This window comes from Xenopus laevis, chromosome 1S, assembly GCF_017654675.1.
Source record: "Xenopus laevis strain J_2021 chromosome 1S, Xenopus_laevis_v10.1, whole genome shotgun sequence".
NCBI classification, from domain to species: domain Eukaryota; kingdom Metazoa; phylum Chordata; class Amphibia; order Anura; family Pipidae; genus Xenopus; species Xenopus laevis.
The window spans coordinates 44,931,926-45,053,821 of record NC_054372.1 but is presented as its reverse complement, the minus strand read 5'-3'; the positions used below and the strand labels follow the sequence as shown (position 1 = coordinate 45,053,821).

Here is a 121,896-nt window from a genome sequence, read left to right as displayed (position 1 = left end):
CTCAATAGTAAAAACCCATGTCTCACTGAGACATATTCAGTTACATTGAGAAGGAAAAACAGCAGCCTGCCAGAAAGCATTTCTCTCCTAAAGTGCAGGCACAAGTCACATGACTGGGGGCAGCTGGGAAATTGACAAAATGTCTAGCCCCATGTCAGATTTCAAAATTGAATATAAAAAAATCTGTTTGCTCTTTTGAGAAATGGATTTCAGTGCAGAATTCTGCTGGAGAAGCACTATTAACTGATTCATTTTGAAAAAAAAAAAAAATTCCCATGACAGTATCCCTTTAAAGAAATCTAATAACAAACAGAAAAAAAGAGAAGATGCTAGGATAGCATTCAAACATGTAATAACATCCCAGATATAATGTCCCCATCTTAAATGATATTGGGATATTATGATTTATGTTTATTTATATCCACAGTTTTTTTTGTTTTGTTTTTTTAAAAGTTCCAGTTCTATGTTTGAGAAAGTCAGTGAGGAATGTAGTTTACCATTTGTTGAGGCAGACAAGCATGAGTTTGGTGGTTATATTTTGTGCTCTGAAAGCTTTTTTCCTATTTGAAAAGATATGTCCACCATTTTATGTGAATGTAAGCATTACATATACATATAAAAATATATATATGATAATAATAAAAATAAACATAATTAAGACAATAAACACTGTCAGTAAACGGTTTTATTACATAAGACAATAAACACTGCCAGTAAACGGTTTTATTACAATTTAAGCACTTATCAGAAAGTAGAAAGTTTAATTGTGAAAAACATCACCCAAGAAAACAAAAATAGGACCAATGCTGGACTCGTCAAAGCAGTCATTTATGGCAGAGATCCAGAGTTTTCTGAGCTGCAAAATGACCCTTCAGCCCTACTTTTCCATGTCGTCTCTACACTGTTGAAGCTGATAATCTTATTTTTGCACTTATTCAGCTGTGCCGTGACAACACTTGGACAAACCTTTTATGATCGGCGTCCTTGCTGTTTGATAGTGTAAGCCAATATGCTCTGAGAAAATGAATTTTCCCCCCAATTTCTCAGAGTATTCCACACAGTTATAACAGTGTGGCCTTAGAGACTGCCACCAAGAGCCAAAATGTTTGTATTTTAGGACCTATAAATTGGCAAGTTCTCAGATGCTAAAGGTGTTCTAAATTAGTGCTAGCATTAAGGTGAAGATTAACACATATTGCCTGTTATAGGAAACACATTCCACTGATAAAAAATTAGTCTATTTCTGATTAGAAGCTACAAACATTTCTCAACTGTCATATACACATTCTTAAATAACATTTTCAAATGTAAAGGTATATTGGTTGAAATTCTACCAAAAATGCTAACAAAACAAAAAGCAGTCAAAAACTTTTGTTAAGTAAAACTATAACCACAAAAACAGCAAAAACTGGTAATTAAATATATTTGTATTCTTTTTTGTTGAAGCCACCTTTTAATCTAAAAAGGTTTGATAGCTACCAGCCAGTTGATAAGAAGTCTATCATTTGGAGCACATACCTGTTTGGCGGCTGGCCATAGACGCAAAGATCCGATCGCACGAATCCTCGATTCGTATGATTTTCGGATCGTGCGTGGAGTGTCCCGACATCTGTTGTGCCATGCCGATCAGTCATTCAGTTGATCGTACAGGTTAGAAAATTTCTGTCAGCTGCCAATAATATCTCTGCATGTATTGCCGATCGTGCGATTTTCATTGGGAGACTGTCACCAGCTTTGTCGGACATAACTTTCATACGATTGCTGTCAGGGGCAGAACATCAGCTGATCTGTTCTTTTACTACTTTATTTGATCTGAAAGGTTAGTGGCAGGTCTGGAGATGGGGAAGTTTGATCATTAGAGGATTCGAATGATTGGATCTTTGAGCTTTAGAGTATACGTTGTTTGTAAACTTTAGTATTGCTCAGTATTTTGCTTCACAGGGGCTCCAGGTAAGGTCACATCTGGTATATCTTTCAGTGCATTTGGAAGTGATTGTTCAGCTTTCTTCCATCCTCAATTCATTGTTTGAATATTAAAGTTAGAAGGAAGATAGCTCTTTGCTATGACAGAATATCTCTACATGTGACCATCATCTTGTCAGTTTGTCTGCCCTTACCTTGCATTTAGAGGCTATACCTGTCACTCCATTCCACCCCAAGACTTGTTTCAGCTTTTAAATTACTATTTTGCAGAATATGGTGGGTGTTTGCTATACAGCAGACAATAAGTGTTATTCTTGAATGTGCTCTGTGTTTATATACAATTCCTTGCAGTCTGTTTATGATTAAAATTGAAATAAAACCACTGTTGACATATAGCACATGAACAGGATCATTTTTGTACAACAGCAACTATAAATATGCAGGTCAACTAGAATGCATAGGATTTTGTAAGTATCTCCATAGATATACAGTGCAGGACAGAGCCTGACCCAAACAATAGAAGCCTGTCTGCTTACACTCTATTTTTTTTCAGTGAGTAAAGCTGGCCATAGATACAAAGATCTGATTGTACGAATCCAAGGATTTGTGTGATTTTCGGACCATGTGCAGATAGTCCTGACATTTTTCGTCCGGCGGAGATCGCCCATTTGGTCGATCGGACAGGTTGAAAGATTTCTGTCAGCTGCCAATAATATCTCTGCATGTATTGCCAATCCTACGATTTTCAGAGGGAGACTTTCACCAGCTTTGGTCGGACATAACTTTCGTACGATTGCTGTCAGGGGCAGAACATCAGCTGATCTGTTCTTTTCTACTTTATTTGATCGGAATGGTTAGTGGCAGGTCTGGAGATGGGGAAGTCCAATCGTACGTTGATTTGTACGATCGGATCTTTGCGCCTGTGGCCAGCTTTAAGAGGAAGATAGTCACAACAGAGCAACTATGGCTTTATTGGGCTAATGATTTAAATATACTGCTTAGAATATTTAACAATTAAAAATATAATCAGAAAAATTAAATGCAGTCTGAAAAATTGGTCAGACTTCACAGGTGTGGAGGCAGAGACACCAGACAGTTTAGACAAGGGAATAAATGCAACTTTGTTTAATGGTAAGGTTCTGCAGTCTTAGGTGCCCAAGTAAATCATTTATCAGCCATCCAATTATCTTCTTAGGGTCAACTTTGGTCATTCAAACTACAGTTTGAAAATATTCTTACAGAAACAAAAGAAAGAAAATAGTTTTGGTATATACTTCATCATAACTCTTGCCGTATTTGTTAAGGACAGCAAACAGAAATTTCCAGGAAATAGAATCAAATGCTTTCTCTAGATCTATACTGTATCTTCATCCGAGTATACTGATGCATCACTAATGATTAGTGATGGGCAAATTTATTAGCCAGACGGAACACCCATTGACTTTAATGGGCGTCAAATGTCATCGGCACCAAAAATTCATTTTTTGTGAATTTTTTCGCCTGTTTGACGAATTTCGCTGGAAATTAGTGTATTTTGTGGCAAAGCAAAATGGGACAAATTCGCCCATCACTAACAATGATCACTTCGATGGTGAATTAAAGCCTTTAACATTATCAGTAACACAATTCAAAGCCATCTTGTATTTAATGTCTTAAGCTTAATGTACAATCTTACCATTTTACGCCCAACATGATAGCATGATAAAACAAAATGACAGCATCCTTTTAAACTGTACAGAAACTTGCGGTATAAGTTATATCCATAACATAATAAGGAAAACATGTTTACCCATGGTGTTTGTATGACCTAGATAGTAAGTAGGTGCCTAACAACTAACCAAAAAAAAGTTGTGTTGCTCTTGGGGCTCATGTGCCAAAGTGGAGAAAGTGGTCTCTCTGTAGGGCGTTCACTGGGTGCTGGTGAATTTGAGGAAGCTGCTGTTGGTTTAATCATTCCAAGGCACGTGATGAGCCATCATGTAGTGAAGAGATGGAATATGGTTTGTTTTGATAAGAAAATACCAACTTGAAAGGGTATCCTCATCTGTATTTAATGTGATGTGTGACAGCTGTTATGGGTATTATCTATTTGTGGCGCTGATGGTTAAAGAAGCCAGATCTGCATACAGGGCATACTTATGGCCTTTGTATTCCAAGTTAGGGGCTGCCCTGGAAGCACTCATGATTGCCTCTTTTGGTTTACAGTAATGAACTCTAGCGATAACGTCCTTGGGGGGGGCCCTGTTGTTTTGGACCCAAAGATCTGTGCACCCTGTCCAGTATTAACTAACCTGGAGGGAGGTTGTGTAGCAGAGTGAATAGTAAGTTAGGAATCTCTGTATGTAGTTCTTGTATGGAATCATGTAGGCCTTGGATCCTTAAATTATTGTGCCGGGACATATTTTTGCCGTCTTCCACTTGGTCCTGCAAATCCTGTAATTGTAATTGTAGTCTTTCAATTAAGATCTCCTGTCAGTTGACTTTTTGACCAGCTCGTCCACTTTGTCTTCCATTGCGACAGTTCTGTTGCCAAGTTCATTGAGCTCCTGCGTCACACAGTCTGTGTTTTTTCCGCAACCGTTGCTAGCTCAGTTTGAAGCAGCTGTTTAAAATGGCCCGATTACTGTTGTGAAGTCCCTTGTTCAGAGTCCGCCTCGTCTGAATCCCATGCTGACTGGGGAGAAGCGTGTTCACCATGTCGGCCTTATTGGGAGAGTCCTGTGTCTGTGGAGTTTGGGAGACAGGTGGCGTATGGTGAGCCCCTATTAAAGCATATATGGATCCTAAAAATATTGCTATAGGGGTCCTCCAAGAGCAGAGTGGTGAAATCAGCGACTGCTCAGATCCGCATCATAGCCACGCCCCTCCCAATAATTCCCTGTTTTAAAGGAAGAATGACAGCTATAAGCAATATTGGCCATTGCCATTAGTTTCTAAAAGCACTGCAGTATTTAAAATGGGCAGTATGCTAAATGCCTTTTTGGATTGCCACTCTAAAAAGACCATTTTAGAAAAATAAACAGTTGCAAAAAAAATTAATATTCACCACTTCCAGGTCTTTTACTGCTTTATTGGGAATGCACTTATTGTTACTTATTATTGCAGTGACCCCTTGCTTGTTACTACTAATTTATTGTTTTGCTGAACAGTGCTTTGCCCTAAAGGAGCGGTATACAAATAAAAATATACATATACTGTATATACTCGAGTATAAGCCGACCCGAGTATAAGCCGAGGTACCTAATTTTACCTACGAAAACTGGGAAAACTTATTGACTCTAGTATAAGCCTAGACACAACTACGGCCCTGTCTCCCAGCAGCGCACATTCTGCCAAAGCGACCCCCCCCAGCGATCAACCGGACTTCTTTGCAAAGTTGATGGTGACAGAGAATTGCCAAACGGATTACTGTTTGCATTGTTCCACTGTCCCACTACCATGTGCAGAGGGTGCTGTGTGATATTGCCATCACTGTTAATCCTTCATATAACCAACAGAGGGCGCTGTGTGATATTGCCATCACTGTTAATCCTTCATATAACCAACAGAGGGCGCTGTGTGATATTGCCATCACTGTTATTCTTTCATATAACCAACAGAGGGCGCTGTGTGATATTGCAGTCACTGTTATTCTTTCATATAACCAACAGATGGCGCTGTGTGATATTGCAGTCACTGTTATTCTTTCATATAACCAACAGAGGGCACACTGTTATTCTTTCATATAGCCAACAGAGGGCATTGTGGGATATTGCAGTCTCTCCCCAAGTGAACTGTTGGTATAGGAATGATTAAAAGTGACTGCAATCTCAGCTACTGCCCGCTGACCCGAGTATAAGCCGAGGTAGACTTTTTCAGCACATTTTGGATGCTGAAAAACTCGGCTTATACTCGAGTATATACGGTATGCATAAAATGTTTCTCACTTCACCTTAGAAGTGAATAGAGTGTAAATCCTTGGGGGGTGGGGTGGAATTCCTTTATGCAACGTGCAAAGCAGGAATTACCTGGAATGGATACCATGTGTTTTTGGAAACTTATGAAATGATATATATAGTTTTTTGCAAATAAAACCCCACAAAAGATGACACTTTATGCCAATACTATCAACCAGAATGCTGATTCATAGAAAAAAGTACTCAGCAGTTTTGTCATTTACAGCTCCTAATATAGGTACTGTAACACTCACGTTATCAGGAACCTTGCACAGTAATGGATGCACTCAAATGCACAGGTGGACCCTGTGGATTTTGGTGTTCATCGACGCCCTTTTGCGGCCCTTCTGCTGCAGAAACCAACAAGGATGTGCGTAGCTATAAACAAGTCCGTAAGCGAGGTACTGGCAAGGAGTTAGAGAAGAATCAGGCAAAGGGTTCAAGGCAGGCGGCAGGAATCGTAGTCAAGGGTCAGGCGGAAGTAAAAAAACAGGAGATCAAAGTCAAAAATACACTTTATCAGGAACAGGAAACTGAAGCCTAGCTTTGGAAATGAAAAAATGGTAAATCTGGCTTTTAAAAAGGATTTGGCGCCAAAAGATTCAAACTGGAGTCAAGTTGTGATGCTCAGAGTCACGACAGCAGCGTCACGACGCTGGGCGTCAAACGCCAGCGTCATCAAATGCTACCCCGAAAGTGCACGCCGGGATACGCACATTGTGATATATGACATTTCTTAAAGGACAAGAATGAAGACTATTTTTTCTATTAACTATATTTGTTGAAGAAGGTTCTGACCAATCATGTGGTCACATAATTTTGAGACCATGTGTGTGCTTCGAATAATCATCATGTCAACATTCATAATTTTTGAACATTCATTGACAGGTTGGAAAATTTCTGTCAGATAAGGATAATATCTTTGCATATATTGCCTGACGTTATTCATGGTTGACAATCACTACTTCTTCTAGGACATGACTTTTGTATGATTGCTGTCGGCCAATTAATGTCCAGAACATTGTCTGATGTGTTATTTTTCCTACTTTATTCCTACGGTTAAAACATGAATGTTAATTTTAGATTTTGCAATGAAAAGTATAATCTATATCCAAATGTTCGCTCAGCAGCTAATAAAATCTGAATGTGTATGGTCAGAAGGAAGAGAAACTTGCAATAAAAGCAGCAATGGTACATATGTTTTTTAGATATGCAGAGAGACTGCTACAGATGTCTGCACAGTTCATTAGTTAAAAATGGCCTCGAACAAGGGGCAGAAAACAAGCGATTTTGCCACATGCTCCAAAGAGCAGACAGGTCGTCTTGGGGCATGGGTGGAGTGATTCTGCGAAATCTAAAGTAGAGATTGCTCTTAAATGCAGCATGCAGAACATAGCACAGATGATCCAGCAAGGTGGGAGTGAAGCTAGCCTGCCTGTGATGTAAGGAGTGGCCTTACTGAAAAACAACATGGCAATTGGCAGCTTCCTTCGCTGAAGGGCTGTCTTGACAAAACTCCATTTGGCTGCCCTTTTTCATACAGGGGTTGCCTTTAAGAACCCCCCTCTGCAATTTTTGGGGGTTGCATTGCATCAGCTCGCAGTTGACCTTGGTAAATTGAAGGCAGGCAGGGTTCTGTAGATAGCTTGAAAAAAAGCAAACTGTAAATTCGGTTACTCGTTAATGCAGCCCGAAGAAAAGGCAACTTCCTCTGAAAGGTACCCCCTAGGACTCGAGCACCAGGCTCTTTGGGGGAAGAAACCAAGCAATTTGCTGCATGTGCCATAGAACAGCCACATGGGGGTGCTGGTTTTGCCGACTCCAAAGTAGCAGTCACTCTTGAATGCAGCCTGAAGAAAATGCCACCAACAGGCATATTATTATACAGGTATAAACAACCTGAAAAGATCAGGGAAATCGCTCACCTGGGATTTGAACTTAGGACTCCGTGGGCAGACAACAAGCACTTTAGCCACCGCACCACATAGCCTAATCCTGCTTTCAGCTGTTCCAGATGACCGTACTAACCGATTGTCCCCTTGTGCCTCTGCATTGACTGGCAGTGCTGGAAGACCATCTACTGCGTAAATAGAGTCAATATGAACCCGAGGTACCTTCCTAAAGGAGCTTTCCGGAATGGCTGAATCCTTGGGACAGTGCCACTAGTCCAAATGATCGTGACTTCAATTCCTACCTCTGCTAAAAACTCAGTGCCAAAGCAGATCCAGTTGGTTGTGCTACAACCAACTCTGGAGAGAGATGAGAGGGCAAGTGCCAGAAGTCCATTGTCCACCTTCCATTTGGCTGACCCTTTTTTCTTACAGGAGTTTCCCTTCTAAGCTACCCAGGTATCTACTTCAGGCCATGGGTTCCCCATTGCCCTTAGCTGGTCTTTGCATCAATTTTGGTCTTTTTTCCCAGTACAGAACCCTTTTTGGTTTGCCTAGCATCAGCCTGAAGTTCACCTTAGCAAATTGCTTAATGAGGACAGTGTTCTGTACCAAGCTTTAAAAACAAAAGGAATTCAGAAGCTGATTAGCAAAGGTCGGTTACTCGTTAATGTAGCCTGAGGAAAATGCAACTGATGCCTTTGTGTTCAACAGACAGGTACCAAACAGGCCTGGAACTAGGGGCAGGAAACAAGCGATTTGCCACATGCTCCAAAGAGCAGACAGGCAGGGTCAGACTGGAAAAGGGGGGCCCACAGGATAACTATACTCATCTGGCTGCACACCAGCGTGCATGTGTGAACGTCTGGCAGCACACCGGCGTGTGTGCGCAAACTCCGGTGCGCAAGCGCTGACACGCATGCGATACCAGTGCAATGATTCATTTTTATTTGGGGGCACAGGACATCGGGGGAGGGGACCAGGACATTGGGGGAGGGGGTTGGGCCGGCGGGGGCCCATGAGGGCCGGGCCTACTGGGTTTTTTCCAAGCTTCACTCTGGCCGAGTCCGACGCTGCAGGCAGGTCATCTTGCGGCATGGGGGGATCGATTCTGCAGATTTGAAAGTAGAGGTCGCTCTTGATTGCAGCATGCAGAACATGGTACCGATTAATTGATTCACGGCAGGAAGCAGTGATTCTTCCACTTTATAGAGCACTGGTAAGACCCTATCAAAACTGCCGTACAGTTCTGTTCTCCATCCCTCAAACAGGACATTAATATATTAGAGAGTGTACATAGAAGGTCAACTAAGCTGGTAAAAGGTATGGAAAATCTTAGCTATGAAGAAAGACTGTATCCAACATAGAGATCCAAAAAAAGAAACTCACATGCCAGTGTTATGGCCACTTCTCCATTGTGTCCACTCCCGATGGTGTGCAGGCTCTCTCATGCTGGTCTCCATTCCAGTAGACATCATATGTGGGGGATTTAGTGATTGAGGAAACCATTCCACACGTATAGAGTAAAATCAAAATTCCAGCTTTATTGGGTAATTAAAACAACAAACAGGCATCTATTACAGATGTACTCCTACCCTATGACATGTTAGGTCACCTGACGCGTTTCATGCCTCTATCTGGCACTTCATCAGAGGTGAGGTCACAGGAAATCCTTTGCCTTATATACCTGAATTCATTAAAAAAATCCCAAGTATAAAAAAAACAAACCAAAAAATATATACAAAAAGTATGTATTTATATATTTCTTTGCTTGTTACAAGTCATATTGGTCACAAGAGATATTGGGGCAAATTCACTAAGATGCGAAGTTGCGCCAGGGGCAACTTCGCCGCACTTCGCCAGGCGTAGTTTCGCCAGGGCTCCGCAAATTCACTAAAATCCGAAGTTGCGCACAGGGGTAGCGTAAGGTTGCGAAGTTGCGCTAGCGTTGATTCGCTATATAAAGCGAAGTTACGCTAGCGAAGGCTAATTTGCATACGGCGCGAAATTCAAATTTCAATGGAGGAACACGTATCTGCACTACAAATGCCTAGAAAACCTTCAAATCAGCAAATAAAAATTTTATTTTGCCCTACACATGTGCCCACTGTCTAGGTAAGTTGCCATGAGTCAGGAAATGTAGGGGGGGGAAGGGGAGCCCCAAAAATTTTTCGATCTTTTTCAGCCTATCAGCCATCATGTAGAAAACACGCCAGCGTTTTTTTGGGACTTAGAAAAAAAATTGACATTTTTTTAAACAATCCCTATCTACTCTATTGCGCTTCGCCAGGTCTGAGGTGGTGAAGGAAGTCTAGCGTAAAAGGTAGCGTTCAGTACACTGCGCAAGTTAGTGAATTTGCGTAGTTTCGTCGCTAGCGAAGATTCGTCTGGCGTAAGGTTGCGAAGTAACACTAGCGAAACTACGCCAGCGTTCGTTAGTGAATTTGCGCAGTAGCGAATGCCAAACACTAGCGAATTAACGCTAGCGTTCGGCGCTTCGCGGCTTAGTGAATTTGCCCCATTATCCTTATGTAACAGTTGTATAGATCCTTACTTATCCTTAAAACCAGTGTTATTCACTTATAAATTATTTAATTACCCAATAAAGCTGGAATTTTGATTTTACTCCATACTTGTGGAATGGTTTCCTCAATCACTAAATCCCCCACATATGAAGAAAGACTGGCCACATTGGGAATGTTCACGCTGGAGAAGAGGCGCTTAGGGGGTGATATGATAACTATGTATAAATATATAAGGGGATCATATAATAATCTCTCTCATGCTTTATTTACCAGTAGGTCTTTCCAACTGACACAAGGTCACCGCCTAAATATTCTGAAGTGGTTTTTTACAGTGAGAGCTACATTAGATAGCTTTAAGAAGGGGTTAGATGGCTTTTTAGCAAGTGAGGGAATACAGGGTTATGGAAGATAGCTCATAGTACAAGCTGGGGACTAGTCTGATTTCCATTTTGGTTAAAAAAAATAAAAACAAGGTTAAAAAAAGCTTGATGGGCATGTGTTTTTTTTCAACCTAACTTACCATGTTATTATGTTACTATGTTACATTGCTGACACAAAGCCAGAGATCATGGATCAAGAATACAGTTTTCTTTTGTCATTACATTAACAAACTGCAAACAAATATAATCAGCTACATTTTAAAAGTTCATGTATATGGCAAAGTTGCTTAGAATCACCCGTACAAGTTCTTTCATCTGTTTATTGCAAAAAAAAAAAAAGTTTTTGTTGTATACAAATCTTTCTCTAATCATTTCTTAACAGCCTATCAAAATGAGATTAAACCGGGCCGTTAATTAATGCATTAAGAGGAACAATTAATTGGATGTGATTCTAAAACAAAGAAATAATTCCTACTGTGCCTTGGTATCTTGCAACAAGAAAACACAGGGGCTGTTTGCAGTTGAAGAATAAATCTGCATGTGGAGCTGCCGGGAGATCAGCTGTGAAATACTTTATGCAAAACTAAGCACTAATATGCACATTGCCCTTCTGAATAACAAAATATGCTAGAAGTTCTTATAATTTACATACACATGCACAGACACATACACATACACTTTTTTTCCTATTTCTCCAGATACTTCCCAGGTATGCACAGCACAAGGTTAAAGTAATATAGAAAAATGTCCAAATTATCTGTTTCTAAATAGTTATTATGGTTAAACTGAGGGTAATGAAAAGGTTTTAGGTCCAAGCATTTTAAATGGCAGTTTCTTTGGGACGATAAAGTGTTCTTTAAAATACTTACTACTCCTTTCTGTCCCTGACTATTCAACCCACAGTTAAATAGCACATTTATTCAGACCACAACATTAACATTGTGAAACTGTCAACATTAGCTAAAGATATGGCAATAAGATGCTTTCTTCTGGATTGGTTCAGTAAAATTCTAGCGAAATATGAGGAATATTCAGTTATTCATGTGAATCTTAAGACTTTAAAAGTCTAGGAGCTCTCCTGCACAGCATTGCAGATTTGTGATAGGTCAACACGCAGGGAATTTTCCAATAGAATAGATGTTGCAGGGAGGGAGGGCAGTGGAGTGGGGTAGAAAATGGGCTAAGGTTTAGTTCTCCTTTAAGATCACTTTTAAGTCACTTTTGGTATGCTTTATTCAAATATTCAAATACATTAATATCTACGTTGGTCACAGAAAACATGGCTTTATTGTAGGGTAGCTTATTTCCAGCCGCCTTGGTAGGGCATGAATCTTATGTATTTCCCTAGTGCATAATAAGAAACATGTACATTGCCTTGGTACAAATTACCTTTATGTATGAGTACTGCTAAAATGTTTGCCCTGATATTAACAATGACTCCCCATAGAAATAATTGTTATTTATGGCTTTAGCAAGTTAGCAAGGTTGTTAGAATTAAAATTTCATATTGTTCTATGAGCTGCTGAGGTGAATGGTTTGTCTGGTAAATTGTGAGCTTAGAGAATGTCCTGACATTACCCTGTTGTATAAACTAACCCATATGCTAAGAAGTCAACAAAGCAATTAAAACAAGTTTATAAAGCAGTAGATAAAGTAAGAGAAAAGTGAATTTTTTTTATAACAGAAATATAATGCTAGTACTAATAATAAACCAGGTCTTTATAAAGAATTAGGGTAAATATGCTACATATTATGTTTAGCAGTTCTGTACCAGCCCAAAGCAACCACAGCTTTTTAGTAATGAAGATCTGGCGCTATGAAGATGCCCCAGTAGCTCCCCATCTTATTTTCTATTGAGTTAAAGCACAAGCTCTGTGCTGTTGTTTGTCCTAAGTTTAGGCTGTAACTCATAATGTACTACATATACAGGTACAGAACCAATTATCCAGAATGCTCAGGACATCGGGTTTTCCGAAAAAGGGTTCATTCTGTAAATTTAGATTACCATATCTAAAGGGGACCAAAAATTTTGTGTTTTTTTCCATAAATCTCAAAAAATCTGTGGTTTCCTGTATTTCTAAAAGAACTGAAAAAATGTGCGATTTATTAAGGGAATGAAAAACACAAATCTCTAAGGCAAAACTTTGCCAACAAAAAGTTGCTATAGAAGTCAATGGGCGCTGAGCTTATCCTATTGGACCACTTTAAATCAATTTGGACTTTTAGAGGTTTTCTGATTTTTTCTCCACTAGAAATTGTCTTAAGAATTTAAAGTTTTTGTGGTTTTTGTATTTTTTAGAGCATCGGTCAGCGGTTTGTGGTTGTTCTTTTTTTATTCAGATTTTTTAAATAAATCTCACTGCATTCATAGTTTTAGAGTTTGTGAGTTTAGTTGTGGTTTCAAAAACCTTTAAAACCACTAAAATCTGACCTTTAAAGTGATACTGACACCAAATGTACATTAAAAATTATCTATACAGTAGGTCATGTCAATAGTTTTTCCCTGATAGGGCTGATTTTTGTTTGACGTTCCTAAACCTGACTGTTTTGCCAACCTGACTGTCCCTTTTTTTTTTTTACCACTTACAGACTACTGCAGTACACATATGGCAGTCCCCTTATAGGCAAACATGGGGGATCAAAAAGTTATATAGAAGCATCGGGCAAATTCTAAATAGCATGTAAATGAAATGTTATTATAAGAGGTTTAATGTCTGGTGTCATTATCTCTTTAATAAATAAGTCTCTCTGTCTACTAAAAATAATTTAAACATTAATGAATCCAAATAGGATTGTTTTGCCTCAAGAGTATAAGCCGAGGTACCTAATTTTACCTCCAAAAACTAGGAAAGCTCATTGACTCGAGTATAAGCCAAGGGTGAGAAATGCAGCAGCTTCTGGTAAGTTTCAATAAAAAAATTTAGGGTTTCTGCTCCCATTGGAGGTGCCAGCGTCTCATTTTTGGATGCCAGTGACCATTTTTGGATGCCGGCGAATATTCTTGGAGACTATTCTTGGACGCTGGCGACTATTCTTAAGCACCTGCAACTATTCTTAGACGCCAGCGACCATTTTTGCGCTTGGCCCGAGTATAAGCCGAGGTAGAGTTTTTCAGCATATTTTGGGGGATGAAAAACTCGGCTTATACTCGAGTATATACGGTACTTGTTTTATTATTACAGAGAGAAAGGAAATCATTTTCAAAATATTTGAATTATAAGCTCTATGGGAGATGACCTTTCTGTAATTTGGAGCATGCTGGATAACAGATCCTAGACCTGTAGAATATATCACAAACAATGCTGATTTATAATGAATTAACAGCGCTCACCAATGGAAAATTGAAAAACAAAGTAAGTCAATTAATGACACCAATAGAGTTATTTTCAATAGTTTATATATCAAGTGGAGTCAAGAGAGAAATGTCACTGTCCACCCTAGTCTATGGGTACAGATCAGTAACTGAAAAATAAAATTTTAGTGGGATTGCTCAAAAAGTCAATTAAAAAATAACTAAAAATCAGAAATCATTTCTTAGGACATGAAAAGAGGTTAGTAATTTATGCATATTACATGGCAATTTGCATCAGATTTCAGCCCTGTAGCATCTGGTTATATTACAGACCAGCCTCATTTTGTGCTTACCGGTAATAAATCTATAAATGGAGTTAATAGAATGTTATATAAAATGTCATCAATTTATTGCTGCAACCGAACATTGCAATATCAACCAGCCTCTGTACATGACCATGTAGCCAGTTACCTATCCATGTGCAAACAATATTACCAAGACCAACAGACCTTAATTAAGAAAGCAGTCATTTATGTGGCCCTTAATCAAAAGCTTTGTCCAAATCTAAATATAACACAGGTACTGTAACTCCTCCCACAAATTTCAAGCTCACAGGAGAATCATTTCCAAGATGAGATTTTGGAGTAGGACCATGTCTACAGTTCATAATTACATAAGTCCAACCCAACTGGCAACAAATATTTTTCACTGTTTCTTTGAAAGTAGACTACATAACTAACAATGGCTGTCAAACGTTTTTAGTTCAAGACCCCGTTTTAATGGCCAATCAGTGGTCAGGACTCCACTTAGCTCATAAAATGAGCGCAGATTAGGGAAAATATTGATGTATCAGTCACACAACTTTAGGTGCAATAATATCTAGGACAACAAATAGATATGATATTCATCCCAAATATAACCTTAATTGACCTTACATTTTTTAGTTTAGGTGTATCTAGAAAAGCACTGGCCATTCTCCCCAATCTCACTTTGAAAAAGAAGGAAAACAGTTTATTTCCAATGCAGTAGATTAGCCACAATATGCAAGATATAACACTATATTTATTCTGCAGAATGTACTTTCTGCTCTGTTAGATTTATGAGTTGGTCATGATCAACTTTGTGTTTTGTATTAATTTGCCACATAGTCGTTATAGGTGGTAACTATAGTAAGAAAAACTAATGGGTTTATCTTCTTTTCCTTTTCTGCATGCTTTCTAAGAAGTTCTCGGAGATTTTTCTGTTTGGATGTTATCCAACAGTTGCAACCATGTTGAAAAACCAAAGTTTGAAAAATGCCATGGGAGAATATAATCATTTTCTAAAGTTGTTCCTATAAAAAGAGACTTTTTGAACATATCTGTAAAGGCAAAAAAGGCTACTTGATATTGAACAGAGACAATGCTACTTATGTGACAGCAATATTTCATTTCTAAGACGAACTTAATCAAGATCTTCAGAGAAGAGAAACAATTCAATTGTAAAATAAATTTAATTAGCAGTGTCTATATTCTGCCTGCATATTCTGAAAACACCCGATAAGCTATCTAAATGCTAGTGCACCTTTTGTGGACCTTTTATAGTATGCCTCAATAGTCTTTCAAATTCTTTTTAAAAAACAATAAGTGACAACAGGTTGTCATGGAAACTGCTGAAGTATGAGGCCATAGGAGGCATTTTTCTAGCCACTGCAGTTTACTGAACTGAAGTAATGGAAATACCTAAGAATTATGTTTCAAGAGTCTCTCCTTTTAAAACATTCTGGTTCTTGAAATGAAATTTTAGACTAGCATAAATACAACATCATTCTACACTGAAGGACAGTTCTCCTTCCACACAATTCAGTCTACTAAGTACACTTCCAATTCAACACACACCAACACAGCTCTGCAATCAAAAACTGCAGTTGGAACACATAAGAAGCCTTGACTTTTTATGACTGTGTATATTCTGTAAATGGGGGCATAACCCCTATTCATACTTAATTTAACCTATGCTGAACTTCTTCATTTTTTTGTTGTCTGATAATTATTTCCAAATCTTATAATTTAAACAGTTCCTCTTTGAAGCTGTTTTTGAAATCATTACTAGTAAAATAAATTACTTAAAGCCATTTATTGTAAGTTGCATGAACAATAATATTCTTGTAATGGTTGGCACTCTAAATCTAGAACTAATGCCAAGCACCCTGGTCTCGGCTCGTGCTTCTGCCTGTAGCAGCCGCCTTTGGCCTTGGGAGGAGCCCTCAGCTACTCAGATGCCGCCAGGTCTTAAAACGAGAGGTGCAAGGCGAAGGGTTCTAGACAAGCAGAGGGGCACAACTGTAAGGCAGAGTCTTTGGGCTGAAGGTCACAGTACAAAGAGACATAATCGAAGTCAGATCAGGCTGGGTCGGGGCAGGCAGAGAATAAGCATAGTCAGGCAGGCAAGGGTCAAACCTGGTAATCAATTTAGCAGAAAAGGTAGTCGTATAACAGGCAATGGTCAGGAATCAGAAGTTCAGGATAGTCAATAGCCAGGCATGGGTCACAACAGGAATCAAAATACAGATTAATCAGAAGCTATAAAGCACAGAAGCACCAGGAACAAGAGCCTATCACGGGCAAGGTCCTGTGGCTTTAATAAGCCTTTTATACTCAAATTTGGCGCACCTTTAAATAGCAAAGATGGCACCTGAAATGGAGCGTCATGGCGGGTATCCCCGCCGCACCACTGGACCACCAGGGTAAGATGAATTTACTACAATTCTTTTACAAAAAGTTTATTTTATAGAAATGCAATATGCATGCAGTGTGCTTTCATGAAAGAATGACTCATAAAGAAAATTGGCCGTGTTTCTGGGGAAATGTATGCAGCTCCAATAAAATTATAGGGTATTAAAAGGACATTGTTGAAAAAGTAATTCAGAAAATAAAAAATATATTCAAATATATTATATATTTGAGAAGAAGAATCTTAACCCACAACACAACAGGAGTTTGAACAAGGTGGAAAGTCTAAACACTTTAACTTTTGAAGTGAGGCAGAAAAAATGTTGACAGTATTTTATAAAGGGGATAAGTTAGTGGTAGACAAACTAAAATAATTTATTGAGAGAACAAAGTAGTATATTTCATTGAAGTGAATACTGACATTTCTTCACAGTTTACTAATGAGAAAAATGAAACAGTTTTACAGAGGGGTTGAGAGGGTGGATGAAGAAGAGTTGCTATTCTGTTTCTCAGAAGGGGAGGAGACAGTGGGAGAAGAATAGATGGTCTGATAACTGGAGATAGTAGGTAATAGTAGGAGAAAAGAGCAATATGTCACATAAGAAGTGAAGTGTTATTTTGTAGAACTGAGGTGGTAATGGAACAAAAGTTGGCACAATTTATAGAGTAGTGCTGAGCAGAAAATCTGTACTGTATTTGGCAAAACTGAAGTGACATTCTATTTTGCAGATAGGATGGGAGAACAGTTCTGTTTAGCAGACTGGACATGGCAATGGAAATATATACATCAGAGGGTGATATTCCCTCAAAGTACTTTGAGGGAATTACGGTTTGTAGAAAATGGTTGCTTTTCATTTGTATGTTTCAGTATGAGTGTCATTGTACTATGCATTGATATGTCTCCTAAATCATAATATTCTCTGCATATAAATTCCAAACTTGTTTATGTTATCTTCCTGAAGATACTCATTGTCTCCTCTCACATGTGAATTTAAATGAAAAATTTAAAATTCTAACATTGCCACTTGCCTCTGTAAATTCTAAATTCTTCTTCTACCAGTTTGAGTGTCAGATCCACAGTGATAGAACACATGCACATTTAAAACTGTCTTGTGCAGGTTGTAAATGGAAAGATAGAGAACAGTTGTTCCACATTACTAAACATATTGAGAATGTGCTAACTAAGGTGCTTGTATAGTTAGTATTGCTTATAAAAGTCTGTATAAACAAAGTATTCCATTTTGACTTACCACTAAAGCTGGCCATAGATGCAAAGATCCGATCGTACAAATCATCGTACGATCGGACTTTTCCATCTCCCGACCCGCCACTAGGGATGGGCGAATTTATTCGCCAGGCGCAAATTCGCGGCGAATTTGCACGATTCGCCGCCAGCGAATAAATTTGCGAAACGCCCGCGAAAATTTGCGGAAAAAAATTTGCCGGCGTCAAAATTTTTTTATCCAAAAAAACTGACTCCGGCGTCAAAAACGGGTGCCGGCGTAAAAAAACGGGCGCCGGCGTCGGAAAAACGGGTGCCGTCATCAAAAACGAGGCGCAAATTCGCCCATCACTACCCGCCACTAATCATTCAGATCAAAGTCTTACCAGTCAGATTAGTTAAAGAACAGATCAGCAATGTTCTGCCCCTGACAGCAATCGTACGATATCTATGTCCAACCAAAGCTAGTGACAGTCTCCCACTGAAAATCGTACGATCGGCAATACACGCAGAGATATTATCGGCAGCCGACAGAAATTTTCTAACCTGTCTGATCGACCAAACGACCGATCTCCGCCGGACGAAAAATGTCGGGACTCTCCACACACGGTCCGAATATTGTACGAATCCTCGATTCGTGCGATCAGATCTTTGCGTCTATGGCCAGCTTTAAATATAACTATGTAATATCCCATATTGTTCAACAAGTCTTTCTCTGATAATACTAGGAAGCTCTGGCAGACTTCCCCTGATAAAATCAATATTGATAATCTGGTCTGGGTCTGCATTAGCCGGCAAGGAGTTTGAATCATAAAGAACCAGAGGAGGAAGATTTGGCTCTGGCATAAACCTTAAAAATTTATATAAAAGAAAATGTTATATTAAAAAAATGTAAGAAACAAAAAAAAGCTAATTAACACATTGTTTTTTTAATCTTGCACCTCCACCTTTTACACAGTATTTTGATTCCCTCAAATATTATAATTTAATTGAGGGCAAGGTGTGGTTGCCTTAAAAAAACGTATACCAACACACAAAGCAGCATATTTTGTTAGTTAGGCAACACAAAACTGTCCTGAGTCACAACCTTAAAATAGCTTTGTGTTCTACGCTAATATTTTGTTCTCATTTTCTCTCTGCCTAGAAATCCCAGTACAGCTGACAGCAACTATGCTATTAAAAGCAAAAAAATATACTCACCGTGGTACATGAAGTTTTCTATGAATTATTAAAACGTGCTAAAATTTGAAATACTAACCGGTAATCTTGCTTTTCCTTCTTTATCCCGCATAGGTATTGTGACCCTAAAAAATATAAATATAAAAACCTATAGAATGATTGCCATATATAAAGGTTTAGGCAGTAAATCTTACACAGACAACAGAGACAATTTTATGGAACAGGGAGATTGTAACCGGCCCATTAATCTCAGAGGGGAGAATGGCTAGGAAATGGCTGGTGAAATTACAAAAGTCAGACATTGAATTTAATAAAACCATAACAATTTGCAGATATATACAACAAAGCATATTAACTGGCAGTACTGCATTTGCATGTTTAAGCCATAAACCGTCCTTCTGCCTCTATTTAAAGCAAAGAAAATGATACTGTAAGTTACATGCTCAAGCAATTGTGTTAAAGCACTGAGGCTAAGACATTGAGCATTTATATCAGCACAGGACTGCTTCACAGGCGACTTCTAATTTTCTTTTTTACATTATTGCCTATATACTGTAATTTTAAAGGTAGATAATAAAACTATCACAAGAGGAAGTCATTTCACAAATCCCCATACTGATGGCTATGTTTTTCATAAAACATTACATGTCAAGTCTCTTTTGTGGTATATCTAATAAACTGTGCAGAAAAACGGCAAGCACTCCTGGAGCCACTCGTAGGTAAAAACAGCTTTTATTCAGTCGGTTAAAAACATGGAATCTTGACGCGTTTCGTATCTTACCGATACGTAGTCATTATGCCTATGACTACGTATCGGTAAGATACGAAACGCGTCAGGATTCCATGTTTTTAACCGACTGAATAAAAGCTGTTATTACCTACGAGTGGCTCCAGGAGTGCTTGCCGTTTTTCTGCACATTTCCTCACTCACCCCAGCTACGGGTTCGGGGCGATGCACCCGGGCCACCCTGCACGTTCGGTGAGTGCTTTTTCCATATTAAGCCGTGTTTGAGTAAATTGCGGGATTGAATTCATGTGCAGGACCCGGGGTTTCTTATACACCTAGGTCAAAAGAGTCTAAGGGTGAGCTCATATGAGTCAAAAGATTGTCCTCACCTTTCTCTGAACCTTTTCATTTTATTGCACATTTAGAGAACTTTTTGTTCCTTTCTTTTTCCCGTTTTCAATAATCAGATGCAGGACTACTTGAGCCGATATAAATTCTTTTTTTGTATTAATTATCTAATAAACTGCCAGTGTGGTTTGGCTTATGCAAGACAGAAACCCCATACATAGGGATACAGAATGTCTAAACATAGATTGACAATGAGATGCAAGGAATAAGAACAACCTACAGTAACCTGATCAAGTCAACTTAAATTTTAGGTAGTAATTAGTCCCCAATTAAGGGGGGGGTGGTAACAGGTTAAAAGTTTTAAAAATGAAGGAAGTGGTATTGGATTAATACCTTTGACACACTTTGGCTGAGAGGTATGCATAGGGAATACATGCCTATCTAATTTATATGATTGGGATTATTTTGGTTCTGATTAGGTTATTGCCCACCCTTAAAGCTCAAGCATTTCTTTGATCTATGTTTTAAACACCACACTTTGTTTTCTTAAGGTTTTCCTTAAAGGTACCAGATCTCAAAATTGCTTTAAAAAAAAAAGTAAAGATTTCTCCTTCAACTAATTGTGAAAACATTTTCATAGCAACTAAACAATGAGTAATATTGATGGCATGTAGTTTGATACAATGTACTTGACGTGGATTGTATATGGAATTCATATAACTGGCATTAATATAATTGTTATCAATAAACACAGATGTGGTTGCATTTTTCTTTAAAATTTGGTGCTGTGCTTTGGAAATGAGCCCTGGTATGGTGCACTCCCTTCTTAGGAGAGTCCTCATCCACCCCCCCACTACTCCCCCCTCCACTGCCCCCACTCCAAGCTCTCTACCTGCACTGCAGCATCTATTCTTCTAACACCTGTATCCTGACCTGCTATAAACCTGCAGAGTTCCCCAGCAGAGTTCAAAGACATGCACCGTTCAATCTATGGCCTGAATGAGCTTCTACCCACAAGAACTGAACTGGCGACTGACAGAAAAGGATCAGAGACAGAAAGAAGATGGCACCCTTGAACTCAGGCAGCACAACTCTGCAGACTGATAGCAGGTTCACTCAAAGGTGAATAATGCCCACAACAGAGATCATAATGAATAAAGAGCGTCACAGGTACATTCATCATTGTTTGACCAAAGTTATAGACTGTGTAACTTATACAGTACTTCAATGCTTTTTTAAAAAAATCAAGAATTTACTCTTACCCAAGTTTGTACTCAAATGCTCTTGTTTTATTCAAATTTCCCCCCCATTTTCGAGAACATCAAACTGCCTCTGAATTTCATAAACTGGAGATAAAATATAATACATTTAAATTATACTAAAACAACCCATTCCGATTAGAAGAAAGGAAGTTCTGGCTAAATATTTGGAAAGGCTTTTTTACAGTGAGAGATGTGAAGATTTGTAATTCTCTCCCTGAATCAGTGGTACAGGCTGATACATTAGATAGCTTTAAGAAGGGGTTGGATGGCTTTTTAGCAAGTGAGGGAAAACAGGGTTATGGAAGATAGCTCATAGTACAATCAAGCCAAGACTATTAACATCTCCAACAGACCTCTGCCATTGACTTGTACATGAAATCAGCAGGATTTATTTTGCAAATATTCAAATTAGGTTTCCATGGTTGAGGTGTAATAAATCTCACATAAGAATTTACATTAGGTTGATTACATTTGAATGTGGGAATTTTGACACCAAAAAAAAAATATCGAAAAATTCTAATTTACTATTCGACCCTTAGGGGCATATTTATCAAGGGTCGAATTTCGAATTGAAAAAACGTTGAAATTCGAATTCAAAAAGACCAACCGAAATTAAGTCGAAGTTCTTTTTTGGTTGAATAGGTCAGTTTTTGATCGAGTAGGTCTATATTGGGCCAAATTCGAATTGTACGAATCAAAGGAATAGCGCATTCGATCGAATTCGATTCAAAGTTTTTCCCAAAAAAAACCTATGATTTTTAAAAGTCCACTAATTGACTCCAAATAGGTCATAGGAGGTCCCCCATAGGCTAAAACAGTGATTCGGCAAGTTTTAGATGGTGAATGGTAGAAGTAGAATTTTTAAAGAGACAGTACATGATAAATTTGGATATTCAAATTTTTTTACATTTTTTCAAATTCAAATCTAATTTGGACTTTTCCATAGTCAAAGTACACAAAAAATAGCTCAAAATTCGAATTTGATATACCTTTGATAAATCTGCTCCTTAATAAATCTGCCCCTTAAATAATTACCGATGGTTTTTACTAAAAACCGTGCGCTGTTAATGTCTTCAACTTCGGTCCTTACTCCATATGGCTCTCCAGGTCTATGTACAGATATGTTGCATGAACTCTCATCTGACCCTCTAAAAATAAAAATACATTAACGTTATGGCGGAGCTTGACTATGTTCCTTTTGTGCTACATATACCCAAGTGAATACATAATTTAAAAAGTTAGACTTTAAAGAGAAGCACTTTTCTTAAAATTCTCTGTAAGGAACCTGCTAGCTTTTTCAATACATAAAGAAAAAATGATCTGGAGCAGTATGAATCTTAGCAGCTCTTTTACTTGGTCCCCAGATTGTAGAAAGCCATTTTAATGATCTCCGTTCCATTTGAGAAAGAATTTTCAACTCAACAAGCTGCCAAGAACCATTGCTACAGGTGTGTTCATTTTCTCACTTGCTGAATGTTGAATAACACCATTACTTTTCATTGACTCTGCTTCATGGCTTCTGACAGCTTTATTATGGATGTTTTTTTGCACCCTCCCGTTGGTCGAGTGATATTATGTTGCTAAAATCACAACTTCTTATCCTGTAATTTGCTCTTTATCCTGCAAATATGGAACCACAGTTTTATACCATGTACCACTTGCTTCACCCAGTGCTGGGACCCCCTTTGGTTGTCACTACAAATTATACCCTGCAATCTTCTGGTTTGCAAATGCGTTAATAAGATGAATGTGATTTCCTTCCTCGGTTAGGTATGATTTGCATCCTCAGTAGCTTTAATACTTTTTTCTATTCCCATCAGATGTCCCTTAACTATGACTAAATTCCTAGGTAATTCACTGCTAGCAGAAGGACCCCTGGGTGTTTAAAATGCGAGTCAGATGTGAGCTGGCTGACTAATAGACCAGGCATCTGTGGATATGTCTAAAGTGGCAGCACCCATGGAATGATACTAATGAAACTTACTGTTCAGATGCTGCTTTGAGGATCCATGAGCATTACTTGATTTACACTTCTATGCTACTATGATCCATTGACATAAGTTTGAAAACAGAAGCATACTCCTTTAATCAAAATGAATTAAATAACATTCACAGAATACACAGAATTCAAAATGAATAAAAAAAAAGGAAAAAAGAACATCGTTTTCTAATACAGAGCTTTGGGTTTTGTTCTTGATTCAAAAGGGGAAGAAATATAGAAAAAGAAGAGAAATATCATCCACAGGAATATGAACCATTATAACACAACCCTAAACTTTATTTTCTTTTCTGAGATGTTGATATTGTTAGCTGTTAATATTTTGTATAACTAAAAGCTGCTATAGATTTGCCACTTTCACTGTGATGAATTAATTTTGCTCCTGTTATGTTCTCACGTCTGAATGAAATCAATTAGAAGGCTTTCAGCCTTTAGAAATAAAGAAGGTCATGTTTTCAAATTAAAGTCTGACTTGCTTTGACTCGCTTGCTTAACAAATGCTATTATTGGGCCAACATCATTTTTAATGTGGCTCCAGATGCATATAGGATTGTTAAAGTGTTTACTTTTTTTGTTGAACATTCGGCTCCAAATTCAGTCAATTTTTACAACTAAATATAATGAGAAAGGACTCAAAGACTTCTACTTTATAACAAGATTCTTACACACCATGTATTCTCTCTTGTTTAAACATGAGTCAGACACAATTTATCACAAACCTTTGATGGAAAATCTAAGGGGCACATTTACTAAGGGTCGAAGTGAATTTTTCAATTCAAAAACTTTGAATTTCAAAGTAATTTTTGGGTACTAAGACCATCAAATAGGCTAAAATTCTATTGGAATTGAAAAAACTTTGAATATTCGAACATTCGAAAATCGAAGTACTGTCTCTTTAAAAAACTTCAAATTCGACACTTTGCCACCTTAAACCTGCCGAATTGCTATGTTAGCCTATGGGGACCTCTTAGAACCTATAGCAAATATTTGGCTATGTTTTTAGAAGTCAAAGTTTTTTTTAAAATTGTTTGATCGATCGATTAAATAGTTTGAAATAGTTTGATTCGAACGATTTCTACGATTGATCGAATGATTTCAATTCAATCAAAAACATCTAAATTCAAACAAAAAAAAAAAACCTTTGACTATCGAATTTTTCAATTCGATGATCAAATTTCGAAGCTTTAGCACTTCGAGATTCGACTCTTAGTAAATGTGCCCCTAAGTATGACAATGACAGGATTAAAAAACATTTCTTTGATAGAATGCTATTTATGTGGCTTTCTACATTCTATTTATTAGCAAACAAATTCTAACCAATCATTTATCCACAGTTAATATAAATGTTCATCTGGTACTAAACCTATTGCTCTGTAAATCCAAACAACTGCTTGGGTATGTCAGCAACTGGAGAGTTAAGCTTCATTGAAGAGCAAGCAGTAAAGCAACTACCATATATAATACAGGGACTAGTCTATACACTAAAAAGTCTTTCACCTTATAATATTTATAAGCCGTTTACCTGACATGTTTAGTGCCTGCAAGCTAAGCTGAAGTTCGCTAACTGCAGCAGCTGCTTCTTCGCCGCAGCTCATATCAAGTTCCAAGACAATCTCCATTAGTCCGACTCCTAAAAGAGAAAACATTAAAATAAATAGCACTAAATGGATCTCGATTAAAATACATAAAGATACCCAGGTGACAGGGACTTGAGCGGTACGGTTTACTGTTACTTCTTAAAGAAATCAAATATTGGAATTAGATATTTTGTTTAAAAAGGAAATTCCCTTTTTTTTGCTATGGTGTTCAGTGTTGCTTTTTTTTTTAAAAGCTGTTTTTATTTGTTTGATAAATGACAAACAAAATTTACAATAGCTTTGTCTTGTTTACTATACAAATGAAAACTAGCATACATTGCTCAGGACTCATTCACATATGCAGAATCATTAACAGTTCAGTTTGCAAGGCTAGCTTACTGACGAGAGAGAAAAAGGAAAGAAAAAGAACGCAAAAGAGAAGCAAGAAGGAAAGAAAAAAAGACCAAAACTGTTGTGAACGATACAATAACAAATCAACTGTAATTGTATCCATCTATATTTTAAGCACCAATTACACAGAGTGGTAAACATTTGTGGATCCAGGCAATCTAGGAATTGTCAGGCATGTTGGATAGTACATCATTTCAGAGTTAGTCAGCAGCCAAACCCATGTATTGGATCCAAGGATCCCATATATTTTTTTTAAAGATATCTAATTTGCCCTTAGCTATATTAGTGAGTCTTGCCATCACCATTTAATTGTCAAGTCTAGTTTTGACCTGTTGGAAGTCAAGTAAAGATGATTTTCAAGCCTTTGTTATAGACTTATTTTCTGCTAAAAAATATATATCTGATAAGCATTCTTAAATACTTATTCCCACTAACCACTCTCTGGTATTAGACCAGATAGCTTGTAATCATTATGTAAATCCTGGATCAAAATCTAGCAGCTTTGGGATAATGCCACCATATATATATATATATATATATGAAAGAACGCATCTGTCCACCACCACTAAAGCATGTTGAGGGAGTAGATGGGTACCATTTAGATAACCTCTCTGGTACTAAGTATCAACTGAACAAAACCTTTTGAGATGTTTCCTGTATAAGAATGCTAGGGGAGCATTTACCCATTAATACAAGATATCAAACCAGGCGTTTTCCTCTGGGCATATATGTAGATCTTGCTCCCATTGTCTAACAAAATGCAATTCTTTCAGGGGTATTTGGTGGACTAATACTTTGTATATCTAAGCTTTATTATATGGGAGGGAGTTTAAACATAATAAACATCACAGTGAGCAAGGGCAGGTCAAGCCCATTATTGATAAGAAATAGTGGCGTATCTGGGCATCAAATTTTTTTAGCACTGGGCATATGGTATTGCTTATTTAGAGTTTGGTTAGGGATAAACACATTATTCTGTGTAAACAGGTATAAAAAATATTCTGTTGCCAGGAGAAAGCACAAAGTTCCTGGCCTGGGGGGAATTCTGGGTTATCCAGCAGGGATAATGATGGTTGAAGGAGAAAAATGAATGGGTATTTGTCCCGGTTGAACCACCAAACTTGAAAAGAGTATTTTACTAAAGAGGGAGTATGTGGAATGTGGAGGAGCACCAATCCAAGGAAATACCAATTTTAAAGTTCCAATACGGCTTGAAATCTATAATTTAATTCTAAATCAACACGCTAGTAATTTTTTTCTACTACATACAAATGTTTTCCTTGATGTGAAGGAGCTAATTTATTGATTATGATTACTCTTGCTTCTCTGTCTTACAATTGAGAAATATGGACTCAAACCCCACAAAGAGAAAGAATAGGAATAATAGTTTCACCATTAGTGTGTGACAAGGATTTGTGTGCATATATGGTGGTCACCAGCAGAGATCTAGTTATTATGTGCTAAAACCCCAACAATTGATGGGTTCTAACCATTTTTAATTTTTTCTCTTTTATTCAAAACGTTTGTGACCTAGGGTGTTCTAGATACGTTTTTTTTCTGTGAACCTTCTCTAAACACATTTAAACATTATATTAATAAATAACATTGTTTATCCAATTGTTTTCTAATTACAGAGAGTAATTATTTGCTTAAAATATATTCCACCATTTTCATGTAAAATTCAGTGTCAGTAAGGCAGATACCTCAGTGCAATGCAAGGCAGAATGTAACCCAAAATTTAACACCACAAGTGGAACAAAAGAATAATCCGAGTCTAACCAGAGGAAAAAATAGGATTGCTTTGTTACGGTGCCTGTCTTGGATTTGCAGTGACATTTCTGACATTACAACTGTCAGAAAACTGCAGGGTACCGTAATGCTTTACTTGTCTCCCTAGGATAAGCTTATGAACAGCCCAAGCCTGTCATTTTCCTCAGTGCTGCAGAGTAAAGGTGATAGAACGATAAACTTGTGATATTTGCCAAAAAAGGAATTAATAAGGGGTCAAAGCATAGTGACTTCTTTCTACTTCTGGCTTTAACAGCAACTTTATAAAATATCTTGTCCCAGCATAGCAGAGATTGGAAGCCAGGTATCTCAATTTTAGGTTCCTGTCTTACAGTAATACAGTTATAGTTAACCTATAACTTAGGAGGCTTAGGAAGCAACCAAGAGACTTACCCTAGGCCAGACAGCGAGGAGAATGTGCCAATATTACTTGCTCGGAAGATAAGAAATAGATCTCCATGGTAATTTAATGTGATAGAAAGCAAGGCAGTGACTGATGCTTGGTGCTTAAGAAAATGTAGAAAACGGAAAACATTTGCTTTGAAAATAAAATTGAAGATAAACTGGTTGCCTACTGTTTCTGAAAACACACAGAATATCACGCTAACTCAAACTACAGATTACTTTTCACTTAACTGGGTTGTTTACCTTTTAATTAACTTTTAGTATGATGTTTTAATTTTTTATAATTTGCTGTTTATGAGTTATTTAACTTTTTATTCAGCAATCTCTTTGCTAGGACCAAATGACCCTAGCACACATGCATTGATTTGAATAAGAGACTGGAATATGAATAGGAGAGGCCCTCAATAAAAAGATGTGTAATAAAAAAGTGGCATTAAAACTGAATATGTAGCTTTACAGGGTTTTTAGATGGGGTCAGTGGCCCTCATTTTAAATCTAGAAAGAATGAGAAGAATAAGACAAATAATTAAAAAATTAAAAAAGAAAAAATGAAGATCAATTGAAAAGTTGCTTAGAATTAGCCATTCTATAACATACTAAAAGTTAACTTAAAGCTGAACCACCCCTTTAACAAAAAGGGAGGAAGGGCAGGTAAGAGGATGAATGTCCAGCGCCTGGTGAAGAATACCTGGTAGAATACAAGAAATAAACAGCAATCAAGGTCTGTTAGGGTGTGCTCAAGGGCTTTAAGGGCCAAGGTATAAAGGATAGCATGAAAGCTGATTTAGGCATACAAAACCAGTTATGGCTGAAACGTGGTTTCCCTTTGCCAAGGGCTAAAAGTGCTGTACCTAGAGAAAGAGAAAGTAATGTCTGTCTGATTTTCTGCAATATTCCACAATATTTAACCTGTGCCTCTTAGCATCATTTAAAAGTGTTTGCCTTCTAAGGCTCTATAAGTTATATAAATATAAGTGTATATAAGGAGTGTGGTCTCTCCTTCATGGGAAAGAACAACCAAAAGATAAGTAGTTCTCAACTCATATTATATATTAACAGAGCACATGGGGCAAATTCACTAAGGCGCGAAGCACTGAACGCTAGCGTTAATTCGCTAGCGTTTGGCATTTTCGCTACTGCGCAAATTCACTAACGAACGCTGGCGTAGTTTCACTAGTGTTACTTCGCAACCTTACGCCAGGCGAATCTTCGCTAGCGACGAAACTACGCAAATTCACTAACTTGCGCAGTGTAGCGAACGCTACCTTTTACGCTAGACTTCCTTCGCCACCTCAGACCTGGCGAAGCGCAATAGAGTAGATAGGGATTTTTTCAAAAAAAGTCAAAATTTTTTCTAAGTCCCGAAAAACGCTGGCGTGTTTTCTACATGATGGCTGATAGGCTGAAAAAGATCGAAACATTTTTGGGGCTCCCCTTCCTCCCCCCTACTTTTCCTGACTCATGGCAACTTACCTAGACAGTGGGCACATGTGTAGGGCAAAATAAAATTTTTATTTGCAGATTTGAAGGTTTTCTAGGCATTTGTAGTGCAGATACGTGTTCCTCCATTGAAATTTGAATTTCGCACCGTATGCAAATTAGCCTTCACTAGCGCAACTTCGCTTTATATAGCGTAACAACGCTAGCGCAACTCCGCAACCTTACGCTACCCCTGTGCGCAACTTCGGATTTTAGTGAATTTGCGAAGCGCTGGCGAAACTACGCCTGGCGAAGTGCGGCGAAGTTGCGCCTGGCGCAACTTCGCATCTTAGTGAATTTGCCCCATAGTGCACTTACCAGAAATGGGCCCTAATGCTGGTCAGCCTACATAGTATGTTAATGAAGGGACTGTCAAATTGCATAGTGTACTGTACAATTATTATGAAAACTGTTTATTTACATGAAGTATGAGGCAGATAATGAGGCAGATAATAAATAAGGCTATATGGTACCAGGTGATTGGCTGGCATTTTGTTAAAACACATTGTCGCTACAAACATGACACAGTAGCACTGTATGGTTGTGTTTTGATGGCCAGTCAGAAAGGGACATTGCAATGTACACTTAAAGGCAAATGCTATTTGCCTTTATGCATCTAAGGGGGTGGGGTGTGTGTAGTACCCCCGTCACTATTATCATACAAATAATCCTGTATAGTTCAACTATAGTGTTAAAACCATTACGTGTGCCCCTAAGTATTCTCTTGTAGAAGGAAGCATATTCAGTATACAAAGTGCTACACCATATGCAGAATCAAGAATAACCTTACATAAACAATGCTTACCAGCTTGGTTAAAATCAGCAAGGGTTTGTCGTCTTATCTCATTATATAGACCCTTTCCACTGCCCTGTTCTAGCCGGACCTCACACATTTAGTTAATATCTGATTCCATTTTTCTCCTACTTGATGGTGATATGTCAGAGTACCATGTACAACAATTAGATCCCTTTGTTGGGTAATTTGATAACCAGCCTGAATAAACATGTAAAACTTATTAATGAAAGGCATGCCCTCATTGTCTTCTATTAAATGAAGTGGCAATGCATATCAGTCACAAAAGTATTTAATTACAGGCCTGTTTCCTCTTGGAAGCATCAGCCATTCTGTGCACTGTAGGAGAGGAGAGGCATTCGCAGTCTAACTCTAAATAATATAATATAATCCATTAACTGTTGGCTTTTCTGTGTATAGCATGCTATTCTATTCTCTTTTCTTTTTAGTATTTGCTAATAAATAATTGCATAATTGACCATGCTTTTACAATTATACAAATTATGTTTTCCCAGAAATACCAGTGATAAAACACTCAGTTTAATGGAGACTTATGACAAAAATTATGAATACTTTATATGCAAATATTTACATTTATGGTGGCACTGGTTGCCAACTGAGCATACCTGCAATCCACAAATGAGCATCAACAATGCCTCTGAGGATAACCTATCTCCCAGTACTTTTGTAAAGAAATGCTTTACTGTGTAGAGTCTATTTTATTTTATACTTGATATTACTCATCTTTCTTACTGTATTTGAGTCTGGTCATTTTTTCCCTCTGGATTTGTAATTCTATTAGCAGAGTCGTTTATTAACTGAGAGGCACATTTGGTCTTGGTGGTAATCCAGTACTGTCATTTTTAATTGCTCCTTGTCTGGGGCCTTCCATTAAACACTGCAGTATCAATTGCGCAATTCCATTGGATGTCATAGCAGCATGTATCAAATTGGGGGTAATTTATTAAAATATTTGGCAGTTACCCACTGTATCCAATCAAATGTTTGCTATTATTGTTCTACCTGCAGCTGTCTGCTGTCTGGGCAGATTTGCCCAGTGCAAACAATCAGTGATTGGCTTTTGTCAGCCAGCTGTAGGTAGAAAAATGGATGCAATTGGTTGACATGAGTTACTGCCCAGATGCAAATTTGTCCAGTGTTTGGGAACCTTTGTACAGTGAGAACAATAATGCACTAAGTACTGCTTCCTTACCAAGTAAGAGTTGAATATGTGGGTAAGAGCTCAGCAGCACTGAGTACAAAAGAAGGCAAATGCATCAAGGGAACAAGTTGTAAGTGGGGATGACAAGAATAGTTAATAGAGTTCAGAAGCAGTTACAGGATGAAAAGAGTTAAGGTAGACAGAAGAGGACTTAGAAAGGAGATAGTTTGAGTTAGTAGAGGTGGTAATTGTGGATGAATTCTACTTTGTATTGGAAGACATCAGCAATGTTCTAAGGAAAGTGTGAGATGTTGAGTGATTCTGCTGATGAGGAATGAAGAAGGTTATTGAATATAGAAACAGGTTTGGATTTGTTATTATATATAGTTACTCTTGATTGGTCTTAGATAGGGCGTATTTGAGTCAAGACAATAGAAATGCATAATGGATAATGGATAAAGTCTGCTTGCATACAGGATTTGCTAAACATGCATACAGGAGTGTAAAACTCTAATCGGTGCAATCAGCCAGGGGCATGGGTTTTGAAAATGAGTACAATTAGCCTGTGAGGGTGCAAGAGAGATGGAAGATCTGAAGGGCATGCAGTTTAAAAATTGAATGAGAAGACTGGTGGAATAGGTGTTTGAACAATTGAAAGTAATTGAAATATATTTGCTTGAAAATTAAACACTAAAAGGGCCAGAATTAAGGGAGGTAGTTTTTTTAAAAAATAATGGGCGAAGAGGATACAGATGGCAAATAGGGAGAGGGAGGAAAAGGGAAGGGGGAGGTACAAGGTTCAATCAACAATTCTTTTAATCCAAGAATATGTATATAAACAACATGTCCTTTCTATGACTTTAATAACCCAACAGCCATTAATAGTATATCTGTCTTAATTAGCTCTGTCTAATCCAAATTCGCATTCGATATCACATATCATTTTAGTTTAAATTTCTCAAGCCATGGTTTCCATGTTAGTCTATACTGAGTTAACTTATTTTGTATTAGACAAGTAATTTCTTCTAATTACCTAGTCTCTTATACTAAATGTATCCAATCACTTTTTATAAGGGGGGGGTTCATTCTTCCACCTCTTAGGGATCAATGCATGTGCTGCACAAAAGTGGTGGACGGTGAGTCTACTAGGTTTTTTTTTATCTATCTGGAATAGACGAGTCCCCATTACTTGATTAATGATCTTGCATATTTGTTCCCAATATGGGGACATAACATAATATCCAACTCCTTTTCCCACTCATCAAAATATTTGGGGTTACTTGGTGTTTTATTGGATTGGATAAGTTTGTATACTAGGGATAAGGGTCTTTCTGGCAATTTCTGTCAATCCAAAAGATTCTCCCATTCTGTAGGCTGGTTCATCGTCGCTTTACTACTAATTTTATTTAAAAAATTATGCAATTGGTTACATCACCAAGGGTCTCTTGGATGGCCTTCCCCAATTTTTTTTTATTGAGGCCAGGCTAATAAGAGAGGGAGTTTTTAATAGTAGTCCCTTTTCTTTAATAAAATGGTCTAACCTAGAGACGTCCTGTCTTGATTCTGGCCATTTTATTACTTAAGTGTAACATTTTTATTTTTAAAATAAAGATATTTTAATTACTTTCAATTGAATGGATGGGAACATTTGGTGCAATGATCCATTGGGTGAAATTAGTTGATTAAACTTGATATCAGTCAGTGGAATAATGGGATGAAAAATAATTTTTTACATTTTATTTGGTCATTTCCTTTCTATTGAGTAACTATGAAATACAACATTAAAGTCAGATTAACTTTGACACAGGCAATTCTACAGTCAGACAAAATAGATGAAAAGTGCATTGGCCATGTAAGCAATGCTATTACTGTAGGTCATGGTGTTCCATTTTTCACTAATTTGTACAACTACTCAAACATCATGGATAAGAGGAAGCATACCAAATTGCTTGATTAATATTAGAAATCTTAAAACTGACATAAAATATGAAAAGCATCACCAATGAAGGCACACATTTTATAAAGCTGTGTAAAAAGCTGCACAGAAATACAATTTCATGTACACAGAGACACAGAGTTTAAACAGACGATTTTCGTTTCAGTTGAAGGAAAACTATACCCCCAAAATGAACACTTAAGCAACAGATAGTTCATATTATATTAAGTGGCATATTAAAGAATCTTACCAAACTGGAATATATATTTAAGTAAATATTGCCCTTTTACATCTCTTGCCTTGAGCCACCATTTCGTGATGGTCTGTGTGCTGTCTCAGAGATCACCTGACCAGAAATACTACAACACTAACTGTAACAGGAAGAAGTGTGGAAGCAAAAGACACAACTCTGTCTGTTAATTGGCTCATGTGACCTAACATGTATGGTTTGTTGGTATGTTTGTGAGTACAGTGAATCCTACGATCCCAGGGGGTGGCCCTTATTTTTTAAAATGGCAATTTTCTATTTATGATTACCCAATAGCACATACTACTAGGAAAGTATATTATTATAAAAATGGTTTATTTACATGAAGCAGGATTTTACATAGGAGCTATTTTATGCAATATATTTTTATAGAGACCTACATTGTTTGGGGGGTATAGTTTTCCTTTAAAATGTTTTAGAATGGCCCATTTGAAAAGTTTTAACTGTTCTCAATTTCTAAAGCATTTCAGTCAATTCCTTTCAGCCTTAACAATACAACAAATACTGCAAAAACACAATATATAGCCAAAAGATCTGTACAAGTCCAGGCAGCATTGCTACAGCTTCAACCTGTTAGGGGCAATGTAAGAAATATATTATAATATACTGTACTTACTGGAAGATCTGAGTAGAAATAGTGCTTTGGTCAAATAAAGACTTTTTGTTTTTACAAAACAGTTTAATGCCAAGCCTTTCATTACGGCAGCTTCAATACATCTTCTGTTAATTACCTAAAATAGAAAACAAAAATGTCCATGCAAATGTATATTAACAAATAGCTATTGAAGAGAAACACAAAATTATGAAATACTCTAGTATATTTTTGCTTTATACAAGAGTAAAACCGTGTTAATATGGTTTTATGTCCATACAGGCAGTGACAATATTTATTCCTTGGGTAGCCTGATTGATTTCTTAATATGATCGACATACTACGGATGAGCATTGAGAGAACATAAGGAAACTGGGACAACTAAGGCTTTTTACAAAGAGAAAAGAACATTTGTACAAAGAGAAAAATCTTCTTCGGGTGCTTATAAAAGAACAGGGAGTGTAAAATATGAAGCGTTTCAGTTGTGTATATTGAGAGGAGCTAGTGAATGTTTATTGGTGAAATTGATTATAAACACAGAGACAATACATAGAGACAGAAAATATTTATGATTGTTTTTGCTTTTCGCACAAACAATCTTTAAGGAAATCCCACATGACTTTCCTAACTAACACAGAGTTTTGGCAATTGGCAATTTTCATAGTTTTACCTGAACGGGCTTTTAAAACAAAGTAAAAATTGTAGAAACTGACAAGCTTTTTAAGCCTAAAAACCTGTTACTCATTCAGGGTTTCCTTAAAGATATGGCCATAGATTCTAGCAACCAACATTGCTACACAGATCTGCACTTGTCTTGGCATTGTGGGGAAAAACTAACTTGGGCAAGCTGTGAGTAGTAAGCTTGGCAAGGGAACTGCTGCCAGGCCCGGATTTGTGGAAAGGCCACCTAGGGGATGCATAGTTACATAGTTACATTGGGTTGAAAAAAGACAAAGTCCATCAAGTTCAACCCCTCCAAATGAAAACCCAGCATCCATACACACACCCCTCCCTACTTTTAATTAAAATTCTATATACCCATACCTATACTAACTATAGAGTTTATAATCACAATAGCCTTTGATATTATGTCTGTCCAAAAAATCATCCAAGCCATTCTTAAAGGCATTAACTGAATCAGCCATCACAACATCACCCGGCAGTGCATTCCACAACCTCACTGTCCTGACTGTGAAGAACCCTCTACGTTGCTTCAAATGAAAGTTCTTTTCTTCTAGTCTAAAGGGGTGGCCTCTGGTACGGTGATCCACTTTATGGGTAAAAAGGTCCCCTGCCATTTGTCTATAATGTCCTCTAATGTACTTGTAAAGTGTAATCATGTCCCCTCGCAATCGCCTTTTTTCCAGAGAAAACAACCCCAACCTTGACAGTCTACCCTCATAATTTAAGTCTTCCGTCCCTCTAACCAATTTAGTTGCACGTCTCTGCACTCTCTCCAGCTCATTTATATCCCTCTTAAGGACTGGAGTCCAAAACTGAACTGCATACTCCAGATGAGGCCTTACCAGGGACCTATAAAGAGGCATAATTATGTTTTCATCCCTTGAGTTAATGCCCTTTTTTATGCAAGACAGAACTTTATTTGCTTTAGTAGTCACAGAATGACACTGCCCAGAATTAGACAACGTGTTATCAACAAAGACCCCTAGATCCTTTTCATTTAAGGAAACTCCCAACACATTGCCATTTAGTGTATAACTTGCATTTATATTATTTTTGCCAAAGTGCATAACCTTGCATTTATCAACGTTGAACCTCATTTTCCAGTTTGCTGCCCAGTTTTCCAGTTTAGACAGATCACTTTGCAAAGTGGCAGCATCCTGCATGGAACCTATAGTTCTGCACAATTTAGTATCATCTGCAAAAATAGAAACAGTACTTTCAATGCCCACCTCCAGGTCATTAATAAACAAGTTGAAAAGCAAGGGACCTAGTACAGAGCCCTGCTGTACTCCACTAACAACACTGGTCCAATTAGAAAATGTTCCATTTACCACCACTCTTTGTAGTCTATCTTTTAGCCAGTTCTCTATCCAGGTACAAATACTATGTTCCAGGCCAACATTCCTTAATTTAACCAGTAACCTTTTGTGTGGCACTGTATCAAATGCTCTAGCAAAGTCTAAGTAAATCACATCCACTGCCATCCCAGAATCGAGGTCTCTACTTACATTCTCGTAAAAAGAAATTAAGTTAGTCTGGCAAGATCTATTACGCATAAAACCATGCTGGCACAAACTCATAGTATTATGATTTGCTATGAAGTCCAGTATCTTATCCTTTATTAACCCTTCGAAAAGCTTTCCTAATACTGACGTCAGACTAACTGGCCTATAGTTTTTGAGGCTGAGAACGGGATCCTTTTTTGAATAGAGGCACCACATTAGCAATTCGCCAGTCTCTCGGCACTATGCCAGATCTCAATGAAGCCTGAAAAATTAAGTAAAGAGGTTTGGCAATCACAGAGCTAAGCTCGCTAACTACCCTGGGATGAATACCATCTGGCCCTGGACCATTGTTAATCTTAACATGTTCAAGTCTCTTTTGAATTTCTTCATGTGTGAACCATGCATCATTAGTTGTATTACTAGAATTGGGAGTGTTAAGAAGGAAACCTTGACTTACTGGTTCTTCATTTGTGTAGACAGATGAAAAATACGAGTTCAGAATCTGCGCTTTTATTTTGTTTTCATCAACCAGCTGACCCCCCTCTGATAGTAAGGGTCCCACCCCTTCCTGCTTCATTTTTTTACTATTGACATATTTAAAAAATAATTTTTTTTTTTTTTTTTACTGCTTGCTGCAATATCCTTTTCTATAGCAATTTTAGCTTGCCTTATAGCTTCTTTGCATGATTTATTGGCCTCCTTGTACCTTATAAATGTTTCGGCTGTACCAGCTAACTTGAAAGCCTTAAAAGCACGTCTTTTCTTACCCACCTCAACACCAACGCTTTTATTGAACCAAAAAGGTTTTGCTTTGCAACGACGTTCCTTGCTTACAAGTGGAATATACTGACAAGTATATTTATTAAGCAGCATTTTAAAGACTTCCCATTTTTGTTCTGTGTTTAACCCTGTGAAAAGCATTTCCCACTTAATATGTTGCAGAGATACCCTTATACTGTCAAAGTTTGCACGTCTGAAATTTAGTGTTTTAGTTACTCCCGTATAGAATTGCTTCTGCAACAGAATCTCAAAGGAGACCGTGTTATGATCACTATTCCCTAAATGCTCACCCACACAAATGTTAGAGATGAGTTCAGTATTGTTAGTTATTACAAGGTCCAAAAGAGAGTTATTCCTAGTAGGTTCTTGAACGAGCTGGAATAAAAAGTTGTCATTCAGCATATTTACAAACCTACTAGCTTTTACTGTCTTAGCAACCCCATTACCCCAGTCAATGTCTGGATAATTGAAGTCACCCATAGCAACAACTTGACCCAGCTGTGAAGCCGCTTGTATCTGCAAGAGTAGCTGGGCTTCATACTCGACACTTATACGAGGTGGTTTATAGCATACACCAATGATAATTCTTTTTGTTACCTTTTGCCCAGTCAAAATCTCTACCCAGAGTGATTCTACACCCTCACCAGTGCCAGCTATTTTTATTTGCGCTGGAGATACAATCATTTTTTAAATTGCCATGCACCAATCCCCATTGCTCCAGTCCAGATGATGAAAATTTGCACGAATAAAGGGGAGGGGACAGGGGCGACGAACGACCTAGGGGCGCACACTATGAAAATCTGGAAAAATAATAAAAAATATGCTGAAAGTATACAACTAAAGCACAAAATAATCTTGAGTCTCTGCATCTCTCCGCATCCTAACTTTACCGGTAAAAATAAATGTTAGCAAAAAAAATATGATGTCTTTAAAAATTAAACACTATATAGATAAACTTTTAAAGGAGACATAGAGGATAAACGGAAAAAAACGAATTTTGTAGGCAATAATGCATGCTATATGGTGCTGGTTTTGCGTAGGGATAAAAATTTGTATTATATTTAAAAATAGCCCCTTTATTAGAGCTCCCTTTAGATGTTCAAATGAGGCTTGGGCGTATCCTAACTGTCCCTGCCAGAAGCACAGTAGGAGGAGGACAGCTAATCACAGCTCTGCAGTCACACAAGCAAAGACAGACTTCAGTTCCCTATCAGGTCAGCCTGGCCCTAGCTGCTGATTTATTCCTCTCCTACAGTGCAATGAGCTGAGTGCCGCCTACACATCCACGGAAAGTAGGCTGCAGTACATGGGCGGGATGGGTGGGACTAGTAGGGTTTTTGAGTAATTTTAAATAAAGTAACCAGAAACAAAACTTTTAAAAGCACATTCCTTCTACACACACACGTGCATCGGTGATAGGTAGCGCACATGCGTCGTGGGTAGGGGGTACAAGCTTTTTTTACAAATCCGGTGCTGTCCAGACCAACAAGACCTATTCAACGGACTGCTCTGTAATATATAATATTCAAAATATAAGACTCCAGCGGAAAAAACGCCTACAGGCTAACAGGAGGTCCAGGTGCACATACCCCAGACCTTCCAGCATATGGAGTAGGTGTTCACTGGGAGTAAAAAATGTTTTCTGTGAATAGATAAAAATGTTATAACTGGAAGGCAACTAACAAGAGATAAATAAATATAATTATATCTTTTGATGAGATCTGTGTTACTGAACCTGAAGTCTCTGGTAAGCTACTATGCCTGGAAGCTATTGTAGATACAAAGATATAATAGCAACTTGAGGGATTAAAATGAAAATGGAATTGGTTTTGTGTAAATTCAAAATAAATGCAGTGCAACTCTGCTAATCTCTAGTCCCTTCAAACATGAGCAAGACATAATCCATTGCATAATTCAACATGAACACCATGTACTGGACATAAGGATTACTCTGGGGGGAAAGATTTAGTATAAAAGTATCATAAGGAAATTTAGGCAAAACTACATTTTCAAAGAAGGTTAAAGATAAGCAATGTGGATAACTAATCAATAGCTTTATCCGCGTGGTCTCTAGTCTGAACACATTGCTGTATTAGTGTTTCTTTTCAGTACTACTCTCTTAGGAGCCCTTAAGATTCTGACAGTAATCCAGAACCACTATTGTTTATTGATCTTTTTGGTCATAAAAGGCACGGAAACTGACAGAAGATAAGAACCAAGGGAACATTTCAAGTACGCAATTCCCTGTTTACTCTAAATTCATATTTCTGCTCTGTATTCAATGCTAGGTTTTCATGGTATTTTGTAGTTGTTACAATTTTCAAGGCATTGCCTGTAAGTCCAGGCACACAGTTTGTTAAATATTTCTGCTCATTTTCGGTATATAGTCTTTAGGCTACATTTCTGTGAGCACCAAACTAAATAAACATGTCATAGTTAAAGTGTCACTGGCTGATATTTTCCACTAAAAGAATTCTATAGTCTAGATGTAAGCAGTAATATCTTAATACAAGTATGGGATTCATTAACCGGAAACCCAGAAAGTTCCAATTTTTTTAAAAAAAAGATTTCCTTTTTCTCTGTGATAATAAAACAGCACCTTCTACTTGATCCAAACTAAGATGTAATTAAACGTGATTGGAAACAGAACCAGCCTATTGGGTTTATTTAATGTTTTCATGATTTTCTAGTAGACTTAAGGTATGAACATCCAAATTACAGAAAGAACCCTTATCAGGAAAACTCCAGGTTTTGAGCATTTTGAATAACAGGTCCCATACCTGTACAGCTTTTCTTGTTTTAGAAAATAACTGTGCAAAAAATATGTTGATTGGGGAAAGGTATTGGTACTGGCCTTCTCTACCGCCAGTTACACATGTACTGAGAAAAAATAATTGGCAATACCTGTGATTCAAAAGTAGGGTGTTCCCAGGTTTATTGAAGGGCTCATGACATGCAGGTTATGATCAGACATTTCGGGACTGCCTATCACTTGAGGAAGGGCAGTCTTTGGCCCGAAACATCTGATTGTAACCTGCATGTCATGAGCACTTTAATAAACCTCACTTTTGAATCACAGGTATTGCAATTTATTTTTTCATAGAAAAAAACTGTGCAGATCAATTTTTAATGTATTTCATAAGAAATGCTGTGGATTTTGTGCATAATTAATATACTGTACATGCAGCTAGCTTTGGTCTCATTTATTACGGGCAGAATATTGTGTATTTTTCTCCAGTAGAAAAATGCATTTCCTTTGTAAATGTCAGCATGACAAAGACTTTTATTTGTCAAGGCAAATATCAAAATGTACATTGTCTAATATTCCATGACTGAACAGAATGAAGCCAAGCAGTCAGATACATTATGTTTATTTTTTTAAATAGAAACAAAAAGAACAACCTCATCTTGTACTATTAATATGAAGAACATTTGCTAAAGCCTTTTCAGCACTGTGTGCAGTGGTGGAAAATCAATAAAAGGTCACATAATGATGAAGCACTGATATGTACCACAACATGCTCCACAAATTTTATCGGTCAAATGTTTGCAGGTCCTCACAATAAAAAGCTGTTTGATAGATGAGGAGAGGCTGCCCCAAAATATTTGACACCATGGGCAGATCTTTAAGCCTCCCAGGACCTCTGACATACAGTAATACAAACAGGGGGCGAAGCCTTCCATACTTCTATTATGCCTGCCCCCCTTCCCACATGAATCTCCTTAATGCAATATAAATGAATCCGCCACATTCACTCACGGTTATAGTGTTGAAATTGCACTTTAGAGATGGTTTATTTGCAACCGCAAGTAAGCTTTGGAAGTAATGGCACCACAATGTTTATTTATTGTACAATAAGCAAGTCACTGTGACAACATTTACATTAAAAACTTAATAAAAGAATTGTCAAAAAAAAGAGATATCTGAAATTTTTTTTTGGCCAAAGGCTAGTAACACACAATGCTGCAGTCTGCACTGGCTTCTTTGTAATCTTGCAAGTATACTGATATTTATTCAGCTAGATTTGGAAGTGCCCAATTTTAAAGGGAGGTTTTGGCAAATGTGCATATTTAAAGCAAACCTATACCTCCCAAAAGAATTAATATTTAGCTCATTCAGTAAGTGATAAGAAATGATGTGCTAATTGGAAAGAGATCCTTAGTATTACTGCAGAGTTGTTGTTGGTTTGAATTCACCATATCCAACACAATTATCATATAAATAACAGAAATACATTGGAGAGCAGTGCAAGTGCAATTCTTGTGTTGACTTAGAGATGCATAGCCTTGCATATTTCAGACCACATAGGTCCTTTCTCTGGTTCTCTGATGCACTTTGCTTGCTTAATTCACTAGTTCTTGACTAGGTACATAAATGGCCATACACAGGCTGACAAAAGCTGCAAAAGGGTTTTGATAACAGTGTATAATTAGCTATGTAGGTTGGCAGTTGATACCTTTAAAACCAAACACAAAGAAAACAGGCATAATCTATCATCCAATTAAATGGCAATTATTAAAAAATGATGCAGGGTACTAGTCTTACAGTTTCATGTCATGTATGAACATAAGGGCATTTTAATTATCCTAAATCCCTGATGACTTTTACTTAACGTATATTTGTCTAATACCTTTTCTTATGAGATTATATGGCAATCCTAAATGAATCCAACTGGAGGATTTGTAAAACTTTGCATTTTCTCTTCTACAAAATCAGTACGGTCGTATAAGAGCAAAAGTGGAGAATCTTTTGTTCATAACCATGAAAAACACACGTATCTGAGTTCAACATATGCTGCAATGTATCAGGTCCTATCTGTAACTTTCCTAAGTTTCTTAAAGGGGTTGTTCACCTTCAAACTCTTTGTTCAGTTCAGTTGTTTTCGGATTGTTCACCAGAAATAAAGACTTTTTCCAACTACTGTACTTTCTATTTGTGACCGTTTTTCTAATATTGAAGTGTAACGTTTTGTTTTTCACTTTCTAAAGCCGCTCTGGGGGGGGGGTATCGCAGACTCTTTAACTATTTTAAACAGTCTCTGTTCATTCTCCCACAGGAAGTGGTCACAGCACTGACTGACAGGCTGAAGCAGCCAAACTCCTCCCCTTCCACCCTCTGTCCTGTCTTCCCAACCTGCACATAACTGTCTTATGCTGCTGCCTGATCATTCACTTATAACAAAATACCTTAACTGCTCAACATAAAGCAATAAATGTGAAGATTAATACAAACTGTAATAGTAATGTAATAGTAATATTTTCTTTTATTTAAAGTACAACAGTATGCTCCTGTGTTCCATAGCAAATAGGCATCAGTCACAAAGGTACTTGCCCAGCTGCACATAATCTATAGTCCATAATACATTGTTATACACTATGCAACTCTCTCTGCCTCTATTACATTCTAAAGTTAATACAAACAGTGTACATTAGTATTTACTGTTATGATATTCCAGAACAGCAGCTGTAGGTTTGTTTTCCTGCATATTGATATATGATCAGGTGCAGGGAGTTGGAAGGGAATAAATGCAGCAGTTCTGGCATAATTGTTGACCAGGTGCTGGGAGTTGTAAGGGAAAACTTAAGCTGCTGTTGTGGTCAGGCACAGGAAGTTGCATGGGAATACATGAAGCTGTTCTGGAACAATTTATGATCAGGTGCAGGGAGTTGCAAGAAAAATGCAGCTGTTGTGGAACAGTTTACGGTCAGGTACAGGGAGTTGCAAGGGAATAAATACAGCTATGCTGGAAACATTTATGATCTGGTGCAGGGAGTTGCAAGGGAAAATGCAGCCGTTGTGGAACAGTTTATGATCAGGTGCAGGGAGTTGCAAAGGAATAAATACAGCTTTTCTGGAACAATAAATGATCAGGTGCAGGGATTTGCAAAGGAAAAAAAAACAGCTAATGTTCTGGAATTGTATAACATATAATAACAGATGCGGGAAGTTGCAAAGGTTAAATGAACAGGGCAGAGGCGGAGAGAAACTAACAGTGTAGGTAGGGGGTTTAAATGAACAGGGCAGAGGAACGAACCCTGCAGAGAGGGGAATGGGGAAAGGAACAGGACAGAAAGGAGCAGTTCATGGAAGGGAAAATATCATTAACACACCTATCTCTCAGTGGCTGCTGCTCTATAACTAAGGCAGAAGGCGCCAGCGGCTCCAGAGCCTGATATTGGAAAGGAAGATTGCAAAGGGTGTGGGCTGAGCACAGTTTTCAAGCTAATACAAACATTTTTGACCCAAACGGTATTGAAATAAAACTATTTCTTCTATTTACATTATTTTACAAGGTTTGATACATTGTGAAAATGTATGCTATATGTCCCCTTTCAACTTACATTTTTGGAAAAATTTAAAAAATAGATAGACAACAAATTAAAAAAGCTTTTGTTTGTGGTGAACAACCTGAAAACAACTGAACTGAAAAAATTGTGTGGAAGGTCAACAACCCCTTTAAGCATAGTCCCATATTAGATGCATCCACTCTTAATAGGCAATTTTATATAATATAGCAAGGCCAGGGTCAACGCAAGACCAAAATGGCATATCTATGGTAAGCATACATATGTAATGCAATAAAACACAATCCTCAGCAAGGTGCCAGATCCAAAAATAAAATGTCACCACAGGCTCAATGAAAATATCTGGGTGCACTCTGAATTGTTTTACATTTCTGATTTCAGTTGACTAGGTACATACATGGCCATACACAGGCTGATAAAAGCTGCAAACTTGATCCCTCCAAACTGAATTAGCAGTTTATTGGTCTTATATGGGGCCCACCGATGGCATGCCTGACCGATATCTGGGTAAAAATTGAGCAGATAACCATTAGACAAGTTAGAAAATCTCGTTGGATGAGGAATGCCCTTTGTAGACCCCAGTGTATGATGTGACCATTAGCTACAGGACCAATAATCAGTTTAGTCCAATTTGGTCCAAAATGTGTGATACAACGATTCAGCGTGGCTTGACACAAAATCTAAATGAAAAGACTCCAGAGACCTGGATTCAAAGAACTGTTGTAGGTCTTACTCCTGAGTGGGATAAATTGTTTAATACTGCTGATTTCACCAGTTCTTCATTGTCTATTCCAGACTATTCCTTGACCAGTGCCTGTTATCTGTTTGCATAACTTTCTTTGTTATCCGACTTTAGCCTGTTCTCCAATGACAATCTTCCTGTGTATTTAAAAGGCTATATATCGTTGTCTCTTTCAGCACGCCAATTGTCTTGCCACTTCATCAAACAGAACACTGTAAAAAACTTGCACAAGCTTTTGCTGACAGCTAAACATCCCAGACATTGTTACACTGCATTATAATAACACTTGTTTGTACACAGCAAAGACACAACAATAGAGTATAACCTACAAAATATCTGTCAAAATAAAATAACAATTCAACAAAATCACAAGGATTTTTCTGAACTGGTAATGTGACACTGTAAGAAAACTACTGGTTAGAAATAGTTTGTGTTCTTTAGTGCTTAAAGTTACAAATATAAATGTTAATAATATATATATAATACAATCTAGAGCATTAGCTGTCTCAGTCTGTAGTAATAGCAGGTTATTTAAAGGTAGAAACACTAATGTAATAGTGTCTACTGGACAGAAGTGACACTTAGAGGTTTACTTACTAAACTCTGGTTGGGCTTTTGGGGGCAAAACTCAAATTCTTCAGGATATTTTAAAGCCCAATGCTGCAAAAAGTCAGAATCGGAAAATCCGCCATCTTCGACCTGCCGAGGCTGTATATAAGTCAATGGGAGAGGTCCCTATCCTATTTGGAAGTTTCTGTGGTCTGCACTGGAATTATCCGAAAATCCAATTATTTCAGATTTTTCAGGCTAAAATCCGAAAAATGTGTGTTTTTCCAAGAAAAAGACCAAAAAATCGAACAATTCGTAAAAAAAAAAATCCTATTAGTTTGGTCTGACTTTTTTTTAAAAAAAACAGAAAAATTGGATTTTGATAAAGAACCCCCTCAAAGTTAAACAGAGAGGCTTAAACTGCAATCATTTTGACCTTCCATTTAAACCAAAAAACTAGATTTTGGCTAATAGAAAAATTGTAAGCTGGTATCTGTTATTCTTTTCCATTTCTCCATTTCTTCCTCCGATTCAGAACTGCTTAACACATACCCAAGCCTCACTTGCTGTGTCATCATCCTGTATTGTTGCGTTCCAAGCCTCCCTCCATTAATATACATTAAAGGCCAGTATATCACTTCTATATTAACAATTTGCTCTTGTAGCTTACTCAGCCAGTTGATCTGTTTATCCATCTTAAAAGAGTATTTAAGTTAGTTGTTTCAAATTGCAGTATTTTACCACACACTGCCTTCAGCTCACGACCCGTCTCCTCAATCACCAGAAGCAACAATTCCTGTGAGCACCTGTCCAATGCAGCACACCAGTGATGGCAAATCTCTGGATTATTATGTCCAATTGTGGGCAAATTATTAGTGCGGAAACTCAATAAATTCTCTGTTTCCTATGATATTCAGAAATGGACAGGCTACAGGCAGGAGTCTTGGGGTTTGTTCTGGGTTTGGGACACTAGACTACAGGCAAAAAAATAGCTAGAAATGGATGAGCTTCACTAAGTGGTAAATGTATTAAGTGTGGTTTTAAAGATGAGGTAGTGTTGGTCATGCCTGAGATAAATAGCTGTGATTATGTGTCACTCCATCGTAGAGTTCTGCAGTGGTCTCTTTTCTTAAACCCACACTCTAACCCAGGGATCCCCAACATTTTGAACAAATGTAATGCAACACATGCATGCAACACATGCATGAAAAATGTTCTTGGGGTGCCAAATAAGTGCTGTGATTGGCTATTTGGTAGCCCCTTTGTGGATTATCAACCTACATTGAGGCTCTGTTTGGCAGTACACCTGTTTTTTATGCAACTAAAACTTGCCTCCAAGACAGGTATTCAAAAATAATCACCTGCTTAGAGGCCACTCCAAGGGGTTGGAGAGCAACATGTTGCTCATGAGCTACTAGTTGGGGATCACTGCTCTAACCATACATGCATCCTGTACCTAACCCACTTACTTGCTTCATTAATAATCATTAATAATAACAAAATAAAACAGAGAGGCATATTGTCAATGCTGTTGCTGTACAGTGCTTCTGGATGGAAATCAGTCTGTAAGTAGGCTTATTTGAAATGACTGAAATAAGGCCCTTAGAAGGAAGAAAACTAACTGAGCACACATGGATATTAGTGGTTGCCTAGAAATTTATCCATCTCTAGCCAGCTGTTTTACAAGACCAGTTGAACTATAGGCTTCCCTTGGTTTGTAGTAAACACTGGGACCATTATAATTTAACGAGGAATCAGGCCCCAGGTGTAGTTTTTCACTATAGGGTTTCATGCTGGCTCTTTTATAATAAGAGGCCTGTAATGAAGTCCTAACTGTACGTCTCTGCAAAGCATGTTGCTTATAGATACTTATTAATCTGAAGGGCCTTCTACGCCAAAACTAAGACTATAATTTTGTTTTCATATTGTTTGCAGCTTTTCCTGTTTGGAGATACAGGGTGTGGAGAGCAGGCTAATGCATTAATGCCAGAGACAGATTGAACTGATCTTGGGAAGTATGCATCGGCAGATGGTGGATCAGAGCTGAAGCTCATATGTTTCAGCTACAATATGATCTGCTCCCCCTTACTTTGTACCATCAGTTTAGGTTTGATCTGTCAAGTCTGTGACGTTATACATAATTGCATGTATGCTACATGGTTTGGATTGAATGTGTTGCAACTTGTGGTACCAAGGCACATGTGATATTTAAAGTTAATCATATTGTATATGTAGGGGCATATAATGATGCAATTAAAAATTGCAAGAGATGTTTAAAATGGTGTTTTTGCAATTGTTTATTGCTGCTTGCAATGTAAAATCATTCGTTGGCGAATATTATATCATTAACCAAAGGTTAGCTTTAACACCTGCTATAGAGCTTCGTTAAATATTTTGCCGCAAAATATGCTTTGCAATTGTGAAGTTTTATTACACTGCAAATGTTTGCAAAAGGCATTTGGTCGTAAACTTTGTGAGACAGTCGTTAAGGCTTGCAATTGGTCAAAAAGGACGCAAAAATGGTTGCTAATATTCGCAGTGGTTTTTGCGCTAATGAAACATATTACATTCCCCCATTAGAGGCTTACCTCCAGCATATCTTTTGCAGTGTGAACAGTTTACTAGAGCCATCATAACACACAATTCCAACAATTAGTTATTGATCAGAGTTAAAAAACTACAAAAATCAGCATTCTGTGTTATAAATACTTTTTTATTCTATCCGTCAAATCTGCAACTTAGTATTTTGTGTCTTCATCAACCAAATAGTTTATAATTCATCTTTATAGCAACATATGCTATCAGTACATATCTTATTTTACTACATTCCCGTTGGGGCATTAATTGCTTTAATTGATTAAAAAGATATGCTTTTGGTTTTACTTGAGTAAAAAAGTATGCATTTGCCATCAGTGAATAACAGTGTATTTAAGTTTACAAGCTATCACAAGGCAAATCTCATTAAGTCTTAACTATGCAATATCTCATTGGAAGTTACGTCTGTTATTCTCTGTACATTGCAATAAAATATTTCTTGTGCAAATTATAGATGACTTAAATATAAAGATTAATTAGCTTAGTGTGGGTTGCTTTCTACGACCAGATTTAATTTGCTTTCACAGTTGCACTCCAGCTACTTTTTTTTTTTGAACAAGAACAAAAGTTGTCAAAGAAAGCAAACTGTTTATTGTTAATCATATATAAAAGACAATCAAGGGCAAAATGATAGCGGTAACAGACACATGGGGCTCCTGTAGGACGCAGATTTTAGTTACTGGCTGATTGCTTGACAGTTTATGAAATGGAGGGCCGAGGCATAATGCATTCTGCTTTGGTGCCTAAAGAAAACACATACACAATGTGATATCCCTGCATAGTTCACTGCATGTGATGCAATTAATCAGCACTCACCAAACACTTATAGCTTTCAAGGTGTTTGTGTAAAGTTGTCCACTCCAACTCACTTGGATACTAGAAAAGTGAAGTCACAGCACCATTAATAGATCAATATTAAAAAGCCTTTATTGGTATCTTGGCTCAGCTCTCATGCAAAGAACAATGTTTCAGGCCTTACACAGCCTTTTTCAAAGTTCACTGCATGATCAAACATGCAGTAGCTTCAATTTCCCTGTTTGACCTGTTAATAGGGTTGCCATCTTTTCTAAAATTCTTTACCGGCTGGTGGGGGGCGGGGACACAAAGGGGCGGGCCGTGACGTCAAAAGGGGCATCGCTGTGCCACGGACAATAAAAGAAGCAAAAGAAAAGTTAAGTTCCAGGGGATTGGGGGCAGGCCGTGGGCTCTTTTGAAGCGTATTACAAATTTACCGGCAGCTACATTGCCGGTAAATTTGTAAAACCGGCCCCCGCCTTGGCAGATATTTTACCAGCTAGGCTGGTAAAATACCGGCCGGGTGGCAACCCTATCTGTTAAGCTAAAGAAATAACAAAAACCTTGTTTTTTTGTAATTAAAACTGTAGGCCAAAAGTAGGTAAATAGTAGATGTTTATCTGTTACACTTTCTACAAGTCTGTTTCAGCAGTAAACCACTGTCTTGTTGCAGCCATGTATCCAGAAGATGTTACAGGTAGCAATATCCCTGGTATTTGAAAACTGAGGACTCAGAGAGACATAGGGAGAGAATAGGGACTGTAAAGTCTGTGGGAGCCTAAGCAAATCAACAGATAATCAGTAGTGATGGGCCAATGTATTCACCAGGCATGGATTAGTAGAGAATTTATGCATTTCGCTACCTGAGAATTGTTTTGCAAAACTACTGGAAAAATTTGCAGGCGAAAAAAATAGCTGCAACAAAAAAGTCGCTCATATAAAAACTGTTGTGCGTCAAAATAATTTTGACGCCCATTCACTTTAATGCATTTGGACAAAAGAGTTGCGCATGTAAAAATTATCGCACGTCCAAATTATTTTGATGGCCATTGACTTAGTGTATTTTTCGTTGTTTCGCAATTTTTTTTCTGCAAAGCAAAACGGGACATATTTGCCCATCACTAATAATGAGTTTAGAAATATCCTATGTTTTTTATCCCAGTAGTTAGTGGTGTTCTCTTGAGTACAAGGTCCAGAACATGACACTTGGGACTCTTCTAGGAAACCCAACTAGACATGGTGTGATGATTCCAGACTTATTTGAATCCCTGCATCTTGCATTTATTAGAATGTACACTTGTTTGAGTTATCTTAATGCCACCATTATCCACTTAGGCCTAAGATGGGTATTATGGAACAGTGCATGGAGATATTAATTTACCTACCAGCTTTTTCTGGAACTGCTTTACAACAACAACAATTTTTCATAATAACAGGTCAGATCATTTAGATTACAGTGTCTCATGAATGAACCATAGTGTTACTATTCATTATGGCTTCCTAAAAAAGCCATGATTTATGAAACACTTGCTGTGGGCCCTTATCTAAACATAGGCTGCATGTGGTAAATGTATAACCATTCTGTAACGCATGCATATGTAAGATGTGTTACTGTGGAAACTAGACTACTAGAATAATAATAGAGGTAGGATAAAAAGACAGCTGGAAATTGGCTTTCCAGTCATATTTTATCATGATTTTGTTCTGAGTTACTTAACACAAGCTTCTATAGTAAGCTATAAATTCTCATTGGCACAAAGGTGGTTTCCCTTAAAGTATATCTTAATTTAAGAGCTATTAACATACAACCAAAATGCATGTCCTGTTAAGTGGAATATAACATCCAACTCATTATTAACAAATGTTCAACTGCTTTGCTTTAAATCATTTAGTTTACTTGTGTGACATGCTTGTTTCTCTTGTAATGAAGGTAATTAGTCATTGTCCTTTTTCCCATCATTGTTTCTAATGATCACTTGTTTTATACAATTTACCACTCAGGTCCAGACTGACAGGACAGACTGAGATTTAAAATAGGCCCTGGCATTTCAAGTACAGGTTTGGGATCCGTTATTGTGGAAGACGTTATCCAGAAAGTTCTCAATTACATATATAAATCCCTTAGACTTCATTTTATCCAAATAATACAAATTTTTAAAATCAATTTGCTTTTTCTTTGTAGAAACAGTACCTTGTACTTGATTCAAACTAAGATATAAATAATTCGTCAGTGCTCCGGCTCAGTAAGGGAGGCCAGAGGGGGGCCCTGGGAGAGCAGCAGTGGGTCCCGGGCCCCCCAGTCCGACCCTGCCAGGTGTTGAGTCCAATGAGTGAAAATAATTGACACGTGTAAAAAAAATCACAAATTGTATCTGAAACGGGTCAGATTCGCCCATCACTACTAATAATACATACATTTTTCTTGGTATTGATCAGTTTTCTCGTCTTCATCTTAGTGTTAGGTATTTAATAAAGTCATATGGTAAATCCTGTATTGAAGCAGCAAGGAAACTTATATATCTGAGAACTGAGAGAGTCTCTGATAATCAGGTACTCGTAGAGGAAGATTCGTTGTGTACTCCAGGACAGACTGTTCCGCACGCTGGAAGAAGACTGGCAGGAGATTCCAGGAAAGTATAGCTGTAGTGGGGAAATGCTGCTGATAGAGTTACGTGGTCTTAATGGTGACCTCTTCCCACAGGTACTCGGATGGATGGATCCTGCACCGGATAAACCCCCAAGAGATGGCATGACAACTGGCAGTTAGGCAGGTTAAAAAAAAAAAACTAACTTACTGTGTTACTATGTTTCTATGACTCCACTCAGCTAGGCAGAAATGACAATTCTTACAGCGGCAAGTAATCATGGAGTGTTGTAACTTGGGTGAGTATTCTGTCCCAGAGTTAGGGGCCAGTCATCTGTGTAAACTCCTCACTCAGGCAGATTAGCATATAGTCAATTTGAGTCATACAATATAAGCCAAGCCAGGCCAGATAAGTAAGCACGGGTTAACAGCACACTCTTTAGCAGGGTAAACCAGGCAACTTAGGTAAGCAAGGGTTAAACTACACCATCTTGACTAAGCTGGTAAGGACTGGCAATAGTTTATCACAGTCTTTAAATGAGAAACAATAAATACGCTTGGTAACAGCTTGAAGGGGTTAACCAGTGCTATGGAATATTTCTGGAGCAATATTAGAGTCCAGGCAGAAAATAATACAGGCTTGAGTACTGTTTAACTCACTCATGAGCAGAAAGAAGAAATGGGGATTTTTTGCCAGGGAGCACCCTCTGAGAGACAAAGCCGACAGGAAATGAGAAAAGCCAGTGACAGAGCACGCCGGGTCAAGCCTTGATACTCTGTTCCACCGAAGCTGGGGAGCTGTGGAGAAGAGCTGAAGTTGGGAACCAATGAAAATTACTGAGAATCAGACACGGGAGACTGGAGCACGGAGAAGCCGAACCTACTTCTGGGTTGACGTAAGTATAACTGTGCAGCATCACTGTGCATGCACGGCAACTTAAATAGCCCGGGGGAAGGCAGCACAAGCTCCGTCACGGAGCTGCGGTGCCTAACACTTAGGGGCAGATTTATCAACTTTGAAATTCGACCATCGAATAGGTGTAGTACGACAGTTGAAGTCGAATGTTTTTTCCTTAAAATTAAAATCTTTCGATCGCACAGTGAAATCCTTTGAATCCTTTGATTTGTACGATTTAATCGTACGATTTTACAAAAAATTCTTCGATTTCTCAAAACTTAGCCAACAACTCATAGAGGTTATAGGAGGTTCCCCCATAGGCTAAACAGCAATTCAGCAGGTTTAAGGTGGCGAAGTGTCAAAGTCGAAGTTACTTAAAGAGACAGTACTTCGATTTTCGAATGGTCTAATTTGTAAAGTTTTTTTCAATTCGAATTTTGGCCTATTCAATGGTCGAAGTACCCAAAAATTACTTTGAAGTTTTCGAATTCGAAAATTCACTTCGACCCTTAATAAATGGGCCCCTATGTAACAAATAGTAAACTAATGTTGAAAAGATTGTACAATAGGAAGTAATTAAAAAAGATTTTGTACCTATGTACTGTTATGTACATTTTAGAGATAAAAAAGATTCTTTTGTATTTTCTGTAGGAACTACAAGATGTAAAGCCATCAAATTGATATTTTGTTGTGTAGGCATGATGTGTTTTAATGTCATTTTGCCATGTTCAGGGCAGAAAACATGTTTTTTTTCTGACTGTTGCATTTGTATCACAATCTTTGTAGCAGGAACCCTGGAAACTGCAATAGTACTCTTTTGTGAGCAGGAGAGTCCTGCCAAGACAGGTCTTCATCAATGCTGTTTGGGGAACTGACAGAGAGAAACTGGACACTGCAGAGTTTGGTCCAATATGTGGCACAGACAGGGGGTCAACAAAAACAGATGCAGGAGGGGAGTAATCAGAAGAAAATGCATTCTTCATAACAGGTTTCAATTAGGCGACATGAAAGGAGTTGGATATTTTCATATTGTGAAGTAAGTCCAGCTTGATACACACAGGATTAACAAGTTCCTTGATTCAAAAAGAACCAGTTAAATGAGGACATAACTTAGGAGAGGGTACTTAAAGTTGGATATTAATGGTAGACAGCCACACTGAATCTCCAGCCTGGAAGGCAGGAGCATGTCTATGACATTTATACATTTAATTTGGAGAATTCAGATGGTAGAACCAGAGGGTTGAGACCATACAGAAAAAGGATAGTGACTCAAGTATTCATGACATTGGTTTATTACGGCAAACTCTGGCTATGGAAGAAGCTCGTACCAGTTAAATTGGTAGAAAAACTGTTCCAGGCCTTGATTCGGAAAATTTCTTTGACAAAAAGTTTATCCAAAGAGCAGCTGATGGGTGCTTCTTCAGTAGGACAAAATGAGCCATTTTAGAGAAACAATCTACTACCAATAGTTGGTAGTGTATTTGGCAGATTTGGGTAAGTTAAGAATAACATTTATGGAGTTATCAGACCAACAAGCAGCAGTTGGAGTAACCCATGAAGGGAATGACTGGTGGCAACTAGTATCTCTGTAGTAATGCTGTAGTGTACTTGATGCTTTTTGGCATAATTATGCTAATGGTAAAACAATCCTGCTATGTGTTTTTATGCATACTGTAAATGTTTTTAGTAACCTTTAAGCACAGTGCTCCACATTACAGAAAGTAATTCTTCTCATCCAAAAAAACTCAGATCCCAAGCTTTCAAGGTAATAGATCGCATGGGGCAGATTTACTAACCGGGGAAAATTCGCTAGCGTCCCCAGCGCAACACTTCACCAGACATCAGACAACGGCAATTCACTAACATGCAGAGTTTAGTACTGGGCACTGAGCGCTGGTGACTTTTCGCTAGCGGTCCTTTGGTAATACTAATTCACAAAATTTATTAGCGAAGCTTTAATCTAGACTGGCACCTATCCTGAACTCTGCTCTTGTCCCTCTTGCTGGATTAACACCTTCTTTCTACCGCTCTATGTACTATTGTGGGTAGTGTACTATTTCATATAATCAGAAGATTATTTTTTCCCCTAGCAACCATGCACTGATTTGAATAAGAGACTGGAATATAAATAGGAGAGGAGCTGAATGGAAAGATGAGTAGTAAAAAGTAACAAGACAATACATTGCATTGTTGCCTTACATAACATTTATCGATGGTGTCAATGACCCCCATTTGAAAGCTGGAAAGAAGAAGAATACAAATAATTAAAAAACTATACAAATAAATAATGAAGACTAGCTGAAAAGTTGATTGGAATTCGCTATTCTATAACATACTTAAATTTAAATTAAAGGTGAAACACCCTAGACAAGACCTGGTGCAAATCTTTGCTCAAAGCTGCAAACCTTACTTGCAGGTTGATTTTTCTCTGAACAAGATGCCCACTCTCCCTGCAAAGAGCTCACATTCACACAATTTGTGCTACACTGTCTGATGGGAATAAACAATTGCAATTGAGCAATAATTATACTTTAGTTATTCTTTAGAATTTATATTTTACCAGTATTGGAAGCAGTAGAGAATTCCCTAAGTATTTATAAACTTAATTATACTTAAAGGGCATGTAAAGGCAAAAAAATAAAATCCCATTTTTACTTGCTTTAATGAATAAGAAACCTATCTCCAATATACTTTAATTAAAAAATGTGTACCGTTTTTATAAGAAACCTGACTGTATGCAGTGAAATTCTCCCTTCATTTACTGCTGTGGATAGGAATTGTCAGACGGTCCCTAACTGCTGAGCAGGGAAACAATCATACTTATGAACAGCAGGGGGAGCCCCCGCCTTACTTCCCAGCCATGCAGAACTCAAGCAGCTTTGTTTATGACGATCCCTAAGCAGCCCAGACCACACTGAGCATGTGCAAAGTCTTAGTCTTGCAAAGATGTTTAACATAGTTACAAGCTGGTGACCCCCTGTAGCCAACTTTGAAAGCATAAATTATTTGTTTGATTAGGCTTGTGGTGCAGTAAGTTCATGTTTATATTTAGTATACAAAATACAGCATTTCTAGCCTTATTCTATTTTAAACTTTACATGCCCTTTAAGAAGAAAAAAAAAATCATTCTAGAATGACATCATCCACCTTGTCGTACACTTCATTTAGACACAAATAATCCAGATAAGGATAGTGACAAGAAAATATTGTTTCATTGGAAACATTAGTTTGATGAAATTAATGTTGTAGTTAAATTATGTGTTCCTAGACATTACCAGTTTGAAGATTACAATATAAACAGCTCTTTTTCTTTGATGGCGCAGATGTAGAAATTTCAGCACTCAGCAAATTAAGTTGTTTTCAGCATTCTGTTTCAAGCAGTGATAAACAGAGGTGAATGGCTAATTAGAAATCTATTACTGCTGTCTTGCTGATAGTCACGCTCTGAGCACAACTGGAGGTGAGTACGATTACCAGGGATTGCACAACAAAAAGTCTTTACTGTAGACTTTACTGTGCCTGACAGTGCAGATAAGATGTAATTTCAGCTATTTCATTTATTTGGCAGTGCCGTGTACTTTCAAAAATGTCACTTTAAAAGCAAGCGTATCTAAAAGGCTGATTTTTTTTATTTTTAGTTTCAAGGCTAAATGCTTAATGCCTACTATATTCCAAAACAATATATAACTGTAAGGTTCATTTACAGATTCAAATGTAAACTGCAAAGTACCAAAACAAATGCAAGTCCCCAAGTTTGTTTAACCTATAATGCAGCATTTTCCCCACAACTCCTGAATAATGTGGGTACCTGCTAAACAGAATGTGTTAATTACTGTCTGTGTTGGTAAATGTCAAATTTTACTGAAGACAATGGTATGAGAATTGTATCATTTGTTGGGCAGTGATGCTCACAGGACTGAAATCATTATTTAGTTATTGTGTGATTCTTTAAGTTAAAATCAGTTGTGCGTGTAACTGCAACAAACAAAGGGAAACCTTAATGAAATACCTCCTTAAAGGAGAACTAAACCCTAGCCCATCCTCAGCCACCCTCCACTTGCTCCCTCCCAACAAATCTATTCCGTTTAAAAGTTTCCCTGTGTGCAGACCTGCCAAAAAACAAAAGCGTTGAGTAGTGGAGTTCAAAGACGCCATCTTTCCCTGTCTTTGGATCCTTTTCTGCTAGTTTCTATCAAAGAACTGACAGAAGAAGATCAGAAGACAATGTAAGATGACATTTTTTGTGACATCTGCTCCTCTGTGCTGTAAGCCGCATGCTTTCCCATGACTTGGTAGTTAATAGTTAAAAATCCTCCCTGCAGAATCTTTGGGTAGATTCACAAAAGGACAAAGTGGCCAACGCTAGCGTCAATTCGCCAGAAATCCCATCCGAAGGGACATCGCCAATTCACTAACAGGCGTAGAGGACAATTCGCTAGAAAACGAGACTGTCGCTAGCGTTCGTTTGCACTCTTTCGCCAGGCAACTTTTCACTCTAGCGAACGGGCATAACTCTGCAAATTCACTAAGATGCGAATTTTATTTCGTCATAGTTTCCTCAGAACAGGCGAACTGCTAAAATGAAGTTAGATCTTCCTCAATCTCATGTCAGTTACATCATATCCTGTCTGCTGGAAATGCATTAAAGTTGTAAAAAGGCTGACGACTTTTTTTAAGCAGGATTGCTTGCAAAACTCCTAACTATTAACCTTTTTTGTGTTAAAGGGCACCAATCATGACCAAAATCATTTACCAAGTAAATACACTATGTGAAAGTTCAAGAAATCAGATTTTTAAAACAGTTAGAATTGTTTGTATAATGTAAATCATCAGCTCACTATACCTTCTGCAAGATCTCCCTTATCTCTCCTGCAGTTCTAGCTGAGGCAGGCATCTTGGATTTCACTGGCTCCTCCTACCTATATCATCCCAGCCAACTGCAGCTCTGAAATCTCGAACATGCTCAGTTGAAATTCCTTGTTGCTTATCAACCCTTCTAAGCTATTTTCAAATCAGCCAAACCTCTGTGTTAGCTGCTGTTCAGTAGTGCTGCCACCTGCTGGAAGTTAGAGTGTGCCCTTCATTTGCATAATGACTTTACCAGCAGGGGACAAGATAGGGAAATATCCTGATACTTCTAGTGGAGGAGTTTAATTAAACAAGGCATTCTGAGCATGCTCCTGAAATATGCATATTATAGTCTCTGTTATAGTCTCAATATGGCCTCCCTCAGTGAAAGAACCCATTTGACAAAGTAAGGGATTTTTTTAAAACCTGCAGTTTTTTCAAAAAACTATATATGTGGTTTGATTAAACATGTTTAGCTTGTACTGGTCAGATTGTTAATAAGTGTTTGATTTTGGCTGTGATAGGTGCCCTTTAACATTTTTCCCTAGTCATTTGTTTTAGGGTGGGCTCATGTGTAGGGCATTAGATGGTCTTTTTTGTCTTTATTCAGGTTCCTTGAATATTTGTAATAAAAAGTGGCCACATTTGCAACAACATCTCTAATAAAGACGTCCATACGACTTTAATGTATCTGCCATATTCAAACTGACCTAAGCATAAGAGGACTAACGAAGTTTAGCAGCTAAGTGATCGATAGTGTCATTTCACTTTGAAACACTCTCACTGCCGAAGTAAAGCTATCGAAAAGTCACCAACGTTTGGCGTCCAGAACGCAACTTCTCATTTAAGTGAATTAGTGAATAGTTGTGAATTAGCAAAGTTGCCCCTTTGTACTGTATGTATATTATTGCTCCAAAGTTTGTTTTTTATGTCATACACAGAATTAATTTAAAAATTCTTGTACTCACTTGCAAAGAACATAACAATGTTGTGCCACCATATTTTACCTCTCTAATAACCTAGTAATACATTTGAGATGTAACCCTCGTTCTGCTCATGACTTCCATCTGTCCTCACTTATTATTACTTCTTACTCCCACATCCAGGACTATTCTTGAGCTATACCAATCCTCTGGAACTCTTTGCCCTATTCCTTTAGACATTCCCAGAACCTTGAAAAATTTCAAATAATCACATAGAAAACCTTTTCGTTCAAGCTCTTACTTAACTTAACTTAAGCCCTCAGCAACTTGACCACCCCCTAAACCCCTTATCCTTTACTTGCATGCACACTTACTACTGTTTCTTAATGTTTCACTATGCACCTTCAAGTACTACTGTATATTAACCAACAGTAACTTTACAACCTCACTGGTTACCCTCTCCTGTTTAGATTGCAAGCTCTTGTGAAAGGACCCTTAGACTATTATCTTCTAACAATATGCAGATGTAACTATGTGCATCTGTTCTTTTGAAATGTTTGTAAATGTAAACTGTTATGCCCTGTATTTGTAGCCCCTACTCTGTAAAGCAATGCAGAAAATTATCAATGCTAATATTTTTTATCACCCTGATATTCTTACATATCACATCCTTAAGTTATCTCTCTCTCTCTCTCCCTCTCTCTCTCTCTCTCTCTCTCTCTCTCTCTCTCTCTCTCTCTCTCTCTCTCTCTCATATATTTTATATATATATATCTTTATGTATATGTGTATATATATATATCTTGAAATATAGCTGTGGAGTAGCATAACAAGTTGAGACATGTTTCATCCTCCATATCTTAGATTCTGTTGTCTCCAATACATAATATAAATGGCATCTTTATGTGCGTTATCTTCTCTGTATCTTTATATGTTTGCAAACTGTTGATCTACTGAAGTTTCTAGGATTATCCAGACAGCATTGGAAATAAATAGAGTCATCCACACTTTCTGTGTCTGCAGACAGCGCCTAGGGATCTAATGATACAAATACAGTGGGTATATCTAGGATGTAGGAGACACAATTTGTTACACATTGTAATGAGCTTGTCACAGTAACAGTCTAAAGAGATGCCTTTAGCAGTACAGCTTTCCATTTGGGCTTATTCTCCACTGACCAGTATTACAGCTCTAATGTGAAAAGAATTGCCTGAGGTTTCTTTCTCAGTTCTACCTTATCTCACTTAATAGTGCGTATTAAACTATTTATTATTAGCTTAATTGCCAAACTGCATTCAACATTATTTCTGTTAACTAAAAAAGCCAGAGCCACTTCATTCTCACCTTGGATTGGCCAATGTTACTTAACTTCCCTCACTCATACAGTTTGCTTTGAAATATTGTACTACCGAAATACACAACATTACAACAAAGGAGTTAATTAACATCATATTTAACAATGTACTACATGCAAAATTAAAAAATGTATTATACATGTACATAAAAAGTTTAAAAAAAGTAAGCAATTTGATAATATACATTGATTAGATATTTTCATGATTTCTGTCTTGTTCTGACTACTGGAACAGTTAGTAATTAGCCATTTTTTATACAAAATATTCTTTTGTATCATAAATTGATCATCATTTCACTTTAAAAAACTTCAACTTGTGTTTATTTGTAAACACGTTTTTTCACCCCCATTTCTTTTGAAAAATGCAGTCACAAATATTGATAAACTTCCCAAAATGTGCAGATCAGAAGGATCTACCACAGCCTGGGGATTGGGACATAACAAAAATTTGTTCCAGTTGGTGTCAGTGGGCCTTAAAGATTTAAATTTCATGGCAAAGTCATGTTCTGATCTTACAAGAAAATCGCTGGTGCCTAGTGTACATGCTGCATTTATGAGTGTGTTGGCAATAGAATCCCAGAGGTGCGCTGATTCACAGATGCCACCACCAAGCTCTGGGCTGGTGTACTTATAACAGGTGTAAAAGAAACAGATCCGCACACACACCGATTAGTGCAGTAGGGGATTATCCCCTTTTATTCAGCCACCAAACATCAACGTTTCGGGGGGGAAACACCCACCCTTCATCAGGATGTTTCCCCCCCGAAACATTGATGTTTGGTGGCTGAATAAAAGGGGATAATCCCCGACTGCACTAATCGGTGTGTGCGCGGATCCGTTTCTTTTACACATTGGTTGCTAAGGGACCCGGCCGGGTCAACGGAAGGAACGCACCACCAGCTTGCAGGATTGGTGAACTACAGGTGTGCGGTAGGAGAATTACATTGTACTTATAACAGGACCTCAAGGACATGATGGAGAACATTATTTTTTAATTAAAACAGGAAATCAAAGAATTAAAAATAAAGACCAGCACCAAATTGACTTGTAATACGACAGTCTGCGTGAACTGCTTCTTATTAATTTGCTAACTAGACAAAGAAGCCTAAACTGCACAAAGTTGGGCTACAGAGTCTCAAACTTAGTATGTAGGGAGCAGAGTCCTTGCAGTCCCAGGTTATTTCTTAAATAAAGTCTTATGCCTTTAAAATAACTGTGATACATTGACTACAAAGATTACAATTATGTATGAGGCTTTGAAATGATCAATAATATTGTATCTCAAAACTCTACGCTGTTATCCTTAAAAAAAGTTTTCTGTCAGTGGGGTTTCTTCTAATGAAAATAGACAAGAGACTCGTAGCCTCGGAATAATAACGTAACAGTTTCTTTCCCACATCAACCTTTGTCCATTGATTTGAAGTTATGATGTAATTCCTACTGTGATGTTCAATAAGCAGTAATTCCCTACTCTCAGGAAACTCAGATGTCTTCTTTTATCAACACTCACGTTTGTTACAGCTGTCAGACAAGCACTTGTCTTGATCAGGAGGGTAGAATTACATGATCTATCAGTTAGAAGAATCATTCTAACATACTGTACCTCTCCTGCCCCATTGGGCACAGAAATGCCATTTTTCAACATTAACATTATTTACTCACAGGGTTTGTCAGTTTAATACTGTCATACTAACCATACTGATAAAGTATGTCATCACAGGGCCAAAAAGAAGTGTATTCAATGCTATGCCCTATTTCCACTATTTTGATCATTATGCTCACATGATGCCTTAATTGTGAATTTACGGAAATCTATTACCCCCAAAATGAATACTTGGGAGCAGATTTATCAAGGATCAAATTTCAAGGGTTAATAAACCCTCGAATTCGACCCTTGAAGTAAAATCCTTCGAATTCGAATATCGATTAGAAATCATTCAAACGATTTGAACGATTTTAATCGATTGATCGAATGATTTTTATTCAATCATAAAAAACTTAGAAAAGTGCTGGGGAAGGTTCCCATAGGCTAACATTGAACCTCAATAGGTTTAAACTGGCGAAGTATGTAGTCAAAGTATTTTTTAAAGAGACAGTACTTCGACTATAGAATGGTCGAATAGTCAAACGATTTTTACTTCGAATAGTTCGAATTGAAGTGGAAGATCGTAGTAGCCTATTCGATGGTCGAAGGCCCCAAAAAATTACTTCGAAATTCTAATTTTTTTTCATTCGAATCCTTCACTTGAGCTTAGTAAATGTGCCCCTTAGTTTATATCATATTAAGTGGCATATTCAAGAATCTTACAGAAATGACATATATATATATTTAAAGGAATTGTTCAGTTCAATCTTGAACCTATTTGGAGTGTGATAAAATACAGTAGGTATGCTTCTGTAATATTTCTTGTTTCCTTTTTATCTGAAGAATTCAATCAGGTTTAGAGATGTTTAATGTGCAAACCTAATGCTATTACATAGAACCATTAGGTTTTCACGTATGCTAAATGTGCAAATGGAGCACACTTTTTTTTGACATCACACAGCATACTTCAGGACAAAATAAAAACACAAGGCAAATTTCTATTGTAGTCAAACCTTAGTTTTATGTTAGCAATCTTTACTTTTTCCTGAAGATGTATTAAAATGTGGTGCTAAAATGGGAAATCTTTTTACATTAGTTCTATTCCCCATATTCTGTTTATGCCAGAGGACTTCAGACTTTGGGGCAGATTAAATTAGTTGAGAATGAGAATAGTTCTATTGAGTTCCATGAGATATACTATGAAATATGTTTTTTCATGGAACTCTCGCGTTCAAGCTTTCATTTGAGATTTAATATGTAACTCATAGCAAGATTGCACATAAAAGGGAAGCTGTTGTTAATATAAAATCCAAATCAATGAATATTTAAATACATTTTCTTATGTAAAGAATTAATTATTTTCTTCTTCCAGATTTGATAAGATGTGGCCACACGTCAACCAATCATGCTATTCCGGCCTGTATATTGCCCCTTTTTCTGTCTCTGCTGTCTAGAATTACTGTGGTCTTTCCCTTTACTATTAAGCTTTGTCTCTAAGAGAAATAAAAAAAACATTGTTAAATGATAAAGCTTACTACAAATTTTTATAGAAATAGAACGGGTTGTGGTTCTACTGTCTATCTTTCTTTACTATCTTTCCTCTGATTCCACATTTACAGGCAGGTTTTTTCAAGAGCTCTGCATTATAATTTATTATAAATATTGTTACTTAATGATAAAGAGTCTAAAATGAAAAACAATAGCTACATTACACAATTCTTTCAATTACTATTTCTTTTGTAGGGATACTATTTCTATTGATAAGAAATTCAATTATTTAAAGGAAGAAAAGCTTTAACTACTTGGTGATAAGACATTCCCATAACTCTTTCATTTACACAAAAATTGCCTGAGGTCTATTGGGATGCAGAGATATTAGAAACTGACAATAAATTAATGCTCAGTCAATGTATTTTTTTTATAAAAAATGTGTCCAACAGTGGGGGTTGTTTGTATTAGAAATATATGTTTATATATCAGTTCCTATAATGCCATATTTAGCATTCAGAATACGGCAATATTTTAATGCAAGATATAGAGAGGCTTAAAAGCAACTCAAAAAGGTGCCAAAAGTGATTTGCTGATCAAACACAATGTTTGATTGCCTTTACCAGTTTGCCAGTTTTTCATACTTAATTTGTGTGATGCTACCTTCAGTGAATTCATTTCTTTTAAGCTATTATAATTCATTGTACAATAAACTGTTCCCAGAAAGTGTATAAGCATGCCTTTGTTATTATAAGAAGAGGCACGATCAATGCAAACATAAATATTTGTGTGTGTGTGTGTTTTTTTAACAAAACAGCCTAAAGCCTAAAAAAATCCAGTTGTGATATAAGCCATTCCATCACATAAACCATGAAGTTATCTGATGCACCACACAATAAAACAGATATTTTTATGTAGATGTGTGTGTGATGATAACATTTGTGGGGGAAAAATTCTAATTAATGTACATTAAAAATTAGATAGTTAATAAGAATTTGTATCACAGCCAATCTTTTTGCTGGCTTGCCATATTGATCTTTAGTTCTATATTTTCAATATACTGTATGTTTTATTCCTCTTCCTGCTTTTATGTTCAGTATTTTTTTAATATATAATACAGTTGTAGTTCAGCATATATGTGCATAAGCTGCTTTTATTAAAATTTCATTATCGGGAGAATGTTCGTTTTATCAGAGTGTGTAGTTGTTTAAAGGGTAAAAACTACATTACTGTTTGTATATTACATGCTAAATATTTTGAATCTTTATAGTAAGTCTTCATTATTGTGCAAATCAGCAATTTTTGTATGTTTTAAAATAGGACTTTTCAATGCAAAAGTATGCTATTGGTATGCAAACTCAAATGATTGCTTTTGTTAATTCTGCAAAGCATGGACAATTTCAGAATGGGATCCCATGGCCCATATAGGGGTAACGGGGTCTTGACGGGGCCTAGGAGCGCAACTGTCCCCGCCCTCCCCTTTTTTCTCTTTCAGGGCTCTGATTGGATGGCGGATCCTGGGCAAGTGATCAGGGCAGGAGCAGCGGTAATACTTACCATTCTGCGCCAGAATGTGGAGGAAGCAGGACACAGCATCCTGCCCTCCCTCCCTGTTAAATGGTGGATTTAGTCGCAATTGCGGAGGGTACCTTTGCAAGGACCCCCAGGGGAAGTTAAAAGGGAGTATTTCATAGTGAGTGGAAGTAGCCTGGTAGGCCTGGGTCCTCATGGGAAGGTAGGCAGCCCGGTTTAGGGCTTGGGCGAAATGGAACAGGAACCTATCTCAGGTGGGGGAATAATATGAGAAAGGTTAAAAGTTTGTTATACAAATGGTTGTTAAAAGGTTAAAATGTTATATATATATAATATATAAATGTTATATATATATATAAGTTTTTGTGGTCCTGGTCTTATGAGTTTTGAGGGGTTTTTTTGGTTCGATTTCATATTCAATTTTTCCCTTCAAACTTTAAATGTATAAGTGTGCCTCCTAGGTTAGTGACTGGGCAACTTCTCATATCCCTATCATACATTGTACAAGTATTAGAAGCTACTGTTACATATGTAGGTTCAACATGCAAAAGGAGCCATGGAGGTAGCACATCCTTGAGGCAGGTGTTATTTCCAGCATGCCTCTGCTTCAGTGTCACCCTGTACTTTGCACCTTGAATTGTGCGCAATAAAATGATGAAACTGGCAGTGTGGATTTGGAGTATAAATGCAGGCACCTTTGGTCTATTGTACTCAATTTTGGAAACAATCCCTTTAATATTAATAACGTTGCATATATCTGCCTGTTTATACTCCAGGTGTCCGGATGCTGCATTGTCATTCCTTAAATATCCCTGTATTTTTAGCTTTGTATTTAGCATGGTATAAAGGTACTAGGGCATATAGTTGTTGCCAAACAGCAATACTGTTTTTTAATAGCGTACATAATTAATTAACCTGCAAAAGCTACAGAAATCTCAGGCATATCATATATTAATGAACATCTGTAACATTCTCCCGAAAATGTTTTATGACCGAAATCAAACCTGAGGCTATCCATTCTTAAAAAGAAAAAGCAGGTATGATATACAGACTTCTGGCATTCCCATTATTATTTGCAACCTTCGGGATGTTGGAAAGCTATAAATACTTGTGTGATTTGCAGAAACAAGCTGAAATAAGGAGAAAGATTACTTTTTATCTAATTTCAACATATATAATCTGCACATAGCAAACTAGAAGAATTTTGCATTTTTTCTTTTTATGGTTTGTGTATAAAATACATACAGTAGTTGTCCTTATTTGCCTTTGCCAGTAGGTAGACAGAGACCAATTTTCTGTGTATACAAGATAAACAGACCAATGGGTGCAGGAAATGTATGGGTAGCTGTAATTTTCATTTCTCATCCTGCATTACTCTCTTACCTAGTTATTACTATTTGCCCAGAACACTGACACTGGATCTCCCTAGTAACCCATTGTCCCAGTTTTGCTTTATCTTTTGTGCAGCAAACTGATCAAAGCTATTTGCTGATTGGTTGGTAATGGTTACTGCAGTGGGGTACATTTGTTGAGCATTTGCAAATGGGCCCCAGTGTAGACTTCTGCAGTTTAACATATCAACATATCATTTATTACCACAAGTGCAGTGTGTAAAGTGCAATTTTGGACATAATTCACCATGCTGCATTTCCCCTACAGATCCAGCACGATTGCAGCCATGATGTGAAGCTGTATCTAATGTAAGGATACAGCTTCACATGCACAAAATTTGCACAATTGCACGTGAGTTTTGAAACTAATCAGGCGCAATTGCACTGTATATATGCGTATTTTCAGATTTGTAGTTTTAGCAGCTTTGGAGCATAATAAATCTTGAAAAAAAAATCCTCATTAAAAACTAGACCAGAAAAATTTGAGGTTTTATAAATAGGCCCTTAAGTATCCCATGATAATACATAATTAAAAATTCAAATAATAAGGCACAGCTGTCCATGAGAGCTTGGACACATTAGACAACTAATGTGAGGTATAGTCATTAAGATAACCAGTGCACAATACACAAGCAACACTCTTTACTCTTAGTAAATGCATCTGGTTTGGGGTGCTACTGGTTCCTTAACTACTATTGAATTTGGGGTTATGTCCCAGTAAGAAGTAGACTAATCACAAGCTAACCCTTCTTCCTCCAACTGTTGTTGCTTTGGTGATAAATACTGAACATAATAGAGGGGAACATTAAGGGGGTTATTTATCAAGGTCCGAATTTATCTCAATATCGGCTGCTACAAACTCCGATCTAACCCGCTTGGGTTTTTAACGCTTATTTATTATTACATTTTCCTGAAAATTTGCTTTGCGGGAAAAGCTCAGATTTTCACGATATTTTCGTGAATTTTGCCCGAAATCTCTGAATTTTTCGCAGGTTTTCACCCGAAAGCTCCAAAAACATTGTGGAATTGCCCGAAACCCCCGACACAACAAAAAATCAATGGGACTGTTCCCATTGACTTTTATGCAACCGCGACAGGTTTAAGATGCCGTGTTTTTATACTCTGGCTTTTTAGCCCTCGAGTTTAATAAATTTCCAAAAAAATTGTGATTTTTTTGAAAGTCCGATTTTATAAAAAAAATCAAGAATTTTTCGGATTTCGGGTATTCGGAGCTTAGTAAATAACCCCTTAAATCTTTGGTCAATGTTGGGCTACAACATTTTTCTGGCAATTACCAAGAAATTAAAAGGGATATTAATTGACATCATACATTAAATTTGTCCCCTCCTAGGGATTGACATTCCTGAGTGATATGTCGTTTATGCTATTGGACAAAAGTAACTTATTGTATCCGTCAAGATAAGATATTTTTTAGATAAGTATTTTTTAGTTTCTTCACAATGCAGACAGCTTTTTGATATTGTCTTTCCAAAACAATGATTACAAAGGCATTTAAAAAGGAGACAAGTGACATATAATTTGTTTTTCCCATTGACGTATGACAATAAGACAAGATGATAGATTATACAGTGATATAAATACAATTTTCCTAGCATACAAAAAATGAAGCTTTGGGATATGTCATTTTTTTTTCAAAATCCAGACAGAGGGTTTTTTTAATGGATGGTTCCTTTTTCTTCAGTTTTATCTGTTTATTATGAAGCAAATCTGACATAAAACATATGATACCTTTTCCTTCCTGACTAAAATAATAATGTGTAGTGTATTATGTAGCCTTGTTGAATAGTGTGACAACTGGAATGAATTAGCTTGAGGAAGTGGATGCCCCCAGAATCTATGTGCAAAGATCATCAAAGGGAATAAATAATAAGAATCATAACAAGACTTTAGGTCAGTGATCCCCAACCAGTAGCTTGTGAGCAACATGTGCCTCTCCAAGCCTTGGATGTTGCTCCCAGTGGCCTCAAAGCAGGAGCTTATTTTTGAATTACAGACTTGGAGGCAAGTTTTGGTTGAATAAAGACCAGGTGCACTGTCAAACAGAGCCTCAATGTAGGTTGACAATCCACATAGGAGCTACCAAATGGTCAGTCACAGCACTTATTTGGCACCCAAAGTACATTTTTCATGCATGTGTTGCTCCCCAACTTTTTCTGAATGTTGCTCAAGTGTTCAAAAGGTGAATGGGATCCTTGCCTTAGGTCAATGTCCAGATCTTTATCTACTTATATGTAAATTTATCCATTTCACTTTTTTCGCGTCAAAACTGTCACGCGTCAACATTATTCGGACGCCCATTGACTTTTCAAGTTTCGCAAATTTTTCGCCGTTTCTTGAATTTCGCAAGAAAAATCACAAATTTTTTGGGGAAACAAAGCAGGACAAATTCGCCTATCACTACATATCTTTACATTGTTCCTTAAAAAGCAGATCAGCCTAGGGTACAGGAATGGGGACTGACAATTACTTTCTGTTGTTTTGAAGTTGCGGTTTGAGGAGCACAATTGCTATATGAGATAAGCAAAACTTTCTCTATATCTATAATGTGATATTGTGCTTCCAGAGCCTATTACGTTTGCAGTTTCATGGTCAAAGATGTATCATTTCTCTTACCCAAGGGACAGTTCTGAAAACGTTATTATGGTTTCAAATGTAGCGTATAACTTCTCATACACCAATCCCCTTTTCAGGAGAGAACTGGTAGACATAACTGATTCACCACACATTTATATACACTAAGGGGCAGATTTATCAAGGGTCGACTTGAAAATTTGAATTCTTAAATTTAAATTTCAAGATTATTTTAGTGTAATTTGACCAGGGAATAGTCCAAATCCCATTGGAGTTTAAAAAAAATTTGAAATTCGAATTTTGAAATTTATCATGTACTGTCCCTTTAAGAATTCAAATCCGACTATTCGTCATTTAAAACCGGCCAAATTGGTGTTTTAGCCTATGGGGGACTTCCTACAATCAATTTGGAGTTGTTTGGTGGACTTTTTTTTAAAAAATTCAATAGAATTCGATTCCTGCTTGAAGATCAACCCTATTAACCCGTTTTTTAAAAAAATATTTTTTTAAATAAATTTCTATTGGTCGTTTTTTTTTATTTTAAATTAATGGGAATTGATGGGAGTTTTTACAAACCCTTGATAAATCTGCCCCTAAATGAGTGATTGTTCCTTTAAAATCCAAACCCTTGAAGGAAAGAAAGTATGGAACAGCCATGGAAGCAGCTATATCATGAAAAGAATATGTTTGGATTGGGTAGAGGAGATTGAACAGATTAATTCCAGGACATCATGATAAAGGTGACAATATAATTATTTGAATTCCAGCTGTACACAGCATTATATATAAGTAACAAGCAGTCTATCTATCTATCATCTATCTATCTATCTATCTATCTATCTTTCTAAATATATCTGGCTTGTCTGTCTGTTGATAATGATCTACTATACTACAAGGTATAACACAGCTGTATTAGCGCTGTCACAAATTGTTTATTGATGTGTCGGTAGTTAAACATTTATATAGCACTAGCTGTCATAATACAATATCACAGTATACAGCCCAGTGAGTGCCATGTCATTCTTATATCATGGATACGTTTTATAAAGTAAGGTGTGCTTTGACCAGTTGTTGAAATGAAAAATAGAGGATTGAATTTATAATGTCTGTATTACACATTGCATATCTGAATAAATAACTTTATCACAGCAACCCATGGATTGCTGTATTTTTCCAGTCTCAATAGAGGCAAACAGATTATACAGTAATTCATATTTTTTTTCCTGTTGGCTGCAACTCCATAAAAAGAATAGCTCTTTTTAGTCACGGCAGAATTCTGTTTGTGGCAAGATGGGGATTTTTTTTCTAATTCAAGTATCTTATAAATATTTTCCTTTGTCTCATAATTGTTCAAGTAAGATTCAAGCGGTTCTAAAAAGGTATAGTAGTTGCTATTGAAGATTCCCCTCCTAATTGTTGCAGTTTTAGGCATATTGTTACTGTTATAGGTATATTTTTGTTGTGATTATAAATATTTTCCTTATTATTTAGGACAGTGCTATCCAACTTCTTCCATACTGGACTAACAACCTGATCAAAGGCATTTCGGGAGCCATTATATTAAAATGGTGATGTCATAAAAAACAAGTTTGTGAAGTCTATAGTAGACTTAGTTGTAAATGTATCAAATTGCGAGATTAGAATTTACTACAGAAAATTTCACCCAATTTCATTCCTGGGGAATTTTTAGAAGCGTATTTGGCAGAGGGTGAAAGGTAGAGTCCAACATTTGATTTATTTGCTTCTTAAAATTCCACAGTGGGTGGTAAACTCTAATATCTCATATTTTGATAAATCGGCCTCTATGGGGCATATTTATCAAAGGTTGAAGTGAAAATTTGAATTTAAAAAAATTCTAATTTCAAGCTAATTTTTGTGTACTTCGACTAGGGAATAGTCAAAATTCGAATCCGAAAAAAAAATAGTAAATTTGAATATCGAAATTTATCATGTATTGTCTCTTTAGAAATTTGACTTTGACCATTCACCATCTAAAATCTGCCGAATTGCTGTTTTAGCCTATAGAGGACCACCTAGAACCTATTATAAGTTTCTTTGGGGAAAAACATTATTTCAAATTTGATCGAATGCACTATTACTTTGATTCAAATTCAATCGAATACAGACTATTCACCCAAAGAAAAAAAACTTTGACTTTTTTTAATAAATTTCAGTTGGTCTTGTAATGGGAGTTCAAAAAAAACTCCCATACAGTCTGCAATCACTGTTTGATTTATTTATTTATCTTTTTGTTAAATTATTGCCATTGATATGTCCCTGATTTTTCTGACATTTGTTTATATATGTCTTCATGTCTGCATTTTTTTTTTATTATTTAACTTTTTTATTGATGTTTTTCACAATAAATCAACAATTGAAAGAAGACATAGAGTGAAGAAGGAGCAGGTAAGAAAGAGGAGAGAGTCAAAAGGGGGGGGAAAGGAGAGGGGAGGGGGTAATGTTCCTTAATCAATCTCAGTTCACTTATCGGTGGGGCTGCTGTTCTATAAATCTTTAAGAAGTAGTTGGTACATTAGGCGGATGTTGAGGTGTTGATGAAGAGAATCGGTATTCGGTTTTCCATCTCTGCCATTTTTGGTAGGTGATAGCGTCTTTGGTAAGTTGTTTAGCGCTTGTTGTTGTGAGTCTTTCATAGGTAAGATTTGAGTCCGTGAGGTTAATTAAGCTTTCCCTGTCTGGTATTTCAGTGCTTTTCCAAAGTCTTGGGATTAACAGCCTAGCCGAGGTGAGAACGTGGAAAATTAATTTTCTGTCGTCGGGGTTAAAGTCGTGTAGTCCGTGGTTTAACAGCGCTAGCGATGGCGTAAGCACAATTTGGGTTGTGGTGGTTTCAAGCAACAGTCGTGAAACTTCTTTCCAAAAGGGAGATATTATGTGGCATGACCACCATATGTGAAGTAAAGTTCCTTTAATTGTTTTACACCTCCAACAGTTAGCTGAGGGGTCCGGATACATCTTGTTGAGGATAGAGGGGGTTTTGTACCACCGAAAGAAAATTTTACGCTGGTTCTCTATGTGGTTGGTGCATTTCGAGTACCTAAATGCTGCATTAGCTGCATGAATCCATTGTGATAATGAGTGTGTTATTCCAAGATCCTGTTCCCATTTCTGGATATGACCTGGTTTAGTCTCTGTTAAATCCGTTGAGATGAATTTATATACTTTAGATAGTCCTTTCTGTTGGCCTGCAGCACGGAAGCATAGTTGCTCAAAGGGTGTAAGCTGTCGATGAATAGTATGTTGGTATGGGTTTAGGAGGTGCCTGATTTGGAGATATTTATAATGATCCTGTCTCGGGAGGTTGAATTCAGTCTGCAGTTCTGTGAACGATTTTAGAGTTTTGTTAGAAAACAGATGTGCCAGTGAATTTAGGCCCAGGCTTTCCCAGTTTTTAACCGATAAATCTGGGACCATGGTTTCCATAGTTCTGAGTGGTGTTTGTTTCGCTGGAAAGATATGTATTTGGTTATTGGATTTAATTTGAGTCCATATTCTCAGTGCTGTTGTTGTGGTATGGTACAGAGTTTTATCTTTACTTAGTTGCATAGGTGATTTAGTCCACATCAGTTGTTGGAGCGTCAGAGGATGTGCTTGTTCCTGTTCTATGTCAAGCCAATGTTTGTGACCTGTGGGGAGGTTCCACATTGCTAGTTGTTCAAGAATAGCTGCCTTGTAGTAATTTTCTATGTTAGGTACCCCAAAGCCTCCCTCCTGTTGTCGGCGCTGCATCATATTACGCTTGATTCTTGGTCTATTTCCTCCCCAGATAAATGTGTCCAGGGTCGCTTGTGCTTGTCTTAGAAAGGATTTCGGTGCAGTTATTGGTAGTGTTCTGAATACGTATAATAATTTGGGTAAAGCCATCATTTTGACTGTAGCCATTCTGCCCAACCAGGATATGCAAAGTGTATACCCAGGGACAAAACAAAAGCACTGAAGGAAACCTACCCATTTCAATGGAGACATGAAACAATCTCCTATTTAGGAATTGAACTTGGCAACTCTGTCACAAGAACCTACAACAGTAACTATCCATGTCTGCATTTTAACAGGCTGCGTTTTGATTCTGCTTGTTTTATTGTAAAACTTCAATAAAATATTTGAAAACAAAAAAAAAACTTCCATAACTTCTAAATTCGACCCTTGATAAATCTGCCCCTATATCTTGGAGGGGCTCTTCAGTAGGATAGAATATTTAACACCTTACATAATTGACATACTTCAAATATTTAATTTAAAAGAAATATCATTTCCACAAGCTATTTTTAGTGTGAACAATTTATAAAATCTAACAGTCAGATGGGAATCAATGTATTCTGAAAAATAAAGCTTCAGCACAACAATTGGATTTATTCTGCACTGTGAAATATCATTAAGGGGCAGATTTACAAAATTCGAGTGAAGAATTCGAATGTAAAAAACTTCGAATTTCGAAGTATTTTTTGGGTACTTCGACCATCGAATTGGTTAAATTCGTTCGAATTCGAACGATTCGAACGATTCGAAGTAAAAATCGTTCGACTATTCGACCATTCGATAGTCGAAGTACTGTCTCTTTAAAAAATACTTCGACCACCTACTTCGGTAGATAAAACCTACCGAAGTCAATGTTAGCCTATGGGGAAGGTCCCCATAGGCTTGCCTGTGATTTTTTGATCGGAGGATTTTCCTTCGATCGTTGGATTCAAATCCTTCGAATCGTTCGATCGCAGGATTTGCGCAAAATCGTTCGACTTCGATATTCGAAGTCGAACGATTTTAGTTCCCAGTCGAATATCGAGGGTTAATTAACCCTCGATATTCGACTATTGATGAATCGGCCCCTAACTGTTTGATCTAACAATATCCTTAATGATGTCAATTACTTATTGGAATGTAGGTTAATAAGAAAAATAGATTCATATAAATGATCAAAACCTTTTTCCAAGCTTAAATAACTGTGAAAGTGTCATGGATTTATTGTATGTACCGCTGTTTCTATATTGCATTGCATTTAATTGTGAATAAATTGAATGGTAATGGGTGGCTGATTCATGATTTTACTAGAAATAACAGTAAAATTTATTGCCAGTTGATTCAATTTATTTCCTTGAACGCAAGTAATAAAACATGCACTTCATGTATAAAATGTATAAAATCTGTTTTGGCTGTTTTTTTTAAAAAAGATTTTTATGCTGTCTGCTCAAAAAAAATGTGACTAAAAAGTAAGTTAGAAACTTAAACTATGGGTACATAGTAGGACAACCAAAAATCACAGCAGTCAAGTAACCAATTCACTCAGAAAAGGGGACATAACAATGATAATGCTCCCTAGATCAGCTGCTCCACAATGCTTTGACATGTTATAATTCTAAAAAAGGCATTTTGGAACCCTACCAATAAATCACTGACCCTTGGTGGATTTTTATAATGAACTGCTCTTAAAATAAAGAAACCCACTGATGGGTTTTGTCTTAGCTAATATTTGTACTTAAAAATATTTTATATTTTTGTTATGAATATATATATATATATATATATATATATATATATATATATATTTTTTTTTTTTTTTGGAGAAAAGCACTTGGTTAGACAAGACATATCTAATATGCTCGGATTGAAAAAAAAAACCGTAACAGTTATTGAAGATATTAAACTTAAATTAAAATAAAGACCCTAATATTATGCAAGTAACTGCAAACCTGTGAATCTGCCCTTCACCCACAGTTCAAATTGACTGTATTTAGTGCATGTGCAATAAGATAATTAAAAAAGAACTTGATCTAGAAATAATGCTTATGATACCCTATTGATATCTCAGGACCAAAAATGAATGTTGTGTTATAATGGAAGAGCCCTAATTTTCTGCACCAGTTTATGAATAGTATCAAATGCTCTAGTAAAATATAAACAAGCCTTTTTAGCACAAGCAATAGTGCATTAAAACTTAACTCGCTCCTTGAAATAAATTAACCACCTTTCCCCACAAATTATTTGCCGGTTGTGTTCATTTCCATTTAGCCACTGTATCACCTTTCTGTATCACCAGGGCCGCCATCAGGGGGGGACAGGGGGGACAAGCGTACCGGGCCCGGGCATGAAGGGGGGCCCGGCAGCGCTGCATTTTTTTGAAGATCCGGGCCCCCCTTACGAGCGCCCGAGCCGTACGTCTTGCCTCTTCAGTGCCGAATGCGGAAGTGCCGAAAAGCCGAAGCCGATGCGACGAAAAGACCCGAAGTCACGGAAAAAGCCGAAGTCCCGAAGTCACGAAGCGCCGAAAAGACCCGAAGTCACGAAAACAGCCGAAGCCGAAGTCCTGAAGCAGCGCAAAGACCCGAAGTCACGAAAACAGCCGAAGCCGAAGTCCTGAAGCGGTGAAAAGACCCGAAGTCACGAAAGGAGGCGAAGTTGAAGTACTGAAGCCATGAGTTCAATTCTACTGAACACCAGTTTGTGTTTTTTTTTTTTTTTAATCCCCTGGCCACCAATGTATTATTTTAATATTCTATAGGCCCCTGCCACCAATCTTTTTTTTAAAACTTTTGTTTTTGGGGCCCCAATTTTTTTTTTAACTCGTAAGGGGCCCCTTGCCACCATTGTTTTTTTTTGGGTTTTTTTTTTAAAAAAAAAATTAATTTTCTTTTTGGTGGCCCCAAATTTTTTTAACTTGTAAGGGGGCCCCTGCCACCAGTTTTTTTTTTTTTTTCAAAAAAAAATTATTTTTTTTTAAAAATTTTTTTGGGGCCCCAATTTGTTTTTAACTTGTAAGGGGGCCCCTGCCACCATTTTTTTTTTTTTCAAAAAAATTTTTTTTTCTCCAAATTTTTTTTTGGGGCCCCAATTTGTTTTTAACTTATAAGGGGGCCCCTGCCGCCAATGTTTTTTTTTTTTTTCAAAAAAAAATTTTTTTTTTCAAATTTTTTTTTGGGGCCCCAATTTGTTTTTAACTTATAAGGGGGCCCCTGCCGCCAATGTTTTTTTTTTTTTTCAAAAAAAAATTTATTTTTTTTCACATTTTTTTTTGGGGCCCCAATTTGTTTTTAACTTAGAAGGGGGCCCCTGCCACCAATGTTTGTTTATTTTTTCGTTTTTTTTACATTTTTTTTTGTTGGGGCCCCAAGTTTTTTTTAACAGGGGGCCCCTGCCACCAATGTTTTTTTAAAAAAAAAAAATTTTAATTTTTTTTTTTGGGGCCCCAATTTTTTTTATAAGGGGGCCCTGACCATCAATAGCTTTTTACAACTTGTGTGGGGGGGGGGTTACTTTTTTAGCGCTGATGTCTGTGTGGTCTTTTAACTGCGATGTGGGCGGGATATGGGGCGGAGCTTGGTCGTCAGTGTGGGCGGGGCCCAGGGGGCCCCAAAAATTTTGTTGTACGGGGCCCCGTGATTTCTAATGGCGGCCCTGTGTATCACTAACACTGAAGAAGTCCATGAATACATTTTTGTAAAGTTCTAAGCAGCTTGTTGGTACTACAGTATGTAAAGAAACAATGGAGATGGAACTTTTGTTAAGGTAAACGAGTGTCAATTATTTATTTTATTTTCTCATCATTTCATTTAAAAATTATCAACTAAAGCCTCAGAGCTTCTGTGCTGCTTTCCATAGTAAACAGCCTATGACAAATCAGACATTTGTTATTCTTCCATGCTCCAGTTTGCTTTCCATGCATGCAGTGTACTGATTTGGGTCACAAAGTGGGACATTCACTAAGATTCGTTGTTGCGCCAGCGTCCGCTTCGCCGCGCTTCACCGCACTTCGCCGCACTTCAACAGGCGTATTTTCGCCAGCGCTACGCAAATTTACTAAAATCCAAAGTTGCGCTCAGGGGAAGCGTAAGGTTGCGAAGTTGCGCTAGCGTTAATTCGCCAAGCAAAGCAAAGTTACGCTTGCGATGGTTAATTTGCATATGGCGCCAAATTGAAGTTACAATGGAGGTATATGTAGCAGCACTACACAAGCCTGGAAAACCTTCAAAACAGCAAATAAAATTTTTATTTTGCCCTACACATGTGCCCACTGTATAGTTAAGGTGCCATGAGTTAGGAAATGTAGGGGGGAAGGAGGGTAGCCCCAAAAAAAAATTTCGATCTTTTTCAGCCTATCACCCATAAAAAATGCCAGCGTTTTTTGGGATTTCGAAAATTTTTTAACTTTTTTTGAAGCAATCCCTATCTACTCTATTACACTTCGCCTGGTCTGAGGTGGCGAAGGAAGTCTGGCATAAAAGGCAGCATTCAGAATAATTCGCGCGTCAGTGAATTTGCGTAGTTACGTCCGTTGCGCAAATTCACCAGGCGTAAGGGTGCTAAGTAACACTAGCGAATTTACGCCAGCGTCCGTTAGTGAATTGGCGAATTAACGAAAATGCGCTATGCTGGCGCATTCACGCTAGCGTTAGGCGCTTCATCGTTTAGTGAATTTGCCCCAGAGTATCTAGTACCCATATACACAGCTAGGGGCAAATTCACTAACATTCGTAGTTTCCCCAGCGCTCCGCAAATTCACTAAAATCCGAAGTTGCGCACAGGGGTAGCGTAAGACTGCGAAGTTGCGCAGCGTTGATTCGCTTAGTGAAGCAAAGTTACGCTAGCGAAGGCTAATTTGCATACGGCGCCAAATTCAAATTTCAATGGAGGAATACGTATCAGCACTACAAATGGCTAGAAAACCTTCAAAACATCAAATAAAAAATTTATTTTGCCCTACACATGTGCCCACTGTCTAGGTAAGTTGCCATGAGTCAGGAAATGTAGGGGGGAAGGAGGGGAGCCCCAAAAATTTTTTCGATCTTTTTCAGCCTATCACCCATAATGTAGAAAACACGCCAGCGTTTTTTGGGACTTAGAAAAAATTTTGACTTTTTTTGAAGCAATCGCTATCTACTCTATTGCGCTTCGCCTGGTCTGAGGTGGCGAAGGAAGTCTAGCATAAAATGTAGCGTTCAGTACACTGCGCGTAGTTTGCGTAGTTACTTCGCTAGCGAAACTTCGCCAGGTGTAAGGGTGCGAAGTAACACTAGCGAAACTACGCCAGCGTTCGTTAGTGAATTTGCGCAGTAAGGAAAATGCCAAACGCTAGCGAATTAACGCTAGCGTTCGGCGCTTCGGCGCTTAGTGAATTTGCCCCCTAGTCTCTTGGTCTTTTACTTTAGAATATTTTTTTTTTCTATTGCCTACATATCCACCTAACACATTCTTGTTCCTTGCACAATTAGAAATCAGCATAAGAAAAAAAAAAATTCTATAGCTGCAGCTAGAGATGCAACATTCATATAGTTACCCAGTATATTTTAAGGGAAAGCTCAGCCCCCAAAATAAAGTTAAAATACATTTAAAGGGCATGTAAAGTCTAAAATGGAATAAGGCTAGAAATGCTGTATTTTGTATACTAAATATAAATATGAATTTACTGTACCACAAGCCTAATCAAACAAATAATTTATGCTTTCAAAGTTGGCTACAGGGGGTCACCATCTTGTAACTTTGTTAAACATCTTTGCAAGACTAAGACTGTGCACATGCTCAGTGTGGTCTGGGCTGCTTAGGGATCGTCATAAACAAAGCTGCTTGAGTTCTGCATGGCTGGTAAGTAAGGCGGGGAGGGCTCCCCCTGCTGTTCATAAGTATGATTGTTTCCCTGCTCAGCAGTTAGGGACCATCTGACAATTCCTATCCACAGCAGTAAATGAAGGGGGAATTTCACTGCATACAGTCAGGTTTCTTATAAAAATGCTACACATTTTTTAATTAAAGTATATTGGAGATAGGTTTCTTTTTCATTAAAGAAAGTAAAAATGGGATTTTATTTCTTTCCTTTACATACCCTTTAACTATGAAGATAAGTTCATGAAATAAAAGTAACATAATACATACATTTTTGCTTGTTTAAAATTAATTTTACATTAGTTAATTGACTACTAAAATTCTGGATAATAGTTGAGTTAACACTGAATAGACGTTTTCAGCATGGCAGTAAGATTACAATATCACAATTTAACTATCATTAATTAAAGGTAAGGTTTTATTACTCTGCTTGACTTTTTTATAATGCTGTTTAACCCAGGCTTAAAAATGTTGTGTGGGTTTCATAGCTGTTCTTAAAATTATATGATTTTTTAAATTCAGCGTTCTTGCTTACAATTAGTATGCAGGTATGGGACCTGTTATTCAGAATGCTTGGGACCTGGGATTTTCCCTAATGTGGATCTTCATACCTTCTAGATACTAGAAAAGCATGCAAACATTAATTAAACCCAATAGTCTGGTTTTGCCTATAATAAGGATTTATTATATTTTAGTTGGGATCAAGTGCAAGTTACTGTTTTATTATTACAGAGAAAAGGGAAATCAATTTAAAAAATCTGGATTTTTTGATTATAATGGAGTCTATAGGAGATGAACATTCCCTAATGCGGAGCTTTCTGGATAACAGGTTATGGATCCCATACTGATCTGATTATTATCTGATTATCATGAGCATTACTGTTTTATTCAGCTGAGACCTGCTTACAGTGCTCTAAACAATAGAACCCTTATGGGGAAATGTAATAAAATTTGCAAAGAGAAGAAATTTGCATATAAAAAATCACATGTCCCAATGCAATATTCTTCATTAGGCTTTTATTGCATTGTGAATCTTAATTGGAAATTGCGAACCTTTAACACCTTCTTGAAAGTGCCGTAAACTTTTGGAGCAAACGCACTGCGAATGAATTGCTAATGATTTTTCCGTTAACGACCAATTTCAAACCCGCCATATGTATTATAAATATAGAATAATAATATTATAGACTTATTCCTTTACCACACTTAGGGCAGATTTATCAAGGGTCGAAGTTCGAGTTTATGGGAGTTTCTAAAAACTCCCATCAACTCCCATAAACTCGAAATTCGAAAAAAAAATTACCAATTGAAACTTATTAAAAATAAAATCAAATTTTTTAAAAACGGGTGAATAGGATCGAGCTGCAAATTCTTTTAAAGTCCACCAAACTACTCCAAATTGATTGTAGGAGGTCCCCCATAGGCTAAAACACAAATTAGCTAGGTTTTAGATGGCGAATAGTCAAATTTGAATTCTTACAGTGGACTGTCTTACAGGGACAGTATGGGGCATATTTATCAAGTGTCGAATTTCGAATTTAAAAAACCAACCAAAATTAAGGTTTTTTTTGGTCGAATAGGTCCATTTTCGATTGAATAGGCCTGTATTAGGGTAAAATCGAATCGTACAAATCGAAGGAATAGAGTATTCTATCGAATTCGATTCAAAGTTTTTCCCAAAAAAACCTTGATTTTTCAAAGTCCACCAATTGACTCCAAATAGGTTCTAGGAGGTCTCCCACAGGCTAAAACAGCAATTTGGCAGGTTTTAGATGGCAAATGGTCGAAGTCGAATTTTTAAAGAGACAGTACATGATAAATTTCGATATTTGAAATTTTGAATTTTTTTCAAATTCAAATTGAATTTGGACTATTCCCTAGTCGAAGTACACAAAAAATAGCTCGAAATTCGAATTTTTTTCATTCGAAAATTCACCTTGACCTTCGATAAATCTGCCCCACGTGAAAGTTCTTCTGCTCTGTATATAGTACACAGCTAGAAAGAACAGACGTTATCAAAAACTTCAAAATATATTTTAAATGAATTAGTACAATATAATCATGCTTGCCCTAAATGTGTTTTTCAAGGAACAGCACCCAGGATATAATCCCGTGGGGATGATTTGCTCAGACATAAAAAAAATCTGGTACAAACTTTCTATATCATAAAAAGTGCATTGGTCAGCAATCTCCGAATTGCAGGAAGGCCATCTCCCACAGAGTCCATGTTAAAGCAAATAATTATTATGTATCTCTGTAATAATAAAACAGTACCTTGTACTTAATGGTAACTAAGCTGCATGAATCCATATTGTATTTTCAAACTGACCTAAGTATAAGGGGCACATTTACTAAGCTCGAGTGAAGGATTCGAACTTCGAATTTCGAAGGTTTTTTTGGTTACTTTGACCATCGAATAAGCTACTACGACCCTACTACGACCTTCGACTACGACTTTGACTTCGATTCGAACTAAAAATCGACCATTCGATAGTTGAAAACTTTGACTATCTATTTCGCCACTTTAAACCTACCGAGCTACAATGTTAGCCTATGGGGACCTTCCCCATAGGTTTTCTAAGCTTTTTTTGATCGAAGGAAAATCCTTAGATCGATGGATTAAAATCCTTCGAATCGTTCGATTCTAAGGATTTAATCGTTCGATCGAACGATTTTTCCTTCGATCGTTCGATCAAAGTATTTGCGGTAAATCCTTCGACTTCGATATTCGAAGTCGAAGGATTTTACTTCGAGGGTCGAATATCAGGGTTAACTAACCCTCGATATTCGACCCTTAGTAAATGTGCCCCTAAGTGTACTAATTTCGCTAGGCAGAAAAGAACGTCAGCGAAAGTTCGCTATGAAATTGTCGTGCTGAGAAATTTACACTAGCGAAACTATGCCAACGTTCGACTGCCAAGACGCAACTTTGCATTTTAATGAATTAGCGTATCTGTAGCCAATTAACAACTGGCAAAGTGGATCGAGTCCAATTCCCATAATGCCTTGCAAGCTTCTTTGATAAATGCAGCAAAGCAGAGAACAGAAAGGGACAGGCAGATATTTGACAATTCGCCATCTAAAACCTGGCGAATTGCTGTTTTAGCCTATGGGGGACCTCCTAGAACCTATTTGGAGTCAATTGGTGGACTTTGAAAAAACAAAGTTTTTTTGGAAAAAACGTTGAATCGAATTCGATCAAATGTGCTATTTCTTCGATTCATATGATTTGGCCGAATTCGAACCTATTCAATCGAACACTGACCTATTGGACCAAAAAAACAGCTTAGACTTCATTTCAGTTCAGAAAAAGTTTTTTCAATTCGAAATTCGACCTTTGATAAATATGCCCCATAATGTGACCATTTCTAATACAGTGCTTTTAAAAATGCATACTTTAAAAATGAATACATGAAATTATTGCAGCTAAGTGCCTTGATGGGAACAATTTAAAAGCTGTATTATGGGCAGAAATGTATTGTAGCCATTCATCAATAAACAGAGCAGGAATGGAAATTGAAGTTTGAGTTAAAATATTCAGCATTTCTTTTAGATGAATATCCTATTGAATACTATTATTAGAATAAATAAACACTGTGTTAGAAGGAGTGAGTGAAATAAATACAAATACTCAAATACTGCGCTGTGCATTATTGTTCTCTTTTTCACAACCCCTGCATAATGTCTTGCACTTGGGAATTTTGTTTATTAGTAGACTTACATTTAAATGATCATAAATCTTTCCCTTGTATTTTGACAAACACCTAGTCATAGAATGTAATTCATTACCAAAAACAATACAAAGTCAGTAGATGATTAGAGCTCTCACTATGGTATAATGGGACAGTCCACTGATCAACCCGTCTAAACCAGCAGGCGTTTTTTGGTCTTCAGGCTTCTAGACTGAGGAAGTCTGAATAATGTAATTGACAAGAGGTTTTGGTTTGCATTGGCTCATCTGTTATCAGTGGAAAACCGAAGAGAACCATATTCATCTACTTACTTTCTATGACCTTTAGTGATGATTTGTGTATACTGGAGGGAGATCACTTACTGTATACTGGTACAGTGTTAGTGCATTACATTTTAAACTATCTTATATATATATTTTTCTTCTACGTCCCTCCATATCAGTACACATGGGCATTGACCCTCCCAGACCTGGAAGTAGGACCTATAACATAGCCAATCAAAATTAATCATGACCAATAAGACCACATGACCTCCTCCTCACCACAGTTATTTTTTGTCCTACTGGACAGGGAGGTAGGATCTCCCTCCTCACTTTATTTTTTTATTTTTTGGTGAATTTTGAGAGAAATCAAACACAGTTTTTGTTTTTTCTTTTGTATTTTTTGTTTATTTTTTACCTCTGTGTGGACACAGAGGGATGATTCCCAGGTAATGGAGAAGATTTTACCTAATGCCTCAAGATGCATAATCTGTAAATTATCGCTTATTGGGAAGAAATGCAGGTGTGGGCATACCCATGGTCCTAGCCCTGTGCTAAAATAGCCCCCCTGCTATATGCCCAGTGAAGCACAAGATTCAATTTAGTGCTTTTTGGGAAGAGACACAGTTGTGGGCTTCCCACATTGTTACCTGTGAGCTTTTTGTTTTTTCTTTTGTATTTTTTGTTTATTTTTTACCTCTGTGTGGACAGAGGGATGATTCCCAGGTAATGGAGAAGAATTTACCTGATGCCTCAAGACACATAATCTGTAAATTATCGCTTATTGGGAAGAAGTGCAGGTGTGGGCAAACCCATGGTCCTAGCCCTGTGCTACAATAGCCCCCCTGCTATATGCCCAGCAAGGCACAAAATTCAATCTAGTGCTTTTTGGGAAGAGACACAGTTGCGGGCTTCCCACATTGTTACCTGTGAGCTTTTTGGGCTCCCCCTTTTCTTTTTAGTTACGTGAGGCTTTACAGAACTTTACAGAACTTCTGCAAAAGGGCCATGGGTATGCATATGGGCTAGTTATAACAGCCTGAAGCTGGTGAGTATGATTCTTCAGTATCTACTGTGTGTTTTTAAAATGCTCAGTGCACTGGGAAGTCTGCATGCTAATAAGCTAATTATGTCCCTTAGATGAGAGTTATCAGGGCTTTGGCTGGAGTTTCCATCCAGCTAATTAGTCACTATCTGATAAGGTGCAGGTGTGCCTTTTGGCCACGTTGCTATTGCTGTTTAATATTTTAAGCTTGTATGGGTGACCCTGAATCTTCTGTGGAGACACAGAAGTTATATTGGCTCATGTTACTAAGGCACCTCCAGAAATGGCTAGAGGTTGCAGTGCTCAAGCAGTATGGCACCATCTTCCTTTCTTATGAGTCTGCTCTTAACAAGCAGTGTTCCTGGTAAGGTGCCTATGTTCCTCGGACTTCTTATATTATCTGAAGTCTTATGTTGTGAGCTGGAGAAAAATGCAGCAAAATGCAGTATTGCCTCTTGTTACACAAGGTACTTAAAGGAGAAGGAAAGGCTAAAATTAAGTAAGTCTATATAAATACACCAGTAAACCCTCAAAGTAATGCTGCTCCTCTGTCAAAAGAAACACAGCATTTCTTTCCTTCTATTGTGTACTCATGGGTTTCTGTATTAGACTTCCTGTTTTCAGCTGAAACCTCCAGGGCAGGGCTTGAGCATGCTCAGTTTGCTCCTCTCCCCCTCCCTCCTCCCATCCCTGCTGTAATCTAAGCTAGTCACATCCATTTGTGGGTTTTAAATTTCTGTGTAACGGTTTGATTGAAAATGTGCCTATGATTACGTATCTCTCAATACGAAACGCATTAGGACACGCTATTTTAGCTTTTTAGAATAAAAATTAGTTTTATTCTCATTGATGGGCTGCAGGTGTGTGTTCTTTCACTCACATCTAACCCCCCAACCCCAGATAGCAGTGTAGTTGAGCATTGCAGACTAGGGGAGCATGCAAATACAATATTCGTAACAATGGTATTAATTCAATTTTAAGTTGTTGCATATTCTTATAAAGCTGTACATTGTAAGAGTTATTATTCAATAAGTACATTGTAATGATCAGCCACCACATTGTAAAACGAATAAATATGCATCTCAGCAGTAAAGAATCCTTGCAGTCCATACAGAGCAGTAAAGTGATTTAATGCTATGCAAATTAATTCCTAGCTATATTAATATGTGTTGAAGTAAGATGGTGTAGCCAAGTGATTGTAAGACAGGTGCTCTATATTTAAAAGGCTAGAGAGAGATACACGTTATAAATAAACCAAGAAATTCAAATTGCGATGACGATGACCTTGTCATTATATGGAGATATTTTTAGGTTCATATTACAAGTACTGCATTATCACAGAAAGGTCACATATATACAAGAGGATGCATGGACGGAATATAAAGTCTTGTAAAGAAAGATTTTAACTAGACTTTCAAAATGTTGGTTTCTAATTGTTTTACAGTTTTGTTCCAGTAACATAATTTGGATACAAATACATTACAAGAATACAAGAGTCAAAAGTCATGCAGTAAATATATTGGGGGCAAAACTATAAGTTTGACATGTTTCAAAGATATTTATTGTTTGACACATTTTTAAGCCCAGCTCACCTGTCACTGTTAGCTACTAGAAAACATATTTCTAATAGAACAATAGCTGTGTCTAGAAAATAATTTCTCTCTGTGTAGAATGCAGAACGAGGCAGCTTGTACATTGAAGGGATCTCTAACCAAAAAATGATTGTTATTTTTTTGCAATGAAAGCAAATATAATTTTCAGAATTTTCCACTAACATAAACAAATGCCAATGGTTTTAAAGGTATTTTTAAATGTAACTGCAACTGTTCTCTGGATCTGGCTTTTAAAACAATGTCACAGGAGTCAGATCTTATCTAGATTTTTCGATCGACTGCCCTGCAACATGTTTTCTCAAAACAGCCAGGCAGATACTGCTTTCAATTGTAATAACATTTTCAAATAACTTTAAAACCATTGGAATGTGCAATTAATGTGTATTGGAAGGCTGCTTAGAACAACATATTCTTTCACTATGTAAAAAATTGGGTTTTTGGGTGGAGGACCTCATTGAACTGCAGAACAGGGAAAAGAAACATAAGGGCTCATTTAGGGACCCCACAAATTCCTCGCTGTCAGTTGCATGTAAAACCATTTTTATTAAAGGTACTTACTCCTTGCACTTCTGTAACATTGAAGTCCTTCCTGCCTTCCATTCTAAATCAAGCGCTGCTGCGTCTATTGATGCAGGGTAAACTTAGCTCTACCTCCTGACTAGGCTGTAGCTCATGGGTTGAATTTGTACCCAGTGTCAAAAGGCAGAGCAAATTAGCACCCAAAAAGTCAAGTACATACGTCACTTGCACTGCAAACCCTGGAAATGCCAAGCAATTGGGACTGATTTACACCATTTGCAAATCTGAACTTATTGCAGTAGGCTAGGGGCAATAGCGACAAGCATATCACCCCTTTGTGAGCACAATGATGCTGAAATTCTAGTAAAAAATGCTGCATTGTGGAGATTACACTTTAAAATGCACATGGGGACGTAGATGAGCCCTATAGTAAAACGTGCAGCACACATTTTTCAATGTACTTGGTTGAGTGAGATAGAGATTTGTGGTACAATCCAAAATGAAAAAAATTCTGTAGGTGGATTTGATATCAGCCCTACAAGATAAAACACAAAGCTACTATGATAAGTAGACTACTATATGCTTTTTATTGAATTATATTCAGGTTTTCTGCTGCATCAAGTAAAAGCCGAAAAGTCCCAACTTGCTTCAGTTAACTTTCAAATGCATGATTCAATAAAATATAAAGGATTCATTCTGTTTCTGGCCCCAGGCTACAATAGATATACAGTATAAGGGATAAAAGACCAGCAAAGAACATAACGGTACAAATTACCAAAGGACTATACGCCCACAGTAAGATTAAGGTGCAGTAGGACAACTGGTGTAAAGAAGGTTTTACAATCAGCATATATTAATAGCAAGAGAAATACATTAAAGTTCAAAATTGGCAGTTCCATGATGGGGTTTAGAACACATACCAAGAGAGGGCCTACACTTTTTACATATGGGTTAAAAAACATGAAATAAACACTGTTATACAATGGACTAACTATACCAGTCCAGAGGGGCAGGAACCCTATCACATTAAAGGGCATGTAAAGGTAAAAAAAATAAAATCCCATGTTTACTTTCTTTAATGAAAAAGAAACCTATCTCGAATATACTTTGATTAAAAAATGTGTACCGTTTTTATAAGAAACATGACTGTATGCAGTGAAATTCTCCCTTCATTTACTGCTGTGGATAGGAATTGTCAGATGGTCCCTAACTGCTGAGCAGGGAAACAATCATACTTATGAACAGCAGGGGGAGCCCCCGCCTTACTTCCCAGCCATTCAGAACTCAAGCAGCTTTGTTTGTGACGATCTCTAAGCAGCCCAGACCACACTGAGCATGTGCACAGTCTTAGTCTTGCAAAGATGTTTAACAAAGTTACAAGATGGTGACCCCCTGGAGCCATCTCTGAAAGCATAAATTATTTGTTTGATTAGGCTTGTGGTGCAATAAATTCATGTTTATCTTTAGTATACAAAATACAGCATTTCTAGCCTTATTCTATTTTAGATGTTACATGCCCTTTAAAGATATTTTGTTCTTGGTCAGCCTATTTTCTGGTACCTAAGATACAGCACATGCTCAGTGTATTTTAGTGGACTGTATCTAAAGTAATTATAGGAATTGTGGCACAAAATCAGACATTAACAGAGTAAGTAATGTATTCTGTTCTGCTGGAGATGTTTCTGCACTGACTGAATGTGGTGTTAAAAAGTAAACTCCAATCACAGTTGGATAAGCACAAAGGTGGTTTGTAAGAAAGCCACAAAAGCAGTGTAACCAATGTAATTTAGAAATAAAAACTATACTATAAAAATCATGACAATATCCCTTTAAGTACAATGCACACAACTATACTAATGCAAACAGCACTCAATTAAGGAATAGCGCAAGGTGCAAATCTTGCTAATAGTACTTCTTGCCCTTGTTCTTATGTGCTCTGTAAACTCAAAGAGAAAAGATTTTGTGAAGTGTTTGATAAATCTGACTTTTTCTTTCTTTCTTTTTGTATTCACAGTAGAAGATTTTGGTCTCTTCACTTTTCACATCTTTTAGTCATGAAATAATGCTAGAAAAGAATAATAAATGTTTATAATTTACAAAAAAATGACATTTTTGTCACTAGGGATAAGAAGTAAAAATAATGTTATTGATGTGTTTATAGATCTGACATTTACTCTAGCATGGTCTTTGAAACATAAATTGATATTATTTATTGATATATATATATATATATATATATATATATATATATATATATATATATATATATATATATATATATCTTGTTTTTTGCATAGAATGCTAAATGTGTTTAATAGGCTATGTATGCCTAAAACTGTAGTTTTGTTCATGATTTGCTACTATTATTATTTCCGTTTTTTTGGAGCTGGCCTTTCATTGACCTGGGTGTTATTGGTTTTTGCTCTGGGTCTGCCTCCATTTTTTTTGAGTGTCCTCATGCTCTCAATGACGTGACATTTAGCATAATGTCAGAAGCTTTTGTGCAAGCACTTCCCACTTAGTAGGACTGTTTTTAATTTGGGGGCTTGCTGGAGAAAGGACCATACTGCTGTGTATACTGTGGAATAGTATCTTGTGCATTGCCTAATTTATAAATCTAAACTTCCATTTTGATAAGACTTCCATTTGGGCCTTTTCTGTGTACCAACATAAAAAAATGTGCACAACAAGATTTTATTTGTACGAGTTATCTCAGCAGTTCTTTGATAGATTCTGATGCTACACAAGGCAATCCCATGCAGCCTGTCTAATATGTTCTGAAATCTGGAATTTTGAAAGGATTTTAATCACAGCGATACATTAACATGTACAGTTGAATGTATGAGTAGCCAATGTGTAAAAGAAACGGATCCGCACACACACCGATTAGTGCAGTTGGGGATTATCCCCTTTTATTCAGCCACCAAACATCAACGTTTCGGGGGGGAACACCCACCCTTCACCAGCTTGCAGGATTGGTGAACTACAGGTGTGCGGTAGGATAATTACATTGGAATGTATGAGTAGAGCATTCCCATTGCACTCCTCTTCTATAAAGTCTAAAACAACATGGAATGACACTGGACGGACAAATATTTTTTTATTATCAGTTGGATACATTTAAGGACTAAGATGTCATCCACATAAAATATGTCATTCCAGAATGTACAGGTATGGGACCTGTTTTTCGGCTATCTGTAATTTGCAACTCCATACTCTGTTTACTAAAGAATAACTTAAACATTATAAACCCAAAAAGAAGAAGAAGAAAGATTGCCAGCTCACTGTTTGCCTTTAAGAATAATTATTACAAAAAATTAAGGGTTACTACCACGTAGTAAACTCACGTGCCATGTCAAGGCCCCCCCCCATTGTACGTCCTACACTATCCATTTTTATTCTAAGTTTGTAGTGCATTTAAAATCAAGTCCCCTGGCAACCAGTGTGACTGAGTAGCAAGACAATAGCCCACTTACCTTTAACTCAGAAGCTCTGGTGAGAAAGCAGGGAACTTTTAAGCCTTAGCCAATGTACATACACCAATAAATAATTCCTTTCCTACATTATCAATTAGCATTCTAAGGTTGTAGTGCATTTAAAATCAAGTCCCCCAGCAAACAGTGTGACTGAATATTCGGACCATGGTGCACTTCCCCTAAACATACACCTATAAATATTACCCTGTTTTAAAAGCTGGATGGCCTTTAAAACATTTTTTTTACAATCAGATGGATACATTTAAGGACTAAGATGTCATCAACATAAAATATGTCTTTACAGAATATACAAGTATTGGACCTGTTTTTCAGATGATGTCTTTCCATAATTTGGATCTCCATACTCTGTCTACTAAAGAATAAGTTAAACATTAAATAAACCCAATAAGATTGGTTTGCCTCCAATAAGGATAAAATACTAGCTACTCTTATATTATTATAGAAAAAAAGGAAATAATTTTTAAAATTATTTCATTATAATGGAGTCTATTCATCGTCTACCTGCATTGCTATATGTATCACTAAACTACTGATACATTAAAGTGTTTCAAAGTAGTTAAAATTATATTGTAACACATTTCTCTATTTGCTAGAACATTAGCCACTGTTGAACTGGTCTAAAATGCTGCATTAACTTTACCAAAGATTGTGACATCTGTCATTTTTTTAATAGCTTACCAAGATTTCATTTCCAAGCCTGTGAATATTTAGAGTATGTAAAGCTGTGGAGAATTACTGTACCCTGTAGCAGAATAAATATATGATCAGTAAAGAAGCATGCAAGTGATTATTTTCAAGCTAGGGCTGAATAGGATTTAATGTGTTTGGCATGTTGGTGTTTCTTTTATAGAACATATTGGTATTTGAAATGACTGTTTACTGACTACTGACTTGGAGTATATATTCAAACACTAATCTTTTCTGTTGCCTACAGCCACATTTGAATGGTATTCAGCATATGTGAAAACAAGCAGCTGACACATGCCACAAAGCTCTAGATGTGTTGCTGTCTGGAATAAATCGGGGGCAATAATGTAAACAATGTTGCAGAAGATTTTTGGCTTTAATATGAACTATCAGCATTCCAGTTGAGGTCATTTAATTTGCATTAAGTGTCTATTACTGCATGTAATTACTTGCATATTACTTATAGGGTCTTCTTAACAACAGCCTTGATTATTTCATTAAACAATTTAATCTGCACATATTATGGGGCATATTTATAAAACGTGATTCTTTTTTCTCCCATACGGTGAAAATCTAGTGTAATTTGAGTTCCATTTAAATGAGCACCAAGCAGGGGGTTCTATAGGGGAAAAAATCTAGGAGGGAAAGTGCTGTAATCCAAAATAGTTAATCCTGATTGCCTGGATTCAGACTGTGTGTATTTAGCAAATTTTAGCAATATTTGAGGTGTCTTCTCTTCTTCTTCACTTTTCTCCATGAAACTCCATCACTTCTTCTTCGGTTATAATTTCAACTACAGCCATAAGTTTTACACACTGACACTTCCAGAACAATTATAACAACTGTTGCAAAAACATGTCCAATGTGAGGTCACTCAAGAAATAATCTAATCATATAGCAACAGCTTATGGACAACCAAACAGAAACGTCACCAGTCGCCACCTGATGGACGCCAATGGAAAAAAAGACTGAAAATGTTATTATTTTCACCAATGTGCAGTGTGTTGTATGAAATAAAACTTCTCACTGAAAAAGTACTTTGTGCACATATAGCAGGTAAAGTGTGTGTTGAATTTCATAAAATGTATTCTGAGCAATGGAATTGAGTGTTGTAATTGGTTTGTTGTCAAGGTGACTTTATCAGAAATATCTTTATTATTAAAATGTGTATTAGAAAGAGAAGGCAAGATAAATGCAGTGAATGACTATTTTCCACTTTGTTTCTTGGAAGCAAAAATGGATGTAACCAAGCAATTTATAGTACTTTTTCATTTACCATTAAGATAAATTACATGTAAGAATAAGAAGTTAGCATCATAAACTAACCCTCAGAAAGTTAAAGAGCCTATCTAAGTACTTCTTTAGGGATTTTAACACTTTTGATCTTACATTTGGTATGTTCAGCTTTATCTTGACAGAAGATACAGCTAAGAATAGATGTAAGGATCTCTTGACTGCAAAAACACTTCTATTGGAAAAACTTAAATGATACTCTCCATCAATATCACATGGGATTCACTTTTGTATTATATTTTTTAATGGGAACACTATAGTGAGATTACTGCAAATGAATTAAGTCAAATTATAATACCTCTGGCAGAAATCTGTACAATAAGTACAGGTTTTGGATCAGTCCCCCTTGCATTTGTTCTTCAATAACCACCACCTTTCCATTTGACTGAGCCATTTTGTAACCATTTAGTAGCTCTCTCCTTTCAAGATTTTCTTTCGTACGTTTTTATCTACAGGGAGAGGTTTGTTTTTTTTTGTGTTTTTTTTTTTTTACATATTCTTTATTTGGTTTTTCTTTTTCAAAAAGGTAAAACAAAGACAATATACAGAAAGAAGAAAACATAAAATAATAAGAATAATAAAAAATTATATCAGAAGGGTGTGACCCCTGGTTGCATTCACAAGATGACAGGGAGAGGTTTTATATGGGTTAAACCCCTCAGAATTCATTGGCTGCAGGAGGCACAGTATTGGATGTTACCTTATGCGTGTGTAAAATTTCAGAGCTACATACAGACAAAAGAGTAGCAGTAGTCAGGACAGACCAAGGTTTAGAAATAAAAAGTGCTGGAAAAAATTCAGGGTTAAGGGTAGGGAGTGACTTGGTATCCTTCAGCAGGCTAAAGTCATATAAAACAAGATAAACCCCACTCTGGAACTCACTAGATGCAGAGACCTACATACCAGCAAAAAGCCAGAATTGAATCAACTTAAACATTACTTTCACTCTGTGCGCGAACGTACACATGCATGCGCCGTACCAGAGGGGAAAGTGGCAGGGAGGAGGGGAGGGGAGAGTGGCAGAGGGAAGAACAGCAGAGGGGAGGGCAGAGTGAGTAAAAGAGGGGAGGGAGGGGGAAGTGATGGAGGTGGGAACGACAGAGGGGAGGGGTGAGCGGCAGAGGGGAGTGAACTCGGGCTAGGGGTAGGCAGAAGACCCTTTAACAGATACCTGCCAAGTGCCCCCCATCATCGTGCCCTAGGCAGGTGCCTCTTCTGCCCCTAGTTCCTTTCCTGTTCTAGAATAATGCTTTTACTCAAAAACCCATAACTTACCAGGCTTAGGGAACCACTAATAGAAACCGGAACTTAGAGACAGTAAAGAATTACTTTAGCTTTGTACTCCTATTGATTATCCATGATGACTAGAGAGAGGTTGGGGGTCAGGATGAGAAACAAATTTCATAAGTTAGATTAAGAAACATTTGGGGGTTGTTTTTATAAAAACTCTATTTTTTCTCTGTAAATTAAAGTTTTTTTCACAAAAAAACCCTGACATTTTTAGAGGAAATAAAACTTGAATTTTTCGAGATTTATTGTGCCCTGAATTTGCTAAAAGTCTGAATCCAAAAATATTCCATCTGACAAGGGTGCTTCGCCAATGAGGCAAGTTGAGGCTGTCGCCTCAGGCGGCAGCGCCCCACTAGGTACCAGGGGCAGCAAAAATGCTGCTCCTCGTACTTTAAGAGCTAATTTCCGGGGGAGGGGGGCAGCAGCAACTGCTGCTGCCTCAGGCGGCAGAGGGGCCAGGATCGCCCCTGCCATCTGATAGAGTCGAATTCATGTAAAAGTCAATGGCAGCTGTCCCTTTATCCATTTGAAGATGTTTTTAACCTTCACGAATTGAAGGTTAAAAACTTGACACTGGTTTTCTCTCCAAAACTCGATAATAGTATTTAAGTATCTAGTATAGGTCAATCTAAAAACAACTGGACTTGCTGAGTAATCGATGAAGACGTTTCACTACTCATCCGAGCAGTAGTGAAACGTCTTCATTGATTACTCAGCAAGTCCAGTTGTTTTTAGATTGACCTATACTAGATATAACATGACCTGGATGAATGAAAATCTTCATAGTCAATAGTATTTAAGGTTTTTCAGCCTATTAATTTGAAAAATTAGATTTTCACAAAAACACAACATTTTCTAGGTTTTTTTTAAAATATGATTTTTCCAAGTTTAATTATTAGTGAATTTTGTGTAGGGGGGTTAGGTTGAGTTAGTTTCTGGTAAAATATGTGAAAAAAATAACCCCCTTGGAGTATTCATGATTGGGGGTTGCTGAATGAAGGCCAGTATCAACAGGTTTATTTACCTCCACAACAGAGGAGGGCCAATATTGACTCTGACTTTTGAGAAGCATATCAAATAAGACATGCAATATAAACTAATTGTATTAACAGGGTATATTTTGCCTTATTGCTGCATTATTTGCCTTCCTTTATCTTACTGTTTTATACCTTTTATACCTGCTACAGAAATGGCAGAAGATACGTTTTTAAAAAAAAACCTGTGCAATAGTCTCAACCTCTTGAATCCAAATGGTCCCCACTTAACCTTATTTCTTATCAGGCCTGAGACAGAAAAACCTATTTGGGAAAAGTCTTTGACAAGCCATTGCCAGATTAGAAATTCATTTATGTGTTTTAAGAGGATGATATTACTGTTACTTTGAAGTTTCTCAGCAGCTGAACTTGCATAAAACACTTTCTACTGTAGTGTGCTGTCTTATATAAAAAAGATGACCCTTTCCAGACCTGGTTACCAATGTAAGTAGGATCTTTGGGTTATTTTACTTTCCATTACTTAAGGAATGTTTTAAACTAAGGTGTCAAGCTTCTTCTAGCATTTTCCTTTAGACCCATGGCATGCATGTCTGCTGACCGCAGGTTTCCTTTCATGCAAAGGCCAGTGGTTATTTTGAAACTCATATTCCAGTGTTGCTGGTTTGCCATACACAGCATGTTTGTCATTCACAAAAGTGGAAATGGATGTCAGTGGGCAAGGGGATTTTTACTGCCAGATTTTTCCCTGATAGGTCTGATGAGATCTAAAAGACCAATGTAACTGTGGTGTAAATTAGATATAAGAGAAGGTAAATTGTGAAATTTAACAAAATGCACTTGCTTTGCCAATGTACTGGCTAAAAGTAGCAGTAGCTGCTACTTTTAGCTAAGATTAGGGATGGGAGAATTTGACCTATTTCTTTTCACCAAAAATTCGCCACTGTCGAAATGTCGCTGACGCCCATTAAAGTCTATGGGCGTCAAAAAAAACTTGTCACGCGGCAAAATTGTTTGACGCACAATGCCATACAAGTCTATGGGCATCATTTTTAAGGCGAAACAAGGCGAAAAATTTCGCCCATCCCTAATCCCCGAATTTGTCCCATTTTGCTTTGCAGAAAAATTCGTAATTTTTCTGTGAAATTCGTGAAACAGTGAAAAATTCACGAAATGCATTGAAGTCAATAGGCGTCGCAATTATTTTTCTGCTCATCAATTTTGATGCCCGTGACAATTTTTATACACGCAACTATTTTGTCCAAATGCATTAAAGTCAATGGGTGTCGCAATAATTTTGTCACGCGACAATTTTTATGTCTGCAACTATTCTGATGAGCACCCAATTTGACACCTGAAAACTTTTTTGATTATTGCCCGAAAAACTACAAATTGTTCTGATTTTTGTATGAAACCTGGCGCAGATCATGATATCTTCCAATTGTAAAAGGAACATCTGCCATTGACTTCTACATGAGGTTTTTTTTCCCACGAAAAAATTATGTTTTCCCAATGAAATCTACGACCAAAAAAATTCGGAGTTTAGTAAATAACCTCCTAGGATTTGAATTGATTTCTCAAGTGAAACTGTTCCAAAGCCGTAGCAGAACTATACTGTTCAACAACAAATAAAAGCACAGATTTACCTAATGTTAAGCTTTTTTGAATTAAGTAAGCAGAAAATGTCCTACGGCATAAGTGAAAAGAAAGAGTTAGGTGAGATTAGATATATGAGGCATCTGAACAGGGCTACCAATTTGTAGATGAAGTTAAGTTAGAGCAGAAACCAATCCTTCCAACGCCTCCACTAGAAAGCCATAAAAATGGGGACGGTATATATGTGATGAATATAGAAAACAATTGAAACTTTTTATCAATAAATATGTGTAGATATTTTACATACAATGAAAGATTAGCCCTAACATTAGCTCCTTCCTAATAAACAAGGGAAAGTGTTCAACAATAATTTTTAAACCATTAAACGGGGGTTGCAATGAGGTTGTGACCACAAAATTATAATTATACACAAAATACAAGAGGTCCTCTGTGTGCAACCCTTTATCAATATATTAAGACATTGAGATATTTTTTGTGCCTTAAGATACCAAAATATGCTCTCCCCTTATAATAAAATAATAAAATATTGTTTTGTTTAAAGGGGAGGGCGTATTTTGGTATCTTAAGGCACAAAGGGGATTATGTAATAAAAGGCACTATGTTTGCCCAGGAGCAGTAACCCATAGCAACCAATCAGCAGGTAGCATTTACTGGTCACTTGTTTAAAAGTAAACAATTCATTGTTTGCTATGGGTTACGTCTATAACATATATGGGTTAAAGTCTCAATGTCTGAAATATATTGATAATGGGTTTAGTGCTGAGGACCTCTTGTATTTGTCTGTATTAGTTCTTTCCTAGTTCAGTCATCTATTAACAATACACAAATGTTTTTCAAAACTAGTAGTTTAATCCAATTTGCAATGGTCCGTGTGTCATTGTCAAATGATTAAATTGAACCTTAACAGTAGAGATAAAAACAGGACGTTGTATTTCAGCAATGACATATGTTTATAGTACAGTACATTCACAATGGTCACAAAATACCCAGAGGTACTAGTTTTAATTTAGCCTTGTTTGTTTTTGACATGATTTCCTTGCAGGTAAAACTGAAACTTTAGTGGAAATGGCGTTTAATTTTGGATAGTGCTGGCATAAATAATAAGTGCAAGGATACTTGATCTGCTGCATTTTGGACTGTGCATCTCTTCCTTCACATCACTAATGTAGTAATGGCTTTTATTTTTTAATCCATGTTTTATAACTTGTTTCCCAACGGGTATCGGTTTGTTGATACTGCCACTGTGTTCAGCATGTTCTACAATATATTTGTTTTTATTAAATAGCCTTCTGCACAATTTGTAAGGTTTAGAAATACACACAGGCATTACCTTTGAATAGGAAGAAGACTGCTTAAAAATAAATGTTCTTGTGAATTTAACAACAATAACAGTATTTATAGATAAAACATATGTCAATTCTGGGATACTGATTAATAAATGCAGCCTTAGGGGCTGATTTACTAAGGTTCGAATGTTAAATTTGAATTTTCAAATTTTATTTGGTCAAAACTCACAAATTTGAATTTAAAGGAACAGATCAGTGTAAAAATAAAAACTGGGTAAATAGATAGGCTGTGCAAAATAAACAATGTTTCTAATATATTTTTTTATTTTCCACAGCCTATTTATTTTTTTTTTAATAGTAACTTTTTATTGAGTTTTCATAAACAACAAGAAGGAAGGGAGGAAGTAAAGAAGGAAGGAAGAAGAAGGTAGACATGATAGGATATAAAGACAATTCTCAGTAGACTTATTTAGTCGTTGTTGCAGGTGAATCCAACCAAGGAGACCATATTTTATCGAATTTCTGCGGACAACCTCTGGCAATATACGTTAACTTATAAAGTTCCAGCTGGGAATTAATAAGATTAATCCATTTTTTAAGTGTAGGCAGAGTTGGTCCCATCCAATGTAGGGCTACTGTTTTCCTGGCATAGAACAAAAGCGCTCTCATTAATAATCTTGAGTGGATTCTGGGTACCAGAGCATCCGTTACGCCCAGTAGGCAGGTAGCTGGGTTTAATACTTGTGGTAGAGTAAATTCATCGGCTAAAAACTGCATTATGTTTCTCCAAAATTGCTGTATAACAGGACAATACCATATAAGATGTATGAAATCCGCATCCAGGGAGGTGCAGCGGGGACATCTGGAATGCTCTAGGCGGCCCATAAGGTGTAGTTTTTTTGGTGTCAAGTATGTTTGATGTATAATTTTAAATTGAATGAGCCTGTCTCTTGTACTGATAAGAGGAAGATAGAGGCTGTCTTCTAATTCTTCCCAATCATCAGGATCTAAGTGAACTCCACTACTTTCCCACTTAAGCTTGACCCTGGGTCTGGGGTCATATTTTTGCGATGCAATGTGCGTGTATGTTTTGGATACTAGTTTCTGTTTCTCTGGTGGGCTTATTATAGTTTCTACAGTTACTAGTTGTATTTTGGGTGGGGTGATGTGAAATTGCATGTGGTATAAATGTTGCAGTTGCAGGTATCTATACACCGACAGATCTGACAATTCCGGAGTTTGTTGGAACTGCTCTAGAGTTTTAAAATTACCCTCTTGTGTTATATGTTGCAGTTGCTTGACTCCAGCCCTTGCCCAGAAGCCCCCTCCTGTAAATTTGTTAAAGGTGCTTAGTGAGGCATTATGCCACAGGGGCATGTCTGGTGACAAAGAATTGTCCTTGTTGGTTGAGTTTTACAACGTGTCCCACGATTTCTTAGTGGCATCTAACAATGGAATTAATATTGGTAAGGATTTTTTTGGCCTGTAAAGAGCATGGTGTAACGATTCAATGGAACCAAAGTATAAAGCTTCCAACAGAGAAGCTGGGTTTTCGGTATCAAATGTTTTCCAATTGGAGGCATGGATTGCTTGTGTTGCTAGGTAGTATGATTCATAGTTAGGCATCGCTAAACCTAGTTGGCTTGCGGGGGCATGAAGTGTTGTTCTAGCTAGTGTTGGAGTTTTTTGGGCCCACACAAAGTCGGCTTGTGTGCGGTCTATTGTTTGCAGAAATGATTTAGGTATATAGCAGGGTGAGTTAGTGAAGAGATATAAAAATTTGGGAAGAAATAACATCTTGCATATATTAATCCTGCCAATTTGGGTTAGAGGCAAGGTAGACAATTTCGCAAGTGTATTTTTCATAAATTGCATAAGAGGTTGTAGATTAAGGGAAATAAATGTGGTTGGATCTTTATGTATTAAAATTCCTAAGTACTTGAATGTATCGACTGTTTTAAGGTTGATTGTGGGGTGTATTGACTGTAGCGCACGAGTGGTAAGAGGAAATATTTGAGATTTATCCCAGTTGATTTGCAAGCCAGAAAATTTCCCAAAAGTAGAGATTGTGTCTAAAGTGATTCCCAATGAGTCCGCTGGGTTGGCTAAGTATAAAAGGGTGTCATCTGCATAAAGAGAGATTTTTTCCTCTAATCCTTTATACACTAGGCCTTGAATCTGGGGATGTTGTCGAATAACAATGGCCATAGGTTCTATTGTCAATGCAAATAGTAAGGGGGAAAGAGGGCATCCCTGTCTGGTTCCTCTAGATAGGTTAAAAGGAGTGGAGAGGACATCATTTACTTTAAGTCTGGCTGTAGGTTTACTGTACATTAAGCGAACCCATTTAATAAAGCTTGGGCCAATTCCTAGTCTTGTCAACACCTCCCATAGATATGGCCATTCAATAGAATCAAATGCCTTGGCTGTATCTAGGGATACCACTATACCTGTTTCCCCATTTTCATGCGATGCCTGTAGATTAAAATATAGTCTGCGTATGTTAATTGCTGTTGATTTGGAGGGAATGAAGCCAGATTGGTCTTCATGTACCAGGGATGTTATAATTTTAATTAGTCGCCTTGCTAGGATTTTTGCTAATATTTTAACTTCAGAATTTAGAAGCGATTTTGGTCTATATGATGCGCAACTAGTGCTATTTTTACCAGGTTTGGGTAACACTATAATGGTTGCTTCTGAGAATGAGGGGGGTAGTGCAAAATTTTCATAGGCGTGCATGTATGTATCCAGGAGTTTGGGGACCAAGTGCATTATGTGTAGTCTATACCATTCAATTCCATAGCCATCTGGACCCGGGGATTTCCCTGTAGACATAGCCAGTATTGCCTCAGCTATCTCTAATTGTGAGATTTGATTGTCTAGATATTTACTTTGGTGTTGAGATAAGTGGGGAAGCGTGATCTTGTTTAGATAGGTGTGTAGTTCCTCGTTGGTGTATCGTACTTTGGACGTGTATAAGTCCGCATAGTATGATTTAAATTCTTCTGCAATTTCGGAGGGAGCCAAAATGGCCTGACCTTGAGCATTAATAATTTTGGGAATAGCCGTAGATTGGTCCATTGTTTTGGCTAAAAACGCTAGAGGTTTACCATTTTTATCTCCTAGGGCAAATGCTCTACTAGTGGAGTATAAAAGCTGTTTTTTAGTGAGGTTTAACCTGTACAGTTCAACTTGTCTAAGGGCCATGGTAAAGTCAGCGTGATTTTCGGGGGATGGGTCGTCAGTGAAGGCTCGTTCAGCTTGTGCCAAACTGAGTTCAAGAGTATTTAATTGATCTTTGGTAATATTTCGTGCTTTATTAATTGATGTTAGTAAAGCCCCCCGTAACACTGCTTTGCTAGCCTCCCAAGTAGTGCTTGGGTTTGCAGATCCTGAATTAATTTCCCAGTAATTCTGAAGAGCCACAGTAGAATCTTCAATAATTGTATAGTTTTTAAGCCAAATTGGAGAAAGTCTCCATTGTTTATACTGGGTTGGTGGGTGTATTTGTATTGATAAAAAAACAGGGGTGTGGTCCGAAATTGCGCGAGGGAGGAATTTGACGTCTCTTACTTTTATGAGAAGATCAGCCGAGGTTAGAATCAAATCAATGCGGGATAGTGTGCGGTGAGTGGCCGAATAGCAACTGAATTCTCTATCATTTGGATGCTTCCAACGCCAGACATCCGTTAGATTAAAGGCCTGAAGCCAGTCTACCAGTTTCGAGGGGGAGGCGTGCGAGGGGTTAAGCTTATCCATAGAAGGGTCAAGGTAAGTGTTAAAGTCACCCGCTATGCATATGGGGGATGGGGGCAACTGTGCAAGAGCTGAAGAAACGTCATGCAAAATGGTTTCAGAAAACGGAGGTGGAATATATAAATTGACTATTGTGATGGGAAAACCCGATACCAAGCCATGAAGTATTTGAAATCTGCCAAATCTGTCAGTGCGCAGCCCCTCCAACTGAAAAGAAAGACCTTTTCTAATAAGAATTGAGGTACCTCTGCTGTAGGTGGAGTAGGTAGAATGGTATGCGTGTGCGACCCATGGTTTTTTAAGAGCAAGGATTTTTTGACCCGTCAAATGTGTTTCTTGTAGCAATAAGATATGTGGATTGTAGGTTTTCAGGTAATTAAAGACTAAGGCTCGTTTTATTTTATCATTTAGACCTCTGACATTCCACGAAATGATTTTGATGTCAGCCATTTTGAAGATAAGTTACTTCTGAAAATGTCTTACCAAATGGGTAGTTGCCAAGCAGCCGCCAGATGCCCCCGCTTGATTGCAATGTCATATCTCCATTAGCCACATGTCTATTGAGAAAAAGTACAGAAAGAAGAGAAGGGAGAGTAATAGAAGAGGAAGCAATGATTAATACATAGTAAAACAAAACCCAAAATCCCATCCCACCCTGCCCAACCCCCCTCAAGTGGGTGGGCCTTGTACCCATAACTGAATTAACAGGGAATTGTGGTTGCCACTAAATAGGAAGGCTCTGATAAACTATGGTGATAGAGCATAGCTCCGTGGCCTGGTAAAAAAAATGGGAAGTAACTAGAAAGGGAAGACTCCCCATGGAAGGGAGCATAAGTGAAGTAAATCCAGAGAAATTGTATATTTGGAAAAACCCCATCGTTGTTGGTAAATATGGTCACACCAGAATAAGTTGTAACAGAGATCAGATAGTCTGGATGGTGAACCTGACAATGTCAAGATAAAGTACTGAGTCCAGACCAATTACTCGGGGCATATCCTCTTGTCGGTTCTGTACTCATCCCACAGTACTCGTGTGCAGGTAAAGTCTTGATACCTTGAATATTGAGGACATTGTATGGGTGCGTGGACTAATAGGGGTTTCCATGATCCTTATGTGCCCCAGATAGGCATTCATTACAACCCGAGCTTTAAGATAGGGGTGATACATATATCTCAAGATTCCGACCCCTTTAGAGTAAAGGTGCCAAATCAAGCCTGTGGACCTTGTCTTGATCTGGAATCAATCCATTCCATTGCTTCCTCAGGTGATACGAAGAAGTGGGATCTGTTGGTATCCATTATCTTGAGTTTCGCTGGGTACAGCATCACGTATGACAGGTTCAGATCTCTCAGTTTCCGCTTAACTGCTGTGAAGGAGTTACGTTGCTTTTGTAGATGTGTAGAGTAATCTGGGTATAAGGAGATTACAGCTCCATTATGTTCCAGACGACCAGCTTTCCGAGCTTCCTGCAGAGCTATGTCCCTGTCCCTATAGTGAAGCAATCGGATCAAAAAGGGCCGCGGTGGGGCACCTGGGGGTCTAGCTCTGCCCGGGACCCTATGAGCCCTTTCCACTGTAAAGTGAGGTGTAAAAGTTGCTGATGGAAGCAGGGTACGGAGAAGATTCAGCGAAGTCTGGTGGTGAGTTACCTTCTGCTCCTTCTGGGAGCCCCATCACCCGGACATTATTCCGTCTTTGTCTGTTTTCGTAGTCATCCAGCTGAACTGCTTGTTGTTGCAATTGGTGCCTCAAGTCAGTTATTTGCGCCGGAATTGGGTGGTAGGTGTCTTCTAAAGTACTCAGCCTTGTTTCCGCCTCAGTTGTGCGCTCACGTATTGTTTGCAGGTCTACCTTTATCAAGGACAGATCTGTTTTGATTTCGTCTATGCGAGCCGTGAGTGTAGCTTGGCAGTTAGCTATGGCCGCCAGTACCTGTGACACCGTGTCCTCTTGGCGTTCTGCAGGAGATGGTGGAGGGGAAGATGGATCTTCCTGAGCCGGTCTGCGGACAAATTGGTCCATATTTTGTGAAGCTGAGGGTTGCTTTTTGGGCGGGCCGTATTTCCCCATCAGTGAGCAGGTCGTTTGGTAGTTGAACCCTGGGGAGTTAATGGTAGCTGGACACGGAGATATCAATAGGTGCTAAAATTGCATTAATTAGCAAGGTGTGCCATATGCATCCGTTTTTTCCAGCAGTCTGCACAGCACATTCGCGCCAAAGGCCGCCAGGGCTTGGCCAGCAGCCCTAAGAACTGTGTGGGCTGACTTTAACAGTCACACTGGGGATATAGCTGTGTTGTGGCACAATCTCGTAGGCAGGAGAGCGCTCCCGAGGTCTACTTGCCTCAATACTCGCTTGCCGGCAGTTGTTAGTGGGGCACTGGCGCTCCGTCCGCGCCTGCTTCCACACGCGGCCGCACCAGTCCCAAAATTTAGGCCGCGGCTTCCGTGCACCGCTAGGCCCCGCTCAGCGAATAGCCGCCGCTGCACTTGCAGCTTCCTAAAAAGTCACGGGCGGGTCCGCTAACGCTGACGGGTGTTACCCCGGGCTAGGCCTGTCGGTTTTGCCCCTACGGGGAATCGTAGCAGGGGCCAAAGTGGTTGCTGACCCCGGGAGCGCGGAGAAGACCGTCCTCCCTGTAGCGTGGCTAGACACGCCCCCCACAGCCTATTTATTTACCCAGTTTTTATTTTTATACTGAACAATTCCTTTAAAACCACAACTCGAATTCAAATGTTGGATTTATCACACCTCTATCCTAATTTGACTATTCACCAATTAAAACAACCTGAGTTTATGTAGAAAACCAAAAAATGATCCCATAACTCTATAATATCCTAAAAAGTTTGTTCTTGTTCAAAAATCATGTTAAAAAGATCCAGACCACATGGTATTCCACCTTACGCATCCATGTGGCCTGTATGCCTATCTTTTTAACATGATTTTTGAATAAAAACAAACTTTAAGATTTTATAGAGTTATGGGTTAATTTTTTTGTTTTGTCCCAGAAACTATGGTCCCTTTTTGACAGGCCCCTTAGACTTTAGCATCCTATTACTATTTTTCATGTAGAAGTCAATGATAGAGGAAAACTCGATTCAAATTTGATTCTAATTTTCAGGTTGTTCCTATTCGATCAAATACTGTTTTAGACGTGCAAGTTTGTTCCTAAATAATCTCCCGTTCGAGTTGTTAGTACATTTGAATTGATTCGAGTTAAAAAAAATTCACGCAACTTGAAATTTGACCTTTGATTAATAACCCCTTTAATGTTAAAAAATGTAAAATATACACAGTAATGTCATGTATGACATCATATTGAAAAATCATAATCATTATTATATACATAGTATATATATATACTGTATCTTCACTTCATACATGGGATCCCTTATCTCCAACGTCACTGCATCTATGATTACCTTACAGCAAACTCTTCTCTTGTGGCTTTTCATCCTGCCTCTGGTTCATCAGCAGTATCCACCCCCATCAAGGAGGGAAGTCCAAAGAAAGACAATCACGTGTGTTGTCCCCTTTTATGGACTATAGAACAAGAACTTCCCATACTCCTCATGTGCTAAGTGGGAAACCTCCCCCCGTCCTACACACACACACACACACACACACACACAACACACACAGTTAATTAAGGTAATGGGACAGTACCCAGGAAATCAAAGCCAAAATAATGGCTTTGGCCATTAGACTAAAGTCTTATGGGGAAATGTAATATTGGTCTCTAACATAAAAATAGTTCGCAATAAGAATAAATGTTCACAAAGTGAACAATTTTGCCTAAGCTTAATGAAAAATATTACATTGTGACATGTGAATTTTTATTCTTATTTGTGCGCAATTTTGTTCTCTTTGCAAATTTTATTACATTTCCCCCTTAGACTAAAGAATTGTCCATGCCCTAAGTTTTTATGGTGAACAAAATCAATTCCAATATCAATTCAAGTTCTCAAAGCCTACGTAGTCATTGCATGCTTTGATGAGCATGAAAATTATGCTTATTGAACTCCTGGGTTATGAATATTCAAACTTTACACCTGATTCTGTTATGGGGATCAAAAGAAAAGCCATCATGTACCACAATGCATTTTCAACCATAACCCTGAACAGATGAAAATGGTTAAGCATAGTAAACTATATAATTATACTTTTATGCATTTCTCTAAACAAAAATGGTTTATAGGCAATGTTTTTTTAAATTCCTTTTATAATCATGCTTTGGGTTGTTGACAAGAACACCATTTTGCATTTAATGTCTTTTTAATTGTTGAGTGTTCAAACACTGAGTTTGTATATTTGCAAATAATTAGTAATGTCCCCTGATGGTAGTGGACAGTCATTCTCTTTGGAAAGAGAATTTACAAAAGGTACAAAATAATTAAGAAGGAAAATTCTTTTTCATTTCTAAATTGACAAACTAGGATTAGAATAATTATGCAAATTATGAAAAAGGATAATGACAATAAGATTTATCTGCACAGAGCTTTCTTTTTCAACAAGAAAAGATATTTTGCTTGCCAACTCATCTGAATGCAAAAATGTAGCATTGCAGCAATAAAGCCTATGTTTATGTTTCAAAGAAAATATCTAAATGAGAAACCGCTATTTAATTAGAAATGCCATGGGCTGGCATGGAAACAACATGTGAGTTGTGATTTTATAAAAATATTTAGAATGAGGAGTAAATTATCTCTCATCTCTGCATATAATAGTCGTTTAAAATAACCCATCATCTACTAATTTTTGTTGAAACCCCAAAGAGCAATCATCTTTAATTGACATGCCTTTGCTGAAGTATGTTGCTTAGTTATTTTCGAGTGGTTATATGTGGTATTTATAATATGTCATTCACATGATTTCATTTTTACACTAGGTGGCAGATTTACTAAGCTCGAGTGAATAATTCAAATGGAAAAATATTCGAATTTCAAAGTATTTTTTTGGGTACTTCGACCATCGAATTGGTCAAATTCGATCGAATTCGATCGAATCGAATGATTCGATCGATTCAAAGTAAAAATTGTTCGACTATTCGACCATTGGATAATCGAAGTACTGTCTCTTTAAAAAATACTTTGACTTCATACTTCGCCACTTTAAACCAACTGAGGTGCAATGTTAGCCTAAGGAGACCTTCCCCAGCCCTTTTCTAAGTTTTTTTTGGTCGAATAAAAATCCTTTAATCGATCGCTTAAAATCGTTCAAATCGTTGGATTTAATCTTTCGATTGAATGATTTTTATTCGATCGAACGATCTAAGCTTTTGCGCTAAAATCCTTCGAATTCGATATTTGAAGGATTTTACTTCGAGGGTCAATGGTTTTGTAACCCTCGAAATTGGACCCTTGATAAATCTGCCCCTAGATGTCAATATTTTATTGCTATAGTCCCATCATCATCTGCCTCTACCTCTACATTTTCCATGTATACAGAAAAACATATAAATGTTAAATGCATTCTAGTTATCCCTTACATACATCAGACACAATTTGCTCAGGTGGTGGTGGTGGTGGTGTTTTCTGTGTTTCAGTCTGGTAGTCTCCAACCAATGATACCAGTGATACAGTTGCCCAGGTGATACTGTAGACCAGGGATCCCAACTTTTTTACCCATGAGCACATTCAGCAATAAAAAGAGTTGGGAACAACACAAACATGAAAAATGTTCCTAGTCCTAGATAGTGCATCACAAGTGATTTGATTGGCCATTTGGAAGCCCCTATGTGCACTGGCAGCCTGCAGGAGGCTCTGTTTGGCAGTACACCTGTTTTTTTTGTAACCAAAACTCACCTCCAAATCAGAATTCAAAAATAAGTATCTGCTTTGAAGTCACCGGAAGTAACTGACTACTTTATGATGGTTATTGGAGACACAATATGCCTCAATAACTGGACATATACTAGTTGCTTTAAATCTAATATATTATGCTGCACATGGGATCCTTTTAAATCTTTATAATGCACATTTTAACCTCGAAGGGTGCCCAGGAGCATTTCAAACCTAATTCAAAATACAGATCCAGTGTTAGATACAAATTCCTCTTTAACATTTTTTTGTAGTGTAATAAATAATGCTGAAGTGTTTGCTGCTAAACAGCATACTTGTTTATTTTGCTAAATTTGATTCTTATATCAGGAATGCTTATGCAGGCAAGTCCAAAACTGGAAATGATAGGTAATAATAGTGTAAAATTGACATAAACAGATCTCTCAGCAATTTTTCTGCAGGAAGAGCTACAGCAACAGAAGGTACCAGCCATTTCTAGAAGTGGGGTCAATATTTGTAACCTTATTAGTCAATGAATGTGCTGAGAAGGCTTCATCTATAGAGGCACCCCACAGCAAATGCTGTCGATCTACTCAGCTTGAATTTGTTTTTGCTGGGAAGGAGTAGTGTTTAATCCAAAGTAATCACTGTAAATGATGTGTCAAGCAGTGGAAAAAACAATGTCTTTTAGCTTTGTGTCAGAAAAGAAGAGTAATGCTTAGAATAAGGAGTAACCAAAAACATTCCAGTTGAGAAGAAAATGTAATGGTGCTATTTATAGCACTCTCTTCCTCCTTCTTAATTATTGCTCGCACAAATACTTCACAGTGGGGAAAATTAGAAAGACATTAATGAATCAAAAAGTTTTTATGTTGGAAAAACATAAAACGATAACAAGGAATTAATGTCTTGTGAAATTGTTGCTTTGTTTTCATTATTGTGTGTAACTGAAAACAAAAAAATGATTCCTATTCGTCCGGCATCCTGAGTTTATTAAAAGAACATAGGGACTAATTTACCAACATATGTGTTACATTTTGCCAATGCAGTTACCCATAGCTGCCATTTCTGGGCCTCACAGAAAAAACATTTTAGGGCCACCATATTTTTTTTTTATATTAAACATTATTCACATAATGAAGCTGCTAATCAATCAGTTTCCCACAGGGCCTCCAACATTACAGTGTATGCTTCCTCTATATTTACACCTATGTGCAGTAGACTGTTCAAAACTAATTTTTGATTGGTTGCAGCTGGCAACTGTACTCAGTTGCACCTACACTAGTTAGTAAATGATCCCAACAGACCAATTATGACCAACAATTATGACCAATTATGATAGCAAATGCCAAAGCACCATGTTTTGTTGAATATAAATGTGTCACGGGCGGCACCCAATACCAGAACAAGTGCCAAGCACCCTGGTCTCGGCTCGGCTTCACCAGTAGTGTGACCACCTTTGGGCTTCGGGAGGAGCCCTCAGCTTACTTGGGTGCCACCTGGACTTAACGAGGGGTACAAGGCGAGATGTTCTGGCTGGCAAAGGGGTACGGCTGTTAGCAGAGTCTTTTGGGCCGAAGGTCACGGTACAAATGGAGCAGGCAAGAGAATCATCAGACAGGCTGTGTCGAGGCAGGCAGATATCAAGAATCGTCTGGCTGGGTGTCAGAATGGGCCTTAAATACTGTCCAAGTTTGCACAAAACATGTGCATATTCGCGCTGGCGCAATCACGCCAGCGCGCCTGTACCTAAAGGAGGCGCGCAGGCGCGCCTGTACCTAAAGGAGGCGTGCAGGCGCGCCGCACGCGCCCTAAGAATCAATATGGCGCCTAGGAAACACGCGGCGGGCGTCCCTGCCGGTGGATCGGCGGGCGAGCCCGCCGCGCAGGTAATTTTATTACAAAATGATATAGATACTCCAATATATGATATGCTCCATTCAAGATATTAATTTAAAAAGCCTTTATTGGCATGTGGCTTTTAGATCTGCAACAATCATGACGTTTCAGGCTCACTTGCAGCCCTTTTTCATATAAATGATATAGAACTCATCCCATTCTTACTAATAAGGCCAATTTAGGGAGAAAGAAATATATGTACCGTATATACTCGAGTATAAGCCGATCCGAGTATAAGCCGAGGTACCTAATTTTACCTACTAAAACTGGGAAAACTTATTGACTCTAGTATAAGCCTAGACACAACTACAGCCCTGTCTCCCAGCAGCGCACATTCCGCCAAAGAGACCCCCCCAGCGATCAACCGGACTTCTTTGCAAAGTTGATGGTGACAGAGAATTGTCAAACGGATTACTGTGTGCATTGTCCCATGTGCAGAGGGTGCTGTGTGATATTGCCATCACTGTTAATCTTTCGTATAACCAACAGAGGGTGCTGTGTGATATTGCCATCACTGTTAATCCTTCATACAACCAACAGAGGGCGCTGTGTGATATTGCAGTCACTGTTATTCTTTCATATAACCAACAGAGGGCACTGTGTGATATTGCAGTCACAGTTATTCTTTCATATAACCAACAGAGGGCGCTGTGTGATATTGCAGTCACTGTTAATCTTTCATATAATCAACAGAGGGTGATGTGTGATATTGCAGTCACTGTTATTCTTTGATATAACCAACAGATGGCGCTGTGTGATATTGCAGTCACTGTTATTCTTTCATATAACCAACAGATGGTGCTGTGTGATATTGCAGTCATTGTTATTCTTTGATATAACCAACAGAGGGTGCTGTGTGATATTGCAGTCACTGTTATTCTTTCATATAACCAACAGAGGGCGCACTGTTATTCTTTGATATAACCAACAGAGGGTGCTGTGTGATATTGCAGTCACTGTTATTCTTTCATATAACCAACAGAGGGCGCTGTGTGATATTGCAGTCACTGTTATTCTTTCATATAACCAACAGATGGCGCTGTGTGATATTGCAGTTACTGTTAATCTTTCATATAACCAACAGAGGGTGATGTGTGATATTGCAGTCTCTGTTATTCTTTGATATAACCAACAGATGGAGCTGTGTGATATTGCAGTCACTGTTATTCTTTCATATAACCAACAGAGGGCGCACTGTTATTCTTTCATATAACCAACAGAGGGCGCTGTGTGATATTGCAGTCTCTCCCCAAGTGGAATGATTAAAAGTGACTGCAATCTCAGCTACTGCCCGCTGACCCGAGTATAAGCCGAGGTATACTTTTTCAGCACATTTTGGATGCTGAAAAACTCGGCTTATACTCGAGTATATACGGTTAATGTATATGGGTGGTTAAAGTTGGAAGAGTTACTCTGCTCAGCTTCCATTTCGACTAAATAGGAATGGGACTTAATGAAGAATGTCTTTATTTTTACTACTGCTTTGTCATCTTTTGTCTTGATTGTATGCATAAGTTGCAGTTTTTAAATGTGTGTGTGTTAGGTCTGGCTCTTTTGGTCAGAATACATTTCCTAAGCAAGAATTAAGGTGTAACATTTTACTCAATGCATTTCATCTAATATTTGCATTGATATTTGTTCTAATTGCAGCAGGACTTGACATCTTTCACAATATACACAAGTCTATAAACATGTAATTGCTGAAGCATAGTCATACCATTAACAATGCAATTATAGATATTAGTAACGAAGGATGTACTGAAGTGTGCAGATTTAATATTTGCACAAGAAGCATATATTAACTCTGATGGCTCTGGAGTTGCCAAGATTCAACACAGACAAATATCACAGATGCTGAAATGGGCAAGATCTCACAGGGTGGGTTGCATTATTTATTGAATCAGAGGACTTTGTCATCAACTTCAATAAATGTGATAATCCCACTTTGAAATCTCCCTCTGTTGAGCATCTGTGATATTTTCTTTTTGACGCCAAACCCACACATGCCAGAAACATCCTTTCTGCCACATGCTCCCAAAGCTTCCATTAAAAAAAATCTATGTGTGAAACAAATCACTTAAAAGAACTTATCGAGAAGTTGTTTACCCAGTAGCAATATAGGCAGATAGGTTCCAAGTATTAAACCTAATTTTTGATGACTACTAAATGAGTGGCAAGCGTTTTGCTTACATTGTATATAGATGTTGGTGTCTCATTTGTTAATATGATCATTATCAACCATAAACTTAACTGGCTCCTGTTGGATGTAGACAGTTTTTATTGGTGGAGCCCTTTGACTCTGCATTGTATTAATCATTGTTTCTTATATCTGTTTCTGTTTAGCTAAGGAATTCCAAATAACGCTGGCATCAGACAAAATGAAGACAATTTATTTTCTGAGGATTGAAATAGATTTGATCAAGGCAGGACTTTAGAGAGCCTGAAGAAAAATAAATAAGCTTTTAGAATTGTTAGCTTTAGCTTTGCCCTTGAATACATGATTTCTCTGAAGTATTTCCAACGATTAATGGGTCATTTAAATTTTATTTTGCTATGGAATTTGTCAGTTAGCATTGGTTTGTCTTGATGGAGGTAAAAAATAAATTAAATAGTCATCCTTGCTTGGAAGTTGATTGGATGATGTTTGTATGTTTAGATTTTATAAAATAAATGTAGCTGATTAAGTCAAAACAGAAGAACAGCAACTTTTTTTTTAAAATACAAAATGTATTAGATTATTAGATACTGTAGCTATAACTATGGTTGTCATTCTGTTGCATGACTTACACTTGGGGGTCTTAACAGAACAAACAATATCATGGGCCATGACTTTGTTATAATAGCACATGGTCAGACTAAATGGTCAAAGGTTTATTGTATTTATGATTCTGAGACAAAATGCTACATACCAATATATATTAGCAAAGGTGACTACTTATAGTGATGGGTGACTAAATTCACCAGGCGCAAATTCGCGTTGAGTTTCTGCATTTCGCTGCCAGTGAATAAATTCTCAAAACTGCTGTGAAAATTCACAGGTGTCAAAAAAAATTTGGACGAGCATCGGAAAAGTCGCTTGTGTCAAAACCGTCACACGTCAACATTATTCGGACATCCATTGAGTTTAACGATGGCGTCAAAATTGACGCAAGCATCAGCATTGGCGTGGGTGTCAAAATTCTAATTCCGGCGAATCGAAACGGGACAAATTCGCCCATCACTAGTTATTTATCAAAGACCGAATTTATCTCAACATTTTCTGAAAAAAACTCAGACCAAATCCGCACAGGTTTTTTTGCCTTATTTATTAATACACTTTCCTGGAAAAACTTTTTTCGGATTTTTGCCCAAAAAACCCTGAAATCTTTGGATTATTGCACGAAACCCAGCGTAGATCAAAAAATCTTTGGAATTTCTCCCATTGACTAATATGCAACCTCCGCAGGTCTGAGATACCGGATTAAGCAAGGTAGAATGCTATATTTATTCTGTAGAATGTTTTACCATACATGAGTAAAAATCTCTAGAAGCTCTCTGTTTGTTTAGGATAGCAGATGCAGCATTAGCTTAGTGTGACATCACTTCCTGCCTGAGTCTCTCCATGTTCACTCATAACTCTGGGCTCAGTTGACAGCAGAGAAGGGGGAAGAGGTGCAAACTGAGCATGCTCACACCCAGGACAAGGAGGTTGAAGAGGAAGGCAGGAAGTCTGATACAGAAGCCCATGTGTACACAATAGAAGGAAAGAAATGAGGTGTTTATTTTGACAGAGCAGCATTACTTTGAGGGTTTACTTGTATATTTAGGCAGGCCTTTTTGATAAAGCTTACTTAGTTTTAACCTTTCCTTCTCCTTTAATGTATGGGTGTTTAGTATCACTTGAATTTATAGCACTTGTATAATGTGGGGATTGGTAAAATGATGTATGAACAGCAGGAAGACTTGGAATCCAGTAGAATAATTGCAGTTATCACTTTTACATATGGCAAGTTTCAGGCTTCACAGTCCCACAATCAAGTGTGACAAAAATGTATCATACAATCAGTTAATCAAAGTTCATAGTTACCAGTCCAATGGTAAAACTTAATTTTACTTTCATTACATTATGGGGCACATTTACTTAGCTCGAATGAAGGTTTAGAATAAAAAATACTTCGAATTTCAAAGTATTTTTTTGACTACTTTCGACCATCGAATTGGCTACTTCGACCTTCGACTACGACTTCGACTCGAACGATTCGAACTAAAAATCGCTTGACTATTCAACCATTCAATAGTCGAAGTACTGTCTCTTTAAAAAAAACTTTGACCACCTACTTCGCCATCTAAAACCTACCGAGCAACAAAGTTAGCCTATGGGGAAGGTCCCCATAGGCTTTCCTAGCTTTTTTGATTGAAGGAAAATCGTTTGATCGATGGATTAAAATCCTTCGAATCGTTCGATTCAAAGGATTTAATCGTTCGATCAAATGATTTTTCCTACGATCGTTCGAACGAATTGCGGTAAATCCTTTGACTTTGATATTCGAAGTCGAAGGATTTTACTTCGACGGTCGAATATCGAGGGTTAATTAACCTGCTTGAAGGTGCTGTACACTTTTGGAGCAACCGTAACAACGTTTTTATTAAGGAGTTTTATTACATACATTGCGCACTATCGCAGACTATAAAATTCACAATCGCCATCCTACTGTCGTGTGAGGGGCAAAGTCAAATTTGTTCATTTTGCGAACATCTATTCGCATTGCGAACAAATTGCAAACTTTTTTTAAAAAATTAGCGACCAATATATCATTCCCCCATTAAACTTTTACATACCATGCTACTCATCTATCAGAAACATTAGCCCAGTATAGCTAGTAACTGGGTACACTGGGATTTCCAATGAATGTGAGAGTGTTAGCTCAACAGTGCAATGGCAATACCTGCATATTGGTATATTAAAAACCAAAACCCAATGGTTTGGGTGTTAAAAGAGCAAATTCTGGTGTAGGAGCAGAGTGTTAGTTCAACTGTGCAGATACAGTACATAATCTGCTGCCCATTGGTAATACTTACCATGTTAGCCTCATCCCAGCCATTGATATACTGGCAAACTTAACTTTACTTAAGGAATTTTGGTGGTAGAGGAATGTAATTCTGACTAAGGCTGCCTTCAGACGGCAAGATATTAGAATCAAGTAATTTACTTTTATAGAAAGAATTTCACATTTCAAAATGCAGCCGTCCCAGCAGGCATAAGTGTATTCAATTTTGTGATTCAAATTGCTTCCCTTTGAAGAAACAATCATCTAAAATGATCACCTCTCTTTGGGAATTTAACAGTTGCCATCAATCGCCAGTTAAGTTGCATCACACTATATGCCATTGTTGCAGAATGTTTAGTGACAGGTATATCTATAATTAGATTGCCCTTTCAATTCCTAATATCTCCCGTGTTTCTTCCCCACATATACTATACCACATGGACATTTTAACAAATATATTTATTATATATTATTAATTCAGTTTTGCAATAGGGAATTGGGTAAAAGGAAGTTAAGTAATAAAGTGAGCTTTTTTGCCTTGTTTTACCCTATTCCCTATTATAAAAACGGAAAAAAAAATCAGCCTCTATTTATGTCGCATTTAGCATAACCCCTGACCCATGTCTGTCAACTTTAGGTGGGGTAAAATATAGGCTTTAATAACTGAATCAAGCCATATTCTAGCTTCTTCCTGGTATAAATTTTTTGAACCCTTATTAGCCACCTACCTACTACTGGTTCCATGTGTTACTGTCAGCATTACATCATGCACTATAGAGAAAAATAACATGAAATTAGATTGTTACACATTAACGCATGTCCTGTATCTATCATACATATGTACTGTACATTTAGAGATAACCATTTTTATCTTGAGAAACTGTGGCTTTTGCTTCGAGTGACCATAGAAAATGAATATGCTTTGCTACAGAAGCAAAATAACTACTGAAGCGAGTGATGAAGTTGTCACGATGCTGGATAATTCATGTGACATAACTGACTGTGAAATGTGCATGCATAGATGGTTACTGTTGTTGTGTGAGCTCTTATTGGAACCTGGAAGGAAATAATTAAAAATACATTTCCAAATATTTTCTTAAACAAATTTTATCCTTCTGACATACAGAGCTAAATGTTTAGATGTCACACTACATGCATTGCCAGTGGGATCTTAGTCATATAATATACAGGAAATTGGGCTCTGGCCTCATTTAATATAGATTCACCATTGTGAATGAAAGTAAGATCCACACTCAAGATGTTCACTTTATTTGTCAGAATGCAAAAAGCCCCTGTTTCCAGGCAAGACAATCTTTTAACTCCTTTAGTATAAGTACAGATTTGTTAGGTGTACAATAAACCCTACTCAACAGGTAGCTTAAACCCAATGGGGCAAATTTACTAAAGCGTGAAGTGGCTGTCGCTAGTGAAAATTCACCAGAAATACAATCCGCAGGGACATCACCAATTTACTTACAGGCATAAACGACAATTCGTTTGCAAAAGAGCTCAGTGCTATTGAAGTTTTGCGCCCAGTTGAACGATCGTTATTTCGCAATTGACTAAAGTGTGAACTTTACAATACGTTATCCCTTTCTCCAGACTTTGCTTCTGATAAGATGAAGCTACATCCTCCTTAATCTTCTCAGTCTCAGTGACAGAAAAGTCACAAAAAAAAGACAAAACACTTATTTTCATATTTTTTCACATTTGCACCAACATCACTAATAAAGACATATATATGACCTATATGTACCCACCTTATTCAAATTGGCCAAAGCGTAGGTTTATTTATGAAGTTTCCCCAGGAAGAAAGTATGTTTGCGCTGACAAATTTTCTCTGACACCACCATAAAAACAAATGCTAGGAAACGAAAGTCGCTACCTGCTCTGCAGGGAAACAACCATATTTTTGAACGGCAGGGAAGCAATGTGCAGGGTTATTTTATCTTTTGTTTGCATAACCTGGCTAGCCTTAGCTTTTCTCTATGCCAAACAACCCCTGTACCTTCCTTCCCAGCCCTGCAAACCTTGGGCCGTTCTGTTTGTTTCCCTGTAGAGCAGCCGGCGACTATGTAGAGATTGGTATCCGCAGCAATCAGAGGAAGTCAAGGGAAGGAGAAATTTCACTACATATAATAGGGTTTTCCATTAAAAAAGTACATATTTTTTAATTGAAGTATATTGGGGATATGTTTCTTTTCCACTAAAGAAAATAAAAATGGGATTTTACATTAAATAAAGTAAAAATTGGATTTTATTTTTGCCTTTACATCCCCTTTAATACTGGAAGGAACTTGCCTAACAACTCCAAAGTAAGAGACCTATATCCATTTTTTGACAAGGATGGACTCTTGTGTGTAGGTGGATGGTTAAACAAAGCAAATATGACTGAAGGAGGAGAATGTGTATCTTCAATCAAAGTTTGAGATTTGGTTAAGGAAGACATGTAAGCTCATGTAACTTGAGATACCATCTGCGACTGTGCTGACTGAGATGACTAATACAATTACTGTACTCTCTGGAGATCTTCTGATGAGAGTTCATGGGGCCAGAGGATGTTGAATCTTTATTAAAGATGTGTTATATGCTATAGCAGTGTTGTACAACTTCTGTGGCACCAAGGGCCGGAATTTTTCTGACCTACTTGGTGGAGGGCTGATAATGGAAGCCAGTGTTGAACCACCCCCTTTTAAACCACACACATGTTACAGGGATAGAATCTATTATCCAGAAACCCGTTATCCAGAAAGCTCCAAATTACGGAAAGGCCATCTCCCATAGACTCCATTATAATAATATAATCCAAATTTTTTAACATCATTTCCTTTTTCTCTGTAATAAAACAGTAGCTTGTACTTGATCCCAACTAAGATCTAATTAAACATTAATGGAAGTATCAACTTATTGGGTTTATTTAATGTTTACATTATTTTCTAGTAGACTTAAGGTATGAAGATCCAAATTATGGAAAAATCGATTATCCGGAAAACTCCAGGTCCCGAGCATTCTGGATAACAGGTCCCATACCTGTATCACAAGAACTTTTAAGACCATGTCTACATTAATGGTGGTGCTCACTGCAGGGATATCACTCATATGTGAAAAAATTAAGTCATACCTTAAAGGAACAGTAACACCAAAAAATGAAAGTCTTGTAAAGTAATGCAATGTAATGTACTGTATAAAAACTGGTGTGTTTGCTTTAGGAACTCTACAATAGTGTATATAAACAAGTTGCTTTGCGGCCATGGGGGCAGCAAAGCTGAAAAATTAGAAAAGGCACAGGTTACACAGCAGATAAGCTTTGTTGTACACAATGGGATTTTCAGAATTTATCTGTTATCCATTGTGTATCCTATGCTCGAATGGCTGCCTCCCTGGCTACATAGAAGATTGTTTATATAAACTACAGTAGAGTTTCTGAAGTAAACACACCAGCATTACCAGTGTAGGGCAACAGTACATTTTATTGTCATTCCTTTGAGACACTTTCAGTTTTTGGTGTTACTGTTCCTTTAAATATAACACAAACATACCCTTAAATATATGTGCCACCTCCTACCCAGTGGATAACACAGCACTCCTCCCCAACACATGATTAAAAACCGTAGGGGCCCCTAACAACAATTTCCAAATGTTAATAAACCCTACCAGGCTCACATCCCACAGGGTACAGAGCATGGAACATATAGGGAGCATAGGAAAGGCTGAGTGTGGCACACACAGGGAGTAAAGGGCAGGTAGAGTATGGCACACACAGGGAGCATAGGAAAGGATGATTAAGACACACTGGGAGCATAGGGCAGACAAAGAATAGCACACACAGGGACTATAGGAAAGGCTGATTATGGCACACAGTGATCATATGGCAGAAAGAGTATGGCACACACACATGGAGCATAGGAAAGGCAGAGCATGGCATGCACAGGGAGCATAGGGAAGGCAGAATAGAGCAGAAGACAGGAAAAGCTATCAGGACTCTAAAATGAGTTCATACCGTGCGAAATACAGTGACACAGTGCTGGTTACACTCCAGCAGTTTGTCTGAGATGTGTACAGGTGAACAATGTGGGCAGTTTCAGTCTGGGTCTGAGGGGTGAATATTAAAGGGCTTTATGGGTGTGAACAATATAGGTGTTACAGATGTGAACAATACAGCGGCGATTACAGGTGTGAACAATGCAGGAGATTACTGTCTGAATTTGAGATGTAAACAATGCAGGGGCCAGTTAATTGCAATACTGATACCTTTTAAAGCTTACACAAAGTAAGCAATCACAGCAGGCAGACTTTCATGTGGGGGACCACACTAGGGGGGGTAGTGGGCCACTAGTTAGGAAGCACTGTTATACAGAATATTACAGATCTCACAATTCATATGCTACATGTAACAATGTAATTTCCTGTGTGTGTGATGTAAGTGATTGCTTATTGGTTCCGGGTTTGTTCCTGATGTATAGTTTCCGGTAGGGATGTAGCGAACGGCGGAAAAAATGTTCGCGAACATATTCGCGAACTTGCGTCCAAAAATGCGAACGGTTCGCGAACGTCGCGAACCCCATAGACTTCAATGGGAAGGCGAATTTTAAAAGCTAGAAAAGACATTTCTGGCCAGAAAAATGATTTTAAAGTTGTTTAAAGGGTGCAACGACCTGGACAGTGGCATGCCAGAGGGGGATCAAGGGCAAAAATGTATCTGAAAAATACATTGTTGACACAGCGCTGCGTTTTGTGCTGTAAAGGGCAGAAATCACACTACGTCACTCAGGTGATGTTTCTGGACACGGAATGTGAAAAAGCTCACACAGCTAGGTGGCACTTGGTTAAAGACTGGGCAAACAATGCCTGCAAGGGCAACGTATACAGTAGTGGATACGGAATATATTATTGCTGCTGTAAAAACATCACTCAGGTGATGTTTACGGACACGGAATTATTATTGTTATTTAGACAGAATGTGAAAAAGCTCACACAGCTAGGTGGCACTTGCATACCTCCCAACTGTCCCTCTTTTGACCACTCAACCCCCTGTCCCTCTTTTGTACTGGAAAGTCCCTCTTTTCTCTGCACTGAACAGCCAGAAAAAAACCAGTTTCTAACTTAATTGGCTTTTGGCAGAGAGCTCAGAACAGCTAACAGGTGCAAATAAGATACTTTGTAACAATTTTGACTCTGGTTGGTGCTGGTGGTGGTGAACTACTAGGAGGAGCAGCACACCAGTCCCTCGTTTCTCTGCACTGAACAGCCAGAAAAAAACAGTTTCTAACTTAATTAGCTTTTGGCAGAGAGCTCAGAACAGCTAACAGGTGCAAATAAGATACTTTGTAACAATTTTGACTCTGGTTGGTGCTGGTAGTGGTGAACTACTAGGAGGAGCAGCACACCAGTCCCACTCCCCAACACAGCTAGACTAATAGCACTGGGCTCTTATAGTAGCAAAGTAAAAAAACAAAAAAGAAAATAAAAGCAGTCCTTACAAGGACTATTGGGTTATTACAGCAGTCAGCAGATGAGATCAGAAGCAGTGCCCACAGCAGCTACATACAGAGCACTGCAGTAGAAGGTAGATTACTAGTCAGCAAAGCTAACTAACCTTAACTCACTGTCCCTCAAATCCCTGCAGAGTTCTGTCCCTAAAATACAGAGCAGTATCAAGTAGATTACTAGCCAGCAAAGTTACTATCAACTGTCCCTCAAATCACTAAACAGCTCTCTCCCTACACTAGCTCTTCCAAGCACACACAGGCAGAATGAAAAAACGCTGCAGGGCTTCAGTTTATATATGGAAGGGGAGTGGTCCAGGGGGTGTGGGGGTGGTCCAGGAGGGAGAGCTTCCTGATTGGCTGCCATGTATCTGCTGGTCTGGGGTGAGAGGGCAAAAATAAGCGCCAGCTAAGGCGAACCCAAATTGGCGAACGTCGCGCGATGTTCGCGAACATTCGGCAGACGCGAACGGCCGATGTTCGCGCGAATTAGTTCGCGGGCGAACAGTCCGCGACATCCCTAGTTTCCGGTTCCTGTGATAGTGTGTGAGATCTCTTCCTCTGAAGCTGCATGTTCCTGTGTTAAACTGAATACCAGTGCTGATATGCATTTCTTCTAAATTAAAGTTATAAGTAGCAAAGGATCGTGTAGAACTGCACAACTCTGTCAGAATCTGGTACAAGGAAATCTGGTAGGCCATCTCATCCTGAATATTAGAGTGTTGAAGTGAAAAATTGCAACATAATGTAGTGACCCATAGGGTTAAGTTCCCCTATGGTCTAAAAATCTCCCCATGGTTGGAAATCCCCTGCTGTGGCAAGCTAAGTGTTGACCTAAATTGGATCTGGGAGGGGGAGTGAGTCCTTTGTCCCAAGTGCGGTGAGCCCTGGCACATTCTAGATTTGACCAGAAAGTGTCACTGTATGTGCTCAGGGTCAGTCTACTTTCCTATCCACTCCAGGATGGAGTAAATCTTTTCGGCTGTGGTCCTTGCAGCAAAAGGACCCAGGCTATGGAGGGAAAGCACATGTGTGGTGATGCCCTTGGTGGGTTTGGGGATAACTGGACCCGATTATCGTTTTGGAGCTTGGAAGCAGCAGAGAGAGTAAAGGAGCTGCCTGATAATAGATTCTGATAAAAGAGTCTGGGATGGATGTGCTCAAACTCTGGATTAGTATTGGAGCCATTTTGAAAATCCTGTGAGACTCTGTGGATGCATGTACCATTTCTGTGTGAGCCCTCAGTGAGTTTGGCCTGAGGAAAGGGTATTTAAAGGTCCCATTAATTACCCCGTTAATCACGTGCCTTATATGTGGGAGCTACTGTCGCTATCCAAAGGAGAGGTATAGGGGGCAGGTAGTGCTACCAGGCATGAAGAGCTCTTGAGACTGTACCTGTGTCTCCACCAGGAGTGGTGTGTGGGACTGTGTCCTAGGTAGAGATTGTGCCAGGAGTTGGAAGACCACATGCGTACCCCAGGGCTGATATTAAACTGTAATTTTAATTTGCCTTTTCCTTTCTAGTTATATAAAGTTGTATCTGTTTACTGCAACAGTGTGGTTAATTATTGTTTCCTAGTGGGGCCATCCCCAGATCCCACTAGCTGGAGGCACTGCCATTGTGAGAAATTCCCAGTACCCTTTCATTTCACAAAGGAGATTCAGAACCTGTGAATGGTAAGATATCAATGATATACATCGTATAATACATGTGGTGTCAAAATAGGGTTATAATGGTTTAATCAAACTGTTTCATACTTTTATTATATTACCCAATTTTAGACTTCCCTGCAGTTAGTGCTGAATCTGAAAGTCTTATAAAAGGCATGCTAAGAGCTGAGCTCATTAAAACACAGGGTTAATATTATACAATATGTATTTATAATAGTACATGCAATTATCACTTGAAGAAAGTGAAATAAACAGAACTTAGCTTGGGCTTTGCATATTGTACCTGGAAGAGATTTGTAGGGTGTGGGAAATACAAGATTGTTAGTTCTTGTAAACAATTAGTTAAGTCTGTTGTCAAATGTTCAAATCCTCTTGTTAATAGGAACAGTTTGCTATTGTACATTAAATACATGGTAATTCCAGGGCTGTTACATCTATAATCATTTTTTTGCTCCTTGAACCCTCTAGACAAGTATTGATTGACTAACATTTGCCAAGCTAGGCATGTCAAATAATATTGAATGGAGTGATTCAAATGATGAATTAGCATTTTCAAAGCAATGTGTAGCACTTAGTGGCAAACTTCCAAAAATCTGTGACTTGTAATATACAGCTTATTTGTTTTTATTTTCTTAAAATCTGTATAGAGAGACACCACTAAAATATGTGTAACTCTAGTTTGGCTTAAACAGGCAAATACCTACTAGTGAGGTAGAGCATGGGCTACACTGGACCCTCTTTCAGCAGGATGGGCTTTCACTGTGTGGAAAGAGCACATGAGGGTGTTGTTGATCTACACATCTATACTGCCAAAATAGTTAAATAGTAGAAAATGGATGCCAGAGGTTCTTTGCAAACAAAATAACACCGGCTTTATTCAACAAAAGCACCACCAGGTTGATAATACTCACAGCATATGAGGTAGTCAATAAATACCAGGTACAGTCACAGGTGTAGCAGATACAGCACAGAATGGCACCACTGAAGGAATAAGAGGGGGAGTTGAAGTATTTCAGGTTGTGAGTACCTCAGTCATGTTAAACTGACCATTCGTCCACGTTCAATAGGGACCGACCCCATTTTAGGAGTTGGGTCCCAGTGGAGAAACGACCCTGGAAACCTTCCCCACCTGGCACATTTACAGTTAAAAGTCGCCATGTGTGTGTGCTCGCAGAACGCGGAGAAGTTTACTAAAGCAGGGCCCGTAATAAACCCTTCTACCACTAGGGAGAGCAAGAGCACAGGAACTGAAGTGAGCTGTGTGTGACCAGGCTAAACTGCTTGTAATGTGCCCCGGACCCCAGTGTACACGTGGGACTCCCTGCAACTCCCTGTACCTGGTGTAGTTCAATGTAGCAGGAGATACAACCAGGCAAGTTTCTTTGCAATAACAGAACTGGTTTATCAGGGAACTGTCCACAAAATAATAGTGATAGGATATTGTTAGATGGCAATAATCCCTCCAGGAAAAACAAGGTGCTCCAGGTGAGCAAATTCACAATAACCATCTTCAGAGTAGCAGCAATAATAGACTCAAAAGATAATTACCACTCTCACTGGGAATTATCCCTCCTGATGATCACTAAAGCTTGGGTTTTTCAGCCTGGGGTCTTGTATCTTGGTACCGGACTTGGTCCTCACCTCACCCACTGTAATCAGCCTGGGGTCGTGTCACCCTATCTGGTCCTCAACTCACCCACGGTATCCCCTGCTCTAGTGGTTTACATACCACGGGGTCCTAACCCCACTACTTCTCCTTGTTGGAGCGGAAACTGCTCACTACATACCCTGAGCCTCTCTATTGCTCCTAGAGCAACTATGACACAATCTGTCTATCACTAAATATCTCTATCTATCATTCACACTGGCAGCCCTGGACCTGTAATATCTCACAAAAAAGACGCAAGGCCCCAGGAAAGACCCTGAACACATGGTCCTAAACCCCTTTATACTGCTAGTGGACAAACCCTCTAATTGCTGTGGACCCAGGAAAAGGGACATAGCTGCCTGAATTAAATTAAAGGACCATTAGTGTCCTATTACCAAGGGGAGTAGTAGTATCAAAATTGCAAAAAGTGCTGTTGTGTTTCACCCTTTACAAAGTATGCAGATCAAATTAAAGGCTACCATGCATGCATGTCCAGTGATGTAAATAAATGGCTAAAATGCTCAGGACTGGCCAATATGAAATTAAACAAGAACAATTACATAACCCAAACTCTAAGGAATATCTATCAGCCAACATTACTGTCTCCTAATTGCATTGGTCGGTAGTAAAGCAAGGTTCTGTAAAAACAGGGTCAGACTGGGCCGGCAGGACACCAGAAAAAACTCTTTTGGGCCCACAGGCCCAGACCCACTCCCTGCACTCCCTCTGCTTACCTCCCTGACCCCATTGCGCTGATGCACTGGAAAAAGGTACACACACGGGCGCACTTGGGGGGGAGGAGATTTTTCACAACAGAGAAATAGCAGGCCCGGTGAGCCATGGGCCCCTCAGTCCGACGCTATGTAAAAATTTAGTATAAACTGTTTGAAGAAGAAACAGATTAAATATGGAGGCTCAATACCTTATCACATTGAGGCATTGTAGAATTGGATTGTTTATATATAACTCACAAAGAGTGTATCCATGATAGTAATATTGAAAAAACTGACCCTTCTGTGGGCTAGTCATTACGGATACCACATTCAAACAATTGTAGTACTACGCAAATAACCTTTTTGGCCACCTCAAAGGAACAGATTATTGGAATTCTTTTTTCTTTTGCTTGTCATGGCTTGCTTCATGTATAACATAGAGGCCTATTTATTTCAGTGGTTTTAGAGGTTTTTGAAACCACAATTCAATGTTGTACATTACTGTATGTTTTGGGCTTCTTCCCAGCCCTTTAGCAGTAAAGATCTGTGTCTCCAAAGATGCCCCAGTAGCTCCCCATCTTCTTTTCTGCTTACTTACTTATTGAGCTTAGGGGCTGACACACAAGATACTCATTGGTACAATAGAGATGCTGAACCTTTAGACTGGTTCAGTAAATTCAATATTTAAAATATGACATATAAATCTATTTCTCTAAAACCAAGAATGCCATGAATGTTATTTAAAGATCCAAATATAAAAGTTTGAACTAAAAAAAGAGCTGAATGATTACAAAAAATATGAATATTTCTAAAACTTCTAAAAATATGATTTTCAAATTTTGTTTGAAAAATGGACCAATAGAATCAGCGCAATTCCCATTATAAGGGTCCTCAAAAGCTTTTATGTGGCGAAGTTTTGTATTAGAGTTTTTTGTGATGTTTATACTTAATAAATCTCAAATTAGAGTTTTAGAGAAATAATTAAAAGCCACAAAAATTTAGAGAAAAAATACAATTTGTGAAACAAAATAAAAATCACAAATTTTAGTAAACTGTCCCCTAACACTTGGGGGCACATTTACTAAGGGTCGAATATCGAGGGTTCATTAACCCTCCATATTCGACCATCGAAGTAAAATCCTTCGACTTCGAATATCAAAGTCGAAGGATTTACCGAACGATTGGAACGATTCAAAGGATTTTAATACATTGATCGAACGATTTTCCTTCGATCAGAAATTGCTTAGAAAGCTTATGGGGAAGGTCCCCATAGGCTTACCGTATATACTCGTGTATAAGCCGACCCGTGTATAAGCCGAGGTACCTAATTTACCTAAGAAAACTGGAAAAATTTATTGACTCGTGTATAAGCCTAGGGGTGAGAAATTATTTTAGGACATGGCTAATTTAAAGCTTTAACGTTGCTGCTTACTCACTGATCTGAAGCATGCATTAACTCCTCCATGCTGCTGCACATACTTCTCCCCCCTCCTCGCTTAATTCTGCTCCAGCCCCTCCCCTCTCAGCTCTTGTCAATCAGTCCTCCCTCTTCAGCCCTT

General features: G+C 37.8%; 1 pseudogene; it reads right to left on the bottom strand.

The window, feature by feature from the left end:
• Positions 1-3,020: 3,020 nt before the first annotated feature.
• On the bottom strand, positions 3,021-63,035 carry LOC108704338 (annotated as a pseudogene).
• Positions 63,036-121,896: the final 58,861 nt, after the last annotated feature.